Source organism: Cetorhinus maximus, chromosome 25, assembly GCF_964194155.1.
Source record: "Cetorhinus maximus chromosome 25, sCetMax3.hap1.1, whole genome shotgun sequence".
In the NCBI taxonomy this organism is placed as follows: Eukaryota; Metazoa; Chordata; class Chondrichthyes; order Lamniformes; family Cetorhinidae; genus Cetorhinus; species Cetorhinus maximus.
The window spans coordinates 42,742,433-42,886,611 of NC_135903.1; the positions used below are offsets into that span (position 1 = coordinate 42,742,433).

Here is a 144,179-nt window from a genome sequence, read left to right on the forward strand (position 1 = left end):
TCAGACCTCACATGGAGAATTGTTTGTCCTGCTTGTCTCCTTATCAAGGGTAGGATTAGACCTCACGTAAAGTGATTGCAACCAAAGTGCATCGGACATGATTGAAGGATCGGGGTATTCCCATGAAGTGAGAGTGAGTAGAATGGGCTGTGTGCTGGACCATGTGGAAGACTGAGAGGCTATCCATGTGAAGCATCAAGAGCTCTTACAGGTCTCGAGATGTATCCCTCAGCCAACACATTCCCCCTTTGTAGCGTGAAGTTGTGCAGGGTGCAGCAGACAACAATGATCTCGGACACTCTCTTTGGTGAGTATTGCAAAGCCCCACTTGAGCGGTTGAAATGTTTGAACCTCATCTTTAGGAGGCCTATGGTCTGCTCAGTGATGGACTTGGTGGAGAGAAGTGCGGCTTTGGAGCTCTCCTCAGCAGCACTCTGCAAACGCTGAACTGACTTCACCAGCCAGGTCTTTTGGGGGTATCCCTTGTCCAAAAGGGCGAGCCCTGCAATCACTGAGGCCTTTCCAAACCTTGTGGCCCCTGGGGGTGGTTGAGAATGGAAGCGCTGAGAGAGCTCCCTGGGAGCCGAGTGCAAACATACAGGATTTGTCTTCTGTGATCACATATCAGCTGCACGTTCAAAGAGTGGAAACCTTTCACGTTTCTGACTATTGCCAGGGAGCTCTCAAGGCCACATGTGTGCAGCCAATAGCCCCTTGCACTTGCGGGAAACCTGAGATTGTTGCAAAACCCAATGCTCGTGCTGCCTTCAGGATTCAGGCAGAATTGTACAAATTGGGGCTCTCTCCTGAACAGGGTATCTGTCACCTCTTGGGTGCACTTGTGCATCACTGACTGGGGAATGCCACACAGGTCTCCAGTGGAGCCCTGGAAGGAGCCACTGGCATAACACTTTACGGCGGCTGTGACCTTTGATGCCACTGGCATGGGATTGTCTCCAAGTCCTTTTGGATGCAGGTCTTCATGGAGAAGCTGGCATAAATGAGCAACCATGTTCTGGGACATCCTAATGTGTGTCCGGCATTGCATTTTGGGCATGTGTTGGTAGCTGTGCCGCCTGTGATATACCCGAGTTCGGGTAAATGCTCACTGTCACACTGAACCCTGGTTGCCAGCATCCTGACTTTCTTGAGGTCCTGCTGCCTCTTGCTGTCCAGGCTGTCGCTCCTCCTGGTCCTGGGCTAATCTGCGATGGTTCCTCCTCATCTGGCCAAGAGCCAGTAGAAAGGCAATGTTCCTGGAGTCTGCATCATCTTGGCTTCATTGGCTCCGTTAACGAATTGCAGTGATCCATCTCGTAGGCACATTCTTTGTAGATTATACTGATTATACTGCCTCAAAGCCAATTCTGAGCCCTATGCATGGCCCCTGTCTAGACATGGCAGCCACACCCCACCCCTTCCCGGTGAAGGACATTCTGGAGCACCACAGATGAGTGTTTGAATATTTTTTAAGGCAGAGGTAGATAGATTCTTGATAATTAAAGGGCTGAAAGGTTATTGGGGGTAGGCAGGAATGTGCAGTTGAGGTTAAAAAGATCAGCCATGATCTTATTTAGAAACCATTGTCTTGGCAGCATAGAAAGGCTAGCCACATGACCCCTTGTCATCCATGACCATTTACCCAATAGGATGGAGGTTTGGAGTTCGGACTTTGTTGCACTCCACCGCCCATGCCCCTTGGAAGCATCCACCTCCCTCCCTCTTCCCCATCATCCCACCCTACCTCCTTCCCTCCTTCTCTTCATCTCTCCCCTCCTCCCTCTCTCTTTCCCTCCCTCCCCCCTCCCCTTCATCCCTGCCCACGACAGCCGTAGATGCCAATCGGCACACAATGTATGGCAGCTCCAGACCTTGAAGGGTTCTTGCTGGAATGTGATTCATTAGCCGTGAAGCGATGCTGGTTTATTGGGTGTTGGAACCTCGAGGGAACTCAGCCGAGCCTGGTCCTCCATGGAGTGGATGAATAATTAATAGGGTCCCCTTTACTCGGCCCAAAGAACGAAGCCTTGACTCCTCCCACCCCAAAAGAGACTCTTCCCATAATGAATGCTTGAGAGGTTTTACGAACTGCACAACAACCTTGAGAGCTTCAGATGGTGCGTGTGAGGTTTGCCAGAGCATCAAGCACCTTTTACCCAGTTACCCACCAAGTTTCCCCCATCACCCTACACAATCACTGCCTTGTCATTCCTTTCCCTCCCATTCAGCTTCCCGCCCTCCCGACCCCCCCATTACCCTGGATCCCGGATTTATGTGGACATTCCTGCTCTCCCCCTGTTTCTATAACTGTTGAGTGCCCATGCACCCCCTGACCTCACCCATTCTCGAAGCCAGCTGTACCCTGACTTTCCATGAGCCCGCCCATGAGACCATCCTCTACCCTCCTTTGAGCTGGGCATTTCCACCCTACCTGATCCAGCTCCCTCCTCTCACTGTGACTGTCCCCTCTGCTTCCCTGTACCCTCATTCAAAGCCTTAGGACCAAATTCTTGAGCTCATGAACCATGCCCTTAGACCTATCTCTCTCCCGACACTCACTGCACAGAGCGGCCTTCCATCACTCTACAACGGAACCAAGACATGTGTGACAGGCTTACCCTTCTACACAAGCCTGGACAGCCTGGCTTTCTTCCCCAGACAACCCTCCCACCCTTCCCCACTGACCCTGCCTCCCCTGTCCAGCCTTTGTGCAGCTTGGCCTGCCAACACCCGATCTCAGTCAAGAGGCGACATTTGCCAGTGTTTCCCAAGAAGGCCAAAGCGGCATTAGCCATGGAGCGATGCTGGTTTACACTCCAAAGTCCAAGAAGAGGTGTCCCTCACCGGGCACATACCACTTATGTGCGGCCCTAAATGTGAACCTTTTAATTTCTTGCTAGCGGAAAACCTCCAATTTGGAGGGGAGCTTAATTCTGCTGAACTGGCTTTTTAATGATCATGCATGACATACCAATACAGACAAAAGGATTCCTGACATTGTTCATCGGGACGATCTACCTGCCTTCAAACTCCCAAGAACTTGATTGTAAAAGTTTATCCTGCCACCGGGAGGCTGATTTTTGGCCTCCCACCAAATTAAGCTCCTCTGCCCGCCAAGCTTCCCACTGCTGGTGGGCTCGGAAGGTTCCGGCCCCTGTGCCCCTCTCCACACACCCGGTGTCCCACCCTTCTTCCCTCACACCCTGTCCCTCTCTCCTCACACCCTATGTCCCGCCCCCCGCCCTCACATTCTGGTGTCCTTTCCCCTACCCCCACATCCAAAGTTCCTCCTTCACCCTCACACCCTTTGTCCCACCCCCACCCTCACACTCTGTGTCCCTCCTGCTGCCCTCACACCCAGAGTTCCACACCCCACCCTCACCTCCTGTGTCACTCCTCCACCCTCACACCCTGTGCCCTGCCCCCTCACCCTCACACTCTGGTGTCCTTTCTCCCACACTCACACCCTGTGTTCCCCCACCATCCTGACATCTTTTGTCCCTTCCCCCTGCCCTCACATCCTCTTCCTAGCCTTTGAAATAATTACTTCTACTACTCCCAGCTGGAGGAGCCTGAGGAGGGATGTCCAGCTGAGTGACATGCTGAGATGAGGAGGAACAGGTGGCGCTGGCAGCAGAGGAAGAGCAGGACCCAGATGCCCAGATGGTCACTGCCATCCTGCCATCAATGCCCCCTGTACTTGGTGAAATGCAGCAGGTGTAGGCAGCTGGAGCAGAAAATGCAATGCCATACTGACTTGGGCATCAGTCACCCACTGGATACGTGTGTGCATGACATCTTGTAGGTGGTACTTGTGTTGATCTGTAGAGGCAGAAGAGTTGAGGACATCAACAATGATTGTCAATGTCAGTACAGATTGACTGAGGAGTGGAATTTAATGCAGATGACGGGGGTCATGTCCGCAGGCTGGAGAGCCGATGATTCTTGTGTGTTTCTTTTCTTCGATGTAGACATCCCAATCATACAGAAGGATTGGTGACACAATAATGTGGCTCCTTTATTTGAAGATAAGATTATATGCAGATAATGTTCACTGGGACGCTAAGTATGATCTGATCTCTACCCCGCTGCTTGCTTACTGCCCGCAAGTCATGGGACTAATACATCATATCCTGTTGAGATGGTGATGATTGGCAGTGGTTTAAGATACTCTCCTTAAAGGTGCATGCACATCATATCATAACAACAAAAGCCCCCACATCACCTCCTTTGGGGAAGGCCCGTTGTATTAAGTGCCTCAGCTGCAGGACTTTCCCAGGATCAAGGACCCCAGGGGGAATCCCTGCCTCTCCCAAGCGCTGCCTGACAATTAGAAGTTGGCAGCTTTCTGTTACAGGCAACGCCGCCAGGTGCAGTGGCTGCTGCCGGTAATGCACCCACCAGAGGCCCAGGATCAGCAAGGGACCCAGGCCACAGGTGAGGGGGGGTAGGATGGAGATCACGGGGAGAGGGAGGTGGGGGGGGGAGTCGCTGGATCAGGGGGAAGGAGGGGGATCAGAAGAAAGGGTAGGTGGTGGCTCTCAGCAGCCTCCCCCTTCCTGATACTTGGTTCCTTGATCAGGCCTTGCTGCCTGACAACCACCAGCCCCTCCCCCCACCACCCCCGCCAGAAGCCTGCAGGCAAACATTGACAGGGTTTGACTCCGATCTCCCTGCACGATGACTGCCCTGCCCCGGATTGCATACCAGCGATGGTGGGAAGTGGCCCTTAAGTGGGCATTAATTTCCCACTCAAGGGCCTCAGTTCGCAGTGAGGTGGGATGGTCATCCATGGGCCTTCCTGCCCTGGACTCAGTCAGGGCAGGGGTGGGAAGGCAGCAGGGTCTCCACCCCACACCCTCCTGCCCAAACTCCAAACTTGCCTCAGGGGAGGGCATTAAATTCTGCGCAGGGTTTCCTTGTAATAGGAGTGAGGCAAAAGATGGGAAATTACAGGCCGATTAGTCTGACCTCGGTCGTTGGTAAGATTTTAGAGTCCATTATTAAGGATGAGATTTCAGAATACTTGGAAGTGCATGGTAAAATAGGGCAAAGTCAGCATGGTTTCATCAAGGGGAGGTTATGCCTGACAAATCTGTTAGAATTCTTTGAGGAGGTAACGAGCAGGTTAGACAAAGGAGAGCCAATGGATGTTATCTACTTGGACTTCCAGAAGGCCTTTGACAAGGTGCCGCACAGGAGGCTGTTCAGTAAGATAAGAGCCCATGGTGTTAGAGGCAAGGTACTAGCATGGATAGAAGATTGGCTGTCTGGCAGGAGGCAGAGAGTGGGGATAAGGGGGTCCTTCTCAAGATGGCGGCCGGTGACTAGTGGAGTTCCGCAGGGGTCAGTGTTGGGACCACAGCTTTTCACTTTATACATTAATGATCTAGATGAAGGAACTGAGGGCATCCTGGCTAAGTTTGCAGATGATACAAAGATAGGTGGAGGGACAGGTAATATTGAGGAGGTGGGGAGTCTGCAGAAGGATTTGGACAGGTTAGGAGAATGGGCAAAGAAGTGGCAGATGGAATACAACGTGGGGAAGTGTGAGGTCATGCACTTTGGTAGGAAGAATAGAGGCATAGACTATTTTCTAAATGGGGAGAGAATTCAGAAATCTGGAGTGCAAAGGGACTTGGGAGTCCTAGTCCAGGATTCTCTTAAGGTTAACTTGCAGGTTGAGTCGGTAGTTAGGAAGGCAAATGTAATGTTGGCATTTATTTCAAGAGGACTAGAATATAAAAGCAGGGATGTGCTGCTGAGGCTTTATAAGGCTCTGGTCAGACCACATTTAGAATATTGTGAGCAATTTTGGGCCCCGTATCTCAGGAAGGATGTGCTGGCCCTGGAGAGGGTCCAGAGGAGGTTCACGAGAACGATCCCAGGAATGAAAGGCTTAACATATGAGGAACGTTTGAGGACTTTGGGTCTATACTCGATGGAGTTTAGAAGGATGAGGGGGGATCTGATTGAAACTTACAGAATACTGAAAGGCCTGGATAGAGTGGACGTGGGGAAGATGTTTCCATTAGCAGGAGAGACTAGGACCCGAGGGCACAGCCTCAGAGTAAAGGGAAGACCTTTTAGAACAGAGATGAGGAGAAACTTCTTTAGCCAGAGAGTGGTGAATCTATGGAATTCATTGCCACAGAAGGCTGTGGAGGCCAGGTCATTGAGTGTATTTAAAACGGAGATAGATAGGTTCTTGATTGGTAAGGGGATCAAAGGTTACGGGGAGAAGGCGGGAGAATGGGGTTGAAAAACTTATGAGCTATGATTGAATGGCGGAGCAGACTCGATGGGCCAAATGGCCTAATTTCTGCTCCTATGTCTTATGGTCTTATGTCTTTGCGATTGGCTCACGGCTTACTTGGCACCTGCGCAAGCAGACATTGCTGTACAGAGGTGCCGTGGCCAGCTCAATACTTGGCTGCACCATGACAGATATGACTTGACAACCTCTAGTACCTGCGGACTGGCTTTCCTTCACTTATCTTGTGCCACTCCAACTTTGGACTGTATTAAGCGCAATTTAAACACAACCCCATATATCGTTTTAGTCTTTAGTGCATCACACAAAATAAATGTTATTAAATTATCACAATTTTGCATTGTTCAATTGAACTCTTCTCACTCAGGCTAGTGGACATGGCAGAATTTAACCAGCATTGTGGAATTAACCTGCAGAAATTTAAACTTACTGCATGAAGTGAAGTTAATGGCTAATTAGTAAAGTAACAGACTGGTCAATAACAATTGGCAAGGGTTTGTAAGGAGAAGGTTATACCCGATTAACGTAAATGAATCTTTTGACAGAAATACGCGGAATACTGTATTTTGGGAGGAAAAGACAGGATTTGGAATGGAGATTCAATGGGAAGGACAGAGGCTTTGTTTTTTCCAAATGCATCAACTGAAAGTTACAGGAAGCCATTAAAGAAAACCAATAGCATTTTGGACTTTTTAAGTAAGGACAAAAGAAGAGAAAGTTTTGTATTTTTATAGCCCCTTTCAGGACCTCAGGACACCCCAACAGGCGTTACAGCCAATAAAGCACTTTTGTAGGTAGACACTGTTTAATGTGAGAAGTGTAGCAAGATCCCAAAGCCAGCATTGTGATAGCGACCAGATTATCTGTTTTAGTGATGTTGACTGAAGGATAAAAGGTACCCAGGATGTTAGGGAAAATCCTCTGCTCTCCTATGAACAGTGTTATGGAATCCATTATGTTCACCCGAGGGGGCAGACGGAGCTGCAGCTTAATAACTCGTCTCCGACATCTCCACCAGTTCAGCTTCTACTCAGTCCTGTACTCGAGTGTCAGCCAAAATTATTTGCTTAAGTCTCTGGAGTGGGATTTGAACCCATGAATTTCTGACTCAGAGATGAGAGTGAGCTACTGAGCCACAGTTAACACCATTCGAAATTTAAATAGCGAGTGCAGAAGTAAAGGGGTAAAGAGAAATGTGTACAAAATAATGGTTAGGTCACAGTTTGTGTACTTGATGCAGTTTTGGATGCCCCATTATGCAAAGGACATAATACTACAAATGCATCAGGACAATAATAGAGGAGGGAAGCTATGGTTATGTTGCTGGGACTATTTCCACTGGAACAGAGAAGACTAAGAAGGATTATGCCTGTGTGACCCAGTTATGTCTGTCTTTTTGTGGGGTATATGGAATATTCCTTGTCCCAGTCCTACTCAGGTCCCTTCCCACAGATTGTTTTCCAGTATATCAATGACTGTATCAGTGTTATTTCCTGCTCTCGTACAGAACTGGAAAAATTGATCAAATTTGTTTCCAATTTTCATCCTTCTCTCATCTTCACATGGTCCATCTCCAACACTTCCCTTCCCCTCCTCAACTTCTCTGTCTCCATTTGCGGGGATAGAATGTCTACTAATGTTCATTATAAGCCCATCAGCTCCCACAGTTACCTCGACTACACTTTCTCACACCCAGCTTCCTGTTAGGACTCCATTTCATTCTCCCGGTTTCTCCATCTCTGACGCATTTGCTCTGGCGATGCTACCTTCCATAACGCTGCTTCTGAAACACCTTCCTTTCTTCTCAACTGAGAATTCCGCTCACCCCCTCAACTGTGGTTGACAGGGCCTTCAACCATGTCCCATGACACATCTCCTGTGTCTCTGCCCTCACCCCATCCCGTCTCTCCCAGAACCACGATAGGGTCCCCCTTGTCTTCACTTTCCACACCACCAACCTTCACATTCAAAGGATCATCCTCTGCCATTTGTACCTCCAGCATGATGCCACCACTAAACGCATCTTCCCCTCCCCTCCCCTCCTCTGTCAGCATTCTGTAGGGACTGTTTCCTCCGTGACACTCCTCTATCACCTCCAACACCTTATCCCCTTCCCACAGCACCTACCCATGCAATCACAGGAGGTGTAACATCTGTCCCTTTACATCCTCCATCCTCACCATCCAAGGCCCCAAACTCTCCCACCAGGTGAAGCAGCAATTTACTTGTATTTTCTTGCAGCCCAGTCTGCCATATTCGTTGCCCCCAATGTGGTCTCCTCTACATTGCGGAGACTAAACGTAGACTGGGTGACCGCTTTGGAGAACATCCCTGCTCAGTCTGTGGGCATGACCCCGACCTCCCTGTTGCTTGCTATTTCAATTCACCACTTTGCTCTCTTGCTCACATTTCTGTTCTCGGCTGTTGCAATGTTCCAGTGACTCCCAACTCAAGCTTGAGAAACAGCACCTCATCTTCCAATTAGGCACTTTACAGCCCTCTGGACTCAACGTTGAGTTCAACAACTTCAGACAATGAACACTGTCCTCCATTTAGAATTTTGTTTCTCCCCAAGGGCCATTTTGTATCTTCTTTTCATGTTTTTGCTTTCTGATCGAGCTGAACTTTATTCTGTTATTAACACCTACTCTGGACCAATGCTTTGTTTCTTTACTACTACCATTACCACTCTCTTTGCCTTTAGATCCCTGACATATTTGGTATTTAATCTCCCCCGCTTTTTAAACTATCCCTGACCTTCTATTTTGCTCTATCTGTCCCACTTCCCCTTTTCCCAACAGCATAAAACCCATGACATTTCCGCCTCTCTTCAGTTCTGAAGAAGTCATACGGACTCGAAACATTAACTCTGTTTTTCTCTCCACAGACGCTGCCAGACCTGCTGAGGTTTTACAGCACTTTCTGTTTTTATTTAAGGATAAGAAGGGATAAGAAGTGAAGTTTTTAAAATTATGGTGAGTTGTAAAAAGTGAATGGGGAAAGATTATTTCCTCTGGCTGGATAAAGACAGTGATGATGAGGTCAACAACTTAAAATTCTGGTGAGCAGAGAGGCTAGGAGAGATTTCTTACTCAGGATTGTTGGAGTGTTGGATGAGTTGTTGCAGGGAGTGGTTAAGGCAGAGATCATTACACCCGTTAAATAAAAATTGGATGAATATTTGAAGCAGTGGAAACTACAGGGCAATGGGCAGACAGTGTTGGAGTGGGATTAGATTTGGATTGCTCTAGCATAGAACATGATGGGCTGAATGGCTTCTTTCTGTGGTGTAAGCTTCTCTGGTTCTAAATGAAAGAGCAGAGAGATAAAGGGAAGCTGCTGATTCATCAATTGTTTCAGAAGATAAGGTGCTGCATTAAAAATATTAAGGAGAAAGAGGAATAAAATTGAAGTTGGTCAGTACCAAGTCAGGGGCACAATGAACTGTGAAGAGCAACACAGAGGGTGGCAGGAAGAGATGGATAACAGGGCAGAGTGGCAGACTGGTGGCAGGTGCTGTTTAATGCAGGGAAATGTGAAGCAGTGGAACAAAAAAGGTAGTGAAAGGAAGTTGACCTAAACAGTAAGAAGGAGCAGAGGAACAGAAGCGAATGAACATACGAATTAGGAGCAGGAGTAGGCTCTTCGAGCTTGATCCACCTTTCGATAAGATCATGGCTGATCTGATTGTGGCCACAACTCCACATTCCTGCCTACCCCAGATATCCTTTGATTCCCTCGTTAGTCAAGAATCTATCTACCTCTGCCTTAAAAATACTCACTGACTCTGTCTCCACTGATCTTTGGGGAAGACAGGGAATCTAACTGAGGTCTCAACATTAAAAATATTTGAGAAGTTAAGTAGTAAAAGATTATTTCCGCTGGCTGGTGAAATTGGTAGCAAGGGGGAAATGACTCAGGATGTAACTCAGAGAGTTTCAGGAAACACGGTGTCTGGAATGTCTCATCATAAGTGACTATTGAAGCAGAGATTGAGGCAGATTTCTGACTCTCCTCCTGGGTGCAAAACTAACACTGAGGACAGGATAATTGTCACAGAAACCTCCCAATTTTCAACTCGCTTCTACTGAATGGACATTCGGGCTGTTTCTGTAATGGCCCCCAATCTGTAATTCCATCTTCACCCTCCAGTGGGGGTTTAAAATCTCCTCTATACAAAAGGGTTCTGGATAAGTAGGGAGAATATGAAATGACACAGGGAACAATAAGGGGAGTGGGTGTAGGGTAGACAGCTCCAGTTGAAGAGATAGGATAGGCACAGGGTTGATGGACTAAATGGCCACCTTTGGTGCTGTAATTTCTATGATTTTATGAGGAAGGATACAGGAATTGGGTTTAGGTGTTGTTCCTAGCTGTAGGGGTGCAGAAATGGGCCAAGGAAGGCAATTGGTCAGGGTGTCCAACATAACTCGGAAGGTTAAATATGAGTATAAGGGTTTTGCTGAAGACCTTTGCTGGGAGCAAGGAGATATTTTGCAGAACCTTACTCAGGGAGTGAGTGGCGTCTGCAATTGAATAGAGTGTGTGACAGAGTGGATTATACATTATCTGTATGGTAGGAATGGGCTGGGTGGCTATTTGCTGATTCTGTATTCAATATTAAAACATTAAGGTCGGAATATTCGGGTTGGCGAGTGGGGGGCGGGGCCTGCTTGCCGAGGCACGGTGACGTCGGGCATGTGTCCGGCTGTCACCCTGCGTCATTTAGATTTTCAGCTCAGCGGGTGGGGTGTGCTGCCAACTAGGCTGTGTGCCCGCCAAACTGTCAAAAGCCTGTTAAGGCCATTTAAAAAGCCAATAAAACAATTAGCTGAGTGAGCCCAGGCAGCCTTAGCGTTTTTCATGGAACCTCATCCACAGGTGGGATGAGGTTCATAAACGTTTTTAAAGTGCTTGAAAAATTTTTAATAAAATTAGTGGACATGTCCCAGCTCATCAGACAGTGTCACATGACAGGACACGTCCTTAAAATTTTTTTTACCTTTATTCAATGTTTTGTGAGTGAAAGTAATTTCCCTGAGGCACCTCTGTGCTCAGGGAGATTTCTGCACTCTTACTCACTCTCTCACTCAGGCAATCCCCCCCCAACCCTCACCCCCGCGTGCACAGGGAGCGCTCAGCGCTTCTGGGCACGCGTCACGCTTGGCGGGTCTTAAGTGGCCCGCCCACGTAAAATGGCAGCGCCCAGCCGATCGGGGGCGCTGATCAGCTGGGCGCCCGCCTGTGCCCGTACCCGCACAACCAGCCCCTATCCCGACAGGGAGAAAATTCTCCCCTAAGACTGCCATGCAGGGAGAAGGGAGCAGTGCTGGACTGGTCCTGAGCTCTGAAGCTCGGTTGTCAGGGGTGGAGAGATTGACCCGGACTCTACATGACACCACCTGTCAGGCAGTGCCCTCCGGAGGCTACTCCCAGAGCAGAGTCACCCTGCAGAGGCCAGAGTACAGTCACCACTCAACCTAACATTGGCACGAGAGAAAATGAGAACAGTATTCAGCCCGGCTCCAGGCTGCACTTGTTCGCGTGGATGAACTGACTGTTCAGTTATCCTTTCACTTTTTGCAAATTCTTTGGCACTGAGTTTTTAGTCTTACACCAAGATGTACATCTCACCACGTTGCTGCTACAATCTGATTATTTCATACAAAACTCACCCACCCTTATACTCAAATGGGCAGTGGATCAGGGTTAGGGCCACAGTAGCAGCAATGAACTGTTTATTCCTGTCTGTTGAAGATTGGGGGTCAGTTAGCTCAGCTGGCTAGTGTGCGGGTCTGAATAATGCCAATGGTGCAAATTCAGATCCTGTTCCAGCTGAGGTAGACTTGGGTCTACCATGCTGCCAGGCAGGCCGAGTATTTCCAGAATGTTCTGTTTTTATTCCAGCATCTGCAGTATTTTTTACTGATGTAAAACTTGCATCTGGCTCCACCTCTTCTGCATTATTGCTTGGTAGAAAGAATTGTTGCCCTCTTGCGATGGTCTTTGATCCTCTTCAGTACTGGGGGGTGGAATTAGGAAATACTGTGTCTCCTGCCAATGCAGGATGGCTGCTGATACCTCATGCACCCTTGTCTGTGCATGCGCAGAGTCCAATGATGTCATTTGTAGGAGAACCAGTGCCAGTTGGACCTTATTTGGGTCCTGAATCTGTTCACCCAGTTTCTCAGCCCCACGGCGGGCAGGCAGTTGGGGCATAGTCTCCCTGCAGTTTCTGGGGATTGGGATGGAGAGGGAGGGGAGGCTTCTGATCTGCCTGGTGATGGCTGCAATTCCGTTTGTAGCTCCGGGGCTTGTTCCCGGTGACACACCCAGATTTAGGTGAAGAGGCTCTAGAGGGGGAGGTGAAGAAACCGTGGTGAGGCCGCAATTGCAAACTTCATGAAGAGACTGCTCCTCTTTAGTAAAAGGTGTTCACTTGATGCTGCCAGCGCTGTAATATTGGCAATTCCAGGGCCAGTGATGACCACGCATGTGCCCTGCTGCACATTGCCCCCTATAAAGATGGCGGAGGAACGTACAGCTGTGTCTGCTCAGCATTGGCAGCCGATGTAGCCATTAGGAATCTGCTCCAAACTCATTTCACAAAGGACCCCTCAGCCATTAGGGAGAGCGGACTTCCATTCCAGTGAATTGAGCTAGTATTGAATGTAGACTGAGTGTTTGATTGCACCTTGTGGTGGAGAAAGATTAGGACAGAATCCCAAATGCATCCTGTTGGGCAGTTCCTTCAGTGTGAAGCAGAACAGCACACTCACACTGTGAAGAGGAGGCCATGTGCCTGGCTTTGCTGTCTCTGTCTTATTGATTGTGGCAAAACCACTAAAGGCAGCGAGATAATCTCGTTTACATTAATTGAAGCTCATCTTAGTCCATATTTGAGTTTGTTACTTTATTAATGATTAAAATGATCTATAGAAATTGCAGTCAATTATTGTTCTGATGGACCTGATGACCCACCATCACAGGAATCCACCATTCCCAGGAGCAACACTTTCACTTTAACAAAGACATGGTCAGCTTTACACAGTGGTGTACTAAGCAAAACAAAACCCACCATCTTTTCAGGTCAAAACTATAGGAGATCTGCAGGTCTAGTTGGGTGTATGGTAACATAGTGGTAATGGTCTTGGGCTAGTAATCCCAAGAACAGGAGCTCAAATCCCACCTTGAATTGATTTTTAAAAATTTCTGTGTGAATGGAGTGTAAAGGCCCTTCTGAGAGATAACAGACCCTGAAACCTTGAGATAAGGGGGTTGGACAAACGTGGATGTAAGTAGTATTATGTAATGGTGTGAGGGTCACACGAATTGTACCTGATTGGTGAAGAAAAGCATGGTCAGGGCAAGATCACCACCAGATTGAAGATGATTAGGGGGGCGGGAGGGAGCGGTGAGTTGGATAAGAACCAGGATAAAGGAGATCTTCCTGAATCAGGCTGTACAGAGGAAAAAAACCCAGATACGCAAGGAGAGAGGGAACGAGAGAAAAAGAAGAGACCAAAGACCTAAAACTGCAAGAGTTGTTGTGGGCTCTTAATATGGGAAGTATACAGACCACATTAGACTGGAAATCACTGCCCGAGTTTATTGCTGTAGTTTACATGAAACTTACTAAACTTGCTCTGGCCTTACCACATTAGTCTCATGACTGAACTTTGTTACCAGTCTGTTCCCATAACAGATCTGGAAATGGAGCAGTTGAACCAATAGATCCAAGAGTTCTTTCATCAAAAAAATCAGGAGATGGAGTGACTGAGCCAGCGGGGTTGGAATTTGGAATTTGGAATTATGCAACTAGTGTAGAACCACTTTGTTGCAGCAGCACTTACATCCGCTATTGTTCAACTCTAGCCTCAACGCAGCCGCGATTGATGCTCAGGAAACCAGTTGAAACACAAGAATAAGGAGAATTAACGTTTAAAAAAAGCAACAGAAAGTTAGGGAACCAAAACAAACTGCTGAAAGAATAGTTTAAAAGGCAAAAAAAAACCAATTAGGAGTGGAAAGCATTGCTTAGGCTGATAGTAATTTCTGTCAAGTTTCTGTGCTGGGGGCGGGGGGGGGGGGGGTGAAATCAAAATTGTGCAGGAGGGAAAATGCTTAAAGAGATAAGTTAAAAGCCCCACAGCAATAGTTCAAACTGCTGAGAGAAAGGAGTATCTTGTCATGCTCTGTTTTAAGGGACTGGCAACTGGATTTTGTTTTCAGTATTTGTGTGAGAATGTAGGAAGCTTCCTGTGAATGAAAGGCTGCTCATTTCTGTGCCATTTCCTGCAGCGATAGGAGCCATTAACCCTTTTTGTCACCCGGCCTTTAATATTGAAAGCACCCAGCTATTACTTGTCTTCTCTGTATCTGGACAGGTGTATATTTTGTGGGAAACTTGAGTCACGTTTGGGTTGTGAATGAGGTTGAAGCTGTGTGTTCCTTGGGTTTGGGCACGGAATGTAACACAGGTTTTCGTCCGTTTTGAATTCATAACTCATTACAGGAATCAACATTTCAAAGCTGCTGGGAGTTCTGAAATATGAATGTGATTGTTGGGTCTGTTTGTTTCAATTTAAGATTGTGCAGCCAGACTTGGAAAAATATAAAAAGTGAATTACATTTTAAATTAAAATTGTTGGATTGGGTGTTACTTCTATTTAAAATTTAGTTTTGCAACAGTGAAAATGCTCGGGACGATTTGTCTTGTAAGAGATAACTTCAGCCTTGAAGCCTTGAGGATGTTTGACAGAAAATCAATTTGAACTATTCAAAACTTGACTAGAGTTTTTTAAAGAAAAGGCTGATTTTTTTTGGTAGTTCAATTTGAAGACATGTCGTACTGACCTTTTTTTCCACATGAAGTAACATAGCAAATAATAGAGATTGAAAAGTAGTTGAAGAGAGAAAAGGGGGATAAGGGAAGATTCTTTTCCTTCTTCACAGCTGAAGATTGCAAGGTTGCACTGTTCCCTTTTATGAAGCTGGTTTACAAAGATCTCTTGGGGAAGAAAGCCCACAGCCTGGTCTGGCCTGCAAGTGACTTTTGGTCCCAAAGCAATGTCATAGTCATAGATTCATAGAGTCATAGATATCAACAGCACAGAAAAAGGCCCTTCGGCCCATCGAGTCTGCACTGGTCAAACAAGTACCTAACTATTCTAATCCCATTTTCCAGCACTAGGTCCATAGCCTTGTATGCCATGGCATCGCAAGTGCACATCCAAATACTTCTTAAATTTTATGAGGGTTTCTGCCTCTACCACCCTTTCAGGCAGTGAGTTCCAGATTCCCACCACCCTTTGGGTGAAAAAATTCTTCCTCACATCCCCTCTATACCTCCTGCCCCTTACCTTAAATCTATACCCCCTGGTTATTGATCCCTCCACAAAGGGGAAAAGTTCCTTCCTGTCTACCCTATCTATGCCCCTCATAATTTTATTCACCTCAATCATGTTTCCCCTCAATCTCCTCTGCTCTAGGGAAAATAACCCCAGTCTATCCAATCTCTCCTCATAACTAAAACTCTCCAGCCCAGGCAACATCCTGGTAATTCTCCTCTGCACTCTCTCTAGTGCAATCACATCCTTCCTATAATGCGGATTTAGAACTGCACGCAATACTCTGGTGTATAATAATCACGCAACAATCTAGTGATTAACTTTCAACTATCCTCTAAAGTGGTCTAGTGAGTCATTCAAAAGACCAATGACCATTTTGTCAGGGCATTGAGGAATGGACTAACAACACATTTTTTTTCTTTTTTCTTTCATGGGATGTGGGTGTCACTGGCAAAGCCAGCATTTGAGTTCCATCCCTAATTGCCCTTGAACTGAGTTGGTTGCGAGGCCATTTCAGAGGGCAGTTAAGAGTCAACCACATTGCTGTGGGTCTGGAGTCATATGTAGGCCAGACCAGGTAAGGATGGCAGATTTCCTTCTCTAAAGGGCATTAGTGAACCAGATGGGTTTTTACAGTGATCAACAACGGTTTCAATGGTCACCATTACTGAGACAAGCTTTTTTTTAAAAAGACTTTTTTAAATGAATTGAATTTAAAACCCATGTCTCCAGAACATTAGCCTGGGCCTCTGGATTACTAGTCCAGTGACATTACTACTACGCCACCATCATCCCAAGAGTGAATACAAAATAAACTCTTTTACTTAATCTCACCTTTAATATAGTCACACATCATCAGATCCAACTCACACCTACTTTTTCCTGAAGAACTCAAACTCCACTGGTGAAAAGCCTTTTTTATTGTTACCTTTGCATTAGAAAAGCAATGAGCCTTTTAGACAGAGGCGATAAGCACAAAGGACAATTACAAAGAACCTTCATAGTGAAAGATGTTAGAATATTACTGGGGTCAATCACACAGGTTCAGGAAAAGAACTTTCCAATTGTTTAGTTAAAATAGGTGCAGTCATATTCAGACATCAATCTGAGTAGGAGACACAGTTGTTAGAATCAAACTTGTTCTATTATTCCTGTTGTTCCAGGAGGTAGGCAATGCAGTGCCAAACTGACACTGGATGGTGAGGGGTGCTGGGATGGCTAATCCTACCATTTAAACATGTTGGGTTCAGTGATAGACTGAATCAAAATCAAAAATTAAAACTCTACGGTTATTAGAAAGGATCAGGATCCTGGGGAGTATTTCCTCATTCTCTGTGTACAGGGTAGGGGAGGGGCATTGCCTCAGTCCCTGAGGGGCATTGGGACATTGCCTCAGTCACTGAGGGGCATTGGGACATTGCCTCAGTCCCTGAGGGGTATTGGGACGTTGCCTCAGTCACTGAGGGGCATTGGGACATTGCCTCAGTCCCTGAGGGGCATTGGGACATTGCCTCAGTCACTGAGGGGCATTAGGACATTGCCTCAGTCACTGAGGGGCATTGAGACATTGCCTTAGTTACTGAGGGGCATTGGTTCTGAGGGGCCAAGTGCCCTTTTTCATTTTTAAATCAAAATTCCAAAGTAATGCCGGTAGCAAACACAATATTTGTGAAAACAGAGTTGCCTATAATTATGAAGGATGAGAAGAAACTGTCAAAAATATTACTGTTACAGTACAAGAGATCAAACCAAACCACCCCAAGTTAAGTCAACTCCAGTATAGTTGCAAATACAGCACAAATCACTTTTAAGCTTGAATTTGTTAAATGTATTTCTCAATGAAGCGATGTCCACTTTCACTGTCGCTGTGTCACACAATCCCAGGATTCCACCTCCTACCTCCTCTGACCTACTCAACATGGCTACAGCAGCCTACACTAGATCAGCTAGCGGACGACCAATGTGGCATCTCCACACCAAGCTGCTGTTCGCTCCGCTAGGCCAGAACTACACCCTCATGGCAGTTCCTTGTGTTCTGCACTGGACTCATTGATCACCTGTGGAGAGATGGGAAAAATAAAACCAGGTGAAGAAATGTCAGGAATGGATCTCGTTAAAACCTCCTCATTTTCAGATTTCAATTTAATCTCAAGTTTTATTTTTATCAAGGAAACAATATTTTAATCAAAGAAGAAAACATCAGGATGAATCCATGACGATGGACAGAACAGACATGACCTTCTACCCTGACTCACCAACAGCTGAGTTTCCTAATCTCGTACAAACAAGGAGCAGGAGTAGGCCATTCAGCCCCTCGAGCCTGCTCCGCCATTTAATAAGATCACGATTGACTTGATAGTAACCTCAAATCTGCATCCCACTTACCCCCGATAACCTATCATCCCCTTGCTTACCAAGAATCTGCCTTAAAAATTTTCAAAGGCTCTGCTTCCACCACCTTTTCAGGAAGAGAGTTCCAAAGACTCACGAGCCTCAGAGAGAATAAAATTTGCCTCATCTGCATTTTAAATGGGCGACTCCATATTTTAAACAGTGACCCCTAGTTCTAGATTCTCCCACAAGAGGAAACGTCCTCTCCACATCCACCCTGTCAAGGCCCCTCAGGATCTTATATGTTTCAATTAAGTCACCTCTTACTCTTCTAAACTCCAGCAGATACAAGCCTAGCCTGTCCGACCTTTCCTCATAAGACACCCTGCCCATTCCAGGTATTAGTCTGGTAAACCTTCTCTGAACTGCTTCCAATGCCACAGAGAGAGTCCCACCAGGGTGACCAACCATCCCTTATTTTACAGCATTGTCACTGTCCCGTGTCCCAGGTTTAAAGCTGCCGGAATGCTGGTTTTCCTGTAATTCAGTCATTTAAACCTTGCGCATGCACAGTACCCGCTCTCCACCTGTTTGCGCCCTCTCACAGCCCTGGTCACCTGCCCCCCACCCGCCACCACCACCCCCCTCAGCCCTGGCAATACTCCCTCACCGCTCTAAGCCCCAGATATATTCTCCGAGCCCCCCAGCCTCTCTACCACGCTCTCAGCCCTGGCAACCACCCCTGGAAGCAGGAAATAAGGCAGCCACTTGATTGAGCGGGAGGTCAAAGTCAGCTTCCCCACGACAGGATGTGGCTATGGTCTTCAGTTGGCACTGGATTTACAGTGGGTTGAGCTTTCCGATGGAACTGGGAGCCTCCTTAATAGATTTGCATGTCATGCATGCTCATTAAACGGGAACCTCGCCAGAATTAAGTGTATCTTTGCCATTAAGTAATCAGTGAACAAGAAATACCCTCCTTCAGATTCACCACTGTTTAAATGTTACGTGCAGCAGGTGAGGTAGTCTCCCTGGTGGATCCGGAGTGAGTTGGAGTTGCCCTTTTCCACTATAGGGAGCTTTGTTCAGCTACCGGAGAGGAGGCATTGATGATTGAGATCGGGTGGTGGTAGCCAAAGGGGAAAGAGGTATGACTGACCAGGGAAGTGAGGGGGAAGGCAGCAGCCCTATGAAGGCTTGTGGGGACAGAGGGAGGAAGCTGGACTATACAGGGAAGGTCAATGTCGAAGTCTTGAGAGTCGAGGGTAACATGAAAGGTCAAGGATGATAGAGGGAGGGATGAGCATGATGGATGTCAGGCCACGCGTAACAGAGGGCATTTCCAGTGTGCCTGGGGGAAGCTCAAGGTCAGTTATAGCTGGTCAAGGGAGATGAGTTGGGTCATACCAGGCAATTCCAGGCTCACACTGTACACTATTGGGATTTGTGACTGTCAGAAACAGGTTCATAATTAGTTTTGTCCAATATTAGGGCCAGGACTGGGCATAGGTAGAGAGATGTGGGCTAGAATACCAACCAGTGCCAGTAGTATCAGGCAGAATGTGTACAGAATCCATCACTCCCTTACTGACAGAAAGAAATGTCATTCCCTTCAAATATCAAAGGCAGGGCAAGAGCGATGGACTGAGGGTCGAGGATATCGGAAGGGAATTCACAGGTGATTGAGGGAGGGTGTGGGGTAATGGCTTCCAGTTCCAGGGTCACTGTGCAAGTGCCCAAGGATATGGTTACGACAATGAAGAGTTCTCTGCAGTAAACCCCAAGGATGGAGTTGACCATGGTGGGGTGGCTGGAGACCAGGGTGTGGCTGATGCTAAGTATCAAGCTCAGGACAGCAGGGGGGGTGGGGGAGGGCTTCCTGCTGCCATCCCTAGCAAACAGGACTGCCCACTGACCCCGGACAGCCTGGAGGAGAACCTGAAAGGGGGCATCACTGAACTGCGGGGCCACTCTTTGACCCCGCTCGGACCTTTGCCACTTTTATATGATGTGACAACAGCTCCAGGGATCCAAGTGGCAACAGGAACAGGGGTGGCAGCAATTGCAATTCCCAAAATCTCCTCTTAGGCGGTGAGAATAATGACTCTGGCCTCCAGGGAGTGAATGCCTCTCCGGCGCCTGGACCTTCCACTCCACGAAGTAACGCGGAGGGTGTTGGCTGCCTGTCCATCCCTGCTGTGTGAATGGCCTGGCTCTTTGCTCAGGAATACCTAATCGTCTGGCCACCACGTGACTGTTCTTGGCCAGCTGTCCTGCTGGTGAGTGGACGTGCCGTGCCCTTCTGGTCCTGCCGCTACCGGAAGATTCTGCCCATTGTTTTTCAAGTGAGACACTAACACAAAACCCTGTCTGCCCTCTTGGGTGGGTGTAAAAAATCCCACAGCCACTATTGGAAGAGGAGCTGGGGAGTTTTCCCTGATGTCCCAAGCAATACGTATCCCTCAACCAACATCACTAAAACCTTGTCTATTTCACATTGCTGTTTGTGGGAGCTTGTTGTACATAATTTGGCTGCAGTGTTTTCTACATTACAACAGTGACTACAAAAATACTTCATTGGTTGTACAGAATGGATGTCCTGAGTTCATGACAGGCGTTATAGAAATTCTATGTCTTTAATCTTTATTTAACTTTATGGGATTTTTGTTCTTAACAAAGTTACTTCTAGACTTAATAGGAATTTGGGAAGGTCGTCTGTACCTGTTTTTCTGGGTGTAGCTTAGGCTGGAAGCATGCGTCTGGGTCAGAGCTCATACCAGGGAGTGCCTGGCTCACACTGAACGTTGATATGGTGACTGGGAATAACAGGTTCGGGATTGGCTTTGACCAACAGCGGTTCCATCACTGGGCATAGGGGGAGAGATGTGGGCTAGAATACCAAGCAATGCCCGTAGTACCATACAGAATGTGTATAGATTCCAGCACTCCCTTACTGACAGAAAGGAATGTCATTCCCTTCAAATACCCACCTGGCCATCCCTGGTCTCCACGGTTTTGATCAGAATATTCCTTCTTGCTTGAATATCTGTGGAGCCTTTAGATTCCAGACTTGTCTCTGCAGGAACAGGAAGCACAGGTCATTGGATCGTGGGACATTGATCCAGATCCAGACAAGAAACATGTGGCAGGAGCTTCTCCTCAGGGGCAGGGGGAGGCAGTTGTAACAGTGAGCAGGGACTAGGAGAAGAGTTTGAGTTTGGAGGTGGTGGTGAGGGCCGAGGCTCCTTCACTTCTTAGTTACGCCATTGATGTTTCAGCCATGATAGAGACATGGCTGAGGGGTTTTGCCACCTTTCCCCTGAATGGCTGTGTCTTTCACCATTGACCCTGATCAAGCAACCCCTTCTCTAAACTCATCTTTTTGATGACCATTTGCTATCTGGACTGTATTTCCACTAAATTGCTGAGCACTCAACTCTCCTTCCTGGCCCCCATGTTGATGTTGTCAACTGTTTCCTCTACTCAGTTTCTGTTCACCTTTTTCCAACACTATTACCGCCTCCTCAAAAAATATATCCTTGACCCCTCCATCACTGCAAACTACTGAAGCATCTCCAACCTCCCTTTCCTCTCCTAAGACCTTGAAAGTGTCCCAAACCTGTGCCCATCTTTCTCAGCACTCCATATTTGAATCCCTCCAATCAGATTTCTGCCCCATTACAGTACGGAGACAGCTCTTATCAAAGTCATAAATACATCCTGTGTGACCGTGACAAAGGTAAACTTTCCCTCCTTGTCCTTCTCGACCTGTCTACAACCTTTGACACGGCTGACCACAACATCCTCCTCAAACTCCTCTCCACTGTCGTCCAGCTGGCTGGGACTGCTCTTACCTGGTTCCATTCTTATCCAATCACAGCCAGCGAATCACTTGCAATGGATCCTCTTCCTGCTCCTGCACCATTACCTCTGGTGTCCCCAAAGATCTATCCTTGGCCCCCCTCCTATACCTGCTGCCCATTAGTGACATCCTCTGAGATTATGGCATCAGTTTCTATATATATTCTGATTATTCCTAGTCTCTCTCTCCACTCGCTTGACCATTTCTCTGCCTTTAAATTATTGTGTGACATCCAATATCAGAGGTGTAGGAATGTCCTTCAATTAAATACTGGCAAGACAGGAGTCATAGGTTTTGATCCCTGTCAAACTCCACTCCCTAGCAACTGACTGCACCTCTCTGCCTGACACCTATCCAAGTCTGAACCAAAACATTCACAAGTATGGGCCGGACTGTTTTGTGGACAAGGTGCCCCCACCCCACCAGCTGAAGATTTGTGGGTGAGCCCATTTCTAATGGCATGGAAGGCCATGACCGGATTTTGTGGTGATCTGGAAATTAACTGCCTAAGACTGAGATCTCCACGCCCACGGGGGGGATATCCCCCTCCACGAGCTGCCAGCCAATCAGGTGGCTGGCAGCTGTCCAACCCCAATAGCGCCACCAGGAGTGGTGGCCACTTCTTGGAATGTAGCCAGGCTCCGATGGAGGGCAGATAATGAGGCATGTGGTCAGTCAGGCAGTTTCTGGTGAGGGGGAGGTGTGCAAACAGGGAGTTGGAGAGGGGGTGTGGCGAGGATGACAACCTGCAGAGGTGAGCATTTCCTTCGGCAGAGGCCTCCATTGGGCACATGGTGCCTGTACAGGAGGGGCATTGCTCCTCTCAGAGCTGGATAGCTTCACCAACATAGGGCATGGCACCCCCTGCCACCCCATCCAATTTTATGCTCCCCCCCATGTTTGCCAGCCTGTTCTCTTGGGAGGGGAGAGGGGGGACCATAGCATTTTGGGCTTCGTGTTACATTTGACCCCAATATCAGCTTTTAACCACACAATCACTTAGACCACTTATAACCTTTGAAACATTGTCTGACCTTGACCTTGCCTCAGCTTAACTGCTACTGTTCTCGAGTTACCTTGAGACTTGACTATTCCAAACCACTCCTGGCTAATCTCCCTCATTCTAATCTCTGTAAACCCAAGATCACCAAAACTCTGCTGCCCATGTCCTAACTCGTACCGTGCCCCACTCATCCATCTCTCCTGTACTTGCTGCTACACTGGATCCTGGTCAAGTACTGCCTTGGTGTTAAGGTTCTTATCTCCCTTTTCAAATCACTTCATGGCCTCGCTCCTCCCTTTCTCTGTAATCTCCATAAAGCCCCACAACCCCAAAGATCCACACACTCTGGCCTACCGAGCATTCCTAATTTTAATCACATCAGTGGCTGTGCCTTCGGCTGCCCAGGCCCTAAGCTCTGGAGTTCCCTCCCTATATATTTCCAACTCTCTTTCCTCCATTAAGTCATTTCTTAAAACCCACCTCTTTGAAGATGATTTTGGCCATCTAACAAAAGAATAAACAGCCTTACTTCTCCACTGTGGACATGAAGAACTTGAAGATATTTTTGAGACACTTGCACCCCTGTACAAAATGATTATGACCCATCCAAAAAGGAATTAACGATCTATTTCACGCTCAAGAAAATACAATATACGAACAATTGACTTCCAATGTACAAAGCAAGAAGCATATGAGACAATTGACCAATAATACACGCGATTGAGGCAACTAGCAACCAAATGTGACTTTGGTGATGCTGAACTTGTCAAATAGGAAATCGAAAAACAAATAATCGAAGGTCGTCTCTCTTGTCACTATACCGAAAAGCACTTGAGAAAGACAGAAAACTGTCAGAGCTGTTGGGGTTAGCAAGATCATCAATGCTTTCAGGGTCCAGAGCTACAGAGGTTGAGGCTGCCAACAGTAACTGCCACACTCCTGTGAACACTATTCATCTCTCACGTGCCAGGGCATCACTTGCAAAGCAACAACAACAACTCACAAATAGAGTTGTAACTTGTCCAAAGAGTGCTCCCACTGTGGTGGTGCTTACCCACACTGGACAGAATGTCCTGCTACTGGTCAGTGTAAAGCCCGTGGAAAACCCAAGCACTTTGCTCGTATTAGTCACTCATCAACAAAATCAGCTACTGAGACAAATAGCAACAGGAGGGCGCCACTTGTGTGAACCACAGCAAAAGGCTGAGAGAATGTAGCCAACGTAGAAGCGAATAACCCTGAAATAATTTTGTGCTTTCTTTCAGACGCAGCAATCGGCCACGTGTTACAGTGAGCATTGGCTGCTCGGGTGTAGGTGCTCTCAGAGGTACAGGAGCACCTGTCAATTCGTGGGAGACAAAACATTCAACAAACTCCAGTTTTTCCCCATTCTCTGCAAGCCATGGGATATGAAGATTTCCCCATACAACAGTGACAAACCACTGAAAGGTCTCGGGACTTTTGAAACACCAATCTCATTCAAAGACACGAGAATGAACGTTGTCATATCTGGAGAATGTGTCACACTTATCAGTTTCCACACAGCAACAGACCTACACACGATTGAGGTTACATACGTGATTCCTATACACATACCAACAACATTTTCCAATTGTGTGGCGACCGCTTCACTGGTATCAATGAACTGAAAGCTGTTACATGCAAGGTGCAGGTACACTCCAATGTGCTCTGCCTTGTGCACCAATGGTGATGAATAACATTTTCTTGTTCACCTTTCCAGGAACTTCAGTGTCTACTTGGCCTTGGCATTATTGAGAAAGTTGGGGATGAGCCTACCCCTTGGGTTGCACCCAAACAAGTTATCAAGAAACCCAAAAGTGAGAACCAGATTAGAATCGGTCTTGATATGTGGTCACCTAACCTAGCCATACAACGAGAAAGGCATTCATAGAGAAAGTGAATGGTGCTAAACACTATGATAAACTTGACTTCAATGCAGGTTACCGTCAAGTCGAGCTTGAAAGATCGTGGTATCTTAGTTCTCTCCATTCACGTTGGACTCGTTCAATACAAGAGGCTCAACCTTGGAGTTAATTCAGCAGCTGAGGTATTTCAGCACATGATTCTGTCTGTACTTCAAGAACTTGGAAGGTTCGCTGAATATCAGTGATGACATTCCATCTATGGTCGCACTGAAAGCAAACTCATGACATGCCTACATGGTCTTAGAGAACGTAACCTCACCTTGAATACAGACAGGTGCCTGTTTAATGCAAACAGAATTGAATTCCTCGGTAAAGGAGTACCTCCTGATCCATGGTAAATTGAAGCTATTGCAAAGGCTGAGGATCCTACAAGATGCAGGAAGTCTAGAGTCCGTTAGGAATTGTCATGTACTATAGCCACTTCATTCCTGACCTCGCAGGAAAACCATCAATCACTGCACTGACAAACTGATCGCTATACTCATACAGCAATGTTATTCGCAAAGAGCGAGAGAGAGAGCACTCTCAATCACATGGGGTATCTTACACTTTCATCTCTATTTGTATGGAAGCAAGTTTGAAGCAATATCTAATCACAAACCATTTGTAAGCTTGTTCAACAATCCACATAGAAAACCACCTACTCAAATAGAGCGTTGGATACTCAAACTACAAGAGTACAAGTTCCATGTTGAGTATCAATCAGGCAAGGTCAACCCAGTGAACTATCTTTTACGGCATCCTTTGCTGACAGTCAATTACTAGCTGTGAAGTAAAGGTTGCCAAACAACATCTTAACTACATAAGCCCAGACACGGTACCAAAATCGCTAAAACTAACTGACATCAAAGCATCAACAAAACATAAGGTGTTACAGCTTTGTATGATAACTATGGAATCATGAAACTCGAAAGACGTGATTGAGAGAGTGTGTCTACAAATGAAATTTGTCACACACTACAAGGTCTTCAAAATGTTTAAAATAAGCTGACCATAACAACCACATCTGATTTGGTGTTGAAATGCAACAACTGCATTTTCATTTCACAATCATTAAGGGAATGTGTTGTCGATGTAGTACCCGAAGTCACTAGGGAATTGTCAAAGTCAAACAACCCTTAGGTAAAAGGGCTGGTTTCCAGGAATTGACCACATAGTAGAACACAAAATCACCACAATGTCAAAAATCTTCATGATCCTCTCAAGATGTTTGAATTATCTCCAGGGCCATGGATTGAGGTCAGTGTTGATTTCACAGATTTATACACTGGTGAACACCTGCTGGCTGTATCTGACGGCTACATCAGATTCCCACTCGGGGAATATTAATGTCAACTTCAATGAAAGCAGTCATCCCAAAGCTTGACCAGATTTTCGTCTTGTTTGAATCCCTCAAACAGTGAGAAGTGACAATGGACCACCATTCAACAGCGATGAGTTCAGTAAATTCACAAACTAGCTGGTCCTCACTCATCGTAAAATCACACCCTGTCTGCCAAGAGCTAATGGAGAAGTTGAGATTTCTGTGCATCTTGAGAAAAGTATTATTACAGGTTCAGCTGAGAGCAGGTCATGGAAGTGAGAGTTGTGTTGCTTTCTTCGCAATTTCAGAGTGACTCCTCACTCGACCACTGGAAAGCCTCCAGCTACACTCATCTTTGCACATCCTATGTGCACATGTCTTCCTGAGCTATTCCACATGATCAACATGTAAGTGAATGTAAGCAAGGACAGAAGCATCAAGTGGAAGTAAATGCAGAGCGAAACATGAAATTCCGAGCTACAACACTAAAGGCAGCTGCTTGTGAAATGTGGTCATGTTGGAAAGCAAAGAAACCCCAGATGTGACATCCAAGCAATTGTTGTGACCACCACAGAAAGATCAATGATTACTGTTCTAGCACGGTTCACAAATCATCACACAAAATGCCTCATTCTTCAAAGCGCTAAAGCGACCGTATGTAAACACTGAATCAGATTCTGACATCAATATCTCAATGAAGAACGAATCAAATGAGACCACACCTGATATCAGACGATATCCTACTTAAGAGAAAACATCCACCATAGTTAGGTGATTATGTTACAAAGTGAACTATTTTCAGTTGGTGAACAAGTCTTTCATCTCATTGTATATGACTGAGTGCATTATTAAATTAATACAAGAGTTTACGTATGGACGTGTTACTGATGAAGTTGGATGTTTAAGTTATGCTTGAGTTTATTGCTTACTCCTTTAGAAACAAACTATTGCCGGCTGTACCTTCAGTTGCCAAGGCCCTAAGCTCTGAAATTCCCTCCCTAAACCTTTCTGTCTCTTTATGTCACCTTCTTACTTTAAAATGCTCCTTAAAATCTACCTCTTTGGGCAAACTTTGGTCACATGTCTTGATGGTTCCTTATGTGGCTTGGTGTCAGATTTTGTCGAATAATGCTCCTGTGAAGCACGTTTTTTACAATGTTAAAGGTGCTATATAAATGCGATTTGTTGTTGTCCACACTAACCTCGGATGTGCAGAGATGAGAAGCTCTGGACAGGCATCGAAATTCTGTAAACAAACAGACATCCATTATCAGACTATTAGCAAAACTCTTCCATCGCCACAGAGCTCATTCTACAGTTGTCTCGTAGCACTTTAGTATGGGTAGTGAGGGGCCATTGACTCAGTAAGGGGGAGGGTGGTTAGGGGGTAAGAGGGGTACAGCAGCAAATGTTGAAGTGGGTTGCAGAGGTTTTAAAGTCGGAGAGGGAAGTATAAACATCTCAGAGTGAGGGTGGTGGAGACTTCCCACACAGCCAGGGCTAGTGAGTGTGCAATGGTTATGTCTCGATTTGGAAATATGACATCAGTAAAAAAGTGACCATGATGCAGTTGATTGTTGTAAAAATCCAACTAATTCACTAACGTCCTTTAGGGCAGGAAATTTGTCAAAGGAGGATGGTAAAGAATATATTGGGCCATTTAGATTTCACTGTTAATGGATCGACAGTTGTGGTGGCAACAGTCACATGATTGGTAATAACGAGGCACTGCCAGTTAGCAAAACACTGAAATCGATTCTGTTGTAGGCAACAAGTGGGTAACCTTGCTCTGGAATTACTCTGGATATTTTCCTTGGTTTCACTGCCTGAGACTATTCTTTTAGGTAAGACCTCAGTCTCTATAAGCCTGATTGTTCTATTATCTGTGCCATTTGCTGAAGCCCAACTATGAACCTTCATCGTTGTGTTTTGTTTTACTGGTTATATTTCGCATCCTCATGGGTCCTCCTTGGCATCACCACTTCACAAGCTTGTGGTCCAGGCTATAAACTGCCAAACAAACTTCTTAAACAGTAAATGGTTAAGTTATAAGAAGCAATAACTATAGATTCATGTAGTGAAGCCAAGTCCTGGATAGTAAACTCAATCTTGCAGTTCATAGCTGACCATCCACCATGTCTCTCTGATGGAGATGAACTGGTCACTTTAAAGAACAAAATAATTTGAAATAAATATCAGCTGTGAGTAGAATCAGGATTGAGCTGTGCCACAGAGATGGACTGTGGAGGATAGAGCTCTGAAAATGATGGTGTCACTGATAGTGTCTAAGATATCAGAGAGGTGGACAAGGGTGAGGAGCAACAGTAATCTGCAATCATAGTCATATTCGCTGTGATAAAGTCCCAATACCTGCTTGACAATAAGATAAAGACCATGACTGGCTTCTTCAGACAGAATTTTATTTTTGGTCCATAAAACTCAACAGGAACCTTGTCTCACCTGTTTTCTCTTTTTAAACATACCAAATGGGTACTTAGCTTGTGACTAATAATTACCAGTTGAACTCCTTGTGAGTTAACTGTTTCCTTCCCCAACATGCAGGAGTCACTGGTGACGTTGGCCAGCAGTTTCCATGTTGAAAAGAGGCCTGACTGGGTGTCCTTGAATGAGAGCGGTGAGAGGCAGGATGTTACTGCTCCTGGAGTTTAGAAAGATCTAGGGATTGAGCTAGAGGATTGCAATGATGTTGATGATTATGGTACTGAGAAAATGAAGGAGCTTTCATCAGGACAGGTACAGCACGGGGTTAGATACAGAGCAAAGTTCCCTAAGCTTCAAGCACATCAGATAAAGGGACGACAATGAGAAAGGGGACGGGAAATACAGGACTGAAGGTGTTGTATCTGAATGCACGCAGTATACGAAATAAGGTAAATGAGCTTGTGGCGTAGATTGAAATTGGCAGGTATGATGTGGTGGGCATCACGGAGACATGGCTGCAAGGGGATCAGGACTGGGAGCTAAATATCCAAGGATATACATCCTATCGAAAAGATAGGCGGGTTGGCAGAGGGGGTGGGGTTGCTTTGTTAGTAAGAAATGAAATTAAATCGATAGCAAGAAATGATGTAGGGTCACTTGATGTAGAATCTGTGTGGGTAGAGTTGAGGAACCGCAAAGGTAAAAAAACCATAATGGGAGTTATGTACAGGCCTCCGAACAGTAGTCAGGATGTGGGGCACAAGATACACCAGGAGATAGAAAAGGTGTGTAAGAAAGGCAAGGTTACAGTGATCATGGGGGATTTCAATATGCAGGTAGACTGGGAAAATCAGGTTAGTAGTGGATCCCAAGAAAAGGAATTTGTGGAATGTCTACAAGATGGCTTTTTGGAGCAGCTTGTGGTGGAGCCCACTTAGTGATGTGTAATGAGGCAGATTTGATAAGGGAGCTTAAGATGAAGGAACCTTTAGGAGGAAGTGACCATAATATGTTAGAATTTACCCTGCAATTTGAGAGGAAAAAGCTGGAATCAGATGTAATGGTATTACAGTTGAATAAAGGAAACTACAGAGGCATGAGGGAGGAGCTGGTCAGAATTGACTGGGAGATGAGCCTAGCAGGAAAGACAGTGGAACAGCAATGGCAGGAGTTTCTGGGAGTAATTTGGGAGACACAGCAAAAATTCATCCCTAGGAAGAAGAAGCATACTAAAGGGAGGACGAGGCAACCATGGCTGACCAGGGAAGTTAGGGACAGCATAAAAGCTAAAGAGAAAGCATACAATGCGGCGAAGAGCAGTGGGAAACCAGGGGATTAGGAAGCCTACAAAGACCAACAGAGGACAACTAAAAAAGAAATAAGGAGGGAGAAGATTAAATATGAGGGTAAACTAGCCAGTAATATAAAAGAAGATTGCAAGAGTTTTTTAGATATATAAAGGGTAAGAGAGAGCAAAAAGTGGACATTGGGCCGCTGGAAAATGATGCTGGAGAAATAGTAGTGGGGAACAAAGAAATGGCGGAGGAACTGAACAGGTACTTTGTGTCAGTCTTCACAGTGGAAGACACGAGTGACATCCCCAAAGTTCAAGAGAGTCGGGGGGCAGAGGTGAGTATGGTGGCCATTACCAAGGAGAAGGTGCTAGGAAAACTGAAAGGTCTGAAGGTGGATAAATCACCTGGACTAGATGGATTACACCCCAGAGTTCTGAAGGAGATAGCTGAAGAGATAGGGGAGGCGTTACTGGCGATCTTTCAGGAATCACTGGAGTCAGGAGGGTCCCAGAGGACTGGAAAATCGCTGATGTAACCCCCCTGTTTAAGAAGGGAGTGAGGCAAAAGACGGGAAATTACAGGCCGATTAACCTGACCTCGGTCGTTGGTAAGATTTTAGTGTCCATTATTAAGGATGAGATTTCAGAATACTTGGAAGTGCATGGTAAAATAGGGCAAAGTCAGCATGGTTTCATCAAGGGGAGGTCATGCCTGACAAATCTGTTAGAATTCTTTGAGGAGGTAATGAGTAGGTTAGACAAAGGAGAGCCAATGGATGTTATCTACTTGGACTTCCAGAAGGCCCTTGACAAGGTACTGCACAGGAGGCTGCTCAGTAAGATAAGAGCCCATGGTGTTAGAGGCAAGGTACTAGCATGGATAGAAGATTGGCTGTCTGACAGGAGGCAGAGAGTGGGGATAAGGGGGACCTTCTCAGGATGGCGGCCGGTGACTAGTGGAGTTCTGCAGGGGTCAGTGTTGGGACCACAACTTTTCACTTTATACATTAATGATCTAGATGAAGGAACTGAGGGCATCCTGGCTAAGTTTGCAGATGATACAAAGATGGGTGGAGGGACAGGTAGTATTGAGGAGGCGGGGAGGCTGCAGAAGGATTTGGACAGGTTAGGAGAATGGGCAAAGAAGTGGCAGATGGAATACAACGTGTGGAAGTGTGAGGTCATGCACTTTGGTAGGAAGAATACAGGCATTGACTATTTTCTAAATGGGGAGAGAATTCATAAATCTGGAGTGCAAAGGGACTTGGGAGTCCTAGTCCAGGATTCTCTTAAGGTTAACTTGCAGGTTGAATCAGTAGTTAGGAAGGCAAATGTAATGTTGGCATTTATTTCGAGAGGACTAGAATATAAAAGTAGGGATGTGCTGCTGAGGCTTTATAAGGCTCTGGTCAGACCACATTTAGAATATTGTGAGCAATTTTGGGCTCCGTATTTCAGGAAGGATGTGCTGGCCCTGGAGAGGGTTCAGAGGAGGTTCACGAGAATGATCCCAGAATGAAAGGCTTAACATATGAGGAACGTTTGAGGACTCTGGGTCTATACTCGATGCAGTTTAGAAGGATGAGGGGGATCTGATTGAAACTTACAGAATACTGAAAGGCCTGGATAGAGTGGACGTGGGGAAGATGTTTCCATTAGCAGGAGAGACTAGGACCCGAGGGCACAGCCTCAGAGTAAAGGGAAGACCTTTTAGAACAGAGGTGAGGAGAAACTTCTTTAGCCAGAGAGTGGTGAATCTATGGAATTCGTTGCCACAGAAGGCTGTGGAGGCCAGGTCATTGAGTGTATTTAAGACGGAGATAGATAGGTTCTTGATTGGTAAGGGGATCAAAGGTTATGGGGAGAAGGCGGGAGAATGGGGTTGAGAAACTTAAGAGCCATGATTGAATGGCGGAGCAGACTCGATGGGCCGAATGGCCTAATTTCTGCTCCTATATTTTATGGTCTTATGGTCTAAACACTGTCTCCAACAGGTAGAGCATGGGGTTAGATACAGAGTAAAACATCCACTGCACTGTCCCCCATCAAGCACTCCCAAGACAGGTAGAGCTTGGGGTTAGATACAGAGTAAAACATCCACTGCACTGTCCCCAACAATCACTCCCAGGACAGGTACAGCACGGGGTTAGATACAGAGTAAAGTTCCCTAAATACTGTCCCCATCAAACACTCCCCAGGCAGGTACAGGATGGGGTGGAGTGGAGGGGCTGTGGGACCTGGTGAGATGATGGGTTCTTATCATTACCAAGGTTCAGAAATCACAATATTTGTGACATTGAAGCCTGGGGAAATCATCAGGTACAAGAACATAAATAAATGGCAGAGAGAGAACCTGAGATAAGCTAACGGTTTGAAGACAGGAGAAATGTGTTCTGTTTTTCAGTTGAATGTGGTAAAATATGGTGCCAGACAGCCCTTACCTGCTCTCCTCTCCCTCCAGCAGTTTCCTGTAGGTGGCGATCTCAATGTCCAGAGCCAGTTTGACATTGAGCAAGTCCTGATAAGCCTGCAGGTGATGGGCCATTTCCTCCTTCAGGTTCTGGATGTCACTCTCTAATTGGTTCATCGTGTCCTGGTAATTACTTGTTTCAAAGTTGAAACGTTCCTCCATCTCACGCAACTGGCGCTCCAGAGACTCATTCTGTCAGAGAACAGAGATGAAAACTTCACCAGTGTCAGATATCATATCAGCTCAGGGAATCACAGGTCCCAACGTTTGGGTTTTTATTTTGAACAGATTTTGGTGTTTTAACCCCCATCACTCTCCCTCTCTTCCCAGAAGGTTTTGGCTTGTTCTAGAACACGACTCCTCAGATGCTCAACCAAGGGACCATTCCCCATCTGCTGAATTGAGTCATGTGAGTGCTGCTGAGACATTCAACCAAGAATGGCATCGCAGGGGAGCTTAATCCTGTTCCCACCTGTGCATTTCCTAGCAGCGTGAACCCCTGGTGATCTTCGCTCCCTAATCTAGAAGCTCGTAGGTTTTTATACTGTTGGTTGAGAAACAGCATGGACTGGCGATCAAATCTGGGGCTTTGTGGCCCACACAGTTTTTCCAATTAAGCCACTAGGAGTGGGCTTGGAACCTGGAATCCGGAGACAGACATTATATCAGCCAGTGATGCCCTTTCCCTGATTTCTGGGGCAGCTCCCAGCCCTGCCTGTGCCCTGTAGATGCCAGGCCTTTGCACAGGACACCCGTGGGTCTCTTCACTCCCTCCCCAAGACAAGTGCAGCTAAATCGCACGTTGCAATTTTTGGAGGTAATGGGGTGCCGGCAATGAGAGGACATCTGTTTCATAATCATCGATCAGATCATTTCAAACACATTCCAATTGGGACATAGGGGCTTGTTCAGAACGATTATACAGAACTCATTTAAATTCTTTTTCATTTCATTAAATTTCACCTCAATGTCAAAATGGAAGTTACAGCACGGGGTTGGATTCAGAGTAAATCTCCCTCTACACTATCCCCATCAAACACTCCCAGGACAGGTACAGCATGGGGTTAGATACAGAGTAAAGCTCCCTCTACACTGTCCCAAAACAGTTGAGACTTCACACCACAACTATTCTGTGCTATCCCTGAGCTCGGAGTGTTTGATGCTGACACTGGGGACTCAAAAGGAAAGGTGTTTCCTTCTCCAGTTATGGTATCGATCCCTTCAAGGATGACAAAATATTCCTTGGAACCAAAAGCACAGATTGGCTATTTTTGGGCTTTCTCTGAACTGAGCTAATAGTGAGGTTTTCCTGGCCCTGCTGTTTCCAGGTGCTCTGAACTTGTAGCAAGAACTCACCGTGCCTTTCAGCCCCTCCAAGTCGCATGTGAGGGACTGGATCTGCCTTCGGTAATCATTCACCTCCTGCTTGGCCTGCCGCAGGGCTTCAGCCTGCCGAGTGGCAGCGTCGGTCAGATCACAGAACTGGACACAAAGGGTTAAAGTTAGGTAGTCAACAGTGAACAAGTGAAGCTGAGAATTATCTGTCTGGTCTGAGCTCAGTGGCCAACTCTCTGGGCTATCCCACAGCATTGTATCATCTATTACACACCAACACTTCCAAACACATCATCTAATAGACACCAACAATCCCAAATACATTACCTAGTACACACCAACACTCCTGAATAAATCATCCAGCACACAACAACACCCCCGAAGACATCATCTAGTACACACCAACACTCATCTGCTACATACCAACATTCCAAACACAACATCCAGTAAATGCCAACACTCCCAACACGTCATCTAGTACATATCAAAACTCTGAACACGTCATCTAGCACATACCAACATTCCTAACACATCATCTAGTACACACTAACACTCCAAACACATCATTTAGTACACCAAAACACTCAAACACATCATCGAGAACATACCAACACCCCAAAACATCATCCAATGCACACCAAAACTGCCAAACACATCATCCAGTGAACACCAACACACCCAAACACGTCATCTAATGCACACCAACACTCACAACACATCATCTGGTATGCACCAACACTTCCAAATACATCATCTAGTACGCACAAATGCTCCCCAACATACCATCTAATAAACACCAACACATCCAATGCATCATCCAGTACACACCAACACTCCCGAACACATCATCCAGTACACACCAACACACTCAATACATCATCTGGTACATACCAACATTCCGAACACACCATCTAGTACACACCAACACACCCAACACATCTTCCAGTACACACCAACACTCACAACATATAATCAATTACACACCAAAACTCTCTACACATCATCTGGTGAACACCAACACACCCAAACACAACATCCAATACGCACCAATACTCCCAACCACCTTATCAAGGACACACCAAAACACCCAACACATTATCTAGTTGATACCAAGACTCCCAACATATCATCTAGTACACACTAACACACTGAACCCGTCATGTAGTACACACCAATACCCCAGAACTCATCATCTAGTGCACACCAACACTCCCTATGCATCATCCAGTGAACGCTAACACACACAAGCACTTCATCCAATACGCAGAAATACTCCCAAACACATCATCTGGTACACATCAACAGTCACAACACATTATCTAGTACCCACAAACACTCCAAAACACATCATCCAATACGCAGAAATACTCCCAAATCATCTCGTGCACACCAATACTCTCAACACATCACCTGGTACACACCAACATTCCCGAACACATCATCCAGTAAATGCCAACACTCCCAACAGGTCATCGAGTACACACGAAGACTCCCAACACATCATCTAGTACACGCAAGCAATCCAAAACACATCATCTAATACACACCATGCTCACAACACATCATCTATTACACCTCCACACACCCAGACACATCATCTAGTACACACCAACACTCCAGAACACATCATCTAGTACACACCAACACTCCCGAATGCATTATGTAGTACACACCAACACTCCCAAACACAGCATCTAGTACACAACAACACTCTCAACACATCATCCAGTACACACAAACAGTCCCAACAAATCACATGGTGCACAACAACTCCCTCAATCACATCATCTAGGACACACCAACACTCACGAACACAGTGTCTGGTACACACCAATGCTCCCGAACATATCATTTAGTACACACCAATACTCCTAACACATCATCTAGTACATACCAACATTCCTAACACATCATCTACTACACACCAACACTCCTGAACACATCATCTACAACACATCAACACTCCTAACACATCTTCTGGTACACACCAACACTCTCAACACATCATCCAGTATGGACGACTCCCAACACATCACCTAGTACGCACCAACGCTCCAGAATACATTGTCTAGTACACAACAACACCCCCGAACACATCACCTAGCACACATCAACACTCCAAAACACGTCATCTAGTACAGACCAACATTCCCAAACATGTCATCTAGTACACACCAACACTCTCCACACATCATCCAGTGAGCACCAACACACCCGAACACATCATCCAATATGCATCAATACTCACAAGCACATCATCAAGTCCACACAAAATCACGTAATACATCACCTAGTACATGGCAACATTGGGAGCACATCATCTAGTATGTGCCAACACTCCTAACACATCTTCCAGTAAACACCAACACTCCCAACACATCATCTCGTACACACCAACACTCCCAACCACATCATCCAATATGCACCAACACTCCCAACCACATCATCCAATATGCACCAACACTCCCAACCACATCATCAAATACACACCAACACTCCTGAACACATCACCTAGTACACACCAACACTCACAAACACAGCATCTGGTACACACCAATGCTCCTGAACACATCATCAGGTACACACCAACAGTCCTGAACGTTTCATCAAGTACACACCAACACTCCCAAACACAGCATCTAGTACACAACAACACTCTAAACACATCATTGAGTACACACAAATGAATTACATGGTACACAACAAATTACATGGTACACAAATTACATGGTACACAACAACTCTCCCAAACACATCATCTAGTACACACCAACACTCCCAAAGACACCATCTAGCACACACCAAAATTCCCAAACACGACATCTAGTACACACCAACACTCCCGAACACATCGTCTAGTACACACCAACACTCCCGAACACATCGTCTAGTACACACCAACACTCCCGAACACATCGTCTAGTACACACCAACACTCCCGAACACATCATCTAGTACACACCAACACTCCCGAACACATCATCTAGTGCACACCAATGCTCCCGAACACATTGCCTAATACACACCAACACTCACAAACACATCATATAGTACACACCAAGACTTCTGACACATCACCATGTACACACCAACAGTACCAACACAACATGCAGTACACAGCAACACTCCCAACAAATCTTCTAGTATGCACCAATGCTCACAATGCATCATCTAGTACAAACAAACACTGCCAAACATATTGCCTAGTACACACCAAAACTCCCAACAAATCATCTAGTGCACATCTATACTCCCGACACATCATCGGATACACAACAACACCACCAAACACATCACCTAGTACACACCAACCCAACACTCCAAAACAATTAATCTAATACAGACCAACAATCCCAAACAATTAATCTCGTACACACCAACACTCGTGGACACATCATCTGGTGAACTTGAACACATCAAACACATCATCCAATACGCACCAACACTACCAAACACATCATCAAATACACACTAACACGCATGAACACAGCATCCAGTACACACCAACAGTACCGAACGCATCATGTAGTACACACCAACATTCCCAAACACAGCATCTAGTACATAACAACACTCTCAACACATCATCCAGTATACACAAACAGTCCCAACAAATCACATGGTACACAACAACTCTCCCAAACATATCGTCTAGTACACAACAACAGGCCCCAACACATCATCTAGTACACATCAATACTCCCGAACACATCATCTAGTACACACCAATACTCCCGAACACATAATCTAGTACACACCAACACTCCTGAACATGTCACCTAGTACACACCAACAGCCCCAAACACCATGTAGTACACAACAACACTCTCAGCACATCATTCAGTACACTCAAACAGTCCCAACAAATCATATGGTACACAACAACACTCCCGAACACATCATCTAGTACACGCCAACACTTGTGGACACATCATCTGTTGAACATCAACACACCCAAACACATCATCCGTTGAACATCAACACACCCAAACACATCATCCAATACACACCAACACTCACAACACATCACCTATTACAGGTCAACACTCCCAGGCACATCATCTAGTACACATCAACACTCCTGAACACATCATGTAGTACACACCAACAGGCCCATACGCATCATCTAGTACACACCAACACTCATGAACAGAGCACCTTGTACACACCAACGCTCCCGAACAGATTGCCTAGTACACACCAACACTTACAAACACATCATTAAGTACACAGCAACACTCCCGAACACATCATCTGGTACACACCAATGCTCCTGAACTCACAAACACATCATTAAGTACACAGCAACAATCCCAACACATCGTCTCATAAACACCAAGTCTCTCAACACACCACCGTATACACACCAACAGTACCAACACATCACCTAGTACACAGCAACGCTCCAAAACACATCATCTGGTACAAACCAACAGGCCAAAACACATCATATAGTACACTCCAACACTCCGAAACACAACATCAACACAAACCAACCCTTCCAAACACATCATCAAGTACACACCAACACTCGCAATACATTAACTAGTAGACAACAACACTCCCAACACATCATCTAGTACACACCGACAGACTCAGCACGTCATCTATTGCACACCAACACCCTCAACACATCACCCAGTGAACACCAACACTCCCAAACACATCATCCAATGCACATCAACACTCCCAAATGCATCATTCAATACACATCCTCTCCTACACACCAACACTCACAACACCAACATCAACTGAACACCAAAACACTCACTCCGTCATCTAGTGCACACCAACACTGGCAACACAACCATCCGGTGAACATCAAAACCCCCAAGCACATCATCCAATGCACACCAATTGTCCTTAACGCATCATCCAATGCATCCCAACTCTTCCAAACACATCATCTAGTACACACCAACACTCATGAACACAGCATCAGTTACACACCAACCCTCCCAAACATATCGTCTAGTACACACCAACACTCCCAAACACATCATCTAGTACACACCAACACTCATGAACACAGCATCAGTTACACACCAACCCTCCCAAACATATCGTCCAGTACACACCAACACTCCCAAACACAGCATCTAGTACACAACAACTCTCAACACATCATCCATTACACACAAACAGTCCCAACAAATCACATGGTACACAACAACTCTCCTTAACACGTCATCTAGTACACACCAACATTCCCAAACACATCATCTAGTATACACCAAAACTCGGGCACATCATCTAGTACACACCAACGCTCCTGAACATATGGTCCACTACACACCAACACTCCCGAACACATCATCTAGTACACACCAACACTCAGGAATACAGCATCTTGTACACACCAACGCTCCCAAACACATCATCTAGTACATACCAAGACTCCCGACACACCACCATGTACACACCAACAGTACCAACACATCATGGAGTACACACCAACACCCCAAAACACATCACCTAGTACAAACCAACAGGCCAAAACACATCATCTAGTACTCACCAATGCTGCTAACACATCATCCAGTATACAACAACACTCTCGAACATGTCATCTAGTATGCACAAATACTCTGGAACACATCATCTAGTACACACCAACACTCCAAAACACAATGTCAACACAAACCAACACTCCCAAACACATCATCCAGCAAACACCAACACTACGAACATGTTTTTGAGTACACACCAAATCGCCCAATCACATTATCTAATACACACCAACACTCCCAACTCATCATCTAGTGCACACAAACGCACCCAAACATATCAAGTACACAGCAGCACTCACAACACATTATCTAGTACAACCCAACACTCCCAGCTCATCATCTAGTAAACACCAATGCTCCCCGCACATCATTTAGTACACAGCAACACTCACGGCATATCATCCAGTATGCACCAACCCTCCCAAGCACATCATCTAGTTCACACCAATGCTCCCGAACATATCATTCAATGCACATCAACACGCCCAACACATCATCTAGTACACACCAACACTCATGAGCACAGCATCTGGTGCACACCAACGCTCTGAAATACATGGTCCAGGAACACGCCAATACTCCTACACACATCATCAACTATGCAGCAACACTCCCATCACATCATCTAGTACATGCCAACACTCGCAACACATCATCTAATGCACACCAACACTCCAAAACACATCATCAACACAAATCAACACTCCCAAACACATCATTTAATACACACCAAAACTCCGAAATACATCGCCTGGTACACACCAAGCCTCCCAGCACACCACCAAGTACTCACCAACTGTCCCAACACATCATATAGTACATACCAATGATCCCAAACACATCACCTAGTAGAGATCATCAGTCCAAAAGACATCAAACAGTACACACCAACACTCCCAAACACAACTTCCAGTACACACGAACACTCACAAACACATCAATGCTCCCAGCACATCACCCAGTACACAGCAACACTCAAAAACACATGATCTTGTAAACACCAAAACTCCCAACACACCATCTAGTGCACACCAACGCTCCTGAACACATCATTACACACAAACCAACACTCCCAACACATCATCTAGTACATCCAACACTCCCAAACACATCATCTAGTATACACAACACTCCTAAACACATCATCTAGTCGATACCAACACTCCCAAACATATCATCTAGTACACACAACACTCCCGAACACATCATCTAGTAGATACGAACACTCCCAAACACATCATCTAGTACACACAACACTCCTAAACACATCATCTAGTAGATATTAACACTCCCAAACACAACATCTTGTACACACAGCACTCCTAAACACATCATCAAGTCAATACCAACACTCCCAAACACATCATCTAGTACACACAACACTCCTAAACACATCATCTAGTAGATATTAACACTCCCAAACACAATATCTTGTACACACAGCACTCCTAAACACATCATCAAGTCGATACCAACACTCCCAAACACATCATCTAGTACACACAACACTCCCAAATAATAGTAGGAGACTTCAACTATCCTAATATCAACTGGGATTCAAACAATATAGGGGGCACTGATGGAGAAAAATTCATGCAGTGTGTCCTGGAAATCTTTCTCAACCAATTACTGATGAACCCAATGAGAGGAGATGCAATTCTAGACCTAGTCTTGGGGAACGAAGAAGGGCAAATGGGTGAAGTGACAGTTGGCGACCATATCGGGGACAGTGATCACAATTCAGTTAGATTTAGCATTACCATGGAAAAGGACAGAGATAAGGCAGGAGTAAAAGTCTTGAACTGGGGGAAGGCAAATTTTGCAGAAATGAAAAGGGACTTGGCTGAGGTGGACTGGACAACACTGCTGGAGGATAAAGCAGTGGAAAACCAGTATGAAGCACTAAAAAGCGAGATCCTAATTGTACAAAATAGACATGTCCCCTACAAAAATAAGAGTGGTGCTGCCAAATCTAGACCCCCCTGGTTGTCTGGAAGAATACAGGGGAAGATCAAACAGAAAAAGAAAGCATATGATAGGCACAAAGAACTAAGTACTGCAGATAGCCTAGACAAATATAGGAAGCGCAGGGAGGAAGTCAAAAAGGAAATAAGGAAATCAAAGAGAGGGCATAAAAAAAGATTAGCAAGTAAAGATAACCCAAAGATGTTTTACCAATACATTAATGCTAAAAGGTTAGTTAAGGAAAAAGTGGGACCTATCAGAGATGAAGATGGAAACTTGTGTGTAGAAGCAGAGGCTGTGGGAAGGGTTTTGAATGAATATTTTGTCTCCGTGTTTACAAAGGAAAGGGCAGATGTAGATATAGTCATCCAGGAGGAACACTGCGAGATATTGGATGGGCTGGTCAATGAGAGAGGAAGCACTCGAAGGGTTGAAATCCTTGAAAGTTGATAAGTCACCAGGGCCAGATGGATTGTTCCCGAGGCTGCTGAGGGAAGTCAGGGAGGAGATAGCAGATGCTCGGAGGATGATTTTCCAATCTTCACTAGATACAGGGGAGGTACCAGAGGACTGGAGAAATGCAAACGTAGTTCCATTGTTTAAAAAGGGATCAAAGGAAACGCCAAACAATTATAGGCCAGTTAGTCTTACATCGGTGGTGAGTAAATTAGTAGAATCAATCCTGAGAGATAGGATTAACTGTTATGTGAAAAGGCATGGACTAGTCAGGGATGGTCAGCATGGATTTGTTAAAGGAAGGTCTTGCCTCACAAATTTGATTAAATTCTTTGAGGAAGTGACAAGAAGGGTTGATGAAGGTAGTGCAGTGGATGTTGTGTACATGGATTTTAGCAAGGCATTTGACAAGGTCCACATGGCAGATTGGTCAGGAAAGTAAAAGCCCATGGGATTCAGGGTAATGTGGCAAACTGGATAAAAGGTTGGCTTTGTAACAGGAAACAAAGGGTAATAGTCGATGGATGCCCTTGCAAATGGAAATTTGTCTCAAGTGGCGTTCCACAGGGCCCGGTGTTGAGACCCTTGCTGTTTGTGTTATATATTAATGATTTGGACGTGAACATGGGGGGCACGATTGGGAAATTTGCAGATGACACAAAGATTGGCCAAGTAGTGGATAGTGTAGAGGATAGCCATAATCTCCAAAACGATATAGATGGGTTGGTGGAGTGGGTGCTAAAGTGGCAGATGGATTTTAACATAGAGAAGTGTGAGGTCATACATTTAGGGAGGTCAAACAGTTACAGGGATTACAAAATAAATGGGAATATACTAAGAGGGATGGATGAAGTGAGAGATCTTGGCATACAAGTACACAGGTCCCTGAAGGCAGCAGTTCAAGTAGACAAGGTTGTAAATAAGGCATATGGAATGCTCTGCTTCATTGGCAGAGGTATAGAATATAAAAGTAAGGATATAATTTTGGAATTGTATAAAACACTGGTGAGGCCACAACTGGAGTATTGTGTGCAGTTCTGGTCACCACATTACAGGAAGGACATAATAGCTCTGGAGAGAGTGCAGAGGAGGTTTACAAGAATGTTGCCAGGGTTAGAAAAGTGTAGCTACAAGGAGAGATTGGATAGGTTGGGGTTATTTTCCTTAGAACAAAGAAGGCTGAGAGGTGACTTGATTGAGGTGTACAAAATTATGAGGGGAATAGACAGAGTGGACAGGAAAAAATTGTTTCCCTTGGTGGAGAATTCTAGAACCAGGGGACATTGATTCAAGATAAGTGGAAGAAGGTGTAGGGGGGACATGAGGAAGAACCTTTTTACACAGAGGGTAGTGGGTGTCTGGAATTCGCTGCCCAAGTTGGTGGTAGAGGCAGAAACTCTAAACTCTTTTAAAAAGTATCTGGATCTGCACCTTAAGTGCTGTTAGCTGCAGGGTTATGGGCTGGGTGCAGAAAGGTGGGATTAGAAAGGGCACCTGGGTGTCCTCGGGCTGGCATGGACAAGATGGGCCGAATGGCCTCCTTCTGTGCTGTAATCTTTCTATGGTTCTATGGTAAACACAACAGTCCCAAACACATCATCTAGTAGATACCAACACTCCCAAACACACCATCTAGTACACACAACACTCCCAAACACATCATCAGGTACACACCAACACTCCTAAACACATCACTTGGTACACACAACACTCCCAACCACATCATCTCGTACACACCAACACTTCGAATGCATAATCTGGTACACACCAACACTCCCGAATACATCATCAGGTACACACCCACACTCTCACACATCATCAGGTACACACCAACACTCCCACACATCAACTAGTACACGCCAACACTCTGAAAACATCATCTAGTATACATCAACACTCCCAAACACATCACCTAGTATACACCAACACATCATGTAGTAGAGACCAATACCCTGAAACATGTCATCTGGTACACACCAAAACATCCTAATACATCATCCAGTACACAACAACACTTCCGACACATCATCTAGTACACGCCAACACTCCCAAAAACATTATCCGGTATAAACTAACAATATTGAACACATCGTCTAGTACACACCAATCGTCCCAACACATCTGCTAGTACATGCCAGCACTTTCAACACATCACCTAGTACACACCGACACTCCTGAACACATCGTCTAGTACACACCAACACTCCCAACACATCTGCTGGTACATACCAGCACTCTCAAACACATCATTTAGTATACACCAGCACTCCCAAACACATCATCAATACACACCAACACTCTCAACACATCATCCTGTAACCACCACCACTCAAACACGTCGTCCACTACACATAAACACTCCCAAGTACATAATCTAGTACACATTATCACTCCCGACACATCATCCAGTACACACCAACACTCCCAACATATCATCTAGTGCATAGGACCACTCTCACCACATCATCCGATGAACCCCAACAAGCCCTAACACATCATCCAATGCACACCAACACTGCCAACACATCATCCAATGCACACCAACACTGCCAACACATCATCCAATGCACACCAACACTGCCAACACATCGTCCAATGCACACCAACACTGCCAACACATCATCTAGTACACACCAACACTCACAAACACATCATCTAGTACACACCAACATTCACAACACATTATCCAGTACACAGCAACACGACCAACGTGTCATCTAGTGCATAGGACCACTCTCACCACATCATCCGATGAACCCCAACAAGCCCTAACACATCATCCAATGCACACCAACACTGCCAACACATCATCTAGTAGACACCAACACACCCAACACATCATCCAATGCACACCAACACTACCAAACACATCATCCAAAACACACCAATACTCCCAAACACATCATCTAGTACACACCATCATTCACAACACATTATCCAGTACACAGCAACACGCCCAATGTGTCATCTAGTAGAAACCAACACTCCCCCACACATCATCTAGTAAACACTGACACTCGCAAAACATCATCTAGTACACACTAACACTCCCGACACGTCACCTAGTGCATACCTACACCCTCGAGCACATCATCTAGTACAGACCATTACTCCCAAAAACATCATCTAGTGCACACCAACACTCTCAACATGTCATTCGGTGAACACCAACACTCACAAACACTTCATCCAAAACACACCATTACTCCCACACACATCATCTAGTACACACCAACACTCCCAACACATCATCCAGTACACACCAAAACTCCCAAACACATCATCTAGTACACACCTACACTGCCAACACATCATCCAATACACACCTACACACCCAACACATCATCTAGTACACACCTACACCCTTGTGCACATCATCTAGTACACACTATCAATCCTGACACATCATCTAGTACACACCATCACTCCCAACACATCATCCAGTAAACACCATCACTCCCAACACATCATCCAGTAGACACCAACACTCCCAACACCTCATCTAGTACATAGGAACACTCTCACCACATCATCCGGTGAACACCAACAAGCCCTAACACATCATCCAAAATACACCAATACTCTCAAATACATCATCTAGTACACACCAACACTCCCAACACATCATCTAGTACACACCAACACTCTCAACACATCATCCTGTAACCACCACCACTAAAACACGTCGTCAACTACACATAAACACTCCCAAGCACATCATCTAGTACACACTATCACTCCCGACACATCATCCAATACACACCAACACTCCCAACATATCATCTTGTGCATAGGACCACTCTCACCACATCATCCGGTGAACCCCAACAAGCCCTAACACATCATCCAATGCACACCAACACTGCCAACACATCATCCAATGCACACCAACACTGCCAACACATCATCCAATGCACACCAACACTGCCAACACATCATCCAATGCACACCAACACTGCCAACACATCATCCAATGCACACCAACACTGCCAACACATCATCTAGTACACACCAACACTGCCAACACATCATCCAATGCACACCAACACTGCCAACGTATCATCTAGTAGACACCAACACACCCAACACATCACCTAGCACACACTAACACTCCCGACACATCATCTAGTACACACCTACACCCTCGTGCACATCATCGAGTACACACTATCACTCCCGACACATCGTATAGTACACACCATCACTCCCAACACATCATCCAGTAGACACCAACACTCCCAACACCTCATCTAGTACATAGGAACACTCTCACCACATCATCCGGTGAACACCAACAAGCCCTAACACATCATCCAATGCACACCAACACTGCCAACACATCATCTAGTACACACCAACATTCACAACACATTATCCAGTACACAGCAACACACCCAACGTGTCATCTAGTGCATAGGACCACTCTCACCACATCATCCGACGAACCCCAACAAACCCTAACACATCATCCAATGCACACCAACACTACCAAACACATCATCCAATGCACACCAACACTACCAAACGCATCATCCAATGCACACCAACACTACCAAACACATCATCCAATGCACACCAACACTACCAAACACATCATCCAATGCACACCAACACTACCAAACACATCATCCAATGCACACCAACACTACCAAACACATCATCCAATGCACACCAACACTACCAAACACATCATCCAATGCACACCAACACTACCAAACACATCATCCAATGCACACCAACACTACCAAACACATCATTCAATGCACACCAACACCACCAAACACATCATCCAAAATACACCAACACTACCAAACACATCATCCAAAATACAACAATACTCCCAAACACATCATCTAGTACACACCAACGCTCACAACATATCTTGTACACACCATCACCCCAACACATTATCCAGTACACAGCAATGCTCCCAACGCATCTAGTGGAAACCAACACTCCACCACACATCATCTAGTACACACCGACACTCCCAAAGCATCATCTAGTACACACTAACGCTCCTGACACATCATCTAGTGCACACCTACACCCTTGAGCATATCATCTAGTACAGACCAACACTCCCAGACACATAATATAGTGCACACCAACACTCCCAACACATCATTTAGTGCACACCAACACTCCCAACACATCATTTAGTGCACACCAACACTCCCAACACATCATTTAGTATACACCAACACTCCCAACACATCATTTAGTGCACACCAACACTCCCAACACATCATTTAGTGCACATCAACACTCCCAACACATCATTTAGTGCACACCAACACTCCCAACACATCATTTAGTGCACACTAACACTCTCAACACGTCAACCGGTGAACACCAGCACCCCCAAACACATCATCCAAAACACACCATTACTCCCAACACATCATCTAGTACACACCAACTTACCAACACATCATCTAGTACACAATAACACTTCTCACACATTATCTACCAAGCACCTACACCCTTGAGCACATCATCTATTACACACCAGCACCCCAAAAAAATCATCCAATACTAACCAACACTCCCAACACATTGACAAGGAGACACCAAAACTCACAACACATCATCTAGTACACATCAACACTTCATCCTGTCAACGCCAACACTCCCTAACACATCACCAAATGCAGACCAACTCCCAAACACATCATCCAAAACACACCAATACTCCCAAACATAATGAAGTACACACCAACACTCCCAATCACACCATTTGGTTCACTCCAATACTCCCAAAGACGGCATCGCATACATGCCAATACTCCGTACAAATCATCTAGTACACACCAACACCCTCAACACATCATCTAGTACACACCAACACCCTCAACACATCATCTAGTACACACCAACACTCCCAAACACATCATCTAGTACACACCAACACCCTCAACACATCATCTAACACACACCAAACACTTCAAACACATCATCTAGTACACACCAACACACTGAAACACATCATCTAGTACACACCAACACTCCCAAACATATCATCTAGTACACACCAACACCCTCAACACATCATCTAATACACACCAACACTCCCAAACACATCATCTAGTACACACCAACACTCCCAAACACAACATCCAGAACACACCAACACTCCCAAACACATCATTTAGTACACACCAACACACTGAAACACATCATCTAATACACACCAAAACTCCCAAACACATCATCGAGTACACACCAAGAATCACAAACACAGCATCTGGTATACATCAACGCTCCTGAACACATATTTTGGAACACGTTAACACTCTTAAACACATCATCAAGTACACATCAACACTCCCACTACATCATCTAGTACATAGGAATACTCTCAACACATCATCCAATGCACAGCAACACTCCCAAACATATCATCCAAAGCACAACAATATTCCCAAACACATCATCTAGTAAACACCAACACTCCCAAACATATCATCTAGTACACACTATCACTCCCAACACATCATCCAGTACAAGGCAACTCTCCCGACACATCTTCCAGTACACACCAACTCTCCCGACACATCTTCCAGTACACACCAACACTCCCAATACATCATCTAGTAGACACCAACACTCCCAACACATCATGTAGTAGACACCAACACTCCCAGCACATCATGTAGTAGACACCAGCACTCTCAATACATCATCTAGTAGACACCAACGCTCCCAACACATCTTCCAGTACACACCAACACACCCAACACGTCATCTAGTAGACACCAACACATCATCTAGTACACATCAACACATTGAACACATCATCTAGTACATAGGAACACTCTCAACACATCATCCAACACACAGCAACACTCCCAAACACATAATCCAAAACACACCAATACTCCCAAACACATCATCTAGTAAACACCAACACTCCCAAACATATCATCTAGTACACACTATCACTCCCAACACATCATCTCATACACACCATCACTCCCAACACCTCATCCAGTACAAGGCAACTCTCCCGACACATCTTCCAGTACACACCAACTCTCCCGACACATCTTCCAGTACACACCAACACTCCCAATACATCATCTAGTACACACCAACACTCCCAATACATCATCTAGAACACACCAATGCTCCCAAACAGAAGAGTGTCCTGCAATCAGCATTGCATTGAAGCTGTCTGGGAAGAGTGTCCTGCAGTTAGCATCACAGTGAAGCAGCCTGGGAAGAGTGTCCTGCAGTCAGTTCTTGTTGAAAATAACAAGAGTGACATCACAAGACAGCGCGAGAAAGCGACGGAGAGATCGGAACCAGCGCGAGTGTAGGGAAGCTTCATAAAGTGACGTCAGCACAAAGGTGAGAGCTGATTGGTGAGTAGTGGGTAAGTGTTTTCTCCAGTTTTTTTTCTCCAGTTTAAAATAGATTAAGCTAAGGAAAGGTAAGGGTTCTAGTTTTTATTTAAAGTACATAAATAATTTAACTTTTTTTATTATATTTAACTTAAATTAAGGGTTTTTTTTCAAATAGAGGCATGGCAGGGCTGCTCAGTCCCGTGTTATGTACTGCCTGCAGCATGTGGGAAGTCCTAGATGCTCCTTGCGCTCTGACTGACCACGTGTGCAGGAAGTGCCACCAGCTGCAGCTACTTGAGCTCCGAGTATCGGAGCTTGAGTGGCAGTTGGAGGCACCGGGGTGCGTCTGCGAGGCTGAGAGTTTTGTGGATAGCACGTTTTTAGATGTGGTCACCCCACAGCTTACGGAAGTACAGACAGAGAGGGATTGGGTGACCATCAGTCAGAAGAAAGGTATCAGGCAGGTAGTCAGGAAATCCCCAGGGTGCACCTTGCTCGAGAACCATTTTTCTGTGTTGGAAAACAGTGAGAGTGACGGTTCCTCTGGGGAGTGCAGCCACGCTCATGGCACTGTGAGTGGCTCAGCTGCACAGGGGGCGGGGGGAGGAAAAAGGGGGAAGAGGGGAAGAGCAATAGTAGTAGGAGACTCAATAGTAAGGGGAACAGACAGGCGTTTCTGTGGCTGTAGACGTGACTCCAGGATGGTATGGTGCCTCCCTGGTGCCAGGGTCAAGGATGTCACTGAACAGCTGCAGGGCATTCTAAAGGGGGAGGGAAAACAGACAGAGATCATGGTACATATTGGTACCAACGACATAGGTAGAAAGAGGGATGAGGTCCGGCAGGCAGAATTCAGGGAGCTAGCAAACAGATTAAAAAACAGGACCTCCAAGGTAGTAATCTCTGGATTATTTCCGGTGCCACGTGCTCATGAGTATAGAAATAGGAGATTAGTCCAGATGAATGTGTGGCTGGGGAGATGGTGCAGGAGGGAGGGCTTTAGGTTTTTGGGACATTGGGACCGTTTCTGGGGACGGTGGGATCTGTACAAGGAGAATGGGTTGCACCTGAACCGGAATGGGACCAACACCCTTGTGGATAGTTTTGCTAGTGCTGTTGGGGAGAGTTTAAACTAACTTGGCAGGGGGATGGGATCCTGAGAGGAGGTTCAGCAGGGGGAGATGCACAGCCAAAATTAGAAGAGAGAGCAAGTGAGTCTGGAAGGCATAGAAATTATAGGCCAGTTAAGGCACAAGGGAGTTTGGCAAGGTTGGATGGTATTTATTTTAATGCAAGGAGTCTGACGAATAAGGCAGATGGGCACAAATTAACACATGGAAAGATGACGTCATTGCTGTCACAGAGACATGGTTGAGAGACGGGCAGGATTGGAAGCTCAATTTTCCAGGGTATAGGGTCTTGAGGCGAGACAGGGAAGGAGGTAAAAGAATAGGGGATATTGCAATATTGATCAAGGAGTCAATTACAGCAGTAAGGAGGGATGACATCTTAGAAGGCTCCTCAAATTAAGCCATATGGGTAGAAATTTAAAAAAAAGGAGCAATCACATTGCTAGGAGTGTACTATAGGCCCCCAAACAGTCAGAGAGAAATAGAAGAGCAGATATGTAGGCAAATTTCAGAGAAGTGTAAAAATGATAGGGTAGTAATAGTGGGGAATTTCAACTTCCCCAACATTAACTGGGTTAGTGTGATAGGTTGAGAGGGAGCGGAATTCTTGAAATACATCCAGGAGAGCTTTTTAAACCAGTTCATAGGAGTTCCTGGACTTTTAGGGAATGAAGCTGGGCAAGTGGTGGAGGTATCATTGGGGGAGCATTTTGCAGATAGTGATCATAACTCCGTTAGATTCAAGGTTGTTATGGGAAAGGACAAGGATGGGCCAGAAATCAGAGTTCTAAATTGGCGGAAGGCCAATTTTAATATGATCAGATATGATTTGGTCAGAGTGGACTGGGAGCAGCTACTTTTAAGTAAATCTGCGTCAGAGCAGTGGGACTCATTCAAGAAGGAAATAGGGAGAGTACAGGGCCAACATATTCCAGTAAAGACAAAGGGTGGGGCCAACAAATCCAGGGAACCCTGGATGTCGAGGGATATACAGGATTGGATAAAGACAAAAAGGGAGGCTTACGGCAGATACAGAGGGCTCAAAACAGCGGAAGCCCTAGAGGAGTATAGAATGTGTAGCGGGGGGGAAACTTAAAAGGGAAATTAGGAAAGCAAAAAGGGGCATGAAAAATCATTGGCATGTAAAATAAAAGAAAATACAAAGTTAGTTTACAATTACATTAAGAGTAAGAGGATAACAAGGGAAAGAGTAGGCCCATTAAGGACCATAGTGGTAATTTGTGTGTGGAGCTGGAAGACGGAGGTAGGGTTCTAAATGAATACATTGGTGTCGGTGTTCACAAGTGAGAGGGATGACGTGGGTATGGAAATCAGGCAGAAGGACTGTGATAAACTTAAAGAAATTAGCATAGAAAGGGAGGAGGTTCTAAGTGGTCTGGCAGGCTTAATAATAGATAAATCTCCAGGCCCGGGTGAAATGTATCCCAAGCTGTTGAGTGAGGCAAGGGAGGAGATAGCAGGAGCACTGGCAATAATTTTCAATACCTCTCTGGCCACAGGAGAGATGCCAAAGGACTGGAGGACAGCCAATGTGGTACCGTTATTCAAGAAGGGAGGAAGGGATAAACCAGGGAACTAAAGGCCAGTCAGTCTAACCTCAGTGGTGGGGAAACTATTGGAAGCAATTCTGAGGGACAGAATTAATCTACACTTGGAGAGGCAGGGATTAATCAAGGACAGTCAGCATGGTTTTGTTAATGGGAGGTCATGTCTGACCAATTTGATTGAATTTTTCGAAGAGGTGACCAGGTGTGTAGGTGAGGATGATGCATTTGACGTAGTCTACTTGGACTTCAGCAAGGCTTTTGATAAGGTCCCGCATGGGAGACTGATAACGAAGATAAAAGCCCATGGGATCCAAAGCAATTTGGCAAATTAGATCCAGAACTGGCTGAGTGGCAGGGAGCAGAGTGTGATGGTCGAGGGGTGTTTTTGTGACTGGATGCCTGTGTCCAGTGGGGTTCCACAGGGATTGGTGTTGGGTCCCTTGCTGTTTGTGGTAAATATAAATGATTTAGACTTGAATGTAGGAGGGTTGATCAGTAAGCTTGCGGATGACACGATAATTGGTGGGGTGGTAAATAGTGAGGAGGATAGCCTTAGATTACAGGAGGACATGGGTGGGCTGGTCAGATGGGCTGATCAGGGGCAAATGGAATTTAATCCGGATAAGTGTGGGGTGATGCACTTGGGCAGGACAAACAAGGCACGGGAATACACAATGAATGGTAGGACCCTGGGAAGTACTGAGGATCAGAGGGACCTTGGTGTGCATGTCCACCGGTCCCTTAAGGTAGCGGGAGAGGTAGTTAAGATGGTTAAGAAGGCATATGGGATCCATGCCTTTATTGGCCGAGGCATAGAATATAAGAGCAGGGAAGTTATGCTGGAACTGTATAAAACGCTGGTTAGTCCACAGCTAGTGTATTGTGTGCAGTTCTGGAATCCGCATTATGGGAAGGATGTGATTGCACTAGAGAAAGTGCAGAGGAGATTTACCAGGATGTTGCCTGGGCTGGAGAGTTTTAGTTATGAGGAGAGATTGGATAGACTGGGGTTATTTTCCCTGGAGCAGAGGAGATTGAGGGGGGACATGATTGAGATGTATAAAATTATGAGGGGCATAGATAGGGTAGACAGGAAGGAACTTTTCCCCTTGGTGGAAGGATCAATAACCAGGGGGCATAGATTTAAGGTAAGGGGCAGGAGGTTTAGAGGGGATGTGAGGAAGAATTGTTTCACCCAGAGGATGGTGGGAATCTGGAACTCACTGCCCGAAAGGGTGATAGAGGCAGAAACCCTCATAACATTTAAGAAGTATTTGGATGTGCACTTGCGATGCCATGGCATACAAGGTTATGGACCTAATGCTGGAAAATGGGATTAGAATAGTTAGGTACCTGTTTGACCGGCGCAGGCTTGATGGGCCGAAGGGCCTTTTTCTTTGCTATAGACCTTGATGACTATGTATATGCCAACACTCCGTACAAATCATCAAGTACAGACCAACACTGCCAAACACATAATCTACTACACACCAACACGCACGAACACTTCACCTCCTACACATCAACACTCCTAAACACATCATCTTGCACACACTAACGCTTCCAAACACATCATTTAGTACACACCCATACCCTCAACACATCATATAATACACACCAACACTCCCAAACACAGCGTCTAGTACACAATAACACTCCCAACGCATCAGCAGACACACACCAACACCCTGAAACACATCACTAGTACACACCAAAACTCCCAAACACATCATCTAGTGCACACCAACACTCACGAATACAGCATCTTGTTCACACCAACACTCCTAAACACATCATCATGTACACGGCAACCCTCCCACTACATCATCTAGTACATACCAACACTCCGAACACATCCTCTAATAAACACCACCACTCCCAAACACGTAATCTAGTACACACCAACACTCCCAAACACATCATCAGGTACGCATCAACACTCCTAAACGCATCATCTAGTACACACCAACACTCCCAAACACATCATCAGGTACGCATCAACACTCCCACACACATCATCTAGTACACACCATCACACCCAACACATCATCCAGTACTCACCAACACTCCGAAACACATCATCCAGTACTCACCAACACTCCGAAACACATCATCCAGTACTCACCAACACTCCCGAAAGCATCTTCTGCTATACACCAACATTCCCAAACACATCATCTAGTACACAGCAACACTCCCGACACACCTTCTAGTACACACCAACACTCACAACACATCATTTCGTACACATCAACACACTCAGCACATCATCTAGTGCATACCAATGCTCTCAACACATCATCCGGTGAATGCCAACACTCCCAAACACATCATCTAGTTCATACCAACACTCCCAAACACATCATCCAGTACACACAAACAGGCCCAAACATATCATCTAGTACACACCAACACTCTCAACACATCATCTAGTACACACAAACAGTCCCAACAAATCACATGTTACACAACAACTCTCTTAAACACATCCTCTAGTACACACCAACACTCCCGGACACATCATCTCAGATACACCAACACTCGCGGACACATCTTCCGTTGAACATCAACACACCTAAACACATCATCCAATACACACCAACACTCACAACGCATCCTCTATTACAGGTCAACACTCCCAGGCACATCATCTAGTACACACCAACACTCCAAAACACATAATCAAATACACACCAACACTCCCAATCACATCATCTAGTACGCACCAACACTCACAAACACAGCATCCGGTACACACTAATATTCCCGAACACACGTAGTACACACCAACACTCACGAAAGCATCATGCAGTACACACCAACACTCCCAAACACAGCTTCTAGTACACAAAGACACTCTCAACACATCATCCAGTACACACAAATAGTCCCAACAAATCACATGGTACACGACAACTCTCCTAAACACATCACCTAGTACACACCAGCAATCTAGAACACATCATCCAGTACACACCAACAATCTAGAACACATCATCTAGTACACACCAGCAATCTAGAACACATCATCCAGTACACACCAACACTCCCAAACACATCATCTAGTACACACCAACAATCTAGAACACATCATCTTGTACACATCAACACTCCCAAATACACCATCTAGTACACACCAACACATCATTAACCACTTCATCCTTTAGTTTAGTTTTTTTTTGATTTTGATTTTCTACAAGGTTCATTTGGTGAGCAAAGGATTCACCACTAAATTATGGTCCCATTATTCGAAATTCACCCTTTTTGACAGGTGGAGTGAATTTAGAGACACAGAGTAACAGCGGATCTTTGTTGTATGTTTTCACAACTAAAGATCCCAATTGGCTGATAGACTCCGCTCCCCCTCCCCCCACTTTTAGTTTTAGGTTAATGGTCACATTCCCGGCCTCTGCGGTTATGCTGATGGTCAAGCCACCTTCAAAGTATATTGACAAAGTATATTGGTGACCTGCTGGCCATATCCATTTATCTGATGGTGTTCCAACAAAGAAGTAGAAATGGGAGACCAGTTGGTGAATTATGCTGCCAACCATGGCTCCATTGGCAGCCTCTGAGTTAGAAGATTTTGTATTTAAGTCCTGTTCCAGGGACTGGCACACATAATCTAGGCTGACACTCTGGTGCAGTACTGAATAGTGCTGCATTGTCAGGGATATTATCTTTCAGGTGAGATGCTAAACTGAGCTCCCATTTGCCCTCTCAGGTGGATGTAGATGCTATCATAGTGCTATTTCAAAGAAGAGCAGCAAAGTTTTCCCTGGTGTCCTGGCCAATATTTATTCTGAAAAGACATTCTCTGCCCATTGATCTCATTGCTGTTCCTACAATCTTGCTATTTGTATATTGTTTACTATAATTCCTACATTAGAACAGGGATTACACATCAAGGTGCTTTGAGTTGTCCTGAGGTTGTGAAAGGCTCTTTATAAATGCAACACTTGCTTCTTTTTGAGACTGGGCTGTTAATCTTCACTGTGAGCGTGGGTGATTGAGCTTGCTTACCTTGGATTTGTACCACTCCTCAGCCTCCTGCATGTTCTTACTGGCAACAGACTCATACTGAATGCGAATATCCTTGAGGGCAGCAGTGAGGTCTGGCTTGGACACGTCCATATCAACGTGGACCTGCTGCATCTGCAACTGATCATGCAGTTCCCGGATCTCCTAGAGGAGCAAGATCAGGAAACAGGTGAAAGCATCAGTCAAACAGCTCCATGCAGAGACCCTGCCTCTCGAGGTGCTCTGTGCTCAGGGACATCCCCTCAGCTACCACACCCCCCCACCCACCCTTCCACCCCCATGAGGGTACCCTGTGGCCAGTGACACTGCCCCCCACCCCTTCCCCAACCCCAACCATGCCACTTCCCCCCCCAACCCCAAGGGTAGCATTAGAAATAGGAAGGGGCCAAGTATACACCAGAGGTAACAATGCAGGAGCAGGAAGAGAAGCCATTGCAAGTGGTTCTGTGGCTATGAATAGATAGATAAGAATGGAACCAGTCCCACCCAGCTGGACAACAGGCATTGGAAAGGATGATGTGATCAACTGTGTCCTCTAGGCCATCTTTTGTTTCTTTACTTGTTCCAATACCATTAGCCCTTTTGTCAGTTAATCTGTCCTGCCTTACGCCCTATCCCAGACCTTCCCCTTTGTTCTTCCTCCCACCTTACCCTGCCTTACTTCTCAGCTGTTACATCTCCAAGTGCTCTCAGTTCTGATGAAGGGTCTGCCAAACCTGAAATATTAACTCTCTTCCTCTCTGCAGATGCTGCCAGACCTGCTGAGTTTTTCCAGCATTTTCTGTTTTTATTTCAGATTTCCAGCATCTGCAGTATTTTGCTCCTGTAACAGTCACCGAGGCTGTTGGTCTAACTAACCACATGGCTGAACCCTAGCTTTGTGGATTCACAATTTAAAGTTTTCATCAGGTGTAAGGAGGCCCCCAACTAGTTCTTTATTCTTTGGGCAGATCTGCTGGCTGACCTGTTGGTGTGAGGAGGAAGGAGCTGGATCACTGTAGCCAGAATCTAATTGGATCCCAGGCACCCCCTACCCATTCCCAACCACAGTGGGCGGAGAGTCCTTACCTCATCATGGACTTTCTTCAAGAAGTCAATCTCATCCTGAAGGGATTCAATTTTCCGTTCAAGGTCGATCCGAACCAAAGCAGCTTCATCGACATCCTTGGGAGGGGAGGGCAGGGTTAGATACAGCGTTAGGCAATCTTTCAGAGTGTGTCACAGCACAAAGCGGGGAGCTGCCTCCTAATGGGCTTCCTAGACCCTACTGGTTTCAAGAACAATGTGTTAGAGCGCAGATTCAGAGAGGGGTTTCAATGCAGAGGGGGCTCGGAGAGGGTTCCATCGAGGGAAAGAAGTTTCAGAAGAGAGGGGTTTCAAAGGTGGAGATGGTCTTCAGAGGGGATAGACAATGAAAGCCCAAAAATGACTGCTATTGAATACCATTGAAAGTTTGTAGATGGGACTGTTCAGTTACACTCTATAATCTTCATCTGCCTGAAACCTTACAAGGAGCCCACATTCTGAGGGTTCTCTGCCAATATTGAGTTCTGCAGTTTCAGGGCATTTTACTGTTCCCACCATATGCCTACATGGCACCAGTTATTGGACTGTGCTCAGGAGCAGGGAACCCACTTGTTTTTCTCCTCTCTCTCCCTCACCTGGGGAACAATCAGAGCAACTGCAGGAACCTTACTGTTGCACTGGCTGGGATTAGATACCAGCGCAGGCTTGGGGCCCTCTGGACTGAGTTTGTGCCTGTACCATACTGGGCATGTGTAACTCACAAAGCACAGGCTGGGTAGTGTGGTTACAAGAACATAAGAACAGGAGAAATGGGAGCAAGAGTAGACCATACAGCCTCTCGAGACTGCTCCACCATCCAATATGATCAAGGTCTCAACTCCACTTTCCCACTCACTCCCCATATCCTTTGATTCTCTGAGAGACAAAAATCTGTCTATTGCAGCCTTAAATATATTCAGTGATGAAGCATCCACAACCCTCTGGGGTAGAGAATTCCAAAGATTCACAAACCATTAAGTGAAGTAATTTCTCCTCATCGCAATCCTAAATGATTGACCCCTTATCCTGAGACTGTGCCCCCATGTTCTGGATTCCCCAGCCAGGGGGAAAAAACCTCTCAGTGTCTACCCTGTCAAGTCCCTTCAGGATCTTATATGTCTCAACAAAATCATCTCTGATTCTTCTAATGTTTAAATTCTCAATTTACTCAGCCTCTCATCATACGTCAACCCTCTCATCTCAGGGACCAATCTAGTGAACCGCTGCTGTATCGTCTCCAATTCAAGTTATCCTCCCTTAAATACTGTGCACAGTACTCCAGGGGTGATCCCACCAATTGTAGCAAAACTCCAATCCCCCAGAATAAAGACCACCATGCCATTTGCCTTCCTGCATGCTAACTTTGTGTTCCTTGTATGAGCATGCCCAAATTTCTCTGAATATAATTTAGCAGTTTTATTCCTTTAAAAAATATTCTGCTTCTCTATTCTTACAACCAAAGTAAATAACCCCATACTTCCCCACATTACATTCTACCTGGTTTCCTATTCACTTAACCTGTCTATACCTGTTTGCAGCTTCTCTGTGTCCTCCTCACATCTTACATTCCCCCACATAGCTTTATTTTGTCAGTGATTCTGGATACAATATACTCTGTCTCTTCATCTAAGTCATTAATATAGATTGTAAATAGTTGAGGCTCCAGCACTGATCCTCATGACACTCCACTAGTCATAGCCTGCCAACTTGAAAAAGTCCCACGTATCCCTACAACTTTGCTTCCTGTTTGTTAACCAATCCCCTGTCCATGCCAATATATTAACCCCAACTCCATGAGTCCTTATCTTGCATATTAACCTGATGTGTGGCATCTTATCAGATACCTTTTGGAAATCCAAGTAGACTACATATACTTGTTTCCCTTTATTTATCCTACTAGTTACATTCTCAAAAAACTTTTAATAATGCATTCAGGAAGTCATAGTATGAACAGACAGAATTAACATGGTTTTATGAAAGGGAAATCATGTTTGGCTAATTGATTTGATTTCCTTAATAATAGATTCCAGCCTGTTTCTGACAACAGAGATCAGGCTAACCATTAGGTAGCTTCCTATTTTCTCTCTTCCTCCTTTCTTGAATAGTGGTGTTACATTTGCTGACTTTCAATCCACTGGGAACATTCTAGAATCTAGGGGATTTTGGAAAATCACAACCAGCCCATTCTCTATCTCCGCAGCCACTCCTTTTAGAACCCTGGGAAGTAAGCCATCGGGTCCTGGGATTTCTTGGCTTTTAGTCCCTTAAACTTCTCTAATCCTTTTTCTCAGTTTATATTAATTACTCACTCTTATTAACCCCTTGGTTACCCTTTATTTTTGACATTTAATTTTTGTCTTCTACTATGAAGACAGACAAAATATTTGTCCAACTTCTCTGCCTTTTCCTAATTTGCCTTTATAAATTCTCCTGTCTCTACCTCCAAGGGAGCAATGTTTACTTTAGCTACACTCCTCCTTTTCGTCTACTTGTAAAAGCTCTTACAATCTGTTTTTATCACTCTGGGTAGTTTACTCTCATATTCTACTTTCTTTCCTTTTTATCAACTTTTTGGTCGCCCTTTGCTGGTTTCTAAAGTACTTCCAATCCTCAGGCTTATAACCATTCTTTGGAGCACAGGCAGCACCAATTCTGTGCTGAGCTGGAGCAACATTGTTTACACTGGCTGAAGGGTCTAAAATTCTCGCCTTTACCAGGTTGCAGTGCTGGTTAATTCCGGCACCTTTGACGGTGCATTGAAAGCAAGTACAGCACCGAAACCCCCTTGGAGCTTGCACCCTTTAGCGAGAATAGCACTTTAGGCTTTTTTTCTCTGTTCATTATGGTTTTCTTCATGCCTCTGTTTGAGTTACTGTCGGTTGCCATTGTGCCTAGGGTTTGTAGTTGTGGACCTTCCATCTTTGGTTTGTCGCAATTTGCAACTTAAGTTGGCATCTCAGAGGAGGTGAGGTTACACCTAAGATGGTGTTACTATAGCTACCTTTTCCTGGCCATTCTTTGGAGCGCAGGTGTTCCGATTCCTTCTGAGGAGATCTTCCCCCTATCTCCTCTGTTCCATCAGAACAGCAGTGAAATAGCATTTTCATCTTGGTACTTCTGAGATACTTTCAGTCAACATGTTAACCTGATGTGTGGCATCTTATCAAATGCCTTTTGGAAATCCAAGTAGGCTACAGTCAGCAGTGTGCCCACTGACAATTAAAAGGCCTTGAGGCAATTGAATGAACTTTTTTTGCTGCCTGTGGCAGAGGTCAATCCCACACCACACCATTGAAACCCGAAGTCACATGAAGGCCAACAAATCTTCCTAAAGGACAATGGGGTTTTTTATGTCAATTGTTTCATCATTAAACTTTTAATTCCAGATATTTATTAAATTCAAATTCCACCATCTACCATGGTGGGATTCAAACCCAGGTCTCCAGAGAATTACCCTGGGTCTCTGGATTACCAGTCCAGTCCAGTCACAATACCACAATGCCACCACCACCCACTGGGGTGTAGGGTAGGGAGGAAGATCTGTTGGTGAGGACCACATACCCTTTATGGAACCTACTGGAATGTTCTTCCATTGAAGAATCTGAAGTCAGTTCTAAGTAGAAAGGTTTTCACTAAAGTGCCCAATGCAGATAATTCATGGTCCTGCCCATGTGTGTCCAATAACACTATTGTCCTGAACCCTAATTCATCTCTCTGCTATCTTAATCAATCCCACATCTAACACTTGCTCACTGGTGCACGGTTTCACTGTTAGAGATTCAGAGCCCCAGACATTCAGTCTTCTCTGACACAGTTTCTTACCTGTCTGAACACTGCCAAGTTGTTCTCAGCCTCTGACCGTAGGTTGATCTCATCCTGTAATCTGAAATAAAAAACAGTGTTGGAGTGGGGGGTGGGGATGTGATTTTGTTAAAGAAGTTGAAGAACAAGACCCTTCAGCTCTGATTCTAACAGTTCATGTTTCTGAATCAGTGCCCTCTGTCTCTACATGCCAGTAAAGTGTTTCCCAATCAGTGCCCTCTGTGTCTACATGCCAGTAAAGTGTTTCCCAATCAGTGCCCTCTGTGTCTACATGCCAGTAAAGTGTTTCCCAATCAGTGCCCTCTGTGTCTACATGCCAGTAAAGTGTTTCCCAATCAGTGCCCTCTGTGTCTACATGCCAGTAAAGTGTTTCCCAATTAGTGCCCTCTGTCTCTACATGCCAGTAAAGTGTTTCCCAATTAGTGCCCTCTGTCTCTACATGCCAGTAAAGTGTTTCCCAATGGGCAGATTTTCTCTTTAGATGCTTTCTGCATGTGACCCAACCATCTGCCTATAATCAGATATTAAAAGTCTTAAACCCCATGTACTTGCCCTCCATTGACCTCCTTTGCCCTCCAAAGGACTCCATTAGGATAATTCGATCACACCAGCGTGCTGACTCTATGTAATCAGACTACATCTTCCCATGTGCTCACTCTGTTCCCAATGACAGACATTGGCACTTTTCCCAGTGCTGTTGCTGAGCTAACAGGCACATCAATGTCGTGTTCGCTGTGTCCCCCCATCTTCTTTGAATGAAGGAGCAACGTTTGCGATCACCTTAACCTCTGATGGATTATCTGATTCCAATGAGCTCTGTAAATTATTGCTGAGATCCCTTACCTTTTCTTCAGTAGAAACATCTGGACCAGCCAGCTACTTGTTCTCCTCTTTCCCCTGTAGACCATCCTGTTCTTATTATCACCCATTAGTTTCCGCCTTCCCTTTATTTCTGATATCTTATTTCTTCTCTACTTCGATTGCTAAAGGAAAATATTCACCAGGCAGTATACATCTTGCCCTTATTCTCCAGTATGAGTATACTTGAGCCCCTCTATAAAATTCCTCTCTTCCTTTTGTGTGCTCTTTTCTTCATCAGACCTAATCAGTTACAAGATTTTCTTCTAACTTCTCATTTGGTTCATTCGGTCCTGTCTCCTTTTGTTGATTCCTGTAACTCAATCAGTTCTCATTCATGACACAGCTCTTACCCATTCTCCTATTGCTGACCACTAACCCTAACCAGCCTCAGCCAATCCCTACATTTCCCCAGCTGCTCCTCTCTTTCAGATGTTTGGACTAGTTTTATGATCTATTAATTACCTACTTGAATAAATTACATTTTTGTTTCCTAAAATCACAAACGAATAACCTCCCCTCAATATTCCCAACAATTCCTTCCCCAAAGTTAGCCTTGTTGAGTGTGAAAATCTTGGCAGAGGGCAGAAGGGAGATAGTCACAAGCCAACGCCACTTTATTGCTTATTTGCTATTTTTTACTTATTCGTTTATGGGATGGGTCCGTCACTGGCTAGACCAGCGTTTATTGCCCTTTCCCTAATTGCCCTTGAGAACTGACTGGCTTGCTAGGCCATTTCAGAGGGCGCTTAAGAGTCACCCATATTGCTGTGGGGTCTGGTGTCACATGCAGGCCAGACCAGGTAAGGACGGCAGATTTCCTTCCGTACAGGACGTTAGTGCAGTGTTGCTCTGCACAAGTTGGCTGCCATGCTTTTCCTACACAATTGCCCTGGGATTTTAACACTTGGGGGGTAAATCTTAAGATTGAGTGGCCCAAGGGATGCAGCTGTCACACAGTGTGGCACAGGAGACCTGGAGGGATACATGGCTGGGAAAGGCAGTGCTTGCCTGGAGCAGCTGTTCTCCACAAGTTCCTCATGGGACCCAGGGAATTTTGTACTTAGCCTTTGGGGTTCTCATGTCAGCTCCGGTGGGTGTTGATGGTTTGATTGGTTGAGCAAGCGAAGTTGCATAATCCAGTCCCTAGCTTCTTATTGTTATATATCATATATTCCAATACATGAGCACCCAGTCTTGTTCTGATGCAGTCAGTTCTCCAATTGCTTTTATTTGAGGGTAGGAACGTGATGGGTTTTATTCCATTGAAAGTGGGGAGGGGAAGGAAGAACAAAAGGGAAGGTCTGGGATAGGGTAGAAGGCAGGAGAGATTAAATGACAAAGATGTCATGGATCAAAAGGCAAAGGGAGTGGTAATAGTTGTTGTAAAGAGAGAAAGCACTTGTCCAGAGTGAGTGTGAAAGGCAGAATGATGAGCGGCTCTGTCCGAAAGCAAAAGGATGAAAAACAAGATTCAGATCAGCACCTGGCTAAAAAAAAATCAAAATGGAGGAGACAATTCATAGTCTGAAGTTGTTGAACTCAATGTTAAGTCTGGATGCAAAATCCTTGGTTGAGCAAAAAGGAAGATATCTCAGGAGTGCTGCTATGGCAGATAGCATCATCAGAACAGAGGAACTGGGAGAATAGAATGGAGTGGGTAGGCTTGCAATGAATATTAGCAGAAAGTCTATCCCCAGAAATGGAGAGACAGAGAAGTTGAGGAAGGCAAGAGCCTGAGGTGGACCTTGTGAAAGTGAGAGGAGGGTAAAAATTGGAAGAAAATTGATGAAGTTTCTGGTTCCAGCTGAAAGCTAGAATTGGCACCAAAACAGACATTGATGTACCACAGGAAGAGTTGGGGGAGGGGGCCTGAATAGGACAGGAACAAAGAATGTTTCACATACCTCACAAAAAGACAGGCATAATGATGAGCGATGCTGGTACCCAGAGCAATACCTTTTATTTGGAGGAAGATGAAGGATTTGAAAGCTATTAGTGCCGGGTATTAGATCACCTTCTACTTCAGGTACTCGATGTCAAACACTCCCAGGACAGGTACAGCACGGGGTTAGATACAGAGTAAACCTCCCTCTACACTCTTCCCATCAAACACTCCCAGGGCAGGTACAACACGGGGTTAGATACAGACTAAACCTCCCTCTACACTCTTCCCATCAAACACTCCCAGGGCAGATACAGCACGGGGTTAGATACAGACTAAACCTCCCTCTACACTGTCCCCATCAAACATTCCCAGGGCAGATGCAGCACGCAGTTAGATACAGAGTAAACCTCCCTCTACACTCTCCCTATCAAACACTCCCAGGGCAGATACAGCACGGGGTTAGATACAGAGTAAACCTCCCTCTACACTGTCCCCATCAAACACTCCCAAGGCAGATACAGCATGGGGTTAGATATACTGTCCTATCATTGTGCCTCAGCTACAACCATACATAGACTTCCCCCACTGCATCTGCCTGTGCTGAGGAATATCTGGCAATGAGAATCTGTGTCACATCAACATGTCTGTTTATTATCCCTCATGGGGATTGAGTCATCATTCTAGTCATGAAGGATCCTAACAGTCACTGTCTGCCTAGTGTGGGCTGAAACTCAATATCGGTGCCAGTGCCCAGTTAGTTGTTTTGCTCCTATAGTAGAGAAAGGGGTAAGTAAGCCTCTGTGGCAGGACCATTAGACTAGGGTGCTAGGATGATTTAATTCTTAGGGTGGGGATGTGGGGGAAGAAAGGGGATGACAAGATTTGTAGAACTCCAGGAGTGGAGAGGAGCAATTTAGAAACACGTTCATACAGTGATTGAAATAATGTTGTGCATTGAGTCATCGAGTTGGTAGATTGGAAAGGATGTGCTGATCTACAAGTACCAGTATTACACCTCCTCCATCCAGACTCCTCATGTCCGACTTCACTGAGGAGGTTGAGGGAGTGGATCAGGAACTAACCTTTACCTCTGGGTTCTGGATTCAAGTCCAGTCCTAACTGGTGCGATTGATGAATTTCCGGCTGTAAGAGTTCTGTGTGAGATGAGTTTGGCAGACGCTATCTGGTAACTAGTGGGCTTCCCCCTACACAATAAAATTGTCATGGAGGTTGTGTGGGAAATGGGAGAAAAATACCACACCGGAACATGAGGAGGCAACTTTGCTCCTTGAGCCTGTTCCACCATTCAATCAGTTCATTTGTACTTCAAATCCATTTAGCTGCCTTTGATCCATATCTCCTGATAGCCTTCGATGATGTACATTGGGAGAAGGCTCATGGGAGCACAGACCAGTTGGACCAAATGGCTTGTTCCTGTGCTGTTAACACTATGTAATACCCGTACCTAATATGGATCTATCAATCTCAGTCTTGAAAGCCTCCCCCTGCCAGCATCCATCGGCTTGTGGGGAGAATGTTCCAGATTTCTTCTGACCTTTGTGAAGGACCCACACTTCCTGATTTGGCTCCTGAATGCCTGACTCTAATTTGAAGCTCATGTCCCCTGGTTCTGGATTTCCCCACCAGAGGGAATGGTTCCTCAGTATCTACCCTATCAAAGCCTTTGTTTGTTTCATGCATCTCAATTAGATCAACCCATTACCTTCTAAACTCGAGAGATTGCATGGCACTTTTATGCAAATTGTTCTTATAATTTAACACTTTAGGCAGCAGTAAATCTGTGCTGTACCCCTTTCAAGGCTAATATTTTGCTGCAGGATTGCTGGCCCCTTGTTGGATAGAGAAACACTGTTGCCTTGGTAACTTCCATGTTTTCTAGTCCCTGACTGTAAATGTTCTGCCTGTCCCTAGTTAACGGTGCATTGGCCAGTTTGTTCAAACACATTGAGATGTCTTCCAGTAGAAATTTTTCTCTGAAGCATATTCTGTAATAATAGATGCCACAGGGAACACAGTCTTCAATGTGTGGCTACAGTAAGTGATGGGGTGTGAGAATTTTGCCCATATTGTTATTTTTCCAGCGGGGGAGGTGTCTATCCAAGCCACTTCAGGCAGAGGTCAGACACTTTCCTTCATTAGACAGGAAGGTTATGGTAGCATCCTTGGCTGCCCCCTAGGGTTGGGCTGAATGCAGCAATCGGCAAAGCTTAGAGGGTGCTGATCGAGAGGCCCAAGGAACCTGGCAGGGAGAAAATGGCTTAAAAAAATGATAAAGAGAATCTCATGTTTCAAAAACTCCAACTGCGAAAATAGAAGTGAAGAATTAAAAATGAGTTGAGTGCCATTTTGGGTAGCCTGATAGTAACTGCTTAGTCTGCTCAGAGATGCTGCGCCAGTTGTCTTGGCATTCTTTGTCAGACTACAATGCCCCCTTTGGTCTAACTACATCTTGCCATATGGGTGTTGACTAACCCGAGGATTTCCACTGCCGCTTTGAAATCTGGGCACAGGTCTCAGCCCAGGAAGCTGCACTTCTCCCATCCTGGCCTGAGAGAGATTGTCATCTGGTGAAGATTGGAGGAAGTGTTCGGACAGGGTGTTGGTGTGGGGTTAGAGTGCCCGGCTCAGGTGAATGGAGTGAGAAACAGCAATTGCCGTGAGCTGTTCTCGAAGTTATTTTTTGCACCCAGGAATCTGAGCGGTGAAACTCTCTCCACTTTGAGCACCAAGTGTGACAACCAAGCTGTCCGAGATCAGGTACAGCACAGCCAAAAGTAAAGGAAAGCTCCCTCCAAATGGCCCAAGCAAAATGCTACAGATCTAACACGACAGGAGTAGCCCCTACTGCACCAGTGTAAAATTTTATACACACTCAGTCAGAATGAGATTGGCAATTGATGCCAAATTAGGGATTGTATTAACCTGTAGTCACAGATCCACTAGGAGTTGGATTGACACTGACTGATGCATTCATATCGAATCTGCAGCAGGCCCCAGAGATGGAAGGTGAGAACCCACACCATTAGCTGAGCTGTTTTAAACTGCCTTCCATATCTTTTATTCACTCAGTTTCAGCCTTGAACTAGTTTGTGTAGCCAAAGGGGAGAGGAACAGGAAGTCTGCAGATACTAGAATCCTGTTCTCCAGGTGCTTTAGTTCAATTCAGAGGATGACATTGATGGCAAAACATGTTCAAAGCACCAAATTGCCATCATGGCTGTCGGGAGAAGGACTGTGGTTGTTCCACATTCCTCCCCAGCCCCAAGTCATAGAGCAGGGAAGGGAGTGAATGAGAGTTCAAGTAACTCTTCAGATGGAGGACAGAGATTCAGTGAATTGGTACCAGAACACTAGTGACGTGCCATCTAGCTGCCAGGTAGGAATGGTGGTCAGCAGCTAACCAACCACCCACCTCCTCCACAACAGTGTGCAACTTTGAAGAGGGGAGGATACGGATGGTGTCCCTTTTACACTTGGGTGGGCGGTGGGGGCAGCAACTTTACAAAATAATTCAGAACAAATTATGAGGGGTTTTGCTACAGTGGCCAGTGGCGGGGGGTTAGCAGTCAGAGGACACAGAATTACCATAATTGGTAACAGAGCCAGAGGTGAGGTTTGTCCCTCAGCGAGTTGTTGTGATCTGAAAGGGCAGTGGAAGCAGCTGACTCAATAGTAACTTTCAAAAGGGGAATTGGATAAGTACTTAGGAATTGGGTGGGATTGGTAGAGAAACTATGACAGAGCAGTGAGGGGACGACTTGGTTAGTTATTTCAAAGAGTTGCACAGGCACAATGGACCAAGTAGCTTCTTTCTTTACTGTCTGATTCTATGATTTGAACAATGGGGCAGATGTTCATTGTCACCTATTGAGGGTTAATCTGTTGGGGTGAAGCGAATGACAATTACAGACCCTGTCCGATTCTCATCCCATTGGGGAGTCTAGAACAGGCGTGGGATCTGCCCAAGCAGGTGGTGGGGCAGGAAAGTGTTGGGAGACAGAAATCCAGCCCAGTGTAATCTGGGAATGCCATACCTCTGTTTCAGGTTGTTCTGATCCTCCAGCAGATTGTCCTTCTCAATCTCCTGGCGGGCCTTGGTGCTGTTCAGCTGGTCCATCTGGTGCCGAAGCTCCCGGATCTCATCCAGGTACATATCCCCTAGCCGACTGGGCTCTTTCCCCTTGATCTGGTTGAGCTCAGTGGTCAGGATTTTGTTCTGGTTTTCCAGAAAGCGAACCTTCTCGATGTAACTGGCAAAACGGTCATTTAGTTCCATCATCTCAAACTTCTCGTTGGTCCGAGTCTCCTTGAATTCAGCATTGAGGGCCTCTGACAGGGAGAAGTCGAGCTTCTCCTGGAACATTCCGGAACTTTTTGTTGGATAGTTGATATGCTTTAATCGAATCATGGAACTTCTGGAGGCACTTGGCAAAACAGACCTGTTCAAGGAGATGCAATTAGCAGGAGCAAGGATTTGATTCATTTTATCCCCGATCTATCCCAATGTAAGCACTTTCATTCCCATTCAATTTTCTGGATGAATTCCAGAGCTCTATCATGCTGCCAATAACTTTGCCCAAGTGGATTCTCTGCTTGCAGTGAGATTTGTCAGGCAATTGACAACAGAAGGCATCACAGACAACCCCAACCCTGCCCTTAAGTGAAGTCCACCCTTTCCAATGGGGTAGTAGATACAGGGAACAAGGCTTCTGTCTAATTTTAACCTTTGTCTAATTTTTCAGAAAAATTGGTGAAGGAGAACAGTTGAATGATGGTCCCAACTGAGGTGAGCAACCACAGGACACACCAGGGGATAAGCTTAATGCCGGCTGCACTCTATCACTGCACTGCCTTGTGGGATAGAGACTCTGTATTACAGTCATCTTCCCAATGGGATAGAGACTCTCTGTATTACAGTCATCTTCCCAATGGGATAGAGACTCTTTGTATTACAGTCAGCATCCCAATAGAGATTCTCTGTATTACAGTCATCTTCCCAATGGGATATAGACTCTCTGTATTACAGTCAGCATCCCAATGGGATAGAGACTCTCTGTATTACAGTCATCTTCCCAATGGGATAGAGACTCTTTGTATTACAGTCAGCATCCCAATAGAGATTCTCTGTATTACAGTCATCTTCCCAATGGGATATAGACTCTCTGTATTACAGTCAGCATCCCAATGGGATAGAGACTCTTTGTATTACAGTCAGCATCCCAATAGAGATTCTCTGTATTACAGTCATCTTCCCAATGGGATAGAGACTCTTTGTATTACAGTCAGCATCTCAATAGAGATTCTCTGTATTACAGTCAGCATCCCAATGGGATAGAGACTCTCTGTATTACAGTCAGCATCCCAATAGAGATTCTCTGTATTACAGTCATCTTCCCAATGGGATAGAGACTCTTTGTATCACAGTCAGCATCCCAATAGAGATACTCTGTATTACAGTCATCTTCCCAATGGGATATAGACTCTCTGTAATACAGTCAGCATCCCAATGGGATAGAGACTTTTTGTATTACAGTCAGCATCTCAATAGAGATTCTCTGTATTACAGTCAGCATCCCAATGGGATAGAGACTCTCTGTATTACAGTCAGCATCCCAATAGAGATTCTCTGTATTACAGTCATCTTCCCAATGGGATAGAGACTCTTTGTATTACAGTCAGCATCCCAATAGAGATACTCTGTATTACAGTCATCTTCCCAATGGGATATAGACTCTCTGTAATACAGTCAGCATCCCAATGGGATAGAGACTCTTTGTATTACAGTCAGCATCCCAATAGAGATTCTCTGTATTACAGTCATCTTCCCAATGGGATATAGACTCTCTGTATTACTGTCACCTTCCCAATGGGATATAGACTCTCTGTAATACAGTCAGCTTCCCAATGGGATAGAAACTCTTTGTATTAGAGTCAGCATCCCAATAGAGATTCTCTGTATTACAGTCATCTTCCCAATGGGATAGAGACTCTCTGTATTACAATCAACTTCCCAATGGGATATAGACTCTCTGTATTATAGTCAACTTCCCAATGGGATATAGACTCTCTGTATTACAGTCATCTTCCCAAAGGGATTTTGACTCTCTGTATTACAGTCAGTATCCCAATGGGACATAGACTCATGGCATTTTCAGTCTATAGCGATGATTTAGATGTGGAGACTGAGGATAAATAACTTAAGGTTGCTGATGATACAAAGTTAGGTTGGAAAGTAATCTGTGATAGGGACACAAAGAGGCTGCAAAGGGATATAGGCAGGTTTACCGAGTGGGCAAGAAGGTGACAGATGGAGCATAATGTAAAGGGTGGAATTATCCAGTTTGATAAGAAGAATGGAAAAGCGGATTATTTAAGAGGCGAGATATTTGTTAATGTTGGTATTCAGAAGGATTTGAATATCCTTGTGCACAAATCACAGAAAGTTAACATGCAGACACAGCAAACAGCTAAGAAGGCAAATGTAATGCTAGCCTTTGATCTAAGGGGGTCTAGGGTGTGGAGATCTCACTGCAATATTATAAGGCTTTGGTGAGACTATAGCTGGAGTTAGTTGTAGTGTTTTGGTTTCTTCAAGCAAGGAAGGATATCCTCGGCTCAGAGAGGGTCCAACAAAGGCTCACTGGATTACTCCTGGGACGGGAAGGCTATCCTACAAGAGATTGTGTAGAAAACGCTCACATTCTCTTGAGATTTGAAGAATGAGAAGTGATCTCATTGAAAAGTATACAATTCTGAGAAGGCTGGATAGAGTAGATGCTGAGAGGATGTTCCCCCCTGGTTGGAAAGTCCAGGTCTAGGGATCATAGGCTCACCATAAGGGGTAGACCATTTATGACTGAGATGAGGAGAAATTTCTTCACTCAGAGGGTTGTGGATCTTTGGAATTCTTTACCCTGGTGGCTGTGGGTGCTCAGTTGTTGATTGATTCAAGATTGAGATCAATATATTTTTAGGTACCAAAGAAATCAAGAGATAGGGGAATAGGTGGGAAAGTGAGGTTGGTAAAGAATTACAGCCATGATCATATTGAATGACAAAGTAGGATCCATGGGCTGTAAAGGCTATTCTTGCTCCTATTTTTTGTATTACAGTAAATACCCCCTCTGGGGTATATGCTCACTGGATTCCAACTAACCAGGAACAGTAGCATAGTCACAAACAAAAACAGAAAATGCTGGAAAAACTCAGCAGGTCGAACAGCATCTGTGGAAAGAGAAACAGAGTCAACATTTCGAATCCGTATAACTCTTCTTCTTTATTTCTCCATAGATGCTGTTAGACCTGCTGAGTTTTTCCAGCATTTTTTGTTTTTGTTTCAGATCTCCAGCATCCACAGTATTTTGCTTTTTGCTTATTACAGTAGCATAGTGTTTACATTACTGCATTAGTAATCCAGAAACCGGGACTAGAAATCCTGAGACATCACTTCAAATCCCACAGTGGCATTTGGCGACGTTAAATTCAGTTAGGTAAATCTGTAATAAAAATTGTCAGTATCCATAATCATGATTATGCAACTACCTGATTATCATGAAAATCCATCTGGTGCGCCAATGTCCTTCGGGAAAGGAAATTTGCCACCCTGACCGGGCCTGGCCTATATCTGACTCCAGAACCATAGCAGTGTGATTGATTCTTACCTGCCCTCTGAAATGGTCTAGCAAGCCACTCAGTTGTATCTAACTTCTATAAAAGAAAGTCTAAGATGAATAAACCTGATGTTGGCCTAGGCTCTGGGAATTAAAAACCAGACCAGCTGACCCTGCAAAGGTCTCCTTACTAGCATCTTGGGGCTTGTGCCAAATTGGGAGAGCAGCCCCATAGACTGGTCAAGTAACAGCCGGACATAGTCATGCTCACCAAATCACACCTTACAGCCAATGTCCCAATCTCCTCCATCACCATCCCTGGGTATTTCCTGTCCCAGGACAGACCCACCAGAGGTGGCAGAACAGTGATATACAGTCAGAAGGGGGTAGCTGTGACAATCCTCAACATTGACTCTGGAGCTCATGAGTTCTCACAGTATCAGGTTAAACTTGGACAAGGAAACCTTCTGCTGATTATTATTTATTGCCCTGCCTCAGCTGAGGAATTGGTCCGCCTCTCCATGTTGAACACCACCTTGAAGTAGTATTGAGGATGGCAAGGGCGCAGAATGTACTCTGGGTGGGGGGGACTTCAATGCCCATCACCATGAGTGGCTCTGTAGTACCACTACTGACCACGCTGGCTGAAGCCTGAAGGAAATGCCGTAGATCATTATAAGCCGACCTGGCGTATAAGACAACTCCATTCTCCAGCCCCAAAATTGTGTTTTTACATATACTCAGCATATAAATCAACTCCCCCTTTTCAGCAAGACATGCTATACTTACATTAGTAGTTAGCCTCAGCATTTTGCCCCATATTTATAACAGGGCACAAGGGATTGAGCAGACGATATGGGCTATGTTGCAAAGAGTTTAAGACTTACCCAAACAGGGCAGACCCCGTACAATAAATGAGAAATGAGTTTCCCATTAACCAGAAACTGAACTGGACCAGTCTGAAAGGCTGGGAATCCTGTGGCAAGTAACTCACCTCCTGACACCCCAAAGCCTGTCCACCATCTATAAGGCACAAGTCAGGAGTGTGATGGAATACTCTCCACTTGCCTGGATGAGTGCAGCTCCCACAACACTCAAGAGGATCAACACCATCCAGGACAAAGCAGCCCGCTTGATTGGTAGCCCAACAAACAAGTTAAACATTCACTCATACCACCACCAGTGCGCAGTAGCAGCAGTGTGTAGTTTCTACAAGATGCATTGCAGCAACTTGCCAAGGCTCCTTCGACAACACATTCCAAACGCACAACCTCTACCACCAATAAGGACAGGGGCAGTAAACGCATGGCAACACCACCAAATCGTGCAGCATCCCCGAACCCACCCACCTAACATCAACTGACTGCAGCTTTTATATTCCTACCTTCCATCGTTTAGTGTGCAAGTAGTGAGATTTCTGATTTATAAATAAGCTCATAAAATCTTCAAGTTACTTTTCTCATCTCGCACATTATTTTTCTCCATAGCCACGAAAACTAATACGGACTGAAATATTTTCAACATGATTGATAGAGACAGCAGCCAATCAGGATGGGCTTAATAAGTAAAACACCTTCCAGGCGCTTTTAATCACTAGAAGCAAAAATGTTTGACATCAAAAACATTGTTCTTGCTACACAATCTAACTGCCAGCAAAGAAACTACAGCCACACCAATCACAGGTACCTTCATCTTTTCGTTTCTTCATGGAGTTTGGGTGTCACTGACAAGGCCAGCATTTATTGTCCATTCCTCTGCAATGTAGGCGGTTAAGAGTTGCTGTGGGACTGGAGTCACGTATCGGCCAGACCAGGTAAGAATGGCAGATTTCCTTCCGTGAAGGACATTAGTGAACCAGTTGGGTTTTTACAGCTGCTTTATGGTATCCATTACTAATAACAGCTTTTCATTCCACATTTAGTTGATTAAGTGAATTTAAATTACCTAGCTGCTGTGGTGGAGTTTGAACTCATGTCTCAGCATTACTAGTTCAATAGTATAACTTGCTGCTGTTGTGTGGATAGGATCCAGGGAAAGATAGCCTTGGCCGGAGCACAATAAAGGTTTACTGGACTGATCCCTGCAGGGATGAGAGGCTGTTCTTTGGGTGATTGAGTAGACTGGGACGATATTTTCTGAAATTTAGAAGAATGAAAGGTGGCCTTATTGAATCATATAAAATTCTTAAGGGGCTTGACAGGGTGGATGTTGAGAAAACATTTACCCTGTCTGGGGAATCTGGAACATGGGTTCACAGCCTCAGAATAGGTGGTCAGCCATTTAGGACTGAGATGGGGAGAAATTTCTTCACTCGTAGAGCTAGGGATCTTTGGAATTCTCTACCGCAAAGCATTGTGGATGCTCAGTTTATGAACATATTAGAGACAGAGATTGATCAATTTTTGAATGCTAAGGGAATTAAGGAATATGGGGGTTGTGGGGGAATGTGGAATTGAGGAAGTTCAGCCACGATGTTATTGAATGGTGGAACAGGTTCGAATGGCTGAATGGCCTATTCCTGCTCCCGGTTTTTGTAGAATCATAGAATGATTATAGCACAGGAGGCCATTCAACATGTCATGTCCACACAGCTCAACCAGTCCCACTCCTTGTAGACCTGCACATGCTTTCTTTTCAGGTGCTTATTCAATTTCATTCTGAAAGCCATGACTGAACCTGCCTTCACCATACTCCCAGGCAGTGCATTCCAGGTCCTAGCCACTTGCTGTGTTAAAAGGTTTTCCCTTACATCATGCTTGGTTCTTTTGCCATTTATTTAAATTGCTGCCCTTTGATTCTTATTTCTTATACCACATGTACTGAAATAGCCTGTGTTCATTAAGTGACCAAACAGGCTGAGTATCAACCTGTACATCCTTCCAACACACGCCAAAGGCGGGTGGCATGAGTGGGAGAGATTCCTGGTCAGCCATGTGATGGAAAGAAATTGGACCCTCTACCGTCACTATCCTTAGCCCCAGCCTACAACATGTATGTAAAAGTGTATGTTGCCACAGCAACCGGATTCCTCAAGTGATCTGTAACACACCAACACCGATAAAATAGCTATTGCTGAAATACAAGCCTAGAGAGTGAGGATTGGCAGCATTAATGTTCATGGGAAGCATCATGTTCTCACTTATCATTATGGACACTGATGAGAGATCGTGAACTGGAACCCTGGCTGATTATGATCCTCCCTGGCTCCAAGGTGCTGAGGTCTAAGTCCTTGCCCTCTAGTACCACTTGGCGAAGATCAGCTAACTCCACAGACCAGGGTTCAGACTTGGAACCTTTCAACTTGCAGGGTTTATTGTCCGTTTTAAGCGGCGTTAGTGAGACCCAATGTCAGAAGTTTGGGGAAACTAAACTTGAAGCATCCACCTGCTTTGTTGATAACTGTCCTTCACTCCTTCGTCTCCTCTTCTTTTGTCCCTTTCGCAAATAATATGTAATGTATCACAGAACTTTTCAGACTCTCTCAACTACTAAAGATATGATTTATTCCATCCTTTCTAATTTAGTGCCTAACTGAAAGCAATATTAATCAGTGAGGCTCAGAGCGGTGTTTAATCCAGGGAGCTGCATGCTATCTGCACAATAGCTTTCTGGCCAATCAGCCCCAATCACACCCAGATGCCAAATTCTCCAATAAATATGAAAGTGCTGAGGGGAGGAATATAAAGAAAGAAATATTAATATATGCTTCTCACAATTTCAGGACTTAACAGTCAATGGAGTAGTTTTGAAGTGTAGTCACTGTTATAATGGAGGAACATGGCAGACAATTTTCACACAGCAAACTCCCACAAACAGCAATGTGATCATGACCAGATAACCTGTTTTTGTGATGTTGATTGAGGGATAAATATTGGCCAGGACACTGGGGGGGAAAAAAACCCTGCTCTTCTTTGAAATGATGCCAAGGGATCATTTACATCCACTTGATTCGGTCCTGATTTACGTTTTCCAATCTTATTCTGCTCATTTTGAGGCTGAGGATTGACAGCAGTTCCCAAAGGGTTAATCCAGATTCCGGGAGGAGAAATGAATCACCCAGGATCACTGCGCAGTGATCCCTATGGCAAAGCACCTCCTCCACTCCATCCCCCTTTCTCTCTACATCTCTCCCCAGTACCCCTGCACTCTCTACACACCTGCTCCATTCTCTCTTCCGCTGTCTTCTCTCCTGATCACCCTGTCCCCATCTCTCATCTTTCTTGCCTTCATCTCTCCAGCTCTGTCCTTTCTCTCTTCCCCTTTAACTCATCTCTTCTCTTGTCTTCTCTCGGCCTCTCTCTCTTGTTCCCCACCCTTCCCTTTTCTCTGTCCATCTCCCTTTTCTTCTGTCATCTATCCCTCTGTCTTTCTGTCCACGGTCCCTCTCTCATTCTCTCTCCATCTGTCTTCTTTCCTCCATATTCCCTTTCATCCAACCCTCTCTTTCTTCCATCTCACCCCCATCTTTCCCTTTTTTCAGCCCTCTGTTGTCCATTCAGTGAGCGTTAAATGTTACTACATTTCACAATAATATTTCCAGGGCATTCTGTTTCTTAGTGATTAAATAGTTTGTTCTTTTTTTTTGCAATGTTACACATTGAGTGCTGAAGGATTTCATTACAGGATAACTCTTATGTCGGAACAGCAATACTTTCAGAGTTCACTAGGGGGTGCCATTTCCTTCAAATTCTCTCCCACCAGTTGGAGCAGATAGGCTGAGGGATGGGGTTGGGGTTGGGGGTTGGCAGGTTATGTCTGATGGGTGGGGGAGGGGTGTGGGTGTGTCTGCCGCTTGATGTACAATTCAACAGAGTGCCTAAAAGGTCGCGTTTTAAAAAATGCATCCTTCCATCAGTGAAATACTGCGATCCTCTCTCTCCCCTCAACTGACAAACCTCTCTCCCCTCCCTACTGACACTCTGCTCTCTAGCCCCTGTACTTAGACCCCTCTCGCTCCCCTCTGGCACGGACTCCTCTCTCTCTCTCTCCCTTTCTCCCCTCATGCACTGACTCCTCTCTCTCTCTCCCCTCCCCACTGATACCCACCCTCTCTCTTCTTTCTCTCTTTCTCCACCCCACCTCCCCTTCTTTCTCACCCAAGTATAGAACCCTCTTCTCTCCCACCCATGTGACACCCCTCTTCCCCCTGCATGTTAACACCTCCTTTCTCTACCCCCCAGCCCTGTGACACCCCTCTTCACCCTGCATGTTAACACCTCCTTTCTCTACCCCCCAGCCCTGTGACACCCCTCTTCACCCTGCATGTTAACACCTCCTTTCTCTACCCCCCAGCCCTGTGACACCCCTCTCCCTCTCTCCCCTCCAGTAGTGAAGTTTCTCACTCCCTGATGAAGTTGAGATTGCTGATTGCCTGCCCTGTGGGAACAGTTGGATTAATAAAGACACTGTTAGAATGAAAAAAAACTAGTTAGCAACAGTTAAACAGCAGCCGAAACAGAACCCAAACAGCACAAACACTTGGAAAAGAATGTCGGTGGATACAAATAGGTCCACAGACTGTACCAGAGCCTGCTGGTTCTGTTGAATGGTCATGAGGACTCGAAACGTCAACTATGCTCTTCTTCGCTGATGCTGCCAGACCTGCTGAGTTTTTCCAGGTATTTCTGTTTCTGTTTTTGTACCAGAGCCTGGACCAATTCTGGACCAGTCCAGGTCCAGTGCACAGAACCGAAAACATGTCTAAAACAGTTCGAACATTGTACATTGAAAGCCCAAACCAGGTCTATTCAGGCAGCGCAAAATCATAGCTTACAATATCTCTAAACTAGTTCAGGTACTGCACAGTCAGAGCCTTCAGCAGCTCTGAACCAAATCACCTCCTGTGAGGTGACTGGTAGGAAGTTGCTTGAAACTCCAGATGTCTCTGCACCTGTTTCTGAAGGTGCAGCTCTCATCTACAGTCACACGGTTACAGCACAGGTTCCAGCAGTTTGCTGCCTGTCTGTCCCACTGTATGGGCTTTTGCTCAGATAATAAGCAAAGTTGCAGGATTGTTGCGTTATTTGGTACCTCTTTATGAAGCTGTATCTGCTGGCGGGGGCTGTGCTGAGACTTCCAAAACGCTTCCTGTAAGACGAGGTCTGCACTGACTCGAAGCTCAAGCTCATCTTTGCCCACTTTGTGCCTGTGTGTGTTGCTGCAAGTTAGAGATCCAGGATTGAACTCTCTCCCTGCTTCCAGCCTGTTTATATACACAGTCTTTCCACTGGATAGGGGCCAGGTGTCAGAAAATGCCACAGGGTCCTAGTGCACCCCATCCAAACACTCATTCTTTGTTAGGTCTGGTAATCAGTGTCTACCAACAGGCCACTCTTATTAACTGACCTTATTAAAATGCTCATATTCAGAATGTGCAGCGGTCCCACAAATACTATGAAAAATAAATTTGGATTAAACTGATTGAATATTGCCTTTTGCCTGGGTGGGTCACCATAGGGCAGGTTTTTAACTTGACAGCAGGTGTAAAACTGATGAGGCAGGGCCAGTGTTACAGAAACCACTGGATAGAGAAGGTGGATGTGAGTGTCTTCCCCAATACAACTGAGTGGCTGGCTAGGCTATTTCAGAGGGCAGTTAAGAGGCAACCACATCGCTGTGGGTCTGGAGTCACATGTAGGCCAGACCAGGTAAGGATGGCAGATTTCCTTCCCTAAAGGGACACTAGTGAACCCGGTGGGTTTTAACAATAATCCAGTAGTTACAGGGTCACTATTACTGAGACTAGCTTTTTATTCCAGATTTTATTTAATAAAATGAATGTAAATTTCTCCAGTTGCAGTTGTGGGATTTGAACTTGTGTCTTGGAGTTATTAGGCCAAGTGTCTGGCCTGACCATTATCCTACATTACAAAGCCCGTCCATTATAGAAACTGCCTGATAGAGGAACCATGCATTATGGACACAAACTGATTTAGAAACCCCCTGTCAATGTCACTACCTTGTATAGAAACCACCCTACAGGCAAACCCACCAGGAGACTTGTGAAGATGGGGCTTTTTCATCAGACCTCAAAAAGCTTTTAAATTGTGTTAATTGAGGTTTGGCTACAACTGAGGGTGTGATAATCATATTAATGATATAACAATGGACTGTGTATTACAGGGTATAAGTATCAGGCTGTAATAATATACCAGTGAATGCACGATGTTAATGAAAGTCTAATGTAACCTTGTACATGATGAGAACAAAGGTCAGTCTGGGCTTGGAGATGACATCTTTTCCCTTTCATGGAAAACACGTAAAGTCATTGGCAAAACTTCAGCTTAGAGTCAGAAAACCGAAACAAGCAAAGGAAAGGAAGCAAAATGTAAGACAGAGTTAATGGACTGAAATTTGTTGAACTCAATGTTGAGCCTGGAAGGCTGTAAAGTGCCTAATTGGAAGATGGGGTGCTGTTCCTGAAGCTGATATTGAGCTTCACTGGAACAGTGCAGCAGGCCGAGGACAGAGAAGTCAGCGTGAGGACAAGGTGGAGAATTAAAATGACAGGCTACCAGGAGCTCAGGGTCATGCTTGTGGACAGAACGGAGTCCGCGAAGCAGTTACCCAATCTGCGTTTGGTCCGTACAGTGTAGAGGAGACCACATTGTGGACAACAAATCCAGAAGACTAGACTGAAAGACGTATATGTAAACCGCTACTGGAAGGGGGGTTTGTGGCCTTGAGGTAAGTAGAGAGGAAGTAAAAGGGCAGGTGTTACATCTCCTGTGGTTACATTGAAAGGTTTCATTTTCTTTGCCTGTTTCGGCTTTTTCTCTTTCAGGCAGCCACGCACCTGCTCTTGGCACATCTTCTGTTTTTTGTTTCTGTTCTTGTCCCATCCCCGTTTCCTTTGGCCCTGAAAGACTAACTCTTCTGTCATTCAATCTCTCCTGACTTTCACCCCAATCACAGACCTTCCTTTTTTCCTGTCCCACCCACCCCCTCGCTCAAAACTTATTTCATCACTAACTTTTCTCGGTTTTCTGATAAAAGATCGCAGACCTGAAACTTTGGGTGGGATTGTCCCAGATTTTCACTCTGTGGTTTCGGGCGGGATAAAGGACGTTTTACCCGTTGGCCACAATGATGGGTTTTCGCATCGAATCTCCCCATTCCCGCCTCATTAATTACGCAGCCACAGGAAACTCGCCGTCTTGCTGGCGGGCAGCCTCTAGTTTGCCTGTTGCGCCATTACCCCACCACTTCCTCACACCAGGCGCTATATTTAAACTGCGGCCGTGTGCACACTTCTCGATGCTTCCAGCCCAGGGCTGCTCCGGTGAAGAAATGGTGCCAAAAGCCAAGAAGAGTGCAGACCCCCAGATTCAGTGAGGCGTTCCTGTGACGCCTTCTGGATGCTGTGGAGGCCTCCCCGCGATGTCCTCTACCCCCTGCTCTGGCCGCAGGAGGCCCCTCACTCTCACCACTCCGGCTTGGGAGGGGGTGGCAGAGGTGGTCAGTGCCAATGCTGCACACAAGAGGTTGGCCTTCCAGTGCAGAAAGCGTATAAATGATCTCAGGGTAATTCAACCATCTCATCGCTCTAAACTCACCCACTCACAGGCCCATCACACATTCACTGGCATCTCACTCACTGCCAGCTCAAGGGACATCACCACTCACTCTCTCACACACACCCTCACATCTCCATCTGGCCTCATCTCCTCTGGAGATGCCTCCTCATCCCTCACCATCTTGAGGGCACTTGCACAGATCAACATGTGCCCCCACACACACCCTGGGATACCCCTCTTCCCCATACAGCCCTCGCCCTGCAGCCTCTTCCTTTTCCTGAGGCCATTTCTCCCCCTCCCCTGAGGAAGCCCGAGCCCTGCAGCCATTGAAAAGCCCCCCCTGCCTGACGGCTGGTCTGGGAGGTAGAGACCTGCCCGTGAGCCCCTCTAACAGTGATGTGGTGCTGCCTGTGAAGCCTGGCGCTGAAAACCACAAGTGCTGCCCGAAGCAAGATCGGCAAATAAACCTCGAAACCCCGAGTGAAGAGCAGCTCACCAGGTGCACGTTGCTCATGTACAGGAGTGAAACACCTCGGTGTACAACACACTGATGTACCCAGATCATCCAGCGCAGGAGGGGGGGATTCTGGGGGGGTGATTCTGGGGGGGAGGTGATTCTGGGGGGGTTGATTCTGGGGGGGAGGTGATTCTGGGGGGGATGATTCTGGGGGGGTGATTCTGGGGGGGTGATTCTGGGGGTGTGATTCTGGGGGGGGGTAATTCCAGGGAGGGTGATTCTGGGGGGTGTGATTCTGGGGGGGTGATTCTGGGGGGGTGATTCTGGGGGGGTGATGCTGTGGGGGGTGATTCTGGGGAGGGGGAGTGATTCTGGGGGTGTGATTCTGGGGGGTGTGATTTTGAGGGGGTGATTCTGGGGTGGGGGGTGATTCTTGGGGGGGGTGATTCTGGAGGGGGGTGATTCTGGGGGGGATGATTCTGGGGGGGGGTGATTCTACGGGGGGGGGGTGATTCTACGGGGGGGGGGTGATTCTTGGGGTGGGGGGGGGTGATTCTGGAAAGCGGCTTATAAAGAGATACTAAAATGATGAAATTCGGTTGCTGATGTGCGATGGTGGGAAACGCGGCTGCCATTGACGGGTGGAGCAGACGATCAGAATCTGGTTTCACAATGGCGTAGAACCGATTTTTGGCCTCCCCACATATTTCCCCCCATCCCCCTGCTGCCCGCCATAATGCCCGACGCCAACAGGGCTGGAAAATCTGGCCGTTAAGTCTGTTTCTCTCCTCACGGATGCTGTCTGACCTGCTGAGATTTGACCAGTGAAAATTAGTTGGCTTTTCATCTCTAGGCAGTTTGTGGAACTTTCCTACTTCAGGTAATGGCCCCTGTGTTTCACCCGGACAACAACAGTGACTGTCTGGTTATGTTTGGACATTTCTGATCTAACTAGACGAATGATCATCATCCACGGAAAGCGATTAAATAAAGCCCTGAATGTACTTTGTGCCTTTTCACATTCCCTGTGACATCAGTTAAACAGGGAATGAAGCATTGGAATATGATCATAGGAATAGGAGTAGGCCATTCAGCCCCTAGAGTTTGTAATACCATTGTGTTAGATTGTGGCTGATCTATATCTTAACCCCAATTACCCACCTTGATTACTTATCCCTTAATACCCCAAACCTACAAAAAGCTGTCAAGCTCCATTTTGAAATTTTCAGTTGACCTCCTCCATCGCCACACCCCAGCTCAACAACTTTATAGGGGCAGAAGAGATTTCCACCATCCCTTTTTCACAGAATCATAGGATTCTCACAGTGCAAAAGGAGGCCATTTGGACCATTGCATCTCTGAATGTGCAATTCACTTAGTGCCACTCTGAAGAAATTTATAAAGAAATGCTTCACAGCATCACTCCTGAATAGCCTCGCTCTGGTTTTACAGGAACGTGTCAGCGCTCTGGGTTCCCAACAAGCTACCGGAAATGGTTTCTCTCGATCTATCCGATCAACTCCTTTGATCATCTTAAAGGCTTCAGTTGGATTGCCCCTTAAGTCCTACACTCAATGCTATACAAGCATAAGCTATGCAACTTGTCCTGATAATTTAACCCTTTCAGCCCTAGTATCATTCAGGTAAATTCTTGATGCAGCCACTCCAAGATGTAAGTGTGGATTTTTATGGAGTTGAGGAGACTCTGTGGAGGGATGAAAATGGCGCCTGGGACCTGATTCCGGGATTCACGACCCCATTCCCAGGGTTTCTGGTTTTCCGGAGTGCCTTTTAAGGGTGCAGACTGGTTTGGGTCGTGAGCGTTGCACCCTGCACTCCTGGCCTGCCCGGTTCCATTGTGGAGATAGACATGTCCTTGCCCCATGCAATTTTCCTGGAATCAGGCCAGATTTTTAAAGGGTGGTGGTTCATGGCCTCTTAGGGGAGTTGTGATCTATAGTCTGCATGAGGGAACCTTTTAAAAGGAAGTTCAAAAGGCCCCCCTCATGCCCTCATGTCAAGGTATGCCCCCCCACCACCCTCTGTAGCCCCTCATGCCCTTTCACCCACTGTATAGAACCAATGAACATTATAATGACAGTAGGATGTATTAAAAAAACTTTTCAGCTTCACTAATAACTTTCCACTTTCTGAAAAAAAGCTCCTTTTTACTAAAGGCCAATAAAAGTGTCAATCATCCAGGCACTTCAAAGTATCAATAGCTGAAAATGCAAGCACTTGAATCCTCTTTATCTGGTGTAAGTAAACATTATGCAATTGACAGAGGAGGTCAGAGAGCCAGACTGTCAATCAAGCAATGTATGCCCTGGGGCTCAGGTATTTTAGTACTATCATGGATTTCTGGACTCTCACACAAGTCTCATTATGCGTTCTTTGCTGGGAGCCCAGAAATCCAAAGCAGGACAACATCCTTTGGCCACTATTGGGTCCATTGGATCTACACAGTGTATAGCAGGTGAATGGGCATGAAAGTGCAATAGCTTGGCATGGGGGTCATAAGAAGCCATGGGGGTGAGTGGGGGCATATCTTAGCATGGGGGTCATGTGGGGACGTAGGGGAATGGGTGGCATGAGGGACCATAGTGGGTGGGTATGATGCATACCTTGACAAGAGGAGCCATAGGTGGTGATTGTGGGGGCAAGAGGCGGCATGAGGTTCCAAACCCGCGACCTCTACCACCTAGAAGAACAAGTGCAGCAGATGCATGGGAACACCACAATCTGCAAGTTTCCCTCCAAGCCACACACCATCTTGGCTTGGAAATATATCGCCATCCCTTCACTGTCGTTGCTGGGTCAAAATCCTGGAACTCCCTCCCTAACAGCACTGTGGGTTCACTTACACCACATGGACTGCAGCGGTTCAAGAAGGCAGCTCACCCCCGCCTTCTCAAGGGGCAATTAAGGATGGGCAATAAATCCTGGCCTAGCCAGCGATGCCCACATCCCATGAATGAATGAAAAAAAGGACTTGGCATTGGGGAGTGTGTGTGGTGTGAGGTGGTCTGAGGGGTGAGGGCTAGAGGGCCTTACTTTTTTCACTATACCTGGCCGAAGTTGCACAGCATCGAGGCAGGCCTTTTAAACAGCCCTGCCTCCACACACGGCAGCTCCTGTGGCAGCCTCCGAATTCTTTCCTGGGCCAGTAGGCCCGACTGCAGCCCAAATCCCCCACCCGCCACCCCAAAAATGAAAATCCCGTCTTTCCGGGCACTTCCTCATGAGGCGGGTGGGCCAAGCCAGGAATTTCACTGACTCCTGCTACCTGCTTCGAGGATGAAAATTAGCCCTTAATGTCCAGAATGGGAGTATTGCAGATGGGAGTCTGCTCAGGGTCTATAGAGCTGTAACCTAACTCCTATCCCTTTTAAACATAAAGATCAATGTTCTATTAGCCTTTGAAATTGTTTCTTGTACCTGTCCCCTGGGCTGTATACACGGAAGGAGCAGGAAATGGGGATTTGAGTAGAAGGTCCAACAGAAAGGTTAGAACTGACAGCAGATAAAACAGGCCCAATGACCCCCAAATTGCCCTGTAAATTGTGTAATGTAGAACTTGAATCTGGAGGGCTGGCCATAAAAAATATTGTCACCAGGAGCTGGGAGAACTCCTCGTAGCCAGACACACTTCATTTACACAATTTACAAAGCCCCAGTGAGAGACTTGGACGTTTGCCTCTGAGCCAAATCACATCAATTCCAGCCCCATTAAACAAGAAGAGAATAAAAAGTGAGCTGTCAGTTCCCTCCACAACTTTCTAACTTTAGTTTTTAATTTTTGTTCTTGATGGGTGCCAGCCAGAGAGTGCCTATAAACCCAGATTGTTTATACTGTGGGAGAGCCTTGATGCTGCCACCTCAGGCAAGCTGTAAATGGTTTGGGATGTGTAAAGCTTCTGAGTTCTCAGGGGAATTTGTTGCCTGTTTAGTTGGACTGGTTCAAGTCCCCTGAAAGAAAGATGGTACATGTAAGGAATCAGCCACAAGTCTTTTGGCTGCCAGTGTGTCTATCGTAAGTGGAACCCTTAGACCACGACCACAACTGGGACCTGGATTTTCCCGGAGTCAGAACGACTCTGGAACAATGGCTGGCAGGACCCGATTCTGGGATTCTCACCCCCATTCCCGTCGTCCACAATTTTTGCTGGGATAAGGGTGCAGGTAAGCGAGCCCACAACCTGCGTTCCTGACAATTGCCAGCGCTTTGTGGGGTGGTAGGCATTTCCTAGGCCCCCTGCAACTTTTGTGGAGTTGAGCCAGCTCCTTGCTGACCCGACTCCTCAGAGGAGTCATGAACTAGAGTCTGGATTTGGGAACCTTTTGGAAGGTCAGTTCAAAAGGCTTTACTGATACCCCATCCATGCCTCCCATGCCCACCATTCCAACTCAGTGCCAACTCATGATGCCCCAACACTCATGGCTCCTTATAGCCCTCATGCCAACATATGTCCCCCACCCACCCCAAGGCCCCTCATACCCTTCATGCCAATGCATGGCCCTTCCATGCCCCTTCATCCAGTACACACTATTTACAGAATGAATGAGTTCTGTAATAACAATAGCATGTGTGGAATTATGCAGAAAAAAAAATCATAAATCTTTTTTGAAAAATACTGCTGTTCCTGCAACCCTATAAAAGTGTCAATCAGGCAGATCATTGATAGGGCGGATACGGAGAGGATGTTTCCTCTTGTGAGCGAGACTAGAACAATGGGTACATTGTTAAGAATAAGGGGTCTCCCTTCTAAGACGGAGGTGGTGAGAATTTCTTTCTCTCAGAGAATCTTTAGTCCATGGAATTCTCTTCCAAAAATTCTCTTAGCCAAGCATACATAATGAGGACAGGTGTACAGGCTCTTTCAGTAGAATTGGATGTCCTCATTATGCATGCTTGGCTGAGAATCCTGATTCATAAAAGGATTACCTCAGCAGGGGTTCTGTTTGGACAACTGGAGAGAAATGTTGACTTTGCTTGATTGACATCTTTAAGTGGTTATGATAAGCTGTTCTTTCTGTGATTTCTTTTGTCAATGTCTCAATGTTTAATTACAGAAGATTGAGGTATGAAGTGTTTGAATCCCTTTACTGATACTTTAATGGCCTGTCTGATTGACACTTTTATAGGGTTGTAGGAACAGCAATTTTTTTTCAAAAGTAGTTTTGTGAATAGGCGTTTTTTCTGAGCAGTTCCATTAATGTCATTGTTACTACATGGCCCATTGGTTCTGTACATAGTGTATACTGGGTTAATGGATATGGAAGGGCCATGAGTTGGCATGAGTTCACATGGAGGGTATGATGGGCCATGGTGTGGGTAGGAGGTATTTTTAAATATATTTCTGGGATATGGGCTTCGCTGGCTGGGCCAGCATTTGTTGCTCATCCGTAATTGCTCCTTGAGAAGGTGGTGGTGAGCCGCCATTTTGAACCATTGTAGTTCATGTGGTATAGGTACACCCACAGTGCTGTTAGAGAGAGAGTTCCAGGATCTTGACCCAGCAACAGTGAAGGAACGGCAATATAGTTCCTGCTGGTGAGTGACTTGGAGGGGAACTTCCAGGTGGTGATGTTCCCATGTATCTGCTGCCCTTGTCCTTCTACATGGTAGCAGTCATGGGTTTGGAAGGTGCTGTCAAAGGAGCCTTGGTGAGTTCCTACATGTTGGCATGGGGCCTATAAGGGACCATGGGGTGGGGGTGCATGATTTGTCATGGAGGGCATGCAAGTGGCAAGGGGAGAGAGTTCTGGGCAAGGGGGTGTGAGAGGTAAGGGCTAGAGGGCCTAACTGCCTTCCATGCAACTGGGCTGATGTCCCAGAGAAATGAGGCGGGCCTTTTAATCAGCCAGATTCGGCACCCGCTGCCTCTGTGGCCACTTACGCTCTCCTCCTGGGATATGATAGTCTGACTCTGTCTCACACCCACATCCCCCCCACCCACCCCTCTCCCACTCTGGAATGAAGGTTGTGGCATTTGGGGACCTCTCTACCGAGGCGGGTCTGGAGAGTTGGAGGCTGCCTCCTCAGTAGTGGAAATTGATCCCTGGGTTTTTATAGAGGTGAACTAGATATCAGGTACATATTAGGTCAAAATTCAAGAGTACAGTTTGGAACTGATGTGAGCTGACTGAGGAGGCCATTCAGCCTCTGGAGTTTGTTACACGGGAAGAGGAGGTGGTCATCCAATCTCTCGAGCCTTTCCTGCCATATAGCTGGATCTTGGCCAACCGGTACCTCTGCTCTGCCTGCCTACCTTGGTCCATATCCTTTGATTCCTTTAGATAATAATAAAAAAAAAACAACCTCAATCTTGGAAGTACCATCCACAGACTTTTGAGAATTCCAGAATTCTCCTACAAAAACAAAATACTGCAAGTGCTGGAAATCTGAAATGAAAACAGAAAATGCTGGAAATCCTCTGACAGCGTCTGTGGACAGAGAAACAGAGTTAATTTTTCACATTGATGACCTTTCATCTGATGGAAGCCTTGTTCTGCTGAATCTGCACTCCATCCCCTCCAAAGCTAGTGTATCAGTCTGTGCATACAGACACACAGTACTCCACATTGGGTCTCACCAAGGCCCTGTATAACTGAAGCATACATTTTCCCCCTTTGTATTTCAACCCTTTTGAGATAAAGGCTTTGTGGCTCTTTGTATCTGAGCCACAATTGTGATCTGAGCATTAGCTTTTAGTGATTTATGCACATGTGACCCTAAATCTCTTTGCTCCTCCACAAGTCCTAGTCTCTCACTTTCCCCTGTCTATCTATGTAATCTCCTCCATACTCACAACCATCCGAGATATCTAAGATTCTCTGATTCTGGCTTCTTGAATATCCCTGATTTTAATCATTCCATCATTGGCGGCAATGCCTTCAACTACGTATGCCCTAAGACCTGGAATTCCATCCCTAGACCTCTCTGACTCTCTGCCTCTCTTTCCTCCTTTAGGATACTCCTTAAAATTCTTTGACCAAGCAATTGGTCATTGGCCCTATATCTGCTTAAGTGGCTTGGTATCAAATTGTGTTTGATAACACTACTGTGAAGCACCTTGGGACATTTCACTACATTAAAGACATGATATAAATGCAAGAAAATATTCCAATCTGTTTCTCTTAGATCTAAAGTAGATGACCTCACCCTTTCCTACATTGAATTTCATCTGACACAGTTTTGCCCACTCACATAATCTGTCACAAGAACATAAGAAATAGGAGCAGGCGTAGACCATACGGCCCATCGAGCCTGCTCTGCCATTCAGTATGATCATGGCTGATCTTGGGCTTCAACTCCATTTTTCTCCTCACTTCCCATATCCCTTAATTCCCAAGAGTTTTGCAGAAACCAAAAATCTGTCTATCCCAGCCTTAAATGTATTCAATGATGGAGCATCCACAACCCTCTGGGGTAGAGAATTCCAAAGATTCACAGCCCTTTGAGTGAAGAAATTTCTCCTCATCTCAGTCCTAAATGATCGTCCCCTTATCCTGAGAGTGTGGGCCATGTTTTAGGCTCCCCAACCGGCAGAAACAATCTCTCAGCATCTATCTCATCAAGCCCCTCAGAATTTTGTAGGTTTCATTGAGATGGCCTCTCATTCTTCCAAACTCCAAAAAATATAAGCCCAATTTACTTAGCATCTCCTCACAGGACAAGCCCCTCATTCCAGCTTTGTTCATTCACTATTTCTCTTTGTAATTTTGTGCTTTCATCTACACTACTCATTGTCTCACCTATCTTTGTGGCAATGACAAATTTGGGAATGTAGCTTTATATTCCGCCATCTATTATTATTATTGGCTATCCCTCGCTAGTGAGGATGATTGGCTTCCATGAGACTGAAGGTAGTTGATGAGGCTGATTCAGGATGTGAAGACTTTACGGCACTTGGGGCATTTGTTGTCATGCGAGATACCTGGTTGTGTGTTATCATTTCGAGTCACAGCGTCTTCTTTTCGCTGCTTTCATTTTCCTCTTCATTTTGTTGTTGGGTCTCAAAATGCTGGGATCCTTCCCACAGACTCTGCTACCATCTGGTCCGGTCCAGGGCAATGGTCTCCCAGGAGCTAATGTCAATGTTGCGTTTCTTCGTGTTGGCTTTCAGCACATCCTTGAAGCTCTTCCTCTGTCCTCCTCTGGTGTTTCTGACCTGACTGAGCTGGGAGAAGACCTGCTTTGGGAGCCTGGAATCTGACATCCGAATTACATGACCAACCCAGCCGAAGCTGATGGTGGATGATCATAGCCTCAATGCCTGTGATGTCTGCTTGTGAAAGGACACTGGTGTTGGTGTGTCCGTCCTCCCACATATTGGGTAGAATTTCTCGTGCCCTTTGGAGTCGGGTGTCATGGCGGGCCTGACCGGACAACATAGTGGGAAACCCAAAAATCGGTTTCACGACGCCATGAAACTAGTTTTCAATCGTTCACTCTACCCATCAATGGCAGGCTGCGTTTCCCACTGCCACATGTTGGGAACCCCATTCTGATACATCTACGTAGCATTAGATGCCCAGCTCATCAGAATCACCTCCCCACATTGGATCATCCGAGATGCCAACGTGTTGCACAGCGGCATTTATAAGACATGTATCTGGCGGGCTCCACTTTGAGGTGAACTCAGAGGCAAGTGCATCGTAATGTTCGCAGTGCTCATGAGGGCCACGTGTTGAACATCAAGGTTGAGGTGCCGCACATTCAGGTGAGGGCACAGGCAAGTCGTATTTTCCGGACTGGCTGACAGTGGGGTGCAGGGGCACTGCAGTTGAGGTGAGTTGGGGGGGTGTAAGGTCAGCACAGCAGTTGATGGCAGTGCACAAGCACGTGTGGGGGGGCTTGTGGGGGGCGTGTGGGAGGGAAACAGCCAGGCATTAGGGAAACCATTCCTTCGCAGCGGAGACAGTTCAGACACAGCCACATTGATATGATTGGAGTCGGGTCTCTAGCTTGTCTGCCCACTCAAGCAACGCAGAGGCATGAAAGTGCCACCAAGTGTTCCAGAATTTTTCACCCTTTGGGCACAGGCTGCAAACTAATAAGCATTTTAATGGACTTAGAACAATCGGATGACTGGGCAAGTTGTACAATCTCCTTGCTAAAACTGGCCATGGAGCAGTCACTGCTGGAGGCGCTCACAGACTGTTACAGTGTCATCATCCCGCTTTGGACCAGTCTCCCCCATGGTTCAAACTAACAGTACAGCCTTGCGGTGCGGGTTAGGAGAGTGGCTGTGCCTGAGCTGAGAGCACAGCCTGCAGTCCAATGGGCAAAGCTGCCACCAATCTGTTGGCTGGAGGTGGCGAGGTGGGGGGTGGTTTCAGGCAGCCATGCAGCACACTAAACTCTGACCATCCAAGTGGTGGCCAGCACTCTCTGGGATGAGTTAAGGGGCCTTCAGACTTAACCAAGAGAGGTTCTTAGGACACGCATGCTAACCCATGCATCTCTCTTTCATCCTGCAGGAGGATTACATCAGGAACATGGAGCCTGGTGACCTAGCTGTATGCCTCGTGGCAAACAGAGAGCGGGGAGGAAGGGGAAGAGAACGAGGGGGGCGTCTGGCTGGGCAGAGGGAGGAGCAGCACCCTCAAGAAGAAGGGGAGGCTGGGTGGCACATGCCACTGAACAGCCACAGTGAATTGTCGCGGGTCAGCACCCAGCTAGACCCAGGGTCTATAGATGGTATTTGTCATTCCGGCAGATGATTGAGAGCCAGTTACTGAAGACTGTGCATATCCAGGGAACTGGTCAGTCACATCTGCCAGCTGCTGCAGGATTTGCCTTCATGGGGACTTGGAGGGCACCCACTGCCAGTGGCCATGAATGTGACCGCGGCGCTCAATTTTTATGGCAGTGGCTTCTTTCAGGGCTCCACAGGTGATCTCTGTGGGGTATCACAAGCCTCCACCCACATATTCATCCATGAGGTCCTGGACGCCAACTTCCCAAAGGCACAGAACTTTGTGCATTTTGTCCAGGATCAGGAAAGCCAGGATACAAGAACAATTGGATTTGCCCAGATCTCAGGTTTCCCACAGGTGCAGGGTGCCATCGACTGCACTCACATGGCGCTCAAATCTCCATGGCAACAAGGGTCAACTACATCAACCGCAAGGGCTTCTACTTGCTGAATGTTCAGCAGGTGTGCGACCACCAGAAACACATCCTGCAGGTCTGCTCACAGTTCCCAGGAACTGTCCATGACTACTACATTCTCAGCAGGTCCCAGATCCCTGATGTCTCCCAGGATCCACAGAAGCTGCAGGGATGGCTTCTCGGGGACAAGGGCTACCCACAGAGGATGTGGCTGATGACACCCATGCGGCTGCCTCAGTGCAGCAGAGTGAAGGTATAACAAGGCTCATGCTGCAACTCATGCCTTGGTGGAGCAAACCATCAGGATGCTGAAAATGAATTTCTGGTGCTTGGACTGGTCTAGTGGAGCCGTGAACTACAGTCCACAGATGGTATCATGCATCGGTGTGGCCTACTGCGCCTTTTACAACCTGGCGCTGCACCGGGGAGAGGGGCTGACTGGGGGGAGATGGAGGAGCTGCACATCTTCTCCAATGAGGAGGATGTCGATGGGGCTGAGGTGAGGAGGTTCTTGAAAGAGGGCGATGGTGATGAGGCCATCGCACTGGCCAGATGAGCCAGGCGTGCTTGGGAGGCCCTTATAGCTGCTAGACTTGTGGAGGATGACAGTGGCATGCAGCGAGGAGGCATCATAGATCCTCACATCGCATCTGTGAACATTTAACTCCTGTCTGGCTGAGGGCAGCGCACTTACCCTCTGTGATAAGGCTCCTGTCATGGAGGCACAGCGGATGCCCATAGTCCCTCCATTCCAGGAGGATGATGATGATGTGCAGTGGGGACACTCCGTAAATCCCCACACAGCTTATGTGAATGTCTGACTCCAGTCTGGCTGATAGAAGATCGCTTGTGCTCTGTGAACCGGGTCATATCATGGAGATGCAGCGGAGAAACTTTAACTTCTCCTGATCCTATGGCATCCTTCGTGAGCTGAACCCTTCAGGACCACAGTCACTGGACACAGATGCTGCCCTTTCCTTGATCAGGTCTTTCCCGTCCATGGGCCCCAGCGGAGTTGGTCCTTGAGCACTTGGGCCATAAATGGTCTTTGTGTCCAATCACCCAAGTTGTTAATAAATATGGTGATTGGTTGAGGCCCCAACACAAATCCTGGCGAGACATCACTAGTCACATGCAGCCAAGTAGAGTGCCTGCCCATTACTCCTACTCACTACCTCCTGCCACTCAGCCAATTTCTTAACCACATTAATAAAGCGCCTCCAATACCACGAGCTTCAACATTAGCAACTTGTCCCTTATGAGAGACTTTATCAAGTGCCTTCTGTATGCCTTTCCTCAATCATCCAACAGCGGGACACTGACCATGTCCAACAGTGGGACACTGACCGTATCCAACAGCGGGACGCTGACCGTACCCAACAGCGGGACGCTGACCGTATCCAACAGCGGGACGCTGACCGTACCCAACAGCGGGATGCTGACCGTACCCAACAGCGGGACGCTGACCGTATCCAACAGCGGGAGGCTGACCGTGTCCAACAGCGGGACGCTGACCGTGTCCAACAGCGGGACGCTGACCGAGTCCAACAGCGGGACACAGACCATATAGAAGTGGGACACTGACCGTGCCCAACAGTGGGACGCTGACTATATCCAACAGCGGGACACAGACGCTGTCCAACAGCGGGACACTGACCGTGTCCAACAGCGGGATGCTGACCGTGCCCAACAGTGGGATGCTGACCCTGTCCAACGGCGGGACACTGACCGTGCCCAACAGCGGGTCGCTGACCGTGTCCAACAGCGGGACGCTGACCATATCCAACAGCGGGACGCTGACCCTGTACAACAGTGTGACGCTGACCGTGTCCAACAGCGGGACGCTGACCGTGCCCAACAGCGGGTCGCTGACCGTGTCCAACAGTGGGACGCTGACCATATCCAACAGCGGGACGCTGACCCTGTACAACAGTGTGACGCTGACCGTGTCCAACAGCGGGACGCTGACCGAGTCCAACAGCGGGACACTGACCCTGTCCAACAGCGAGACACTGACCATATCCAACAGCGGGACGCTGACCGTGTCCAACAGCGGGACGCTGACCGTGTCCAACAGCGGGACGCTGACCGTGTCCAACAGCGGGACGCTGACCCTGTCGAACAGTGTGACGCTGACCGTGTCCAACAGCGTGACGCTGACCGTGTCCAACAGCGGGACGCTGACCGTGTCCAACAGCGGGACGCTGACCGTGTCCAACAGCGGGACACTGACCCTGTCCAACAGCGAGACACTGACCATATCCAACAGCGGGACGCTGACCGTGTCCAACAGCGGGACACGGACCATATAGAAGTGGGACACTGACCGTGCCCAACAGTGGGATGCTGACTATATCCAACAGCGGGACACTGACGCTGTCCAACAGCGGGACACTGACCGTGTCCAACAGCGGGACGCTGACCGTGCCCAGCAGTGGGATGCTGACCCTGTCCAACGGCGGGACGCTGACCGTGCCCAACAGTGGGTCGCTGACCGTGTCCAACAGCGGGACGCTGACCATATCCAACAGTGGGACGCTGACCGTGCCCAACAGCAGGTCGCTGACCGTGTCCAACAGCGGGACGCTGACCGTGTCCAACAGCGGGACGCTGACCGTGTCCAACAGCGTGACACTGACCGTGCCCAACAGCGGGACACTGACCGTGTCCAACAGCAGGACACTGACCATATCCAACAGCGGGACACTGACCGTGTCCAACAGCGGGACGCTGACCATGCCCAACAGCGGGACACTGACCGTGTCCAACAGCGGGTCACTGACTGTATAGAAGTGGGACAGTGAAAGCATTGAGATAGTCATGATTGAATGTAAGAAATGAATGGATGAGCATTTCAGCAGCAGATGGCTGTGGTAATGGTGGAGTTGGGAGATATTACAGAAGTGGATCCAGGTGGCCTTGGTGCTGGAGAGAATACGGGGTGAGAAACTCAGCTCAGGACCAATAGGACACCACGATTGTGAATAGTCTGGTTCAGCCTCAAACTGTGGGAAAGGAGAGAGATGAGAATGGATTTTGAGGTGGGATAGAGATGAGGTGGGATAGAGATGAGGTGGGATAGAGATGAGAATGGATTTTGAGGTGGGAGCTGAAATTAATGGCATTGATTTTCCCAAAGCACAATTGCAAAAAATTATGTTTAATTGGGCACTGGATGTCAGACAAGCAGTTTGACAACATTGGGATGGTAAAGGGGCTGAAAACACCAAAATGAACATCTGAGAAAGGTTGCAATAGTTGGATTTAGAGATAAGAGGAGATGATTGGGACAATGTCACATTTCACTGTCCAAGCACAGCATTCTGGAACTGATTCAAAGGTTCTAATGCTGTCATACCTAGCACAAAGGAAGATGGTTGTGGTTGTTGGAGGTCAGTCATCTCAGTTCCAGGACATCACTGCAGGAGTTCCTCAGGGTAGTGTCCTCGGCCCAACCATCTTCGGCTGCTTCATCAATGACCTTCCTTCCATCATAAGGTCAGAAGTGGGGATGTTCACTGATGATTGCACAATGTTCAGCACCATTCACGACTCCTCAGATACTGAAACAGTCCATGTCCAAATGCAGCAAGACCTGGACAATATCCAGGCTTGGGCTGACAAGTGGAAAGTAACATTCGCACCACACAAGTGCCAGGCAATAACCAGCTCCAACAAGAGAGAATCTAACCATCTCCTTTGACATTCAATGGCATTACCATCGCTGAAACCCCACTATCAACATTCTGGGGGTTACCATTGGCCAGAAACTGAGCTGGTCTAGCCATATAAATACTGTGGCTATAATAGCAGATCAGAGACAGGGAATCCTGCGGTGAGTAACTCACCTCCTGACTCCCCAAAGCCTATCCACCATCTCCAAGGCACAAGTCAGGAGTGTGATGGAGTACTCTGCACTTATCTGAAGGAGTGTGGCTCCAACAACACTCAAGAAGCACAACACCATCCAGGATAAAGCAGCTCGCTTCATTGGCACCACATCCACCACCTTAAACATTCATTCCCACAACTGGTGCACAGTAGCAGCAGTGTATACCATCTACAAGATGCTCAGCAGCAACTCACCAAGGCTCCATCGACAGCACCTTTCAAACCTGTGCCCTCTACCATCTAGAAGGACAAGGGCAGCAGATTCATGGGAACACCACCACCTGGAGATTCCCCTCCAAGCCACTCACTGTCCTGACTTGTAAAATATATCACCATTCCTTCACTGTCGCTGGGTCAACATCCTGGAACTCCCTCCCTAACAGCACTGTGGGTGTACCTACACCTAAGGGACTGCAGCGGTTCAAGAAGGCAGCTCACCACCACCTTCTCAAGGGCAATTAGCGATGGGCTAATGCTGGTCTAGCCAATGATGCTCACACCCCATGAAAGAATAAACATACTCAGGTTGCCTTGCTATTGGTGTTGCCCAGAATTGCTGCTGAAATGCAAGGTGTTCCATTGCACTAGCACCCCTTGGATGCTCAAAAAACTCAAAAAACCCCATGGCAGAAATGTTTCAATGCACAGCTAAATGGTGTATATCTTATTGCGATGGTGTAAAATGGGTGACACTGAGTTAGCAGGCCATTTTACACCTCTACTGAGTTTTATCTCTATTAAAGTGGAAATAAGGGGATGTAAAACCAGCTATTACCTCATTGTCAATTTACACTATGGCATTCAGTCAAAATCGCAGAATTACTTTAGTGCAGAAGGAGGCCATTCGGCCCATTGTGTCTGTACCAGCTCTCTGAATGAGCATGTCACCTAGTGTCATTCTCCTGCCTTCTTCACATCACCCTGCACATTGCTCCTTTTCAATCAATCATCTAACTCCCTCTTGAGTGCCTCAATTGAACCTAAAAATGATCCCTGATTGCTTTGAAAGAAAGACAGATACTTCTGTGGATCATTAGGACCTTAGAGAATCCTGACTTACAATAGAGAGGTTCACTTCCACAAAAAGAGTGAATTAATAGTTAAAAGTTTAAATAGAAATAAAGAGGCTTGATTTAGAGAAACCCCTGCTCTCTCTTTACCCTTTGATTTAAGCCCTTGAGTCTGTGAATTCTCTGTGTGTTCAGGGACCTGAAGAACGCTGAGCAGCCAGGCTCAAAGATACAAACGTTGTCCTGATTACCAGAGCCGGAGGTGCAGAATAAATAATGTGTATTTTCAGCCCCTTTCCAAATAAACTGTGCAGCAGTGAAATTCCCTCCGATTCTTCTCACGGACTATACTTAGGAGGCCCCACGACAGATAACCAGCAGCAGGGCCTCAGCTAGTCCAGCGTGGGTAACATGCCATTTTTCTGTAATGTACACACATTCAATCAGGTGATCTGTGGATAAGTACACACAAAAGCCAATGTGCTTCTGCAGTGGGAGTCAATCCCCACATAACACCGGCAGAATGAGGCACTCACCCTGAAAGTATCTTTAAGGGGTCTGCTATATGAATTCTGGACTTTAAACACTCCCAGGGCAGGTACAGCATGGGTTAAATCTCACAGAGTAAATCTCCCTCCACACTGTCTCCATCAAGTAGTCACAAGACAGTTACAGCATGGGGTTAGGTACAGAGTAAAGCTCGCTCTACACTGTCCCCATCAAACACTTCCAGGACAGGTACAACACGGGGTTAGATACAGAGTAAAGCTCCCTCTACACTGTCCCCATCAAACACTCCCAGGGCAGGTACAGCAGGGGTTTAGATACAGAATAAAGCTCCCTCTACACTGTCCCCATCAAACACTCCAAGGATAGGTTCAGCACGGGGTTAGATACAGAGTAAAGCTCGCTCTACACTGTCCCCATCAAACACTCCCAGGACAGGTACAGCACGGGGTTAGGTACAGAGTAAAGCTCGCTCTACACTGTCCCCATCAAACACTCCCAGGGAAGGTATATCACCAATGCTCAGTTTGGGTTCCACCAAGGTCACTCAGCTTCTGACTTCATTATAGCCTAGGGTCAAACATGGTCAAAAGAGCTGAACTCCAGAGGTGAGGTGAGAGTGACTGCCCTTGACATCAAGGCAGCATTTGACTGAGTCTGGCATCAAGGAGCCCTAGCAAAATTGGAGTCAATGAGAATTGGGGGAAAACTCTCCACTGGTTGGAGTTCGTACCTAGCACAAAGGCTGTGGTTATTGGAGGTCAGTCACCTCAGCTCCAGGACATCACTGCAGGAGTTCAATTCAAAGCCAAAGTTCCTCTGAAGACACTTACTGCAGATATGGTTGTTGTGGATCACACCAGCTACATATGCTACAGCTGCAACACATCACCTGGCCTGCCACCTTTATTATATTTTTTGTGACCAATTAGGGTTTCAAATTTAGAAATACTTCTCAGCAATAATTTTTAATTATATTGAACTAGCTTAACTAATTTAACTGTAGTAGTACTTTGTTTTATCACTGTTTTATGCTTCAGGTAAATATTCATATCTATGGTGTTTTTCTAGTCCACACTCTTGTGGTTAGGCATTCTAACATCAATCTATAATCCAGAAAATTCCAAAATTCAGAAGTGATTTGGTCTGAAACATTCTGGACTGGAGAGTTTACAGTGTAATTGGGGTGTAAGATTAAAGTGTGGTGGAAAATGTCTAAAGTTTACAGTGGGTGTGATTCTCAGGTAAGGTTTTTAATACATTCTATAGATTTAGAAACCAATCAGGTACAAGTGTGACACTTTGCGTGGGTGACAATTTAATTTGTGATCATTTCACAAAATACCAAAGCTGAGAGTTGCAAGATTTTTATGTGTGGATATAACACACCCATTGCTGACAGCACACTGAAGGTCAATTCTGTCCTACTGATTATACCCAGGAGCTTATTTACTCTTCACGGGGAAACTGGACGATAGAAACCTCGTCGGAGCCCTGTAGGAACCAAAAAGAACTCACATTCATATAAAACCTTTCATCTGTGCAGGACATCCCAAATTGCTAAATAGCCAATAAATCACCTTGTTTTGTACCCAATTGCAGCAGCCAAGTTGCGCACAAGGTCCCTCACAAAGAAGCAAGATGAGTAATGAGGTAATACCTTTTAATGGTGTTGGAACAAGTTGCTGGCTTGTGTAATAAATGCTGATTCACCTAGTGAAGCAAGAGAGATCTAAATCAGTCCCTGGCTGGGACAGAGATCACATTACACAAAAGGTACCAATTGATGAGTCATCGCAATTTTGGCATCCCATTTGACCCTGAGCTGAGCTTCTGACCCCTTGTTCACTCATCACTAGGACCACCTATTTCCACCTCCATAATATTGTGTGTCCCCAACCCTGCCTCACCTCATCAGCTGCTGAAACCCTCATTCATGCCTTTGTTACCCCTAAACTTGACAGTTTCAATTCTTCCCTGTATAGCCTCCCATCTTGCAGCCTCCATAAACTACAACTCATTCAAAACTCTGCTGCCCATATCCTAGCCTGCACCGTCTCATTCACCAAGCACTCCTGTGATTTTAATGGGGATTTTAACTTTCATATAGGTTGGGATGAGCAGACCAACTCATATCAGAAAGGTAGCAAATCTCTCAAGCGTGTTCACAGAATCACAGAATCACAGTGCAGAAGAGGCCCTTCGGCCCATCGAGTCTGCACCGACACGTGAGAAACACCTGACCTACCTACCTAATCCCATTTACCAGCACTTGGCCCAAAGCCTTGAATGTTCTGACGTGCCAAGTGCTCATCCAGGTACTTTTTAAAGGATGTGAGGCAACCCGCCTCCACCACCCTCCCAGGCAGTGCATTCCAGATCATCACCACCCTCTGGGTAAAAAGGTTTTTCCTCACATCCCCCCTAAACCTCCTGCTCCTCACCTTGAACTTATGCCCCCTTGTGACTGACCCTTCAACTAAGGGGAACAGCTGATCCCTATCCACCCTGTATGCCCCTCATATTCTTGTACACCTCGATCAGGTCGCCCCTCAGTCTTCTCTGCTCCAACGAAAACAACCCAAGTCTATCCAACCTCTCTTCATAACTTAAATGTTTCATCCCAGGCAACATCCTGGTGAATCTCCTCTGCACCCCTTCCAGTGCAATCACATCCTTCCTATAATGTGGCGACCAGAACTGCACACAGTACTCCAGCTGTGGCCTCACTAAGGTTCTATACAACTCCAACATGACCTCCTTACTTTTGTAACCTATGCCTCGATTGATAAAGGCAAGTGTCCCATATGCCTTTTTCACCACCCCACTAACATGCCCCTCCGCCTTCAGAGATCAATGGACACACACGCCAAGGTCCCTTTGTTCCTCAGAACTTCCTAGTGCCATGCTGTTCATTGAATACTTCCTTGTCAAATTACTTCTTCTAAAGTGTATCACCTCACACTTTTCAGGGTTAAATTCCATCTGCCGCTTATCTGCCCATTTGACCATCCCGTCTATATCTTCATGTAGCCCAAGACACTCAACCTCACTGTTAACCACCCGACCAATCTTTGTGTCATCTGCAAACTTACTAATCCTGGACAACTTTCTGCAACAATATATCCAAGAACGAACAAGGTGATGTGGCATATTAGATTTCAGAGTGAGCATGGTGTTACAACTCACTGGGGATAGTGCGCTGTAATATCAAGCCCCACTGCTCCCCGAGCTACGACAAATGTGAAAAGTTTGATCAAACCACCTAATTGTTTAACTTAGGTTAACAGAATATGAGCACCAGGTTTGTAAACTTAATAAGTAAATAACTGTTATTGAACAACTTGTCTTTAACCAGTGGCAAAAGAAAGAAATATGAACTGCTAATTTCTAACTGTATAACCTAAACTCTACCCCCTTCTTAAATCCCTATACACACACATAAGACACATAAGACACACAAAAACATGGGTTTTAAGGGTGGGATAAAACAGTTCAATAACACCAATTCCAGAGATAGGATTCGATGGGCTGATTTTGATCGATGTCTTCCAAATTCTTCTTGGTTTTTTGTCGATGAGACAAGGTGGTCTTCCCAGCACTTTCAGTCTTTAGTTCACTGCTTGAGCACTTGCTTTGCAATGTCCCACTTGGTGATTTTCCCCTTTTCCTCTTGATGGGGGTTTTACAAAGAGAGAGCAGGTTACAGAGAGATGAAAAGGAAAACAGTTAGCTATTATTGTAGAATTACTGGAATCTCACACACATAGGAGAAAGAGGTTTTTGGACTTTTCTCTTTTCAGGCTAAGAGCTTTTCTCTGCAATCCTTTCACGCAAACCTTGGTCACCTGGTCAGGGGCCTATTAAAAATGTTGTTGCCAGGCAGTTCCCTGTTAGACCAGACTCCTCCTCAGCACCATCCTGTTTTTCATAGCACACTCTGTTCCAGGACAGCATCATTGTATATACCCCTCACACTGTTCCAGTAGACATGTCTTTCAAACTGCTGCCATTGTAATTTTAATCCACAGTCCATCCTTTAAGACATTTCTTAAAATCTACCTTTTTGACCAAGCTTATGGCCACCTGACCTAATATCTCCTAATGTGTCTTGGTTTCATATTTAGTTTCATAAAGCTCCTGTGAAGCACCTTGGGATGTTTTATTCCATTAAAGGTGCTATGTAAATATAAGTAGCTGTTTAAGTTTTTGTTAAGGAATTAAACAAATGCCCCATCTGCCCTCTCAGGTGGTCATAGATATATATTTTGAAGAAGAGAAAGGGAGGTCTCTCTGGTGAGACAATATTTCTCACTCAGCCAACATGACTAAAGAAAGGTGCTGTTAATAGGTGCTTGTTGGGTGCAAATTGTCTATATTACCAGAGTGACTGCTTGAATAAAGTACTTTAAGTTTATTAAGCGGTTGAGGTCATAAAAGGTGCTGTTTAAATGCAAGTCTTATTCTGCTATCACTTGGATTGGGCTAATGGGTTTCTTTTGAAAAATATGCCATTTTCTGTTGAGGAGATGGTCAGGAATCATTCTCTAAAACTGCCAAGTTCTCCCACTGCCCCATGATTGGCTCACCCCACTGACACTTTTAATGAAATTCTTTCACTGTCACATGTGACGAGCATGGTTACCTTGAATCTCCTGTTGCTACTAATTTTAGCAACGATCTGATTGTGCTTAGCTCGACTATACAAATCTATCTATCACTCTTTTATAATCTAAACGGCTATTCTGTGAGTTCCAGAAAACCTGTTCTTAGATCTGTGAGCCCAGGCAGACATTAGTCAATGCCTTCTAATTAAAGGAGGCTGTGTGACTGTACAGGGACTGGGGAGCTGGCAACAATTCTGATGCACTGGTCACATTGCCCAGAACTTTAGTGTGCTTATTTTCAGCTATTCCTGTCGTCATGTTTACAGGAAAAGGGACCAAAGGACTATATTGGGGAATTCTCATCCATTTCTAGACAGGGGAACTGGAGAGGATTTTAATATTCTGGGACAGGCAGGACAGATTGGGAGAGCTGGTACTCCAGGATATATTGGGAAAATTGGAGGAGGTAGTATTCCAGGCTTTTCACGGAGGACTAGGACAATTGGAATTCTAGGCTATTTGGTGGCAGGAGAGGGGGAGCGCAGGTTTGGGGAAATTGGTATTCCAGGCAACTTGATGATGGGGGGATGGAGTTTGTAGGGGGGGGTGCAGCTAGGCTCTTCTGAGAGAGTGCAATTTGAACAGAGTTAAAGGCACGTGCTGTTTCCAGGAATAACTCAGTGATAAGGTAACAGGCATGGGCTTTTTGCAATGAATGAATTTCTTCAGCTGTCTGTAGGTCCACGAGATTGCCCCCCTCAGGGTGTAAGCTCCAAGATACAGAGTGCGGTTAGGGCAGAGTGCGGGGATGAAGACGCAGTGTCAAACAGGCAGTATCACTGGATCATCAAGAAATGCAAAATCACTCGCTATGTGTGAAAAAGCTTTGGGCTCAGTGCCAACTGTCACATTGGACTGAGAAAGTCTCCCAGCTCCTGTGGAGCTTTCCATTTTATATAATGGCTGAAACAAATCCTCTTACAGGACTCAGCCAGTTTATTGTGATTTTTCCAGAGGTACAGAACCTGATTGTAAAATATCACGGAACAAGGCTCACACACACATACTCACACTCACTCTCTCTCACGCACTCACTCACACTCACACACTCTCCCACTCACTCACACACACAGACTGACAGTCACTCGTTCACACACTCTCACTCACTGAACATTCACTCACTCACACACATGCTCACACACTCACTCACATACACTCACACACTCTCACTTTCACACTCACTAACACTCACTCACTTACTCACTCACACACTTGCACTCACTCACACATACTCACTCACTCAAACTCTCACTCACTCACACACACACTTGCACTCACTCACACACACTCACTCACTCACTCTCATAAGAGGCACACGGTCAGAGAGGGGAGACTTCGGCCTGAGTGAGACAGAGACCGAGTGAGTATATTTGGGAATTTGGTACAAAGTGGGAAGTCGATGCATGGGTGAAAGAGATGCTTTAGGTAAAGTTTACTGCAAGAAGTAAAGTGTGCTGAGTGGAGAGTTCGGTGAAACCTCCAGTATTTGATTTCCACTTGGATGCAGCAGAAGGAGCAGGTAAGCCAGGAACTGGTATTATTAGTTTTATCAATATTGTAAAGTTTACTGGCAGTGCCAAAACCTATTAGGAAATGTAGGCTTTATTCATTATAATTAAGTAATTAGCAATTACTAATTAATTAACACATTTTGGAGATGGCAGGGCAGGTGATGTGCAGCGATTACAGGATGTGGGAGCTTCTGGATACCAGTGAGATCCAGGAAAAACACATCTGCAGTAAGTGTTTGCAGCTGCAGGAACTTCAGCTCCGAGTTATTGATCTGGAGGCCGAGCTGCAGACACTGCAGCATATCAGGGAGGGGGAAGTTACCTGGACACTTTATTCTAGGAGGTGGTTATATCCCTTAGGATACGCTCTTCTGATTTGGTCAGTGGTCAGGGCCAGGAGGGTATGACTGCAAGTGAGGCAGCCAAGGGGACTCAGAGGGCAGGAGTGCAGGAGCCTTGGCCCTTGCAATTGTCCAACAGGTTTGAGCTTTTTTCAGTTGGTTTGGATGAGAGTGGGGGCTACAGGCTGGGTGAGCTAATTGGCCATGGCAACGTAGTACAGGAAGCCATTTAAGTAGGGGGAGTTACAAGGAAAGTAGTGGCAATAGGGGACAGTATAGTTAGAGGGATTGACACTGTTCTCTGCAGCAAAAAGCATGAGTCCAGATGGCTGTGTTACCTGCTCAATGCCAGGGATTGGGACATCATCTTGGGGCTGGAGAGGAACTTGCAGTGGGAAGGGGAGGGCCCAGTTGTTCTGGTCCATGTAGGTACCAACAACATATGCAGGACAAAGAAGGAGGTTCTTGCATAGTCAGTATGAGGAGCTTGGCACCAAATTAAGAAGCAGAATCTCAAAGGTCATAATCTCTGGATTATTACCTGAGCCACATACAAATTGGCATAGGACAAATCAGATTAGGGAGATGAATGTGTGGCTCAAAGACTGGTGTGGGAGAAGTGGGTTCTGGTTTGTGGGGCACTGGCACCGATACTGGGGAGAGTGAGATCTGTACCATTGGGACAGTCTACACCTGAACTGTGCTGGGACTGGTGTTCTTGCGAATCGCATAACTAGGGAAGTAGAGAGGGTTTTAAACTATTTAGTGGGGTCAAGGGGACAAATTTAGCAAGATGTGGTAAATCAAAGAGTAGAGACAAGGCAAAAGAGAAAGGTATTATTATGGGAAATGAAAAACAGAATGTGATAGGAAGCTATAGAGAGTACAAATCTAACAGTAAATCAATAGATGAAACTAGGGGTTATAAAAAAAATAAAAGGATAAGACTAAAGGCACGAAACATTCTAAGCAAAACAGATGAGCTACAAGCGCACATAGAAATAAATAAGTACTATTCGATACCTGTCAGAGACATGGCTGCAGGAGGACATGGATTGGGACTTGAATATTAAAGGGTATCGAACATTTGGGAAGGAGAGGGAGTGAGGAAAAGGTGGAAGTGTGGCTTCATTAATTAATTATGGTATTAGCACAATAGAGAGGGATGACCTAAGTGCAGGAAACCAGGATGTGGAAACAGTTTGGGTGGAGCTGAGAAATGGTAGGGACAAGAAGTCACTTGTGGGAGTCGTGTACATGGTAGGGTGGAGCATAAAGGAAGAAATAAAGGGAACTTGTCAGAAAGGCATTGTGATAGTCATGGGAGATTTTAATCTGCATATAGACTGGAAAAGTCAGATAGGCAAAGGTAGCCTAGATGAAGAGTTCATAGAATGTTTCCAGGATAGTTTCTTAGAACAGCATGTTCTGGAGCCAATCAGAGAGCAGGCTATACTAGACTTGGTATTGTGCAACGAAATGGGATTAATTAATGACCTCATAGTGAAGATGCCTCTAGGTAGCAGCGACCATAATATTGAATTTTACATTCAATTTGAGGGAGAGAGGAGTGAGTCTGAGACTATGTTTTTAAACTTAAATAAGGGCAATTATGAGGTCATGAAAGCAGAGCTGGCTAAAGTGAATTGGCAAATTGGGTTAAGGGATAGGTCAATTGAAATGCAGTGGCAAACATTTAGGGAGATATTTCAGAATGCATAAAATAGATACTTTCCAACGAGTAAAGTCCAAGGGATGGACACACCATCCATGGTTAACTAGAAAGATTAAAGATAGTATCAAACTTAAAGAAAAAGGATATAATTGTGCAAAGGTAAGCGGAAGGTGGAAGACTGGACAGAATATAAGGAACAGCAAAGGATGACCAAATGAATAATAAGGAGGGAAAAATTAAGAGTATGAGAGAAAGCTAGTCAGCAATGTAAAAAACAGATGGTAAGAGTTTCTATAAATATTTAAAAAAGAAACGAGTTAACAAAGTGAGCGTTGGTCCTATAGAAAGTGATTCTGGAGAATTGATAATGGAAAACAGGGAGATGGCAGATGAATTGAACAGGTTTTTTGCATCAGTTTACACTATAGAGGATACAAGTAACATCCCAGAGGCAGTTATAAATCAGGAAATGAAAGGGAGGGAGGAACCGAGGAAAATTACAATCACCAGGGAAGTGGTACTGAGTAAATTGTTGGAGCTGTGGGCTGACAGGTGCCCGGGTCCTGATGGACTTCATCCTAGGGTCTTAAAAGAAGTGGCTAGTGAGATAGTTGATGCATTGGTTTTAATTTTCCAAAACTCCCTAAATTCAGGGAATGTCCCATTAGATTGGAAGATAGCAAATGTAACTCCATTATTCAAAAAGGGAGGGAAACAGAAAGTGGGAAACTACAGGCCAGTTAGCTTAACATCTGTCATAGGGAAAATGTTAGAAGCTATTATTAAAGAAGCTATAGCAGGGCACTTGGATAAGTTCAAGGTAATCAGGCAGACTCAACATGGTTTTGCAAAAGGGAAATCATGTTTAACCAACTTATTGGAGTTCTCTGAGGAAGTAACATGTGCGTGGATGAAGGGGAATGGGTGTTCAGGTGGATGTACTGTACTTACATTTCCAGAAGGCATTTAATAAAGTGCCACATCAAAGGTTATTGCAGAAAATGAAACCTCATGGCATGGGGATAACATATTGGCATGGATAGAAGATTAGCTGGCTAACAGGAAGCAGAGAGTAGGCATAAATGGGTCTTTTTCAGGTTGGCAAGATGTAACAAGTGGTGTGCCACAGGGATCAGTGCTGGGACCTCAACTGTTTATATATATGACCTGGTTGAAGGGATGGATGGGATGGTTGCCAAATTTTCTGATGACACAAAGATAGGTAGGAAAGTAACTTGTGAAGAGGACATAAGGAGGCTACAAAAAGATATAGATAGGTTTAGTAAGTGGGCAAAGATCTGGCAAATAGAGTATAACGTGGAAAAATGTGCAATTGTTCATTATGGCAGGAAGAATAAAGGATAAGCATATTATTTAAATGTTGAGAGATTGCAGAGCTGTGAGGTGAAGAGGGACCTGGGTGTCTTAGTGCATGAATCACAAAAGGCTAGTGTGCAGGTACAGCAAGTAATTAGGAAAGCTAATAGAATGTTATCATTTATTGCGGGGAATTGAATATAAAAGTAGAAAGGTTATGCGTCAGTTATACAGAGCACTAGTGAGACCACATCTGGAGTATTGTGTATAGTGTTGGTCACCTTATTTAAGGAAGGGTGTAAATGCATTGTAAACAGTTCAGAGAAAGTTTAGCAGACTAATAGCTGGAATGGACGGGTTGTCTTATGAGGAAAGGTTGGACAGGCTTGGCTTGTATCGCTGGAGTTTAGAAAAGTAAGAGGTGATTTGATTGAAACATATAAGATCCTGAGGGCTCTTGACAGGGTGGATGTGGAGAGGATGTTTCCTCTTGTGGGAGAATCTAGAACTAGGGGTCACTGTTTAAAAATAAGGGGGCGCCCATTTAAAATGGAGATGAGGTGAAATTTCTTCTCTCAAAGGGTTGTGAAGGCAGTGGAAGCAGATTCTTTGAATATTTTTATGGCAGAGGTGGATAGATTCTTGGTAAGCAAGGGAGTTATAAGTTATCGGGGGTAGGCACGATGGAGATTTAACGTTACTATCAGGTCGGCCACAATCTTAAATAATGGCAGAGAAGACTCGAGGAGCTGAATGGCCTACCCCTAGGTCAGGATTTTCGGGTCACTGGGCAGGCTCGGTGGGTAGGCTTGGGAGCGGCCGGAAAACGGTCTACCGACTGCAATCGGCCCCCGACCGCGATTTCACACTGATTGGCCAATTAACGGCCAGCCAACATGGGGGGTGAGCTGAGGAGCTCAGTGCTGCTGGGATGGGGGTGGGAGGAGGGCGAGTGCAAAAGTCTGCGCATGCGCGGTGGAGCGCGCACTGAGAGCTCCCTGGAGGCACAGAGCTGCCTCAGGGGGCTGAAGAATATTATAAAAATTATGGCAAAATTTGAAAAAAAATTAATGTTGGAAACCTCATCCCGCCCGTGGACGAGGTTCCCTAAAAAATCCACAGGCCGCCTGGCCGAAAAATAGGTTTAAATTAGTTGATTAATTGCCTAAATAGGCCTCTTAATTGTCGGTGGGCGCGCTGCGAACTCTAGCGCGCGCCCACTGACCAAAATATTGGGCTATTTTATGGCTGATTGGGTTGGGTACGCGCCCGCCCGCGGGATGTTGCTTGACTAGACTGTGAGACAGCTCTCCCAATTTTGGCACTAGCCCCCTGATTTTAGTAAGGAGGACTTTGCAGGGTCGACTGGGGCTGAGTTTGCCCCCCCTGGCGGCATTCCGTAGGGATCATTCTCTCCGTGACACCCTGGTCCACTCCTCCATCACCCCCTACTCCTCAACCCTCTCCCATGGCACCTTCCCATACAAACGCAGAAGATGCAACACCTGCCCCTTCACTTCCTCTCTCCTCACCGTCCAAGGGCCCAAACACTCCTTTCAAGTGAAGCAGCATTTCACTTGCACTTCCCTCAATTTAGTCTACTGCATTCGTTGCTCCCAATCCGGTTTCCTCTACATTGGAGAGACCAAACGCAGACTGGGTGACCGCTTTGCAGAACACCTTCAGTCTGTCCGCAAGCATTACCCAGACCTCCCTGTCGCTTGCCATTTCAACACTCCACCCTGCTCTCATGCCCACATGTCTGTCCTTGGCCTGCTGCAATGTTCCAGTGAAGCTCAACGCAAACTGGAGGAACAGCACCTCATCTTCCGACTAGGCACTTTACAGCCTTCCGGACTGAATATTGAGTTCAACAATTTTAGATCTTGAACTCTCTCCTCCATCCCCATCCCCTTTCCGTTTCTTCCCCCTCCTTTTTGTTTTTTCCAATAATTTATATAGGTTTTTCTTTTCCCACTTATTTCCATTATTTTTAAATGTATTTCCACCCATTGTTTATCTCTACCTTTTATGCCCCTTTTAGTATTATTTCACCCCACCCCCACTAGAGCAATCTGTACCTTGTCTGTCCTGTATTCTGCTCTTAATTAGCACATTCCTTTAGATAATATCACCACCTTCAACACCTCTTTGTCCTTTTGTCTGTGACATCTTTTGGTTATCTCCACCTATTACTGTCTGCTTGTCCCAACAACGCCACCCCTTAAACCAGCTTATATTTCACCCCTTTCCTATTTTTATTTAGTTCTGTTGAAGGGTCATGAGGACTCAAAACGTCAACTGTGCTCTTCTCCGCCGATGCTGCCAGACCTGCTGAGTTTTTCCAGGTATTTCTGTCTCTGTTTTTGTTTTGGATTTCCAGCATCCGCAGTTTTTTGCTTTTATCTCTGAGTTTGCCATTGTCATTTCTGGTGCCTAGGTTGATGCTGGGTGGTCCGTCCGGTTTCATTCCTTTTTTGTGACTTTGTAGCGGTTTGTTACAACCGAGTGGCTTGCTCGGCCATTTCAGGGGCAGTTACCACATTGCTGTGGGTCTGGAGTCACATGTAGGCCAGACCAGGTAAGAATGACAGTGAACCAGATGGGTTTTTACAACATCAACAATGGTTCTGTGGTCATCATTAGACATTTAATTCAAATTCCACTATCTGCTGTGGTAGGTTTTGAACCCAGGTTCCCAAAGCATTACCCTGGGTCTCTGGATTACTAGTCCAGCAACAATACCACTACATCATTGCTTCCCCTCAAATTTCATACCCCTTTGAGTGAAGAAATTCCTCCTCATCTCAGTTCTATACAGTTGATCCCTTTTTCGGAGATTGTGACCCGTGGTTGTAGATTTCCCAGCCAGGCTGAACATTTTCACAGAATGTAACTTGTCCAGTCCCTTAACAATTGCAGATATTTTGATGAGATCAACTCTCGTTCTTCGAAGCTGCAGGGAATATAGGCCTAGTCTACTCAATCCATGCTCACAGGACAATCCCCTCATTACCTAGTGCTTGGGTGACATGAATGCTACTTGCCAGTTATCATGGCTACAGCAAGCTCCCCCTATCTGTCCTCAGTCACACCTTTCATAACCTAGGGTTTCTGGTAGTTCATGACCTTGCGCCCCACCCCTGTTTCATGATTTGCAAAAGAAACCAGAGAATGCTGAGGGAGTGGTGTGGGGGTTGGGGGGAAAGGACGCACGAGATGTGATACTTCATGGAGAATCGCAGGGAGTTGGGCCTAACATGTGAAGACTCCTTTTGCACTCAAGCAGAAGCTCATCTCATCACCTGTCCTTGGCTGCCTGGGTTTCCACCTCTCTTTCAGACTGGAAACCGATGCTAGTTTCCTTGGCCGAGGGGTGGTGCTGTCACAGGCTCAACGGCAGAAAACTGTGGTTTTTGCTTTTGCTAGTCGGAGTCTCAAGCCCAACGAGAGAACATGAGGAATTATTCCAGAATGAAGCTTGAACTCTTAGTTTGAGGCAGGCTATTTCCCAGAAGATCAGAGACATTTTGATCAGTGCAGAGTTTGAAGTGTTTGCAGACAACAGCCTGCAGAGCTGCTTTCAAACGTCACCAAGTTTGGAGTGACAGCAATGCGACGGGTCGCTGAACTCGCTCAGTTCCGATTCCAGGTCAGGCCTGTGAATGTGGATTCCCCTAGTCGGAAAACTGACCACGGGAGTGAACCCACCCCTGCCCGGTTAGAGGAGCCTATGCTATGCCCATGCCTCAAACCAAAGGCAGCATTCAAACGCTGATTCCCCATGACATCCGGACGAGGATTCAGCAGAGTCTCATCGATGTGCTTCTGAGTGAGGTCCAAACCAGATCCAGAGGGGCAGAGCCATGCACGGTTTCGTCTTTGCCATTGGTCTCAAAAGAGGACCTCAAGCAGCTGCAGGTGCTCGGTGAAGACATCGGGAAACTTCACCACTACTGGAAAGCCCAACATCCACCAACCCAGTGCCATCTGACGGGGGAGGCCAAACAGGCAAGGAACCTGCTGAAGAGGATCAGGGAGGAGGGTGGAGTTCTCTTTTGGCTAGCCCATGACAATGGGAGAGAGGTGAAGCAACTTATCCTTCCCGGCAATCTCAAGCACCAAGTGTTGGGGGTGGTTCATGAACAGGCAACACACCAAGTGTTGGAAAAGACGACTGTGCTGACCTGAGGGCAGTGTTATTGGCCTGGGATGACTGCCCAGATTGACAAGTACTGTTGAAATTGTGAGAGGTGTACTTTGGCCAAAGCAGGGAAGCAGTTTCACCCCAGCATTGGATTCCTGGGTGCCGCTAGTCCATTGGAAATATTGGCAATGGATTTCATGTTGCTTGACCCCATTGATAACGAGACAGAGCACGTTTTCGTACTAACCAATGTCTTTCACTGAGTTCATGCAGGTTATTTCCACTCATGACAAAGAAGCCTCCACTATGGCCAGAGTGTTAGTGTGTGATTGGTTTGTCCATTTCAGTGTCCTGTGTAGGATCCACAGTGACCAAAGGTATAACTTCAAGAATAAGATCCTACAGGAGCTGTGCAAGGTGTATGGCATTGTCAAGAGCTGCCCCAACCTCTATGATCCAGCGGCTAATGGACATTGCGAACGATTCAACCGTGCTCTGCATGGCTGATTGTGCACCTTGCTCTTGAGAGTGAAGACAGGTGGCCTGAGTATCTTCCAGGGCTGGTCTATGCTTATAACAGTGCCCCACATTCCCCCACGGGCTATTGTCCACAATGTCTCTTCTTTGGAAGAGACTCAGTCCATGCGAGATGAAACCAGGCATTTGAGACGGCATCCAAGAGGACAGAGAAAGAGGCACTGAGAAGAAAACTGCTACACGATCACAAGGCTGGTAAGGTAGGCCTTCTGATCGGCACCAGAGTATTCTCCTGGAATAGGAATATAAGGTACAGGATTGCAGGGATCCTGAACCCACAACATTATCGAGTGTCTTGGAACTTGTGGACACGCATACGTTGTTGAGCCTATAGCTGGAGGGCAAACTCAGAAAACAGTTGACAGAGGGGCATTGTTCAAGGCCAAATGTCTTGTGGATGATTTTGAGGTAAGCAGCCCACTTAATAGTATAGTGAACCTAAAGTGTCAATGGACAGTGGCTCAAGTGATGGGGAGTTGGACAATGATGGGGAATCCTGGAATGACCTATGTGTCATGAATCCAGGAGGTGTACCCAGTGTGAGGAGGCTGGCATCAGTACTGGCAAAAGATGCAGAGACGTCAGGCAGGGAGGCTAAACTGAAGTAACAAGCGCTACCTATTATACTGCCCCTGGCGAGATGAACGACCTAGACCCCTATGTGCCTGACTCATCACAAAGCCTGAATCCTATTGAAAGTACCAGTACAGGTGAGGGGCTGAAAATTGCTGGATATCATCCTAATCCTCACCTTTTCTCCAGATCAACGATGCATAAAGGAAGTGCTGCCACCAATATGTATTTGAATGTGCTAGCTATCACAGCTCAGTCAAATCTGCTGATCACACGATTTCTTAGTGAACATGCACCATGAGATATGTGTAGTTGCTGGGATGACAACTCTCAAACAGGGTGAAGTGAGGGAGGTGAGCGGAATCTCGACATCCCGGCTTCCGACTTTGGCATGGGGCCAGATTCCTGGCTCCACCCTCTGTGGGACTGTTGTAGGGAGGCGAAGTTGTCCTTTTAGTCATAGAGTTGATCTACAGACACTTCTTGGGTAAATAAACATTAAGTTTATTTACAATATAGTCAGCAGCAACTACACGTGTGCTTTCAGCTCCAATTCTAACTCTACACTGACTGCTGTGGTAAGCCGTGCTACTCTCCTATTGGTTACTACAGATCATGTGATTTTCCTAACAAGTATTATTCTTAAAGGTACATTGCACACTAAATAAAACCATAATTACTACAGTCCTCTCCTTTTAACTCAGCTATACATATTATATTTATAATTACATATTTTTCAAGACAATATAATATTTACACTGGGTAAGGAATTTACAAGTTTAGTCTTTCAGGTGGTTTCCTGGTACGTGTGGAATGTCGCAACTCCACAACTTCAGATTCTTTGTCAGGATCCTCCTTTTCCGGAGGCACTCGCAGTTTTGTAACCTCGGTTCTTACAGGAACATCAGACATGTTAATCCTGGGTTGAATATCCTCAAGAGGAAGCGCACACCCAGCCATGGTCACTGGTGGCACCATTTCTTGATGATTTGTCTCTCTCTTCCTTAAATGATCCACATGTTTATGGATGATCCGGCCTTCCACCTCCACATGGTAAGATAGAGGTCCAGTCACCGCACTTATTTCACCCGGTAACCACTTTAGTCCTTCCCCGAAGTTTTTCATGTATATCGGCTCTCCCACGGTGAATTTCCTCTTGCGACTATGCCAGTCGTGTCTAGTTTTTTGGATTCCCTGGCTCCTTTCCTCATTTCCCTCTAAATTCGACATTATTAAGCTCAATGTCATCCTGAGACAGCGTTTCATTAATAATTCCGTCGGTGTGATTCCTGTTGTTGTGTCAGGGGTGGTCCTGTAATGAAAAGGAAAGCGTGCTAGCTTGGTTGCCAAGGAATCACCAGTAAGCTTTCTTGCACCTGCCTTGAATGTTTAAACCGCCCTTCTGGCCAGTCCATTTGAGGAAGGGTGATGTGGTGCAGTTTTTACATGAGTGATACTGTTGAGGCTGATAAGCCATTCAAACTCAGCACTCGTAAATGCCGTGCCATTATCGGAAACCGCTCCTTCTGGTAGTCTGTGAATGGCAAAACTCTGACGTAGTTTCTCAATTGTAGCACCCGATGTTAGTGACTTCACCTCATATACGTCCAACCATTTTGAATGGGCATCGACAATGAGCAGAAACATTGTTCCCAGGAAAGGTCCAACGTAGTCAATGTGTAACCGCACCCATTCCTGGATGGGCACGGTGTAGTTCAATTAAAAGTGGCTTCTTTGGAGGAACTATCACTCATTTACCCCACAATAAGATGTAATCCTATTATTTCATGTCTTCTGTTGAAGTATGGTTTGTGACCCACCATGTAGCACTTGTTCTCATACTTGAGATAGGGCTGGGCCCCCATTTGTCCAGTCTCTGATCTGTTGAGCACATACTGGCAAGGAGTCTAAGAAATTTAACAGTACGACGAGTTCCTGTGGAACTGGGATGTGCTCATCATTTTCTTGTAAAGACAAGCGACTAAGGACATCGGCGTTTGCGATTTGACTGTCAGGCCTATGTACGAAAGTATGCTACCAAAATTAAGGTCCCATCAGTATTTCTGTATCTTCTTTCTATGTGCCTTCTTCTTTCTAGCACAGGCTTTAATCTCGGCCTTTTTTACTTCACTGTTGGCCAGACTTCTCTCAGATGCAAGCTGAACTTATCTGAGCTCAGTGGCTGAGTGTCCCTAAATTTCATTATCTGTCTGTTTCTTGGAAAATTCTGTGACTTTTGTTCCCAAAGCCTCTTTGGCTTCATTTAGCTGATTCTTCAGCCCTTCCATCTCTTTTTTGTATTTGTTTTCTGCCTCCTGGAAAATCGAGCATTGTTGTGTCTTCTCTGCCAACTCATCCTTCAGTTTGTTCAGAGAAGTGCTGAATTCTTTCTGTTTCTCTTCGTACTTTTCCAGAGGTACAAACTTTGACCGGAGGGAATCTTGTAGTGTGTGAAGGACTTTCAACAGGCTTTCTTTTCCCTGCATTTCTTCAGGTTGTTGAGTCCTTACACATTTATTTTTCAAAACAGGAATGCTTCCAGCTTCCTTCTGGAATCTCAGTGGCCAATCATTGTTGATTTCCTTTAGCCAATTTCACCCTAGAAGGCTTGGCCCTCTGCCTCTCAATACTAGCACTGGTAGCTTTGCTGATTGGCTTCTATAATGGACAGTAACTCTGCTTATGCCTTTTACTTGAATGTCTTCACCTGTGTAAGTTTTTAATATCTTTAAACTCTTTCAAGTTATCAACAGTCACAGATTGCAACCCTTTCAGGTACAATCACAGTTCTTGGTTTCCAGGAGTGGGACATGAACCCACAACCCTCTGATTCAAAGGCGAGGGTGCTATGAACTGAGCCACAGCTGACACCTTGTGTAAGTTTTTAACTTGGGCGCTGTTAGCTCCACACTTAATTGATGTTCACCATTATTCAGATATCTGAAGGTATGTTCCCCAATTACTGTAGTGAAAGCTCCCGTGTCCACTGCCATTCTAACAGGTTTGCCATTTACTTTCACTGTGACAAATATTGGTTCTGTCTTTCCAACTTCCAGATTAAACAAAGTAAATGTCTGAATTTGTTGTTTCAGGCTCTTCTACATTGTAGATTTCATTGTGCTTCTTCTTTTGTTTACAAGCCTGCTTGAATCTTTCCTTGCATTGCCTCATTGTATGTCCATTTCTGTGACAATGGTAGCATTTGACTTTTTAAAAACTGCCAATCGCTAAAAGACTATTCCCACCTCTATTAAAATTATTTTTCAATTTTGCTGCTAAGTTATTTTTCTTTATTCTTCAGCCAGTGGGGGCTGTTTCCTGCTTCTTGGCAGAGGCTCACTTTTTCGCGACACTTTCAGCTGAGGTTTCCCATCCGATGTGGAGGACGGTGCCATTTTGCGCACCCTGTATTGCTTGTGAATCTCTTACAATGCTTTCCATGGCCAGCGCTATCTCTAGTGCCTTCTTGAAATCCAGATTCACTTCGGTCAATAATCTTTTCTGAATAATGTTCTTTTTCACACCACACAATAAACGATGCCTGAGCATGTCGTTCAGAGTCATACCGAACTCACAATGTTCCATTAGCTGCTTCAAATTTGCCACGAAGCATGCAATTGTCTTACCTGGGGCTCTATTTTGCAAATTGAACCTGAACCTGTGCATCATGACTGAGGGCTTTGGTTGAAAATGACCCTTCACGAGGTCCACCAATTCATCAAAATTCTTCGAATCTGGGGCACTGGGTGCCATCAAACTTTCAATCAGACTGCAAGCTTTGCTTCCACAAGTACTCAAGAGGATTGCTCGCCTCTTCTCTTCCCGTAATCTTGTTCGCTTGAAAAAAGAACATGAGGGGTTCTATGTATTGAGACCAATCGTCTGTGGCTGAATCAGGATCAATTCTCCCAAATTGTGGCATTTTGAGAGGGGATAACTTCTTCAATTCTAACAGAGCTTGCTACTTACAATCACTGGTACAGTGCCGATTTCTTTTTAACTTGATTTCTTCTATTCAATCCTGTTTTATCCTTGTCACCAGTTTGTTGTTGGGTGGCCGAATTGTGCTATTAGTGATAGAGGTGATCTGCAGTCTCTTCTTGGGTGGAAACATTATGGTTATTTACAATATACTCAGCAGCAACTACACTTGTGCTTTCAACTCCAACTCTATTTCTGCGCTGACTGCTGAGGTAGCCCGTGCTATTTTCCTATTGGTTACTACAGGTCATGTGATCTTTACTAACAATTATTATTCTTAAAGGTACATTACACACTAAATAAAACCATAATTACTACAGGGACATTCCCTGTGGTGCACTGGGACACCGCCAGCAGATAGTGTTGTCCTGGGAGGACGCCAGACACCTGACTCTGCTGGCCCTGTGGGCCACCTTGGGGCAAGAAGCAATGTCCTCCCAAGGCTGTGGGTAGAGCCTGAATCCCAGAGTGCTGGCTGAAGAAGGGGTGGAGCCAGAAGCCATGAGGAGAAAGAGAGAGAGAGCAGCAGCAAAGAGCAGAAGCAGAGGCCCAGCGCTTGTGAGTTCCAGAGTGGTAAGAGGCAAGGCTACAACTAGGGCAACCCAAAGCCTTTGATAGTGGCTCAAGAACCGGGAGGGAAAATTGGGAATTGCAGCTGCTGGAGACCTAGACTGAGCAACGGGACATCACACCTGAGTCCAAGAAGCCAGGAGGGGAGGAAGTTTCTCTTTGAGTCTGGATGACCAGGTAAACTGGCCCACTTAGTCACAGGGAATTAGTAAGAGGAGCTCGGCTAACTGAACTCTGCTACCTGGCTGATTAGAGATCAGGAGTTAAGCTCCCAGTGGTATCCTGGTGGATCCAGAGTGTTGGCTGCGGGGATCCATTGTAAATAGTTCATTTCTCTGAGTTAAGCTTTTCCATTAATGTTTATAAAGAATTGATGTCAGTGGAATTGATGTCAGTGGAGTGAAGGATCTCTGTTTTATAACCTTCGTCCAGTCGTGTGCTTGAATTATATCGAACACTTTTTTCCCCTTCTCTACTTCATCTTGTCACTTTGTTTGGGGAGAGTTGAAATCTCCTATGATTATTATTCAATGTATTTCACTCATTTCAAAAATTTGATGACATTATTCTACCACTATTTGGTGGTCTGTAGAATATCCCTATTGTTGTGATCAGTACCTTCTTATTTTTTATCTCAATCTTTATGAATTCTGTTTCCATCTGAATATTAGTCATACCTTTGTGTATCTGCTGCCATTTTGGGCTCTAAGTAGCTCGGATGCCCCACCTCCTTTTCCCTTTCTAAATAAAACATATCCCGTGATATTTAACTATCCTGTTCTTGTTGCTGGATTTCAGTTATCCTTCTTATATTTGGTTCATCTCTGTGAATTATTGCCTCCAGTTCTCCTGGTTTTGTTTCAGATCCTGTGCACATTGCTGTTCAGGCAATTCAATTCATTGCTAACCATCATTGTATGCTTATGTGCTATAACTGTATCTATTCCCTGACTGCTGATATCACCCTAATTCCTTACCTTGGTCCTATTTCTTTTATCATCAGACTTCTGTTGTTTTCACCATATCTGTCTCCCCTTCTTATTAGTTTCAACTCCTCCTATCAACAGCCCTGAATATCCTTTCGGATAGAATATTTATTCCACTCCAGTACAGGTGCCTGTTCCTGCACTGGTGTCAGTGTCCCATGAAATTAATTCTTCCCGTGCCACACATTTACTTTCCTGGACAACCTAACCCCATACAAGTTAGCTGGTGCCAGGGTAATAACCCCGAGGTTATGACCTGTGGGATTGCTTCTCAATTTAGTTCCTAACTTCTGATAATCCCCTAGCAGAATCTCCTCTCAGTTCTTCCCAATGTCATTGAGCTAAGGTGAAAGAGAAGTGGAATGGGATTTTATGGACTTTCCAGGCAAGATGGGCTGAATGGCCTCCTTCTGTGGTATATCATTCTTTGATTTTACGGCGATCTGACAGAGTTCTGTAAAATTATGAAAAGATTTGATAGGAAAGATGTGCAGAAGATATTTGCACTGTGGGAGAGTCCAAAACTAGCAGACTGGGTGACCGCTTTGCAGAACACCTTCGGTCTGTCCGCAAGCATTACCCAGACCTCCCTGTCGCTTGCCATTTCAACACTCCACCCTGCTCTCATGCCCACATTTCCGTCCTTGGCTTGCTGCATTGTTCCAGTGAAGCTAAACGCAAACTGGAGGAACAGCACCTCATCTTCCGACTAGGCACTTTACAGCCTTCCGGACTGAATATTGAATTCAACAATTTTAGATCATGAACTCTCTCCTCCATCCCCACCCCCTTTCTGATTTTCCCCCTCCTTTTTGTTTTTTCCAATAATTTATATAGATTTTTCTTTTCCCACCTATTTCCATTATTTTTAAGTGTATTTCCATCCATTGTTTTATCTCTACCTTTTAGCCTTTTTCGATTCCTTCACCCCACCCCATCCCCACTAGGGCTATCTGTACCTTGCTTGTCCTGCTTTCTACCCTTAATTAGCACATTCCTTTAGATAATATCACCACCTTCAACACCTCTGTCCTTTTGTCTGTGACATCTTTTGGTTATCTCCGCCTATCACTGGCCCTCTATCCAGCTCTACCTGTCCCACCCCCCCTTAAACCAGTTTATATTTCACCTCTTTTCTATTTTTCCTTAGTTCTGTTGAAGAGTCATTCAGACTCGAAACGTTAACTGTGCTCCTCTCCGCAGATGCTGCCAGACCTGCTGAGTTTTTCCAGGTATTTTTGTTTTTGTTTTGGATTTCCAGCATCCGCAGTTTTTTGCTTTTATCAAAACTAGGATATGTAATTTAGGAGAAACTTCTTTGTCCAGGGATTGGTGAGAGTACCTTAATCACTAGCACATGGAGTTGTTGAGGTGACTTGAATAGCGTATTTAAGAGGAAGCTAGATAAACAGATGAGGGAGAAAGAAGCAGTTTGGGAGGAGCCTAGTATGCAGCATAAACACCGGACAAGACCAGATGTGATAAAAGACCTGATTCTCTGCTGTAACTTTATGGAATTCTTTATGTTTCTCTTTCCTTCCATATCTTGTGCTTCACTTTAAATGTCATTCTTCTTCACTTCCGAAGCATCAACATGAATATCACTCTTCACAAATTCTGACAAATCTACAGAGTCAGCCCAGCATTAATTCATTCTTGTAATAATATATTTTTAAGAGATTTCAGGCCAACATCTGGGAGAAGTAAGAACATCTTACTTCTGTGTGACAGTGTTACTCATTGATTTCACTGTCTGGGAGTGTGACAGTGTTACTCATTGATTCACTGTCTAGGAGGGTGACAGTGTTCCCCAGTGGTTTCACTGTCTGGGCGTGTGACAGTGTTACTCATTGATTCACTGTCTAGGAGGGTGACAGTGTTACTCATTGATTCACTGTCTTGGAGTGTGACAGTGTTACTCATTGATTCACTGTCTAGGAGGGTGACAGTGTTACTCATTGATTCACTGTCTAGGAGTGTGACAGTGTTACTCATTGATTCACTGCCTAGGAGTATGACAGTGTTACTCATTGATTCACTGTCTAGGAGTGTGACAGTGTTACTCATTGATTCACTTTTCAGGAGTGTGACAGTGTTACTCATTGATTCACTGTCTAGGAGGGTGACAGTGTTCCCCAGTGGTTTCACTGTCTGGGCGTGTGACAGTGTTACTCATTGATTCACTGTCTAGGAGGGTGACAGTGTTACTCATTGATTCACTGCCTAGGAGTATGACAGTGTTACTCATTGATTCACTGTCTAGGAGTGTGACAGTGTTACTCATTGATTCACTGTTCAGGAGTGTGAAAGTGTTACTCATTGATTCACTGTCTAAGAGTGTGACAGTGTTACTCATTGATTCACTGTTCAGGAGTCTGACAGTGTTACTCATTGATTCACTGTCTAGGAGGGTGACAGTGTTACTCATTGATTCACTGCCTAAGAGGGTGACAGTGTTACTCATTGATTCACTGCCTAGGAGTGTGACAGTGTTACTCATTGATTCACTGCCTAGGAGGGTGACAGTGTTCCCCAGTGGTTTCACTGTCTGGGCGTGTGACAGTGTTACTCATTGATTTCGCTGTCTGGGCGTGTGACAGTGTTACTTATTCATTTCGCTGTCTGGGAGTGTGACCATGTTATTCATTAACTTCACTGTCTGGGCGTGTGACAGTGTTCCCCAGTGATTTCACTGTCTGGAAATGTGACAGTGTTACTCATTGATTTCAAACAAAAACAGAAATAGCTGGGAAAACTCAGCAGATCTGACAGCATCTGCAGAGAGGAATATAGTTAATGCTTCGAATACCTATGACTCTTCATCAGAAGAAGAGGACTCTGGGACAGACAGTCTGCAGCACCTAGAGAAGAGTGCGAGAGGAGGACTCTGGGACTGGAAGTCAGCAGCACCTAGAGGAGTAAGGAGTTGAAAAGGAGTGTGAGAGGAGCCAGGAGTTGAAAAGGAGCATGAGAGGAGCCAGTAGTTGAAGAGAAGCACGAGAGGAGTCAGGAGTTGAAGAGAAGTGCGAGAGGAGTCGGGAGTTGAAGAGGAGTCGGGAGTTGAAGGGGAGCGCAAGAGGAGCCGGGAGCTGAAGAGAAACGTGAGAGGAGTCGGGAGTTGAAGAGAAGCGCGAGAGGAATCGGGAGTTGAAGAGGAGAGTGAGAGGAGTTGGGAGTTGAAGAGAAGCTGGGAGAGCAGGGGTGACTGAGGGAATTCAGCGAGGAGGGAACAAGGTGATTCTTTGAGTACCATGAGTACGGCCGGGTAAGCATTTACTACTTTTATTTCTTATAGTTTTTAAGGTCTTATTTTGTGGTTCATCATTTGTAGGGGCTATATTCTGTAACAACGAGGAATAGGGAAGAAGGGCCTGAGAGTAATTGATATTAAGTATCTCCCAAAAGGTTTAATTTAATTTAAAGGGGTAAGTCATGGCAGGAGAGTCCAAAGCTGTGGTGTGCTCCTCCTGCTCTATGTGGGAAGCCAGGCACATCTCCAGTGCCTGGGGCCAGCATGTGTGTGGGAAGTGTTTCCAGCTGCAGCTCCTGGAAGCCTGGGTTTTGGAGCTGGAGCGGTGGCTGGGGACACTGTGGAGCATCTGCGAAGCAGAGAGTATCGTGGATAGCATGTATAGAGAGGTGGTCACACCGCAGGCAATGAGTCCACAGGCAGGAAGGGAATGGGTGACCACCAGGCAAAGCAAGAGGACTAGGCAGGCAGTGCAGGAATCTCCTGTGGCTATTCCCCTGCAAAACAGATATACCGCTTTGGATACTGTTGGGGGGAATGGCCTCTCAGGATAAAGCAGTAACAGCCAAATTTGTTGCACCGCGGTTGGCTCTGCTGCACGGGGGAGGAGGAAAAAGTGTGGGAATGCAATAGTTATTGGGGATTTAATTGTAAGAGGAATAGGTAGGCATTTGTGGCTGCAAATGAGACTCCAGGATGGTATGTTGCCTCCCTGGTGCTAGGGTCAAGGATGTCTCAGAGTGGCTAGAAGACATTCTGAAGGGGGAGGGTGAACAGCCAGTGGTCGTGGTACACATTGGTACAAATGACATATGTAAAAAAAGGGATGAGGTCCTAAAAGCAGAATATAGGGAGTTAGGAAATAAGTTGAAAAGTAGGACCTCGAAGGTAGTGATCTCAGGATTATTACCAGTGCCACGTGCTAGTCAGAGTAGAAATAGCAGGATATATCTGATGAATACGTGGCTGAAGAGATGGTGTGAGGGGGAGGGTTTCAGATTCCTGGGATGTTGGGACCGGCTCTGGGGGAGGTGGGACCAGTACAAACTGGACAGGTTACACCTGGGCAGGACCGGGACTGATGTCCTAGGGGGAATATTTGCTACAGTGTTTGGGGAGGGTTTAAACTAAAATGGCAGGGGGATGGGAACCTATGCAAGGTGTCAGAGGAGGGGGAATCAAGGACAAGAACAAAAGACAGAAAGCGGAATAAGAAAAGTGATAGTCAGAGAAATCAAGGGCAAGAATCAAACAGGGCCTCAGTGAAGAATAGTGGGAATGGGACAAGTATGGTTTAAGCCTTAAGGCTTTGTGCCTTAACGCGAGGAACATTCGCAATAAAGTGGATGAATTAACTGCGCAAATAGATGTAAACAGGTACGATATAGTCAGGATTAAGGAGACATGGCTGCAGGGTGACCAGGGATGGGAACTGAACATCCAGGGGTATTCAGTATTTAGGAAGGACATACAAAAAGTAAAAAGCGGTGGAGTTGCATTGCTGGTTAAAGAGGAAATTGATGCAATAGTTAGAAGGCTGAGAGGTGACTTGATTGAGGTATACAAAATTATGAGGAGAATAGATAGAGTGGACAGGATAAAATTGTTTCCCTTGGTGGAGAATTCTTGAATCAGGGGACATAGATTCAAGATAAGTGGCAGAAGGTGTAGGGGGGACATGAGGAAGAACTTTTTTACGCAGAGGGTAGTGGGTGTCTGGAATTCACTGCCCAAGTTGGTGGTAGAGGCAGAAACTCTAAACTTTTTTAAAAAGTACCTGGATCTGCACCTTAAGTGCTGTAAACTGCAGGGTTATGGGACGGGTGCAGGAAGGTGGGATTAGAAAGGGCACCTGGGTGTCCTTGGGCTGGCATGGACAAGATGGGCTGAATGGCCTCCTTCTGTGCTGTAACTTTTCTATGGTTCTATGGTTCTATAGTGAGGAAATACATTAGCTCCGACGATGTGGAATCTGTATGGGTAGAGCTGAGAAACACTAAGGGGCAAAAAACTTTAGTGGGGGTTGTATATAGACCCCCAAACTGTAGTGGTGATGTTGGGAATGGCATTAAACAGGAAATTAGAGACGCATGCAATAAAGGAACATCTGTAATTATGGGTGACTTTAATCTGCGTATAGATTGGGCAAATCAAATTAGTAACAATACCGTAGAGGAGGAATTCCTGGAGCGTATATGGGATGTTTTTCTGGACCAATACATTGAGGAACCAACGAGACAACAGGCCATCCTTGACTGGGTATTGTGTAATGAGAAAGGAATAATTGGAAATCTAGTTGTGCGAGGCCCCTTGGGGATGAGCGACCATAATATGATAGAATTCTTCATCAAGATTGAGAGTGATGTAGTTGATTCTGAGACTTGGGTCCTGAATCTTAATAAAGGAAACTACGATGGTATGAGGCGCGAGTTGGCTATGATGGATTGGGAAACGTTACTTAAAGGGATGACGGTGGATAGGCAATGGCAAACATTCAAAGAGCACATGGGTGAACTGCAACAATTGTTTATTCCTGTTTGGCGCAAAAGTAAAATAGGAAAAGTGGCCAAACCATGGCTTAAAAGGGAAATTAGAGATAGTATTAGATGCAAGGAAGAGGCCTACAATTGGCCAGAAAAAAACAACAGACCTGAGGATTGGGAGCATTTTAGAATTCAGCAAAGGAGGACCGAGGGATTGATTAAGAATGGGAAAATAGAGTACGAGAGTAAGCTTGCAGGGAACATAAAAACTGACTGTAAAAGTTTCTATAGGTATGTGAAGGGAAAAAGATTGGTGAAGACAAATGTAGGTCCCTTACCGTCAGAAACAGGGGAATTTATAATGTGGAACAAAGAAATGGCTGACCAACTAAATACATACTTTGGTTCTGTCTTCACAAAGGAGGACACTAATAACATACCAGAAATGTTGGGAAACACAGGGTTTAGTGAGAGGGAGGAACTGAAAGAAATCAGTATTAGTAGGGAAATGGTGTTGGGGAAATTGATGGGATTGAAGGCCGATAAATCCCCAGGGCCTGATAATCTACATCCCAGAGTACTTAAGGAAGTGGCCCTAGAAATAGTGGATGCATTGATGGTCATGTTCCAAGATTCTATAGCCTCTGGAACAGTTCCTACAGATTGGAGGGTAGCTAATGTAACCCCACTATTTAAAAAGGGAAGCAGAGAGAAAACAGGGAATTATAGACCAGACAGCCTGACATCGGTAGTGGGGAAAATTCTAGAGTCTATTATAAAAGATTTAATAGCTGAGCACGTGGAAAACAGTGACAGAATCAGACAGAATCAGCATGGATTTATGAAAGGGAAATCGTGCTTGACAAATCTACTGGAATTTTTCGAGGATGTAACTAGTAGAGTTGATGAGGGGGAGCCAGTGAATGTGGTTTATTCACAATATATATTAATGATTTAGATGAGGGAATTAAATGTAATATCTTCAAATTTGCAGATGACACAAAGTTGGGTGGGAGGGTGAGCTGTGAGGAGGATGCATAGATGCTTCAGTGTGATTTGGACAAGCTGAGTGAGTGTGCAAATGCATGGCAGATGTAGTATAATGTGGATAAATGTGAGGTTATCCATTTTGGTAGCAAAAGCAGGAAGGCAGGTTATTATCTGAATGGCTATAAATTGAGAGAGGGGAATGTGCAACCAGACCTGGGTATCCTTGTACACCAGTTGCTGAAGGTAAGCATGCAGGTGCAGAGTGCAAATGGGATGTTGGCCAATGGGAAGGAGGGAGGGGTGTTGTTAAGAGAGTTACAAACACATTGAAATATGTTATTAATCCATATACTATCCATGTTCCTGCTCCCCATGCTCTCTCTCCTGTTCAGCTTCCATCCCTTTTTTCCTTCACTTCTACTTCTCCCTCACTTAGTTACACACTCATCTTGCTTCTTCCGCTGCCTTCTTTCTTTTTCTTCTCCTTTCTGTTTCCTCTGCTCTGGAAGGTGTGCTGTTGTAGGAGTGACACTGCTAGCAGGTGGTTTTGGTAGTTCTCTTCCCATTCTCCCCCCAAATCACTCCTGCTTCCCCACACCCCTAAAGTCCAAATTTGGCCCCAGCTGTTCACCTCCATACTACTCAACCCCCTTCCTATCAGCCCCTGCCTCTTCTCCTTTTGATCTTCTAAGCTCCTTTAATTCTTCCCTCTCTTCAATGTGCTGCCTTTCACTCAACTTTGCACTTCTATCTCCTTCCAAATGCTCTCTCCCAACAGTTAATAATGATAACCCTTAACTTGTTTTCCTCCCCTTTCCTGACCACGTCCTTCAAAGGGGATTCATTTGCTTTCAAAGTTTGCTTTAATGAATCAAATTAGGATGAAGAATGAAGCTCTCTGCTTCTCTCTCTTTATTGGCGGATTTTCACAGAATCGGAATGATTCCTGAGCCTTTTAAATAATGTGGGCAGGACCCGATTCCAGGATTCTCACCCCCATTCCTGTCACCCACAATTTTCTCCTTGGCGGGATAAGGGTGTGGGTAGTGAGCCTGCACTCCTGACCTGGCCAGCTAAATTGGCGGGGGGTGGACTTGGCATCTCCTAGCCCCCTGCATTTTTCATGAAGTCAGGCCAGCTTCGTCATGAATTGTGGTTCACATATCTCAGAGGAGTCATGAATCACAGTCTGGATTCAGGAACCTTTTGAAAGGTAACTGTGAAAGGTCTTACCCATGTACCCATGCCCCCTCCATGCCAACTCAATGCTGACTCATACCCCTCCCACTCCCATGGCCCCTCATACCCTCTATGCCAACCCAATGTGAATCAAACAATCCATTAAAGTATCAATAACTGAAGATTTAGCACTTGACACCTATTCACCTTGCGCAAATAAACATTGGGACATTGACAAAAGAGATCACAGGAAAATATCAACTTATTGTAAACTCAGCGAGATGTCAACCAATCAAAGTCAACACTTCTTGCACCTGTGTAAACAAACTCGCATGATGTTTTTATAAGAGTCGAGGTTCTCAGCCAAGCATGCATAATGAGGCTTGGCTGAGAGCCCAGAGTGAGTCTACCCACCTCAGTAGTCAAAATCCAGCCCTATATGCCTATGCATCTCTCTTAATAGAAGCAAAATACTGTGAATACTGTAAATCTGAAATAAAAAACAGAAAGTGCTGGAAAAACTCAGGTCTGGCAGGATCTGTGAAGGGAGGAACAGAGTTAACATTTTGAGTCAATGTGATTCTTCTTCAGAATGGATGGAAAGTAGAAATGTGATGGGTTTTATGTCATTGGAAGGAGGGAAGGGGAGGAAGAACAAAATGGAAGCTCTGGGATCGGATAGAGAGTGGGAGAGACTAAATGTCAAGGTATCATGGAACAAAAGGCAAAGGGAGTGGCAGTGGTAACACTGCATTAATTAAATATATCATTTATATTTTATATAAATGTGTACATGATGGTACCAACGTTTAGTGGGGTATTGTCTTGATGAAAAAGGTTCAACTGATTTGCATACAGACACAATAGCCTGGGCAACAAATTCAAATAAATGCTTGCATTCATATAGCACCTTTAATGTAACACACCCCAAGTGACTTTTCAAATGGTTGTCAGGAAAGGGAATGTGAACCATGGAGGGAGAGATTAAAGGGGTTAATCAAAACCTGACTGAAAAGATGGGTTTTCAGAAGACATTTCCTTTTTCTTCTAAGGCAGTCCCTCAGGATTAAGGATGCTTTGTTTCCACTCCAGTTGGGTGGGTTGTGAGTTGGCTGATATGTCCCATGGACGATCTGCAGAATCAGCCACATGTGAGGCAGATGGTACTTGGAGAACTGTTTGGAGGTTTGTGCGCTCCCTCTGACTCCTCAACTTCGTCTCTGCAGATTCGAAGACTCTTGATGTGTTCAGTGCTTTCTCGGGTGAGCCTTCTCCATTTTGGACGTTCGTAAGCCAGAGGCTCCCATGAGTCGGTAGTTATGCTTGACCTCTTTGGGGATGCTTTGAGAAGATCCCTGAAGCATTTCAGTCGCTGAGGCAGAATCCCCAAGTGAAGCGCTGTTTTGTGAATCTGGTGTCAGGTATATTCATTTCAGTCCTAAATAGCCCATTATCTTTAGACTGTGCCCTCACATTCTCGATTCCTCAGCCAAGGGAAACAACCTCTCAGCATCTACCATATTAAGCCCCTTCAGAATCTTGCAGATTTAATTCTTCTAAACAGCAACTTATATTTCTATAGCACACTTAACATAATGAAGCTTCCCAAGGTGCTTCACAGGAGCTTTATAAAACAAAGTATGGCATCGACCCATGTAAGGAGATATTAGGTCAAGTGACCAAAAGCTTGGTCAAAGAGGTAGGTTTTCAGGAATGTCTTAAAGGCGGAAAGTGAGGTAGAGAAATGGAGATGTGTAGGGTGGGAATTCCAGAACTTGCGGCTCAGGCAGCTGAAGGCACGGCCACCAATAGTGGAACAATTAAAATCGCAAATATACAAGAGGCCGGAATTAGGGGAGTACAGGTATCTCAGAGGGTTGTGGGGCTAGGGGGAGATAAGAGGGGCTGAGGCCATGGGGGGATTTGAAAGCAAAGATGTGGATTTTAATTTGACTGAGAGCCAATGTGGTCAGCGAACACAGGGGTGATAGAGGAACAGGATTTGCTGTGAGTTAAGACATGGGCAGCAGAGTTTTGGATGACTTTAAAGTTTAGAGAGAGTAGAATTTGGGAGTCCAGTCAGGAGTACATTGGAATAGTTAATTCTAGAGGTAATGGAGGCATGGATGAGGGTCTCAGCAGCAGATGAGCTGAGACAGGGGCAAAGTCAAGTGATGTATGGAGGTGGAATTAGTCCCAATTTAGTGTCTCTCATCATAGGGAAACCCTCTCATTCCAGGAACCAGTCTGGTGAACCTTCTCCGTACTATCTCCAAGGCAAATATATCCTTCCTTAAATATGGAGACCAAAACTGTGCACAGTATCCTAGTTGGGGCTTCACAAAGCCCTGTACAATTGTAGCAATTGTTATACTCCAATCCCCTTGCAATAATGGCCAACATGCCATTTGCTTTCCTAATTGCTTGCTGTACCTGCATGCTAACTTTCTGTGTTCCTTGTATGCGTATGGCCAAGTGTCTATGAACATCGACATTTACAAGTTTCACACCTTTTGAAAATATTCTGCTCTTCCATTCTTACAACCAAAGTGAATAACCTCACACTTCCCCACATTATACTCCATCTTCTCCCTTGTTGCCCACTCACTTAACTTGTCTCTGTCTCTTTGCAGCCTCTTTGTGTTCTCCACACAGCTTACATTCTCACTGGCTTTGTATCGTCAGCAAACTTAAAAAGATTACTCTCTGTATCTTCACCTAACTCATTAATATAGATTGTAAATAGCTTAGGGCACAGCACTGATCATTGTGGCACTCCATTAGTCGCAACCTCTCAACTTCAATATGTCCCCGTTTACCCCTACTCTCTGCTTCCTGTTCATTAATCAATCATCTACCCATGTTAATATATTTCTCCCAACTTCATGAGCCCTTATCTTGCATCATGTTAACCTTTTGTTTGGTACCTCATCTAATGTCTTTTGGAAATCCATGTATACTACATCTACTAATTCCCCTTTACCTACCCTATTAGTTACAAATATGATCCCCCTCAGATGTAGGCCATCGGATCCTGGGAATTTGCCAGATTTTAACCCCTTAGGTTTCTCCAATACTTTTTCTCTGCTGATATTAATTACATTGGGCTGAATTTTACGTGTCCCTGGCAGACATGTTTCTCATTGGAGGTGGGGGGACGGCACATAAAAAGGGTGGGGTGCCCATTCCACCATCTTCCTGCCTATGCCTGAGTTCACCCCCTTAATACAGGGGCTGGCCAGGTGCTGAAATTGGCAACCTGCCCACCATATTTAAATGAACAATTCAGGGTCAATCAGTCTTGTTATCAAGCCTGTTGACCCTGATAACATGCTGCCCAGGCCATAAAGCATTTGGCATGGGTAGCCAGGCGGGAGTGGAAAGTCCAATTTTTGAACTGAAATGTCAAAAGTGGGGGAAGGAAGGGGGTGGTCGCTTTTCGGAGGCTGCCCTTTGCCAATCGTGGGGTGGCCCTCCTACCCGCTTCCTCCCTTAAACCCACCCCTCCTTCCCCCCATTACCTCTCTCCCTAACCTTCCCAAATCCTCCCAGCACAAGGCCCTGGACTTACCTGCTCCAGTGATCCAAGGCCTTGGGGTTCTTTCTTCACCAGATTCTTGGCAGTGGCCACTGATGCTCTCCTATCAATGCCGGGACTGATGGAGTTGCTGGCCAATTGGATTGACCAGCAGCTCCAAAGCATGGGATGTCCGCCCCAGTGTGGGGCAGAAGCCCCGCTCAGCCCTCATTAATCAGCTCTGCAGCATTTTATGGCTGTGGGGCAGGTCTGCAGGGAGCCTGTCAGTTCCATGCTGACATGGTTTCTGGGGGTGGGGTGGGGGTTGCCTGATGTTTGCCCCATCCCTGTATTATTGCACCCATTAAGTTCCTCACTCTTATTATCCCCTTAGTTAATCTCTATTTCTGGGATGTAATTTGTTTCTTCTACTGTGAAGACAAGTATAAAATATGTTTTTCAATGTCTCTTCCGTTTATTCATTCTTCATTCCTGTCTCTGCTTCTAAGGGACCAACATTTACTTTAGCTACTCTCCTCCTTTTTATGTTCTTATAAAAGCTCTTACAATCGGTTGTTGTATTCTTTGCCAGTTTATTCTCATGTTCTATCTTTTCCCTTTTTAGCAGCTACTTGGTGACCCTTTGCTGGTTTCTAAATCTCCCAATCCTCAGGCTTACTACTATTATTTGCAACATTATAAGCCTTTTCTTTTGGTCTAAAATGATCCTTAACTTCCTTAAAAGCCATGAATTGATCTTTATCACTGTGATTTTGTTTTTTAATGGAATATATTATTGTTGACATTTTTGAATTGATCTTTAATTTGACCGGAGGACTTGTAGACGAGTTTAGGGGAAGAGTGGAGCCATTATGTAGAAAATGACTTATGACCCAAACTAAGGCCTATATCTATATCTCAAACCTGTATCTCCAAATGCCTCACATGCCTGTGTTTGAACAAACTACTTTATCCTTCACATTGATGGCAAGTCGTATTATTAAGCCATAGTTTAAAGTGTATATGTGTATGATAATTTATATATTATGAACGATGTTTGAGCGTTAAAGGGGTTAAAAATATTAAACCTACAAACCTGTTTCCCAGTCGAGATGTGTGGACAGTTGGTAGATCTGGAAGGGGGTATGCAATAGCTAAAATTTGAGAACCTCTCGTTTAGATAATATGGCTCCACTCAGTGGCCGGGTTGTGCAAAAGGAACTTACTTTAAAAAAATGTGAAACTCTAAGCTCTGGGCCTCTGTCCTTTGCTCTCCTTCTTTAAAGTGCTCCTGAACACCTGCCTCTTGGATCAAACTTTTGACTACCTGTCCCAATATCTATGTTTGAGTTAAAGTGTCAAAATCTGTCCAGTAACTGCTGTGAAGATCTTTGGAATGTTTTGCTGTGTTAAATGTGCGACATAAAGGTAAATTATTATTGAGGGGCTGCCATATTTTGCATGTTACTGCAGTGTATGACTATAATTTGTGATCCAGGTTTGGCCTGTTTGTGGACTAGTTGAAAAACCCTGTGCTTTCCTACAACTTAGAAAGGTGCTTTCACTCTGTTTACATGTCTGCTTGTAGTGGAGGTCATTATTTACCAGAAAGAACATGGCTGTCCTTGTTCATGAGTCACTAAAAGTTAGCATGCAGATGCAGCAAGGAATTAGGAAGGCAAATGGTATGTTGGCCTTCATCACAAGGGTAATTAAGTACAGAAGTGAGGATGTCATGCTGCAATAATTTAGAGCCTTGGCAAGATTGCACCTGGAATATTGTGTGCAGTTTTGGTCTCCTAAGGAAAGGTGTACTTGCCATGGATGGTGTGCAACAGAGGTTCACCAGACTAATTTCTGGGATGGCACGATTGCCTTATGAGGAGAGAGAGAGGAAGCTGGGCCTGTATTCTCTAGAGTTTTGAAGAACAAGAGGTGATCTTACAGAGGCTGACAGGGTAGATGTAGAGAGGATGTTTCCTCTGGCTAGTGAGTCTAGAACCAGGGACACAATCTCTGATTAAGGGGTGGGCCATTTAGGACTGAGGTGAGGAGGAGTTTATTCACTCAGAGGACAGTAAATCTTTGGAATTCTCTGACCCCAGAGGGCTGTGGAAGCTCAATCATTGAGCATGGTCAAGACAGAAATCGATAGATTTCTGGATACCTATGGCATCAAGGAATATGGGGAGAGTGGGGAAAAATGGCATGGAGGTAGATGATCAGCCATGATCTGTTTGAATGGTGGAGCAGGCTCGATTGGCTGAATGGCCTATCATAAGAAATATGAACAGGAGTAGACCATTCAGCCCCTCGAGCCTGCTCTGCCATTCAATAAGATCATGGCTGATCTTCCTGTGTTTCGATTTCCACATTCCCATCTAACCCCGATAGCCTTTGATTCCCTTGTCTAACAAGAATCCATCTACCTCTGCCTTAAAAATATTCAATGACCCCGCCTTCACCACCTTCTGAGGCAGAGAGTTCCAAAGTCGCACAACCCTCTGAGAGAAAAAATTTCTCCTCATCTCTGTCCCATAAGGGCGACCCCTAATTTTAAAACAGTGCCCCCTAGTTCTGGACTCACCCACAAGAGGAAACATCCTTTCCACATCCACCTTGTCAATACTGTTCAGGATCTTGTAAACTTCAATCAAATCACCCCTCACTCTTCTAAACTCCATTGGAAATAGGTCCAGTCTGTCCAACCTTTCCTCATAAGACAACCCACTCATTCCAGGTATCAATCTAGTAAACCTCCTTTGAACCGCCTCCAATGCGTTTACATCCTTCCTTAAATAATGAGACCAAAACTGCACAGAGTATTCGAGGTGCGGTCTCACCAATGCCCTGTATAACTGAAGCATAACATCCTTACTTTTATGTTCAATCCCTCTCGTAATAAAGGATAGCATTCTATTAGCCTTCTTAATTACTCGCTGTACCTGCATACTAACTTTTTGTGACTCATGCAATAGATCCCTCTGCACCCCAGAATTCTGCAGCCGTTCTCCATTTAAGTAATACTCTGCTTTTTTTCCTTCCTGCTAAAGTGAACAACTTCACATTTTCCTACATTAAACTCAATTTTCCAGATTCTTGCCCACTCACTCAGCTTATCTATATCCATCTGCAACCTCCTCATGTCCTCTTCACACTTTCCTACCTATCTGCAAATTTAGCTACCATGTCTTCACTCCCCTCATCTAAGTCATTGATGTAAATCGTAAAAAGTTGAGACCCCAGTACAGACCCCTGCGGGACTCCACTCATCACATCCTGTCAATCCGGAAAAAGACCCATTTATGCACACTCTCTGCTTTCTGCCAGCCAGCCAATCTCCTATCTGGGCTAATATGTTATCTACTACACCATGCGCTTTTATTTTCCATAATAACCTTTGATGTGGCACCTTATCAAATGCCTTCTGGAAATCCAAGTACAGTACATCTAAAGGTTCCCCTTTATCCACTGTGCATGTTACTCCTTCAAAAAACTCCAATAAATTGGGTAAACCTGATTTCCTTTTCACAAAACCATGCTGACTCTTCCCGATTACCTTGGGTTTATCTAAGTGCCCAGCTGTAACCTCCTTAATGATCGATTCTAATAACTTCCCCATGACAGATGTCAAGCTAACTGGCCGATAGTTTCCTGTTTTCTGCCTCCCTCCCTTCTTGAGTAGAGGGGTTATATTTGCTACTTTCCAATCTGATGGAACCTTTCCAGAATCTAGTGAATTTTTGAAAATTAACACCTGCGCCTCAACTACCTCATTAGCCACCTCTTTTAGACCCTAGTATGTAGTCCATGGGGACTCCTGCTCCTATGTCCTATGTATTATGATTAAGTTTATCCAGAGCATCTTGTAGTATGTGGTCGAACTGTCTCTAATAATGGGTGGAATTTTCCCAGAATTGCACTAAGTGTGGCAGCGGGCGGGTAAAATGGAGTCCTACCCACTGATGAAAATGGCGGGTTTTCATGCCGTATCATCCCGAGCCCGCCTCATTATTTATTCACTCCTGCGAAACACGCCGTTTCCATGGCGAGTGGGCTCTCATTCGCCCACCCGCCATCATCCCGCTGTTGTATCATGCCGGCCACCATCTTTAAAAGGCAGCCACCAGCAAAGCGCTCATCACCACCAGCTCACCACCGCTGCCTGGGAGACATGGCCAGCAAAGGCAAAAAGACTGCAGCCCCACCCCTTCAACGATGGGTCCCTCGAGCGACTGCTGGATGCTGTGGAGGCCGCCGGGATGTGCTCTACCCCAGCTCTGGCCACAGGGTGGGTAGCAAAGTCACCAACCCGGCTTGGGAGGCGGTGGCAGCGGTGGTCAGCGTGAACGCCCTGCGGAGGAGGACAGACACCCAGTGCCGCAAAAGGATGAATGATCTCCGTTCCGCCAGGGTAAGTCACTCTTTTCATCACTCCCAACTCTCACACTCTCAAACCCACCACACACCCACAGGGCCCTCACTCACTGCCTGCTCAAGGGACATCACCATTCACTCTCACACTCACCGTCATTGTCCTCATCCCGTCCATGGGACCACTCACCACCCACACAGGCCAGGCATACTTATCATCTTGCCCGGCAGGCATCCTGATGCACTCTCCCCATCTCTATCCATGCAGGACAAACTGGCTCACAACAGGAGGGAAAGGTCACAGGCAGGTGGAGGGATGCCGGAGATCAAAGTTCTGACAGAATTCGAAAACAGAGCCATCCAGTTGGCCGGCGATGACCGGGACCGGTCCTGTGCTGACGGTGAGGTCGGCGCTGCTCTACCAAGTGAGGGTCCAGCAGTGCGACATCTATCAGACAGCCAGGCTGGGAGTGATGTGTCCTGTTTCACAGGCCACTGCCAGGCACTCATTATCTCTCCTCGCTTTCACAGGCACATCTGGGAAACAGCTGATGGAGTCCATGACCCAGGACCTCCAATCAAGCTTTTGAAGAAACCTCTGAAGAGGAATCTGGAGGCACCCTCCCTGAAGTCCCATCACAGCGCTCACCCACACCCTCCACCAGCGCAGAGACACACACCTCGGTGGGACCTAGGTTTAGAGTAGCCTCGGGATCACAATCTGGTCAGCACATTGCACTGTCTGATCCACAGCAGGCGGAGGCAGGGACTTCCAGATTGCAAGGCACGATGGAGGATCCTGTCCATCTTCAGGCTGAGGTGATAGCACCAGCATTGCAAAGCACCGAGGCCGACACTGGCAGGGTGGCAGCCGCCATTGGAGACCTTGGTCCAGAACGTCGCTCCTGCACTGCTGCATGGGCTTAACTCCATTGCAGATGCCATAGTTGGCCTCCAACAGTGTGTATGCGAGAGGGGTGCTGGGTAGCTCAAACTCACTCCAGCTACCCCTTCCACTCACGGAGTCAGCCAGGGGCCCTTGGGGAGCCCTTGGGCACCCATAGGGAGGAGGATCAGCTCCAGGGCCATCCATCAAGGTGACTCTGGGAGCGACCGGCCCATCCGAATCCCCTCTTCCTGTGACCTCTCCAGCTCCAGCTCCACAGGCCAAGGAGGGTACCATTGCCACACATCAGGACCCCGAAAGCAGACCAGGGCCCTCCAAGTCTCGGGTCTCCAGAGGATGCCCACCAAAGTCATCACAGATAGGGAGCCACAGTCAGCAGGCTTCCTCCACCTCCGCTGTGGATGTCCGGGGAGCACCAAGACGTAGCGGCAGCGTTAGGACAGTTAGGTAAAAGTAGTTGCTGGGTGCAGGTGTTCATCACTTGTACATAATGTTCACTATTGTCAATAAACTCCTAACAATGCCACTCTGCCTATGGCTCCTTGTTCTGATGAGCAGTGTCCTTGTCACACAGATGTGAAACTTTTCTGCACAAGATAAAGGCAGGTGTCTCAGTCCAGGGCCTCTTCCCTGTGCTCTCTGCAGCCTTCAGACCACAGTGATGGTCCAGCCTCATATTCGCTGGAAATATTACTGATGCCTGCTCTTTGGCAGTGCTGGTCATTGCTGCCAGAATGTAATGGGCAGGCATCACAGAGTTCTCCCATTCTCTCTGTGAGCTCTCAGCACCTTTAAGGTGGGGCTGGCCCCCATCACACCAGCATCTGGGACCAGTGATGCTGTGCACCAGCTCCTGAAAGGCTGAGGTGCTGAAGGTGGACACAGCATCAGATGCATCTAAAGTTTCATGGCTGTGTCTCTGAGGTGGCCCTGATCATACAGCGCAAGTGAGCTGCCCGTGGCCAGACAGGAGTCAGACATTCTCAGAGGCTGTGTGAAGATCTATGGAGTGTCCTCACTGCATGTTGTCATCATCCTCCTATGATCGAGTGACTATTAGGGCCTCCACTGCATCTCCCTGACAGGAGCATTCTCACAGAGGGTATTGGCGCTGCCATAAGCCAGACTGGAGTCAAATGTTCACAACTGTGATGTGAGGATCTATGGGGACACCTCACTGCATGTCGTCATCATCCTCCACAAATCTGGCAGCTATGAGGGCCTCCCAAACACACCTGCCTCATCTGACCAGAACGAGAACCCCATCCCTGTTATCATCACCACTGAGAACCCCCTCACCCTCAAACCTGTTGGCGTCCTCCTCATCCGAGGAACCTCCAGCTCCTCCATCTCCTCCTCAGCCAGCTCCTCTCCCCGTTACAGTGCCAGGTTGTAAAGGACTCAGCAGACAATGACGATGTGTGACACACTCTGTGGACTGTATTGTAGGGCATTGCCAGACCAGCCCAGGCACCGGAACCGCATCGTCCGCATCCCGATGGTCACCTCCACCGAGTTGTGAGCTGCAGCATGAGCCTCGTTATAAGACCATAAGACATAGGAGCAGAAATTAGGCCATTCGGCCCATCGAGTCTGCTCCGCCATTCAATCATGGCTGATAAGTTTCTCAACCCCATTCTCCCGACTTCTCCCCGTAACCTTTGATCCCCTTACCAATCAAGAACCTATCTATCTCGGTCTTAAATACACTCAATGACCTGACCTCCACAGCCTTCTGTGGCAATGAATTCCATAGATTCACCACTCTCTGGCTAAAGAAGTTTCTCCTCATCTCTGTTCTAAAAGGTCTTCCCTTTACTCTGAGGCTGTGCCCTCGGGTCCTAGTCTCTCCTACTAATGGAAACATCTTCCCGTCCACTCTATCCAGGCCTTTCAGTATTCTGTAAGTTTCAATCAGATCCCCCCTCATCCTTCTAAACTCCATCCAGTATAGACCCAGAGTCCTCAAACGTTCCTCATAGGTTAAGCCTTTCATTCCTGGGATCATTCTCGTGAACCTCCTCTGGACCCTCTCCAGGGCCAGCACATCCTTCCTGAGATATGGGGCCCAAAATTGCTCACAATATTCTAAATGTGGTCTGACCACATTATAAAGCCTCAGCAGCACATCACTGCTTTTATATTCTAGTCCTCTCAAAATAAATGCCAACATTGCTTTTGCCTTCCTAACTACTGACTCAACCTGCAAGTTAACCTTAAGAGAATCCTGGACTAGGACTCCCAAGTCCCTTTGCACTCCAGATTTCTGAATTCTCTCCCCATTTAGAAAATAGTCTATGCCTCTATTCTTCCCACCAAAGTGCATGACCTCACACTTCCCCACGTTGTATTCCATCTGCCACTTCTTTGCTCATTCTCCTAACCTGTCCAAATCCTTCTGTAGCCTCCCCGCCTCCTCAATACTACCTGTCCCTCCACCTATCTTTGTATCATCTGCAAACTTAGCCAGAGTGCCCTCAGTTCCTTCGTCTAGATCATTAATGTACAAAGTGATAAGTTGTGGTCCCAACACTGACCCCTGCGGAACTCCACTAGTCACCGGCCGCCATCCTGAGAAGGACCCCCTTATCCCCACTCTCTGCCTCCTGCCAGGCAGCCAATCTTCTATCCATGCTAGTACCTTGCCTCTAACACCATGGGCTCTTATCTTACTGAGCAGCCTCCTGTGCGGCACCTTGTCAAAGGCCTTCTGGAAGTCCAAGTAGATAACATCCATTGGCTCTCCTTTGTCTAACCTACTCGTTACCTCCTCAAAGAATTCTAACAGATTTGTCAGGCATGACCTCCCCTTGATGAAACCATGCTGACTTTGCCCGATTTTACCATGCACTTTCAAGTATTCTGAAATCTCATCCTTAATAATGGACTCTAAAATCTTACCAACGACCGAGGTCAGGCTAATCAGCCTGTAATTTCCCGCCTTTTGCCTCACTCCCTTCTTAAACAAGGGGGTTACATTAGCGATTTTCCAGTCCTCTGGGACCCTCCCTGACTCCAGTGATTCCTGAAAGATCGCCACTAACGCCTCCACTATCTCTTTAGCTATCTCCTTCAGAACTCTGGGGTGTAATCCATCTGGTCCAGGTGATTTATCCACCTTCAGACCTTTCAGTTTTCCTAGCACCTTCTCCTTGGTAATGGCCACCATACTCACCTCTGTCCCCCGACTTTGTTATACTGTCGCTCTGCTGCAGTCTGAGGCCGCTGCACGGGTGTCATCAGCCACGGCCTCTGTGGGTAGCCCTTGTCCCCGAGGAGCCAACCCTACAGCCTCTGTGGATCCTGGAAGACTGCAGGGATCTCCAAGCGACTCAGGATATAGGCGTCGTGCACACTCCCTGGAATCCGTGTGCACACCTGCAGGATGTGCTTCTGGTGGTCGCATACCAGCTGCATGTTCAGTGAGTGGAAGCCCTTGCGGTTGATGAAGTCCACCGAGTGTAGCGATGGAGACCTGAGCGCCACATGAGTGCAGTCAATCACACCCTGTACCTGTGGGAAACCCAAGATCAGAGTGAATCCAATGGCCCTTGCATCCTGGCTGTCCTGGTCCTGTGCAAAATGCACAAAGTTATTGCCATGGAGAAGACGGTATCCGTGACCTTATGGATGCATTTGTGAGTGGCGGATTGTGAAATCCCACAGAGGTCACCTGTGGAGCCCTGAAAGGAGCCACTGGTAAAGAAATTGAGCACCGCGGTAACTTTCACAGCCACTGGCAGTGGACGCCCTCCACATCCCCTTGGTATCAAGTCCTGCAGTAAGTGGCAGATGTGACCGACCAGTTCCCTAGACATGCGGAGTTGTCGATGACACTGGTTCTCAATCATCTGCAGAAATGGCAGATGGCGTCTGTAGACCCTGGGTGCCGACCAGCCATGGCTCACTGTCGGTCCTGGACAGCGTGTGCAGGAGCCTCTGCTGCCCCTTCTTCATGAGGTTGCTGCTCCTGCCTTTGCGCGGCCAAGTGCCTCAGTCCTCTTCTTCTCCATCGTCTACAGTCTCTGTGGGCCATCAGGCTAGGTCACTGTCACATGAGTTGGGAACATGCCAATTACTTTTATTAAAAATGTAACACAAATTTTAAATCTGTCGTGAAACCTCGTCCTGCCCGTGGATGAGGTTTCATGTTTTTTCTGAAGCCCACCAGGGCTCCCGGCCTGGCCGCCAACCTTAAGGTTGGACAGGCAGGTCCATTAATCATTTTAATTACTTTTTTAATGGCCTTAATAGGCCATTGACAGGTCAGCGAGTGCGCAGCTGAGTTGAACTGAAAATCTAAATGACGCGGGGTGATGTCGGGATGCACGCCCGATGTAATCCCGCATTCTTTTACACGTCGGCGAGTGGGCCCTGCTCCCGCTCACAGACTGGAAAATGCTGCCCCAGGAAAACGCTGGAATCTACTGTTAAGGAAGTCTTAGCAATGCACTTAGAAAATCATAGTATGATCAGGCAGAGTTAATGTGGATTTATAGAAGGGAAATGGTGTTTGACAAATTTATTAGCGTTTTCAGGGTGTAATTAATAGGGTGGATAAAGGGCAACCAGTAGATGCAGTATACTTGGATTTCCAAAAGGCATTTCATAAGGTGCCACACAAACGGTTAATATGCAAGATGAAGCCTCATGAAGTTGGGAATAATATATTAGCATGGATGTAGGATTGATTAATGGATAGGAAGCAGAGAGTGGAGAAAAACAGAGCATTTTCAAATTGGTTGTAACTAGTGGAGTGCTGCAAGGGTTAATGCGAGCACCTTAGGTATTTACAACCTATATTAATGATTTAGATGAAGAGACCAAGAGTAATGTATCAAAGTTTGCTAATGACACAAAGTTAGATGGGAATGAAAGCTCTCAGGAGGACACAAAATGACTGCAAAGAGATGTAGATAGGTTATATGAATAGAGCAAGCTGACAGATGGAGTGGGGATAATGAGAATATGGGGAAGTGTGAGGTTATTCACTTTGGGCGTCAGAATAAAAAGGCAGAATAGTTTTTAAAAACGTAAAATTCTGAATGCCAATGTTCAGAGAGACATGGCTGTTCTTGTACAAGGAACCCAGAAAGTTAGCAAGCAATTAGGGAAGCAAATGTCCTGTTGGCCTTTATCACAAGGGGATAAGAGTACAGGAATAAGGGCGTCTTGCGATAATCATATCAACCACACCTGGATAACTATGTAGATTTGGTTTCCAAATCTAAGGAGCTACATACTTGCATTGAGGGTGGTGCAGCAAAGTTTCATTAGATTGGTTCCTGGGTTGAGAGGGTTGACCTATGATGAAAGTCTGTGTAAATTGGGCCTATATTCCCTGGAGTTCAGACGAATAAGAGGGGATCTTGTTGAAACATATCAGATTCGGAAGGGGCTTGACAGAGTAGACACTGAGAGATTGTTTCCCATGGCTTGAGATTCTAGGAATCTCAGGCACAGCTCAGGATAAGGGGTCATTTAGGACTGGGATGAGGAGAAATTTCTTCACTCAAAGGGTGTGACTCTTTGTAACTCTCTACCCCAGAGGGCTGTGGATGCTCCGTCATTGAATATATTCAAGACTGAATTGGACAGATTTTTGATTACACTGGAAATCAGGCGATATAGGAGGTGGACATGAAAGTGGAGTTGAGATAGAAGATCAATATCAGCTTGACTGGTGGAGTAGACTCGAGGGGCCGAATGGCCTACTCTTGCTCATATTTCTTATGGGTTTTTATATAAATGTTCCATCTGTAAATCCCTTGTTCCTGGAATGTATGGTACAGGACAAGTGCCATGTGGGGACTGGATGATGCAGTGAGTTAGATACTGGCCTATCCCCTTTTATGCTTAATCCAGTCAACAATGACAGGATGAAGGCCCCCTCTGTGATTGCTGTATCATCGATACTGCCAGCTCAGATACAGCATGAGTTATACACAGTGCCATCAAACACTCCCTGGACAGGTACAGCACGTGGTTAGATACAGAGTAAAGCTCCCTCTACACTGTCCCCATTAAACACTCCCACGGCAGGTACAGCACGGGGTTAGATACAGAGTAAAGCTCCCTCTACACTGTCCCCATCAAACACTCCCCGGGCAGGTACAGCACGGGGTTAGATACAGAGTAAAGCTCCCTTTACACTGTCCCCATCAAACACTCCCAGGGCAGGTACAGCATGGGGTTAGATACAGAGTAAAGCACCCTCTACACTGTCCCCATTAAACACTCCCAGGACAGGTACAGCAAGGGGTTAGATGTAGAATAAATCTCCATCTACATTGTCCCCATAAAACACCCCCTGGGCACAGACTGCATAGGTTAGATATAGAGTAAAACTCCATCTACACTGTCCCATCAAACACTCCCAGGGCAGATACAGCACGGGGTTAGATACAGAGTAAAGCTCCCTCTACACTGTCCCCATCAAACACTCCCTGGGCAGGTACAGCACGGGGTTAGATACAAAGTAAAGCTCCCTCTACACTGTCCCCATCAAACACTCCCAGGGCAGGTACAGCACGGGGTTAGATACAGAGTAAAGCTCCCTCTACACTGTCCCCATCAAACGTTCCCTGGGTAGGTACAACATGGGGTTAGATACAGAGTAAAGCTCCCTCTACATTGTCCCCATTAAATACTCCCCAGGCAGGTACAACACAGGGTTAGATACAGAGTAAAGCTCCCTCTACACTGTCCCCATCAAACAGTCCCAGGACAGGTACAACACGGGGTTAGATACAGAGTAAAGCTCCCTCTACACTGTCCCCATCAAACACTCCCAGGGCAGGTACAACACGGGGTTAGATACAGAGTAAAGTTCCTTCTACACTGTCCCCATCAAACACTCCCCGGGCAGGTACAATATGGGGTTAGATACAGAGTAAAGCTCCCTCTGCACTGTCCCCATCAAACACCCCCAAGGCAAGTGCAACACGGGGTTAGATACAGAGTAAAGCTCCTTCTACACTGTTCCCATCAAACACTCCCAGGACAGGTACAGCACGGGGTTAGATAAAGAGTAAATCTCCATCTACATTGTCCCCATAAAACACCCCCTGAGCACAGACTGCATGGGTTAGATATAGAGTAAAACTCCATCTACACTGTCCCATCAAACACTCCCAGGGCAGATACAGCACGGGGTTAGATACAGAGTAAAGCTCCCTCTACATTGTCCCCATCAAACATTCCCCGGGCAGGTACAGCACGGGGTTAGATACAGAGTAAAGCTCCCTCTACACTGTCCCCATCAAACACTCCCAGGGCAGGTACAGCATGGGGTTAGATACAGAGTAAAGCTCCCTTTACACTGTCCCCATCAAACACTCCCAGGGCATGTACAGCATGGGGTTAGATACAGAGTAAAGCTCCCTCTACACTGTCCCCATCAAACACTCCCAGGGCAGGTACATCACGGAGTTAGATACAGAGTAAATCTCCCTCTACACTCTCCCCATCAAACACTCCCAGGACAGGTATAGCACGGGGTTAGATATAGGGTAAAGTTGTCTCTACCAGTGGTTCAGGTTGCAAATAGTTTCATGTTGAGGATACTTGTCCTTTGGTTCTGTATGCTCTGGAATGAGCCTGGTCAAACCCAGCCAGAGGAAGAACCCTCTGCGATCTGGGGTGGACATAAACCTCAGTTACAAAGGTCAAGTGATGAACCCACTTCACTTCCAGTTTCTCTTCTTTCTTTCCCCTGTCCCCCAATTCACTGCTTTGGAATACTTGGTTTCCCATCGTGTGTTTATGGCAGTACCCAGTTTAAATAATATTCCATTGATTTTGGGAGCGATTTAACCATAGTTGCCAGCAATCTGAAAACAGGCTTTCCACCTGTTTAACTGTCCCACGTGAAACACGGTCACCCTGAAAAAGCTCATGCAAATCATGGTTCTGGTGATTACATTGCAGGAGTTGTTAAAGTCAAAAATGGTTAGAAGTGGCCACTGGAATATAAGGAGGGTGGACATTCATTTGGGTAATTGACCGTTCAAACTATTCCCTTCCCTCTCCCGCCCCTTGATTTTCTCTGTAGTGTTACTCCCACGGTGCTCCGGTGAGAGTGAGCAGGAATGACCACTCAGCATCTGTGTTGTGAGGGTTGAATTCTGTGTTAAGGTAACAGGAGCTGTAAATAGCAGGATTTAAAGAGGTAAAACTGCTGTGCCCTGCACTTTTCTGCAAATGAATACAAGAGTTAGGAATGCGATTGAAACTGGGGATTACAGACTAGTGGCACCTTCAGCCAGTCTGTCCCTGTTGAATCAGATTGTGAGTTGCTGACATTGCTGTACACATAAAGCGAGGCTTTCATGTGACAAAACAGCATTGTCTTTGAACTTGCAGTGGCAGCCAATGACTAATGTCCTGTCTGCTGTGAGTTATTCAGCTGAATGACAGTGTCGGACCCTGTCTCTAAGCAAGTGTTGGGGGAAAAAATCCCAAACACAAACCACAGCTTTATTAATTCCTGTTGTTTCAACTTCACATACAAATCCCCTTGTGAAAAGCAGAGTCACACTGGGCTGTGTGGAACTCCATCATTTCAAACAAAAAAAAGTGTTTGCGGGGCTGGTTATAGATTGGAACAAGCTGTACCTCAGTGTCTCACACTGGCATCTCCCTTCTACCCGCCGATGCCATTTCTCACAGCATTGTTACAGATCCCTGAGCGATGCCTTGAGAGCACTTTGATCCATTCTGAAACTTGGAATCTTCCAGGCAGTTCTTAAAACTTCGCCAGAAAGGGCTGAAACTTCTAGAAGCTTATCTCCTTCTGAGTGTCAGATTAGAAGAGCTCAAAAGTCTACAAGATTAAGGGGAAATCCAATTGAGGTGTTAATTGTTTTTTTATTCATTTGTGGGATGTGGGCAGCATTGGCTGGGCCAGCATTTATTGCCCACCCCTAATTGCCCTTGAGAAGGTGGTGGTGAGCTGCCTTCTTGAACTGTGACAGTCCATGTGGTGTAGGTACATCCACAGTTAGGAAGGGAGTTCCAGGATTTTGACTCAAAGACAGTGAAGGAACAGTGATATATTTCCAAGTCAGGATGGTGTGTGGCTTGGAGGGGAACTTCCAAGTGGCGGTATTCCCATGTGTCTGCTGCCCTTGTCCTTCTAGGAGGCAGAGATTGCTGGTTTTTGGAAGGTGGTGTTGAAGGAACCTTGGTGAGTTGCTGCTTTCACTGTGTGTCAGTGGTGGAGGAAGTGAACATTTAAGGTGTTGAATGAGGTGCTGATCTAATGGGCTGCTTTGTTCTGAATGGTGTCAGCGATCTTGAGCATTGTTGGAGCTGCAATCTGTGTTCAAGATGATGAAAGGATTTGACAGGGTAGATAGAAAGAAACTAGTTCCTGTGTTAGGTAAGCCCAGACCAAAGGAGCATCACCTTAAAGTTGGAGCTAGCTTATTTAGGGATGATGTCAATAAGTCAAGAAACACTTCTTCACACAAAGGGTAGTGGAAATTTGGTACACTTTTTCCAAAAAAGATTTGAGTCTGGGGGTCAATTGTAAATATCAAAATTGAGATTGATAAGATTTTTATTAGGCAAGGAAATTAAGGGTTGTAGAATCACATTGGTTAAATGAAGTTAAGATACAGATCAACCATGATCGAATTGAATTGTGGAACTGGCCCAAGGGACTGAATATTTACCCCCACGTTCCCTTATCTTTCATATAGATGAGAGTTCGTGAATAATAAATAATAACTAGGAGGCTGTTGAGAGCAGTCCAATATATCCAAAAGGGTTAAATTGATCATTTACCAGAGGCACCAGTCAACTCTTATCATCAACAGGCTTGCACATTTAGTAAACTTATCATTTTATTTGAATGAATCAGCAACTTTTGGGGGCTTTCTTTAACATCCTCTGGCTCCTTCCATTCAGTAATCCCTTCCCTCCTCTCCCAAGCAGGGTTGCCAACGCTGGTTAGGCCTATTCCTGGAGGTTTAATTATGATCTTTGTCACACTCGTCTCATATGCCCATGAGTGTATGAAAGCAATGGACATTTTTACTTTAAATAAAGAACAACATGGCGTACGGACAACTTACCTTGACCCAAGATGACCACCGAAGATCAGGTGACCTTTTGTGATTTCTTCACTGACAAAGAATTAATTCATATCTCTGGGAAGTTCTTAAAATGTAAATGACTGTGGGTGGAGTCCCCTCACTTGAATAGGCATGCCGGATATGAAACCACTTGTGAATTTACACCTCCTATTGTCTGGGTATTTACTGAAACTCAAATTCAATTGCCCCGCCCAGACCCAGTATCTGTGAGATCGAAACTTAACAAAGAGACGTGCAGAGAAACCAGTTTATCAGGAGCTGGTGTGAACAGCCACCATTGTATATCAATGGCTTCTAACTTCAAATCATTTATGTGCACAATAGAAGTATTGATCATGTGGTTATATGATCAAAACTGACTTCATATTACAAATCATATTACTCTAAGCTGCAGCCAGAGCCAAGTTAGCCTGGAGACCAACAGGACATAGGAAGGAACATTCCTTCTGCAAGAAGACAGACCCCTGCCTCATACCTGGTCAACCAAGGCAGTGAGAGTGGGGCTAATCTGTTCCCACCTGTAACAAAAGTATATCTTTCTTTCTACAGAAGCTCAGCTGCAACCTCACCTGAAAATCCAGAAACTTCCAACTATCATTGACTTTCAAAGAACCTCAAGAAAGGACCCTATCCAGGGCTGCAATGAGTTTATCATAAAGGACTAATTTAAACAGCTGATTTGTTTCCTTGTTAGTCTGTTAATAACCTAAGTGTGTGCGTCATCTGTAAAACTCATCTTTTCTTGTGTGTCTGAACCTGTGTTTGAGCAAGTGACTGTTTCATTGAGGTTACATTCTGGGTGTTGTGTGAATAAAGGTTTATCTTTTCTTCTGTTTTAAACTTACCAGAAAGCCCATTCCATGTGTATTATTAAAAGTGCAACTGTCAAAAGGTGTTTTAAAATACTCCCTCTAAAAATATACACCTTGTTGTGAACAACCCCCGAGAAATGAGGCAACAAGTGAAAAGTTATCCCACCACCACCTCTCTCTATCCATAACACCTTCCACTTCCAACTACCCCACCCATTCAACAGCCTTTAACTCATTTCCAATGTTTTTGTAGCATTAGACAAACATTGTCAGAGAATATGGAGCAAAATACACATTTCTTTTTCTCTTGGGTGTTGCCCGTAACAGTATCCAAGACATTAATCAACAACAACAAATTATAATTATATAGCACTTTTAACATAATAAAACATACCAAGGAATATTGTAAACCAATGTATGACACTGAATCATGTATTAGATCAGATGGCCAAAAGCTTGGTCAAAGCGGCTGGTTTTAAGGAGTGTCTTAAAGGCAGAAAGCGAGGCAGAGAGACTGAGAGGTGTAGGGAGGGAATTCCAGAGCTTGGGGCTTAGGCAGCTGAAGGCACGGCCACCAATGGCGGAGTGATTTAAAATTGGGAATGCACAAAAGGTTTAGAGCAGAGCAGATATCTCAGAGGGTGGTGGGGCTGGAGGAGATTATAGAGATAGGGATTGGTGAGGCCCCGGAGGGATTTGAAAACAAGGATGCGAATTTTAAAATCAAGGTATTGATCTTCAATTCCTGGAGATTCCAGGGCAATCCTGGAGATTGGCAACCCTCCTCCTGAGAGACCTGTCTCTTTTTAGAGTAAGGATCCCCTTGCCAAGTACCTCAGTTAAACAGCCATTGTTCAGGGCTGATGTC

At 45.7% G+C, this 144,179-nt stretch overlaps 1 protein-coding gene across 1 annotated transcript; it reads right to left on the reverse strand.

The window, feature by feature from the left end:
* Window positions 1-16,526: 16,526 nt before the first annotated feature.
* gfap (glial fibrillary acidic protein) lies at window positions 16,527-77,083 on the reverse strand. The gene is made up of 11 exons (XM_078529854.1): window positions 76,924-77,083; window positions 67,318-67,722; window positions 60,517-60,577; window positions 56,698-56,793; window positions 55,612-55,773; window positions 33,632-33,757; window positions 32,247-32,467; window positions 27,272-27,315; window positions 20,946-21,031; window positions 17,166-17,681; window positions 16,527-16,985 (listed from the first exon to the last, which is right to left on the reverse strand). The coding sequence occupies exons 1-10, from the start codon at window positions 77,019-77,021 to the stop codon at window positions 17,640-17,642; spliced, it is 1,341 nt and encodes a 446-aa protein (XP_078385980.1). The 5' UTR covers window positions 77,022-77,083; the 3' UTR covers window positions 16,527-16,985; window positions 17,166-17,639.
* Between the last annotated feature and the right edge of the window lie 67,096 nt (window positions 77,084-144,179).

What these genes read in the sequence shown, in the direction of transcription:
- gfap (XM_078529854.1), bottom strand. Translation starts at nt 77,021, where the DNA reads ATGAGCTTGAGCTTCGAGTCAGTGCAGACCTCGTCTTACAGGAAGCGT. An exon ending in TGGAGGGGCTGAAAGGCACG is followed by an intron (nt 32,468 to 33,631) that starts GTGAGTTCTTGC and finishes GTTCTCTGACAG; the next exon opens with AATGAGTCTCTGGAGCGCCA. An exon ending in CTCATCTCTGCACATCCGAG is followed by an intron (nt 21,032 to 27,271) that starts GTTAGTGTGGAC and finishes CTGTTCCTGCAG; the next exon opens with AGACAAGTCTGGAATCTAAA.